The 109,412-nt window shown below is 34.1% G+C and overlaps 1 protein-coding gene and 2 long non-coding RNA genes across 3 annotated transcripts; 2 read left to right on the top strand and 1 right to left on the bottom strand.

The window, feature by feature from the left end:
* The first annotated feature begins 41,117 nt into the window (after positions 1–41,117).
* On the top strand, positions 41,118–98,705 carry LOC129233733 (ankyrin repeat domain-containing protein 65-like). Its single transcript, XM_054867711.1, has 3 exons — positions 41,118–41,170; positions 92,564–92,643; positions 97,429–98,705. The coding sequence occupies exons 1-3, from the start codon at positions 41,141–41,143 to the stop codon at positions 98,447–98,449; spliced, it is 1,131 nt and encodes a 376-aa protein (XP_054723686.1). The 5' UTR covers positions 41,118–41,140; the 3' UTR covers positions 98,450–98,705.
* LOC129233734 (uncharacterized) lies at positions 68,723–72,699 on the bottom strand. The gene is made up of 3 exons (XR_008581480.1): positions 72,590–72,699; positions 70,322–70,423; positions 68,723–68,863 (listed from the first exon to the last, which is right to left on the bottom strand). It is a non-coding gene; the product is annotated as an uncharacterized LOC129233734 (long non-coding RNA).
* Positions 72,867–86,697, top strand: LOC129233735 (uncharacterized). Its single transcript, XR_008581481.1, has 4 exons — positions 72,867–72,974; positions 80,787–80,870; positions 84,397–84,447; positions 86,553–86,697. It is a non-coding gene; the product is annotated as an uncharacterized LOC129233735 (long non-coding RNA).
* Positions 98,706–109,412: the final 10,707 nt, after the last annotated feature.

Here is a 109,412-nt window from a genome sequence, read left to right as displayed (position 1 = left end):
GCTATTAGTTTTTAAATAGAAAAATCGTGTAAAAAGTATATTTTTACATTTAAAATTAAAAAAAAAAAGTTTCTTCATTTAAATACATTTTTATGATAATGTTCATTGATTAATATACTGCAGGAAGAAGGTAAAATAACAACTATGGTGCTATATTTGCATGTTGGAAAAGGAACTCTAAGAGCGGACCAACCTCCATTAACGACCACTTTTTTCAGGAACAGAGAGTGGTCGTTTTCACTGTACTTAGAGGGTAATGGCACCAGTAACAGCAGGGTTCGTACTCAAACTCAGAAATGAAATGAAGGAGTTTTGAAGGAGTAGAATGAGATTTTGAAGGAGTACTAATGGGCTGTCCTTAAATGATGTTGCACTTTTTTTTTCTCAGCATGTTTGACTTTGACCTCCTTCCGGGCCAAAGTGCCACACTTCACCTTTCTCTTCCTCTTGTCACATGTAATATTTTTTTTATAAACATGTTGATATAATAACTGCGTGATGTCACTTTTTGTCATTCTCTCTCTCCCCCTTGTCCCATTTTCATGAACCCGTCTCCCTCTCGAGGCATGACATCACTTGTGAATGACCCTTTTTACAATATCATAACTGCGATTTGCTAAACAATTTTTTTTTTAAATAGAATCACTTAATGTAGTACATCTGCTTATGCATTTTTAAATATTTAAATAATAATTAGACAAACTGACTTTTGCAGCTGAGAGTGTGGTGGAGGGAAAAAGCAATAATCATAAAACTTGAAAAAATATCCAAGCACCATTTAAGCATGGTTTACTTCATTCAGTCTTAGTCATCTAATAATATTTTCACCTTCAACTTTTATGACTTCTATGATCAATTTGTAAATCACATCTTTACGAAAAAATAAACACTTGAAATTACTTCATTAAAATCGACATTATACCTTCGCCCTCGTGACGAAGTCAAGTTGTCGATCGAAGTATTTTCGAGTTACGGTCACAGAGGAAGACTACCGTAGTCCTGAACCCAAAAAAGTAGGAGTTTTGAAGGAGTAAAATGAGATTTTGAATGAGTACTAACGAGCTGTCCTTAAACGATGTCACACTTTTTTTCAACATATTTGACCCTTCACCCTTGTCACATGTCCATTTTTTATAAACATACTGTTATAATAACGGTATGATGTCAATTTTTGCCACCCTCTCTCTTCCCCTTGTCACAATTTCATGAACATGGCCTCCCCCTCAAGGCATGACATCCCTTGTGGGTGACCCTTTTTACAATATCATAACTACGATTTACTAAACAATTGTTTTTTTTAGAACAATCACTTAACGTAGTACACCTACTCAAGTATTTTTAAATAGTTTAAAATATAATTAGACAAACTGACTTTTACTGCTGAGAATGGTGGAGGAAAAAAACAATTATCATAAAACTTGAAAAAAAAGCCAAAGCACCATTTAAGCATGTTTTGCTTCACTTATGAAATGTATTAGCAGGGGTAGAAGTGATCGACTTGTCCGCATATAGGACTTTTCTACAAGAAATATAGGACAAATATAGGACACATTATATGAATAGTTTCGCTATGAAAAAAGAAATAATTACATAACATACATATATATATGTATATATATATATATATAATATATATATATATATAAATATATATATAATATATATATATATATATAATATATATATATATGTTATTTTAGTTATTCGTATTAATGATTTTGTTAAAAAAAAAAAAAACTCTCAAACAAAATTATAACTTACACCTGAAACGACTTTCCTGCAGTTGAAAGAATAATTTTTGAAAAAAACAGTTGTACTTTATAGACAAAAAAAAATGTGAAAAAAGTGAAATCGATTGATAATTAATGCAGCAACTCACAAGTTTTGCAGGGATAGAAGTGTCACAAATATAGTTTATATTAATAAATAAATAAAAACCGTCTTTGTGTTGAGAACTAACCGAAATAACCAATGCTTTGTAGCACAAATATACAGATATTTTCCGCTATAAAATTTCCACAAAAAGAAAAGATTACAAAAAGAACATTAGAACATTTCGATCAGAAAATTCACAGAACACAAAAATATACCAGCAAAAACAAAAAACCACGCCGGAAAACAAAACAAACGGCTTTTGCCAAACACAAAATTCTAAAACCGACTTCAGACTTCGTTCTCGAAACTCCACCCACTACAGTGACATCATATTTGTTTGTAGCCAATGAGAGAAGATGCTTTTTGCAGGATTTAGTCAGTTGCGTTTTTTAATTTGAAATTCGTTTGCACACGTATTTTCGACAAAAAATCCGAAGTCAGATCGTTTATTTACTGTTGCTTTAAAGAAATAAATTGGATAAAAAAACAGGAATATAGGAAATATAGGACATTTTCCAAAAATATAGGAAATATAGGACGATTTTGATGCTTTTTTTTGAAAATATAGGAAATATAGGATATATAGGACCACTTCGACCCCTGTATTAGTCTTCTAATACTGTTTCACCTTCAACTTTTATGACTTCTATGATCAATTTATAAATCACATCTTTATGAAAAAAATAAATATATACGAAATTACTGCATTGAAATTGCCTTTATGCCTTTGCTCTTGTGACGAAGTTAAGTTATCGAGCGAAGTATTTCAAGTTACTGTCATAAAGGAAGATTATGCAGCCTTGAACTAAAAAAGAAGGAGTTAAAACCAAAATGAAGGAGCTTGGAGGGCCCTTCGAAAAAATTTCCTAAATGAAGGAGTACTGGAGGAGTTTTGAAGGAGCGTACGAACCCTGAACAGAGAAGGGTCCAGTAACAGACAGTTATAAGTTTGGATTGAAATAATAAGAATTTTAAGGCGGGTAAAACAGATGTTGCTGTGTCCCATGACCACGGTGCAGCCATCTAGTGTTATCAGAGTGAATTTTATGAGCCAATTGGTTTACAAGGCTGTAGTAGAAGCTTATGAACATGTTCACTTAAGTTTAATAAGGTTTTAGTACTAAAAACAAAGAACTTTTGTACGTTTTGAAGAGAAAAGGCGAATTTTGTTCATTACTCATCCTTTCCTCAACCCATCGGTTGCTGGGTATCATCAGATTTTTCGATGTCCGTTACTGGGGATCGGTCCGATTTTTCAAAAAATTGAGCCAATAACAAGCTGATGTGTGCATCACATGACTTCCTTTTACTCCAATTTAATGTCGTTTCCCCATTATTGGCAATTTCAATGTGATTCAATAGTTTACCCTCTAAATATCACCAACAGTGACCAAATTGAAGCCAGATTTTTAAAAATAAATCGCCAAGTTGGCGACAAAACTTGGTGACCAAAACACAGGCGATATATCGCCAAGTGTCCGACAAATGATAACACCACTTGAGTTTACATCGAAATGATTTTCCCCCAAAAAAAGGCAAAAGACCTCTTTAGAAACATCCGAATGTATCCAAAAGGAAAGGTGCACAACTAGAACCCACTAGGAGTCAACGTACCAAATGTCAACTTTCTAGGACATACCGTTTTTGAGTTATGCGAGACACATACACACATACATACGTACGTCACGAGAAAATTCGTTGTAATTAACTCGTGGGTCGTCAAAATGGATATTTCTGGTGTCTGTAGGTTCTTAGGCATATATCCACGTGTGGTCGGGTCGAAAAAAAACTCAACATTCATTCGGGGGTGAGAAGAATGGAAATTAAGGCCGATTTTTTAGTGAATTTTTTTTCGCGAATACAATACTTCCTCTTTTGTAAAAGGAAGTAAAAAATACAATGAGCTAACTCAGAGGATTCAGGGGCAGCCGAACCTTAAATGAGATGTAGTTGCATGAGAGAAAAATAGTTCAAGAAATCTAAGCACATGGAAAGGCTCAGAAAGTGGAGTTAACTCGAGAGCGACGTCTTGGGAATGTCTGTGACTGGTGCCGTTACCTCACACCAAAACATGTACCGTAAAATCCCGAAAGTAACCCCTCTATCGATTATAGGCCCCCCTCTTTTTGTGGAAAGTGAAATTACTTTAAAATCCTGAATATAACCCCCCCCCCCCCCCCCCCCCCATCACCTGAAAATTTTCCGATCATCTTCATTTGCCACTCCCTCCCAAAAAAGAAGGATAATATTTTCTGCTTTACTTGGAAAGCATTTACAAAGGTTTAGTTTCACCCTCCATGTGCAGTTTTGCTTTTCTAAAAAAACAAAAAAGAAAGAAAGAAAGAAAACACAATGATTTAAACAAAAAAGAAAAAAAAAGGTCTCCACGGTTTATTCCTTCCAAAATGTCTCGACTCCTTTTGATGAAAGGGCACCTTTTTTTGCTGTTCATAAGTATTACAAAAGAAATTTATACGATTGTACTGCTTTTTATTCATTTTGGAAGGAGCATTTTTGTTCTGATTTGTGAAACTGAACGATCTTCAACGCGGCGCCATTTTGAAAACGCGACGCCATTTTGGAAACGTGTTGCTTAAAAAGTAGCGCAAAACTTAAAAATAACCTTTTTTAAAGGAGAAATAATGTAATTGAACGAGTTTAGGATCATCAGAACTGTAAATTTTACTAAATCGGTCTGTGTTTGCGTTCGCAAACTTTGTAAAGCTCAGTTTTCGAAATTACGATCTTCTTAACGAATTTGCGGCCGTGATTGTGATTTTTGCTTCTATTCTGAAACAAGACCATTAAGATTTTGACATTTAAAATTAACTCTTATTTACTTATTATTTCTTTTCTGTACTCTAAAATTAATACTACTAAAAACAATTATTTTGGCTAATTTTTTCAGAAAAATCTCGATTATGACCCCCCCCCCCCCCCCGTCTGAAATCAACAAGTTTTGTTCTGAAAATAGCGGGGGTTACTTTCGGGATTTTACGGTAATGAGAAAAAAAAAATCCTGGATTTGCCCCTGAAAAGAAAAACAGACAGAATCGTACCTTTTGAGAGCGTGATCCTGAAGACATCTTCATAGAAGTGACTGACGAGGTGGGAGTCCCCCTGGGCACCCCCTGCCCCCTTGGGGGGCTCCGAGGGGTCCTCCACGATCTCCTGGGGGGGGATGACCCCCGTCTTGAACGCTTCCCCTTCGTCGGAGCAGGGAAAGAGGGCTGCGAATGGATTCTGGAAGTCTTGCTCTGACATGTCTGGATGCAACTGCACAAAAGGGGAAGAGGGTGGCATCAAATAAGGGTAGAAGTGAACGACTTGTCACATATAGGACATTTTTTGCAAAAAATATAGGACAAATATTACATTATATGAATATTTTTGCTATGAAAAAAGAAATAATACATATCATACATTTATTTATTCTTATCAATGATTTTGTTGTTAAAAAACCTCAAATAAAATTATTCCTTACATCTGAAATGACTTTCCTGTAGTTGAAAGAATAATTTTTGAAAAAAAGTGTACTTTATAGACGAAATAATTAAACAAAATTTGAACAAAGAAAATTTTTATTTTTTCTTCCTCACTCATGATCCAAGTACTAATACCACTGTAATTTGATTTTATATCTAAACTGAACCCTTTAACACTTGTGTTAAGAACAAACAGAGCTTGAGAAGGATCCTCTTGACGTTTTTCAGAGTCATCTTTATGCTTGAATGTTTCAGCATGCTGCCGCCATTGCGAAAATCCACTATTGCTTATAGGCACTGAACAGTTGCAAAAATGGCAAAAAGCGGTAAAATCATCTTTTCCTTTAGTGCACCATGCACCAAAATTTGTAGAATTAATGTCCTCCTGGTTCAACAACAACAAAAAACGGAAATATAAGACATTTTTCAAAAATATAGGAAATATAGGACGATTTTTATGCTTTTTTTTTGAAAATATAGGATATATAGGAAATATAGGACCACTTCGGCCCCTGATCAAAGGAAAATCAACGAAAGAACGGGGTGTCATTGAATTCCAAAATCCGGTTGTGGACACCGCAAATATGCTCATTAGAATGGATGTTAGGATGGTTCAAAAATACATGTAAAAAAAAAAATCTAGATAACGGGACACCCCTCAATATTTTTAGACTTGTGGATAGCAATATGCTCAGGGCCGGATTTGGGGGAGGGCAGGCGGGGCTACTGCCCCGGGGCCTCCGCAACAAAGGGGCCCCCACAATAAAAAATTTTTACGAAATATACTAACTTTCACGGGTCGAAAATATTGGATATACAGTCAAACCTTGATATCTCGAACAGTGGCGTAGCTAGACCCGACTTTCGGGGGGGGGGGACTTCTTTTATATATATATATATATATATATATATAATGATCAAAATTGATGTAAAATATTCTACATTTAAACAGCGCAATGTTGCAGCTAAAGTAGTTAAATGTATTGAAAATATAGTAAAGTGTGTAGTTTCACATACACGGGTAGCACAGAAATAAGTGTATGTAACAACGAAGATAAACAACAATAACAACAACAAAAATGAACATGTAACGTTAAAAAATAAACTAGGAACATTGAAAACAAGAATTGATGAAATCATGGGTATTAAACTGCTGCTACGTTTACGAAGAGCTGGAGCAGCTGGCATATTAAATATTCTGCAAGGTTTCTGTGCGGGTCAGTATCATACATGCAGCAAAATTGATTAGAAGTAAAAGTATATGTATTTGAATTAACGAACTAATATGTGTAGCTACTTATAAGGCTTAATATAGAAGGCAGGAAAATTATCAAACGTTATATATGCTTATTTTTTGTATATATGCAAAATATACAAAAAATAAGCATATATAACGTTTGATAATTTTCCTGCCTTCTATATTAAGCCTTATAAGTAGCTACACATATTAGTTCGTTAATTCAAATACATATACTTTTACTTCTAATCAATTTTGCTGCATGTATGATACTGACCCGCACAGAAACCTTGCAGAATATTTAATATGCCAGCTGCTCCAGCTCTTCGTAAACGTAGCAGCAGTTTAATACCCATGATTTCATCAATTCTTGTTTTCAATGTTCCTAGTTTATTTTTTAACGTTACATGTTCATTTTTGTTGTTGTTATTGTTGTTTATCTTCGTTGTTACATACACTTATTTCTGTGCTACCCGTGTATGTGAAACTACACACTTTACTATATATATATATATATATATATATATATTAGGGCTCGACCGATGGCATTTTTTGGCCGATGGGCCGATGCCGATTGTTGGCCGATTGTTCAAGGATGGCCGATGGCCGATGGCCGATTGTTTTCCTCCAAATGGCCGATTGCCGATGGCCGATGGCCGATGCCGTTGGCCGATGGCAAAAAAAAAATAAAAAATCAAACAGAAATAAATTGATAAGAGTGTCAGGGATTTAAAGGATCATTGATTCATTTCACTTTACTTCCTTTCTGCAAATAAAGAATTATAATCACAAAAAAAAAAAAAAAATCAGATTTCGACCTAAATTTCTATTTTACGATTACCCAATCTATACTTCACAAGTTTTTTCGCCACATCTGTACATGCATATGTACCTAAGAACATATAGATGACTGAAATATCCATTTTGAAAGCTTCCTCAGCTAATTATCGCAAATTCTCTTGTGCTGTCGTCATGCGCGTAAAATTGCGTCACTCAAAAACGTTATGAAATAGTAAATTGAAAACTCATACGTAAGTAGTATGTTCTAAAAGTTCTAGGACAAGTTTTATAAATCCTTACCCTGAATAGTTCACATTACAGAAGCACATCTATCTACAAAATAGTCAGCTTGAACGACTATGCACTTCTGCCAACGTTCATGTAGCTTTTTTAAGTACTTCTGGAAGACATTTTTCGCAACCTCCTGTAAGGCCTCTTGCGCTGTTGCTTTAACTTCATCGTGGGAAAGAAGACGATTTTCATGTTGAGGATGCACGGTTTGATTGGTCAATACTCTGATATGACAAACCAATAAAATAACGTTTCGTCGGAGTTAGCTCCATGTGACTTTTACCTGTTCCCAGCAAAAAACATTTGCATGGACGCCGCTTTCATCCGCCAGGAGAAGATAAAGCTGCATCATAGAAGGTAGCAAAAAATGGCTTCTAGGCGTGTTCCCAAAAGTTATATGAACAATGGCAGAAGTACATAGTCTTTCAAGGTGACCTTTTGAAGGTGGATGTACTTCGGTAATGTAAACTATTCTGGGTAAGGTTTTATACAGCTTGTCCCCAAACTTTTGGATCGTACTACGTACAATCTGCATAGAGTGTAGTTATGCTTCTCCTTTTTTTAACTGCTGTATGATGAAAGAGAAAGAACAACAGCCAAAAAAGAAAAAAAAAGAAAGAAAGAAAGACAGAAAGAAAAAAGGAAGAAAAACAAAGAGACTGTTTAATAACCAATTAATCTGTTTTTGTTTTTTGTTTTTTTAATTGAACATTCAACTAATATTTCAGTAATATTGTAATAATGTATGGATTTAGGTACATTAAACATAGTTAAAAAACGTTAAATTATGTTGTTTAATTATTTAAAAAAAAAAGAATAAAACTATGAAACCGTCAACAAATTACGCAATTAAAGTGGAAAAATTGCACGTAGACATTTTTTAGTCATCAAATTAACCAAAAAAAAAAATGTTACAGATAAATTACAATATTAAATCAAAATAGGAATATTTTTATACTTATTTAAAATTTACGAATAGAAAAGTTTGCATTTTTCATGAAAGCTATAACAGTGACATAAATTTTGCTGAAAAAAGAAATAGCCATGAAAAGAGCGAGGTTCTTTAAACGCCGCTACAATAAACAAACTCAATAATTACACCAAGGTAATAACTGAATACATATACTACTTGATCTGATGTTTGCACACGTAATATTGAACAATTTGATTGTTTAATCTTTTATGAAGCTTTTCAAACAAGTTCAAATTAAATTTTTCAATTTAACAATTTTCTGAAATTTAAAAAATTGCATAATAGAAAATCCTTGAAACTTTTCTATAAAAAACGAAAATATCTTATTCATTGATTTTATATAAATACATAATAAAAATAACTACTTACAACAGAAAAAAAAAATCGATCGCTATTTTAATGATGCAAAAAAAGATGGCGCATTACGAAATATAGTTGAAACAAGTACGAGAAATACGCAAAATGACATTTCTTGACTAAAATAAATAATCGCTAAATATTTAAGAAATGCTTGAAACGACGAGGGAGGGTTAGGGGGGGGGTCACCCACTGATTTTGGAGTAACTCACACTTCGGCCTCATTTTTACTTCCTTTTACAAAAAAAAAGGAAGTATTGTATTCGCGAAAAAAATTTCACTAAAAAATCAGCCTTAATTTCCATTTTGCTCACCCCTAAACGAATGTTGAGTTTTTTTTTTTTTTTTTTTTTTTGAACCCGACCACACGCGGATAAGTGCCTAAGAACGTATAGAACCCGAAATATCCATTTTGACAATCCCCGAGTTAATTACAACGAATTTTCTCGTGACGTCCGTATGTATGTATGTATGCGCGTATGTATGTCGCATAACTCAAGAACGGTATGTCCTAGAAAGTTGAAATGTGGTACGTAGACTCCTGGTGCGGTCTAGTTGTGCACCTCCCCTTTTGGCTGCAATCGGGTGTTTTTAGAGGGGGCTTTTGCCCCTTTTTTTGGGGGGGGGATCATTGTTAATTTCGATGCAAACTCAAGTGGTGTTATAATTTGGCGGACACTTGACGATAATTTGCCAGTCTTTTGGTCGCCAAGTTTTGTTACCAACTTGGCGACAAATTTGGCGATTTAAAAAATATATTTATTTTTTTTTTTTAAACTGGTTTCAATTTGACCACTGTTAGTGATATTTAGAGAGTTAACTATTGAATCACATTAAAATTGCCAATAATGGGGAAATAACATTAAGTTCGGGTAAAAAGAAGTCATGTGATGCACACTTTAGCTCGTTTTAGTACAGAACCGCTACCACCAACGCCTCGGAAGAGTTTCTTAATCTACTTCAGCACTTCCGAAGAAAAAATTCAAATCCCTTTGATTTCCGAATTATGTCACTATTCGAAACGTCTTTAATCAATTTCTTACATTAATGCTCTAATGTCTTCCTAAACAATAGATAAAGTTTGAAAAAAAAATCTCTAATTTTATGAATGGTATTAGTTTCAAACAACTCAGAAATACAACTAGTTTAATTTCAGAAATTGAGGGAGTGGGAGGAGGGGCACGCAAGTGTTCTCGGAAATTAAAAAAATAGTCATAAAAAATAGAGTTCAAAATAATCATAAACATTGAGCAAAAAAACCCTTTCAAAACTTGCATCCGAATTTGTTTTGACGTGCAGTGGCGGATATAAAATATAGCAAATGTTGCAATTGCGCGAAAGGCCTCATTACCGCAGGGACACCGTAGGAGTTACAAAAATGCTTCTGATAAATGTTTTACAACTTCTATGATAGAGAAATAGGGCCCCAAAATGTATTTCGACGGGTCTCAAACTTGTAACTCCGCCGAAGCGATACAGAAAAGACTGCATTACTGTGATTCATATTACAAATATCGAAAAATTAAAAATTACCATCGGTTCAACGGGAATCTAATAAAATGACACAAAAACCGGTTTCGCCATCTCATATTTGTTTCCATGGTCTCTAAATCGGTAATATATCACCAAATGATCGTCAGTCTGAGACGCTATATTAGTTTTGCATTGAAATAAGTAATTAATAGCCACAAAAAATGAGTAAACAGGCTTTTCAGAACACGCGATCGAAAACAAAAAGGGAAGTGCACAACTGGAACGTACGCACACCCCACATGCGAAAATTTATCCTTCTACAGCTTACCATTTTTGAGTTATTACTTATGAGAGATACATACGTATATCCAGTTGCAAGAAACAAAGCAATAATTAATTTGTTTGGTACCTAAGAATGCAGTATTAAAAACTCTTTCAGGGGTGACTGATAGGGGTGTCACACAGAAATTTAAGTAAACAATTGTGTATGAAAACTATAACTTCCTTTACTTTGTATTAAAAAGTAAAACAGCAAAGGTCCTTTTTTTTTTTTTCAAAAACATCGGCCAATTCCATCGGCTTTTCGATGTTTTTTAAGGCCGATGGGCCGATGTTTGCTGCAAGTTAGCATCGGCCGCCGATGCCGATGCCGATGGCTAAATTGTTGAACCATCGGCGCCGATGGATCGGCGCCGATGGACCATGCCGATGCATCGGTCGAGTCCTAATATATATATATATATATATAATCGCTTGGAATTTTTTCCTTTTCTTCTTTTTTTTTCTTTCTCTTCTCTCTCCTTTTTCTCTTTTTTTTGAGACTAACTTTTGGGGGGGGGGGTTTGTCCCCAAAACCCCCCCCCCTTAGCTACGCCCCTGATCTCGAACCTCCTTATCTCGAAACCCTCGATGTCTCGAATAAATATTTTCCCCCTGCATTTTCTATAAAAACCCCTATGTATTTTCCATAGTTGTATCGAAATTTATTTTTCGAAACCCTTGATACATTGAAATTTTTGCACAGAAGCAAGTTTCAGTTGTCGTTTTTCTTTGGCGATTTTTGTAGTAAAATCAGTTCCAGGGACCAGTTTTCATCTCTCTTCTTGGAAACTTTGTGATTAGGGGACTGAAGCTAGATAATAGGGGAGTGTTGGTATGAAAGGGGTGCTGTGTTTTCCCCAGAGTTTAGAATCTTTGTGCATTTCTCTCGAACATGTTGTCCATTTCGAGGAAAGGGGGTCTATTTTTCGCCAGTCAGTTTTCAAGTGAAAACAGAAAATGCGTTGCTCATTTTCATCTTTCTGCTTTTTTAACTCCTACAAAATGGCTGCTGAAAAGTTTTTGAATGTGGGGAGCTACTAGTTGAAGATAAGAATTTTTAGGTAAAAAACCAAGTTGAAATTGTTGTTCATTTCAAAATCTCTTCCTTTGCACTTTCGACAATTATAAAATTTCAAATCTAGTAAAATATTAAAGACTACTTTATTAATCGTAATTCAAAGTGGTCTCATAGTACATACAGTAGAACCTCTTAATAAGGGACCCTAAGGGGACCAGAGATTTTGTCCCTCAAATAGAGGTGTCCCCTATTCGGAGGTGGATGAATTGATGCATGCCGTGTACTTAGTAGTATAATATCGTAATAAACATAAAAACTAAGACAATTACCCCTTATGATTAAATACTGAAAATATTTGTTATATTCTAAATAAAATTCATAATTATTCAAATTTCTAAGTTTATATTATTTTATTAATTAAAATTTAATCAAAAATTTTGTAATGGCAAAGTTTTGTAGCATACGGAAATAATTTTGAAGTAATTCATTATATATATTTGCTTTATGTTATGTAATTTACAATGTAATACTATGTGAACTACAATTAATGTTCAAATTTTTGAAGTTTTATACACAAACTAATTAGGTTCTGTGCGCTCTTCGTCCTGCTTGAATAAATTGTTGAGAGGGGAATTTATGCATGTTAATTACAGCAAGTTTTTTTTAATTTTTTTACAATACATTACTTGTTTCTTTCACACATGTTTATGTCAAACTTACCTCAATTAATTTTTAGAGGGAAAGTGAAACTTAAGTTTTAGTAAATTTACTATTTCCTATGTGCTTATACATTATTTCTTGCTTTTTTTTTTTTTTGTTTTGTGACTGGTCCCTTAAACAGAGTCCCTCCATTAGAGATGATACATGGAAGTCCCTATTCAAAGGGACTGGGACCAGAAAAAATGTCCCTTAAATAGAGGTGTCCCTTATTCGGAGTGTCCCTTAATTAGAGGTAAATGCATGGAAGTCCCTATTCAAAGGGACTGGTACCAGAGAAGATGTCCCTTAAATAGAGGTGTCCCTTATTCGGAGTGTCCCTTAATGGAGGTAAATGCATGGAAGTCCCTATTCAAAGGGACTGGGACCAGAAAAAATGTCCCTTAAATAGAGGTGTCCCTTATTCGGAGTGTCCCTCAATTAGAGGTAAATGCATGGAAGTCCCAATTCAAAGGGACTGGGACCAGAAAAGATGTCCCTTAAATAGAGGTGTCCCTTATTCGGAGTGTCCCTCAATTAGAGGTAAATGCATGGAAGTCCCTATTCAAAGGGACTGGGACCAGAAAAAATGTCCCTTAAATAGAGGTGTCCCTTATTCGGAGGCATCCCTTAATGGAGGTTCTACTGTATATAAATGCATATAGCATACATGTGTGTAATTGTGAGAGTTTCTAGTGTAATTTTTTAAAAACCTTGATAACTCAAAAACTCGATATCTCGAAATTTTTTCCCGTCCCGAGAGATTTGAGATATCGAGGTTGTGCTGTATTGTGATATTATACTACTTAGTCCCTTATTCACCCCCCTCCGAATAAGGGACACCTCTATTTAAGGGACAAAATATCTGGTCCCCTTAGTGTCCCTTATTGAGAGGTTCTTCTGTATATGAAAACATGTTCACTTCTTTTTTTACATTAATTTACATCCCTGAAATTCATGTTCACGGAGGCGAGAAGTCAGAGTAACCACACCAAGTTTTTAAAGGGGCATTCCACGGTATTTTTGACATTTACGTAGAGTCCGTAACGTGACCTTTTTCGCCATAACTTTTTAATTTACTGTTTGATTAGCATATTATTTTATTTTGATCTTCTCCTACCAACACACCAGCTCAAATTAAAATAATTTGCAAATCAAACGGTAAAATAAAAAGGTATGGCAAAAAAGATCACCTTACGGACTCTACATAAATGTCAAAAATACCGTGGAATGCCCCTAAAGCAAAATCTATCTTCTTGTTTTTCAACAAAAATCTTACAACTTCAACTACGGCTGAAAATAAACAAGGGGGGTCCCTTGTATCGCGGGAAATAAAAATCAATGTCATCACTGCCCCGTATTAACAAAGAACGGCATTTTGAGGTTAGGTAACGGAGGTGAGCATTTATTGTGTGACAGAAATCATTATCCTACTAAAAGGAATTAAATCACAATAGAAAAAGTTTAAATACACTTAAGCATTTAGAGTTTGAGACACCTTGTGAGGAAAAATTTATAAAAAATAAGTTCATTGTCTTGATTTCAAAACAAAATAGCGGCTTTCCAACATCAAATGCACCTTGGAGTGCAGCCAAGCATGCAAAAAATATATACTTAAAAAATGTTTTTAAAAATCCCTTTCAATCGATGAAAGTACAACAATCAAAATGCTAATAAGAAACTGGATTGCAGATATATTAGTTTTACGAATCCTTTTTCAAAAATTAAAACTTAATCATTTATGGAATTATTTTTCAATTCTCACTGGAATATTTTTTAAAAAGAAAAGTTTAAAAAGCAGGGTAATTTAAAATTCAAGATTCAATTGGGTGAGAGAAAAAATCCTACAATCGATCTAGTTCTTTTTCACACAAAAAAATTACTTCATACCTAATTTACGTAAAAAAATTATTCGCATTATTATTAATTTCAGCGTGCTTTGCATTTGGGTCTTAAAAGAAAAGGATTTACACATTATGACAAATTTTAAAAACATAGAAATAAAATTCGAATACGTTTATAATTTTCCAAAATAACAACGCTTTACATAATTTATTGTTAGAAACTAAACAAATAAGTAACTTAAAAAGCCAAAAAAAAAAAATTGCTTTGATTTACGATCTCTATTGAAAGCATTGCATTTTTTCCTCCTTATCAATCAGTCAATAATGGATACATAAAAAATGAAATTCTTTCGCAACATCCACAACATAAGCTTAACTTGAAATAACAAACTTACATTAAGAAAGCTAAAAAATGCAATTTGTTAAGAGCTCTCGCATTTATTCATAATTTAAGAAATTCTATTTGACGTAGTCCATTGTTCTTGGCTTATGAATGGAAAAATAAAATTCATTCCGAAGAAAAACTCTTCGGATTCACGTAAACAAAAATTTGCACTGAATAAGTTGAGCTGTACCTTTCCTGTTATCTACAATTTGCAATTCATGATCGATTACGATGACGGATTTGAATGAAAAATACATCGCTTGTTCGACGATCTCAACCGGTCTCATGATCACGTGACAGTTGCGACGTCAGCTAATGCTAGAGACATACCGAGTACTCGGTAACTACTCGGTATTCGGAAGTACTCGGTGCTCGGTCAAATTTTGATCAGATACTCGGCCAATACTAGAGTTCCTATATTCCTATTCCTATTCATAGTCACAACTGACTACAACTGTATTTATGTCGAGGACTGCATACTAAGTGCCTTGCCTCCAATATTTTATCTACCGATAGATGGCAGCCCCATCACCGGATCGAACAGTGAATGAGAATTTAGAACTAGTCCAGGAGCTAATAGCTACCTAGTGCTAGCACCCCCAGAGGTATCGTTTCACTTGGAGGACATTGAGACCACGAGCCTATTTCACGTCGCCCAGTCCCCTTTAATGACGACGGTGGGTCTTCGACCATCGAGGTTCGAACCCAGGACCCTCCGGCCCCGAATCCGACACTCTTCCGATCGGGCTACCACGGCCCTACCTGTTATCTATTCTATTCTATTCAAGAGTCACAACTGATTTCAACTGCATTTTATGTCGAGGACTGCATACTAAGTGCCTTGCCTCCATTGTTTTTATATACCGATAGATGGCAGCACCATCACCGGATCGAGCAGTTAATGAGAATTTAGAACTAGTCCAAGAGCTAATAGCTACCTGGTACTAGCACCCCCAGAGGTATCGTTTCACTTGGAGGACATTGAGACCACGAGCATATTTAACGTCGCCCAGTCCCCTTTAATGACGACGGTGGGTCTTCGACCAGCGGGGATCGAACCCGAGGCCCTCCGGCCCCGAGTCCAATGCCTTACCGATCAGGCTACCACGGCCACTTCCTGTTATCTACAATTTGCAATTCATGATCGATTACGATGACGGATTTGAATGTGACACACATCGCTTACGTTCGACGATCTCAACCGGTAGCGATCGGTCGGTTAATCACGTGGGTCTTTTATAGTTATTTTTTCTGTTATATCGATGATTCCAATCACAACGTTATTGAAAAACAACACTTTAAGATAAGGCAAAAGTTTAAATTGTGTAAATTAAATTTTTTTAATGATAGATCTCTGTATTCGGTTTGGCGCGATCAATTTCGTGCTTGGCGAGGAGTGGAAGTAAACAAAACATACACTTGTGATGTACGTGAGGATGTCTTAACTTGTGATTTGTATTATAAATGCTGTATGTTGCAGAAATTTTTTTTAAAAATAAATGTGACTTGATATTAAAACCCATTTTAACATATGTTTTAATGTTAGGGCTTTTATTTTTCCTGATCATTGACAAAAATTGACTTATGTATCGTTTTTAATATTCCTTCAAGCTATAAAACTCCAAGTTAAATCTTCTCTTTATGCAACGTAAGTATTTACAGTGTCAAATTTTTGTTTTTTGAAGGAGATGCAGAGGAAATAAAATGCTTATAAATTATAGAACTTTCAATGCTAGCTGGCAGTATCTTTTAATAACATTTAGATTTAAGAAAAAACCATTTGTTATGATTTTCTGCCAAATATTTATTACTTAAAAATTGTAAAAAAAAATGCCAATTCGGTTATGAAATTAATGTCACCATATGAATTTGCCAAAGCGTTTGAGGTGGATATGAAGTAGAACACTTGCTTGACACACGGCAGTTTTTATCGATTTTTAGGTTGAGCAAGCCAATTTAAAATGTACTATTTTATTAAAAATTTAATGAATTGTAGGCAGTTTTGGTTATTTTGGTAATTTACTCTTTGTTATTCAACAAGCATGTCAGTCGCTGTGTGTTCCATCATAAACAGAAAACTGAGATGTTCTAAGTTCGTTTCAAGTAGTGTGTTGGAACTTATTATTATGCTCTAATTAGGGTTTACTAATTTTTAGGTTGCCTAGTTGTTTCCTTTACATGCTACTCTTTCTTTATCACCTGAAGAATAAAGTACATGCTATCACCCCGCTTCAGGTTAGTAAAAATTTCTATTTTAATTGAGAAAATGATTTTTGAATAATTATCGCCATGATTGATACATAATTAAGTTTTAACAAATATTGAATTATCTTTGAGATCAGGACCGTTATCATGGGTTTTTGAGATTGTAAAAGTCCTCCCAGCAACAGCTCTTGTTTGTCAGAAATTGGGTACATTTAAAATTTTGCGGGTTGAAATATCAATACTTTTACGATAAAATGCTGAATCAAAGATTTTTTAAGTGAAACTTTTTGCGCGAGGGCTTTGAAGTTATGATCCTTCCTTTTTGTCTGACGAAATGTGGTGGGGATAAGCAATGTCGGTTAGAAGGAAAGAAGTGGCTTGTTTGCCTTCAGGTATTGGAGAAAAGTGAGACATTACACTCTTCTCGCTTCCTTTCTCATTTTGTATGGTTGCATGTACTGCGTTCAGGCAGCGCAGAGATCAATATGTACATTTGTTATTACTTACTTTAGTTATTGTAAACAGATCATTTCTCTTCTTAAGAAGGAAGAAGATGATCATTATCAGTGGACACATTTATATAATTTTATGTAAAAACATGAATAAGAAACACAACCTGTTCAAAAGTGTTTGATGAATAGTTAAAATGTTTCACGTCTATCGTGTGTCATTATGATACAACGTGTTTCTTGGTATCAAACTTTAGAAGAATTCTAGTCTTCTAGATCAGTAGAAAAATAAAGTACATGAAGCTCTCACCCCACATCAAGTTCGTAAAAATTTCGATATTTGGTGGGAAAATGATTTTTAAATAATCCTATCTCAATTAATGTGGAGTTAAATTTTAACTATTGTGGAATTGCATTTTAAAATAAAGGCTGTCATCGTGGGGTTTTGAGATTATCTGTAAAGATCAGGGTTCCAAAATATCCGATATTTTGATATACAGTTGAGTCTAGACTTATGCGAGGGATGCGTTCCAAGACCCCTCGCGTAAGTCGAAATTTCACATTGTGGAAAAAGGTATGTGTAAAAACTTTTATAAACATAACCAATCATTTTAGACACGTGTAAATACAACCTTAAACAGTTAAAAACCTTTTCTTAACCATACCTTACTGTTTCTTACATAAAGAACTGAATTTTTATTTGTATTTAAAAAAAAAGCCGTTTTATTCAACATAAAATGCTGCTATGATGCACAGAAACAATGATCAATGGGAAAGAAAGACGTAAAATAAACCAGTACTGTACGTATGGCATGTAGTAAGGAGAGCAAATGCCCTATAGTTGTACTGTGCAGTTGATTCAATAATGATATTTGTAACTTAAAAAAAGTGAAAATGATCATTTATGCTGTTGTTATTCTAATATATTTTTAAATACAGTTGCTTCATTGGTTCTTTTATAAGTTTCCATCTATGGCATTACCCCTCTTCCTGGTTTCTTTAATTTACAATAAAAAACAGCTTCCATTTTCATAATTTTTGCATTTTGCTTGGGTACTATTACTCGGTGAACTTTTATGGATTTCCTTTTCTTGACTTTTAATTGTACGTATGGAAGATTCACTCATACCATCATACCTAATTGTTGTGCTACCCTTCGAAGCATTTTTTAGTTCAGCTTCAGCTTTTCAAGAAGCTTTACCTTTTCTTTAATTGTCAGAAACGTTCTCTTTTTCTTTCTATCTTCACCAACTTTAGATAAAGCAGCGCTCCTAGGTGTCATTATATTTCGTTAACTTTCGCATTTAGAATGAAAAAAAAATAATGGAAAATGAGAAGTAATTATTTATATAAGCGACAAAAGACTAGTACAGTGTGGGTTCTTCTGCTCTCAGTGATTCTAAAGGGATGAAGGTCCATTCACGAAAAACAACTTACTCACTGCGGTTCCTTTCCGAAAATTTTCATTTTGCGGGCAAGGAATTCGCGCTAGCTCAAAAATTCTTTACTGTTGAAAAAATCGCGTTATTGCCATTTCGCTTAAGTCGGATCACTTTGTAGCGGGAGTCGACTGTATATTGGATATTTTGATATTTATCCGATGTTTTCAACCAATTACAAAATAAAGTGTTTAGTAACTGCTTCCTTAAATCAGAGTTATTTATTTTCTTATATTATTATTATAATGCATCAACTTTGAAAGTAGTTTTTCTTTCATTATTTATATTCATTTATTACATGTTCATGATTTTGCCTCACCCACTCAAAAAGTAATTCAATTGCATTCGAGTTCATTTCAACCACTCATAAAAATAAATATATCTATAAATGAATATTCAATTTATCAGAGCTTATCTTAATTTGTTGAGGTCTTAAGAAAATCAATACTTTTGTCAGGAAATAGAACATTGAAATTAAGGGGAATTCAAATGCTCTAAAACAGTGGTGCCCAACATACGGCTTTCAAAACTGATTCATGTGGCCAGCTAAAATATCAGGTACAGATAAATGAATTTGCTAAAAAATGTGGCTTTCTTTTAAAGAATTTAAATTCAAGCATCAGTATATTGCATTCCCTATATTTTTACTTCACTTAAATTTATATATTAAAAACAAACAAAAACAGTTTATGGTTAATTTCTTTAGTATGCACTCACATTTTTTCCAATCACAGTCACAAGTAAGCGCTTTGATGAGGTAGTGGCATTCATGTAAAAGTTGAATTCATTGAAGTTGAAAAATTGAAAAAATTGAACTCATGTAAAGACAGGAGTTCAATTTTTTTTTTTCGCAATCATGATTAAAACCATTAAAAAAATTCATTCATAGTTTTCTGAAAAGTACTGAGGACTGCTGAAATAACACTTTCTGGAATAAAATTTGTTCAATATAACTACCATGTGATTTCATTATAGGATTTGTAGGACCATAGGAGCTATTTGTTGGTCAAAAAATAAATGAAAAAATATTAATATTCAAATAATTGGAACCCGTACAACATGCCCCACTGTCCAATGTGCCCCACTTTCCCCTACAATTTTGTTGTGGATATTCCTAAGTAAGGTGCAGAAAAAACAAGCAAGTTTTCTCACGGTTCCTAAAAAATTTAGAATCACGAACGTTCATTACTTATTTTAGTCATCATGAACTGATGATTTCTCTTCTTAAGAGCAAAGATGATGCACAGTAACAAAAATGTACATAATTTTATGTACATAATTAAATGAAAAACAATCTATGCTAGTCAAAAGAGATTGATGAATTAGGTAAAATATTCCCCTGTAATATGTGTTTTACTTTTTCAAGTGTTTTTAAAACACACCCTGTTATTTGAAATTAAATTTTACAACACACTTAATGCAAAGTAGTTGAAATACAGTTCTATTTCAATTAAAGTGTGTTTATTTATTTTCCATTTATAATTTTATGAACTAGTTTAAAAAAACATTCCTACCAATTGTGTTCAGCCGTATTGATGATTTAGCACATTTGAAGAGTTTTACTTCTGCTTTTAAATTTATTTGCCCTTAATGTTTAAGTTTCTTCCAGATATTCTGCAACTTGAAGAAAGCTCAACTACTAGCTGAATGGCCCTGATGCAGATGTTCTAGAAAACTCATGATAGTATTGTACTGTTCACTTAAAGAATTGTATAATAGAATGATCTCCAATATTTAGTTTACAAGGATGTCCAGAAATCATTTTCCAAGTTTTCTTAGCTTGACAGCTTTATCAAAACTAATGAAGTTGTTTAAAAAAATAATAAACTTCCATACATAATATGCCATTCATGTTTGTTATGCTTCTTATTATGCTGATGACTTCAGAAAATTTGTTGCCGAAATGGTCTTTGGACTTTCAACAATGACACACAAACCAACAAAAATTCTGTGTTTAAATGCTAAATAGTGTAATTAAATAAAATTTTGATCTTCTTCATACCAACAGTGCTGTATTTCTGATTTGTCACGCTTATTATCATATTTATTATCATTCATTTGTATAATAATATTGAAATGTAAAGAGGTAAAACAAACAATTTTGCAACAGAAATTGAGAAATAGCTGGAATTCTGTTTTGATTCTCTAAATTTAGAGTTTTGAATTTGTTTTGTAAAACAAATGCTTTAAGGTTTATGCTTGTTTGTCATGTAAAAATATTGTTTTCAATTTAGATTTTTAATTAATTTTTTGGTATTCAATTGAAGTAATTTAAGGTATACATAAAATTATGAAAAATATATTTAGGTTTGTTTATTTCAGCATTAAATGAACAGTTCATTGATGCTTATTCTCTTTGTGTAGTTATCCAGAAATCCCCCCCCCACTCAAGAAGAGATTTTTCTCCCCACTTAAACTACAGGACAGGATTTGAATAACTGCAAATAACTCCAATTTTGAAAGGGATAGGTAGCAACTGTTATCTTAGTCTACTTCTGACTGTCAATGCACCTTCTCTGTTTCTGACTAAATTCTGGAAGCATTTTTCAAGATGTTGGAATATAGGTCATGTTCATCCATCCATGATACAGGGTAATGAATGGAATTGTAATCTATATGAAAAAATCTGAACAAAAAATTCAATTTATTTCAATCAAGGGTTTTTTTTTTTTCACAAACATTCAGTTCACAAATAGTATAAAAGAAAATAAATTACAAACATCAGTATATTTTGCCCTGTCTAATCGAAACTCCCTAATTGAGTAGATGGGAGTAAAGCCTATAACAAAATGTATTTTCTTTATGCTTATTAATGACTGAAATTTTTGATTAAACTTGTAATTTGTCCATAGTTATTAGTTTTAGGAAATGATACTTTGGAGTAAAGAATTGATAAAAATTTGATAATAATAACCACATTTTAAACATGTGAATATTTTAAAGTTACGTTGCATTCCAGAAAACACAAAGATTAATCTTTGCTTATTTTGTTACTTAAGCAGTTATTGACAATAATAGTTTGCCCAAAATCTATAAAAACTACAAATTCTGTTTTGGTACCCTGAATTTGATTTTAATTGCCTCATTGAGAAAAATGTCTTTGTTTTCCTTTTTTTTTTTTTTTTTTTGTGTGTAAAAATGTTAGAAATTCTATATTTGAAATAAAGTTTACAGATGTAACAACACCAAAAAAATTAATTGAACACTAGAGACTTTTGTAATCTTTATGTGGTAAAGACCTGAACTGTTAGTATGGAACGAATGAGTTTTCTTCATGCTAAGTTGTATTTAAAATTTCTGTCAAAATTAAATGTAAACATTGCTTTTCCACGAACATTGAAAATAAGTACAAGTCCTCTACTGGTGCTGGGAATGATTTTTTTCTTTGCTTCATTAAGAAAGTGTCTACTTTCTTTTCTTTATAATATTGTTTTGATTTGAAAATATTGTTCAAAATGTAAGTAATAGATGCATGATGTGATGCAGAGAAATAAATAACAATAGAAACATTTGTTTCTTATTCATATGAGTTGAAAATAAGTAATGTTTCAAGTTACACCCCTCAACTGCTTAATTTATTTCTGAATATTCCTATCTTCATCAAATTAAAGTAATAATTTTCAACTTTATTCAAATTAATATTTTAACCAAGAGTGCCTACTGAACCACTAAAATATTTAGAGGTTCTTGGTATTCTTTCTTTCTTTTGGGGGGGGGGGAGGGATTACCTCGTTTTGACCATCTACCTATTTCTAGTATTGAACTTTCAAATTTTCCTTTGCACATTTATCTTTCAAATTTTATATTTTAATGTTTAACTTAATCACATTTAAATCAGAAAATTGTACAGGGTAAACTAAAACATGCAATTTTAATTAGCCTTTTTTTATAGCAAACCATTTTAATTAGTGATATTGCGTTTCAGATGGTTACAGGAAATACTTTTAGATTTAAAACTCTTTACAACGTTTGCCTTTCCGAAACAAAAACAAGCAATTTCTAATGTGCATTATCTGTCGTTCATTTATTTATTTTCATTTTCTTACCTTTTTTTATCTCTTTATTTATTTTGAATCAATTAAATTCTAACACATGGAGGTGAGAATTCACATGCTGCAAACCAAAAAAAGAAAAATTATTACAAAAAAAAAAAAAAAAAACTGTCGGCAGATTTAAATGGATATATTTTTGCTGAAATTAAAAAATAATAAATTATTCCTTAGTTTTAACTGTAAAAGGCATGTGATAGCAAAGTTGCACTTTTTGAAGATTAGCCCATTAGTGACTGAAGTTTTTAATTAAACTAATGTTTTCTTTTTTCGGATGAAAATGCTGAAAATTTTGTGTTTTAAATAAAGTTTATAGATACAATAACGCCAAAAAGTAAATTGAACAACAGAGATCTATGTTGTTTACAACAACAACAAGATTAAAACAATAAGATCATGCTATTGATCTGAAAACTTAGCATGAAAGAAATGAGTTTTCCTCATGCTAAATTGTTTTCAATTTTTAGTTTTTGCTTTGTAATAAAAATTCAAAATAAGTACAAGTCCTTTTTTGGTGCTCTGAATTGTTTTAATTTTGTTTCATTAAAAAAATGTCTACTATCTTACTACCTTTCATTCTAGTTTTGTTTTGGTATAAAAATGTTGTTGAAAATTTTAAATAATAAATAGTGTACTTTCAAGAAATAAATATAAAATAATGGAGACACCTGTTTCTTATGCATATAAGAATGTTGAAAAAATATGTGTCGAAATACACCCCCCCCCCCTCCTTAACTTCCCAATTTATTTCTGAATATTTCTATCTGCATCTAGTTTCAAATAAAAATGACCTCTGATTAATATAATTTCAGTTTTCAACTTTATGCAAATTAATCTATTAACTAGGTATGCCCACTAAACCATTAAAATATTCAGAGGTTCTTAATCTCTTTTTTTTTTTTTTTTTGGAGTGGGTTGGGGCGAGATGGGATCCCCGCAGTGTGGGGTGCCCCACCTCTTAAGGGGTTCAACGGCCTCTGAAATTAAAGACAAAAATTGACAAAACCTAGCACTAAGACTTATTTAACGTTACAAATATACACTGATGGCCTCTGGGGAGGGGCTATACAGATTTTGTTGCAGGGAGGCCTAAAATGTATAGATCCTGGCCTGGATAGGATACCTTGTTTTAAGCTTCTACATATTTCTAGTATTCCTCTTTCAAACTTTCCTTTGCATATACATGGGTGCCACACCCCTAACAGCCCCCCCCCCCCGTAGGTGGGCATCCCAGGCATATATTTCCTTTCAGAATTTTTAAGCTAATGCTAAGCTTTGTTCCATTTAAATCAGAAAATTGTATATTTTTCTTTTTATAGAAAAAAAAAGTAATGCTTTTGATATCAATATAAGAAATATTTCTTTGTTCAAAAATCTTTATAAAGCTTAATTTAATGTAGCAAAAACAAGCAATTTTTTTATGTTCGTTATTTGTTGCTTATTTATTTATTTTCATTTTCTTAATCAGTCTTTATTCTTTCATTCATTTTGAATCAATTAAAATTATAATATAATTTTCGTTGTCTCGGAATCTTTTGATTAATTTAAAATTGATAGCATTAAAGAAAATAAGGTTTAAGAAAAAAATATCTGCTCTTAATTCTGCTAACACAGGGGCATTTTGTCTTTTTTTAATGTTTGAATAAAAATCGAGCGTTTCACTTATTGAACAGCATTCATTTTCGAATCCGCGTGCTTACATCTTTTCAGAACCAGAACCCGTTTCAGCCAGTCTTTCCGCTCCCGTTTGCGACTATTTTTTTTATGAAACTCGAAAGCGAGCAAGGAGCCAATCTTGCAACTCGGCGGCAACCCTATCTTCCCCCTGTAACCGGTTGCGCTTTCCGAGCATAGCTGTTGTCGCAACTCTGAAAACTACGTTTTCATATAGGGACTCTAGTTTTTCGGATCGATTGTGTGAAACCTGTCGGCAAGATGCTAGACGTGAGCCGCGCCTATATAGAGGAGAGACCAATTTCAAAAATCTCCTTCTCTCTTTTTCCCGCACCACCACCTAATATAATATAATATAATACCGTATCTTGCGATCTTGCGTTCTCTCCAGGAAGCAATTTAGTCCGAATTCAAGAGTTACAAAGGTACGATTTTAATCCGTTCTCTTTCAAAGGAGTATAAAATTTACTATCCTCTTTTTCAAAAGTGACTTGATTCATTGTTTCCGTCCCTTTCGTGTCTCGTTTACTTTGAAATGAAATATCGGAACAAGTGACGCCATTTTTATTACAGTCGGACCCCGATTCAACGAATTCATCGGGACCAAAACTTTTTTACGTAAAATCGGTGTTATTCGTAACATCGGAGTGCGAAATTTTATTTCGAAATTGCACATATTTTATTTAAAAGCCCCAATAATCAACCGCACAAAAAAATCCATAATTAGAAAGTGTACCCTTTTTACTCAGGATTTCCCGCTGTTAATTTGAAATTTTGTTCTACTGAGTAATAGAGTGACAATTTTCAATTTCCTCGGTACTTGACTCGAAATAGTTCTCCTTCCACTTTATGGAGAGAAGAAAATACTGTGTCATTTATAGCGTACTGCATGAGATATGTTTTTTTACGGTTTCCATTCCATGTAAAGCAAAAAGAAAGTTTTGAGGAGAGTTTCATTATCGCTCTCAGCAACAGAATAGCTATTCATTGAAGCATACTTGCCTGTCGTTTTAACATTTTTACTGCTTCGCACGCAAGATGGATATATCATTTGGGAAACATTCCAATATTTTCAACTCAAATCAACAAAACAAAATTTTTTTGGCTGTTAAAATAATTCGTTGATTCAGGGTTTGTTATTCGGTAAATAGGGGTTCTTGCCTTCGATTTAGTCGGGGAATGAGAAAAATTTGCTAAAACGGGGAATTCGTTAAAAAGAGGTTTGTTAAATCGGCGTCCGACCGTATTCGCTTACTCTGGTAAATGTGTGACTTTGAGGTTGTACGATTCGTTTTCTGTGCCACGGATCGGAAGGGGATGGAACTCGACTTTTAAGCCATCGAATCATTGAACCCATGAAGCGATTATTTATTCCCCCATTTTCGAGGTGCATTCATTTAAACCGGGGTCGGCAAAGTTTTGGACACGACGGTTTAACTTCGGTTTTTACTGTCCGAAACTACATTTTGGAAAAATTGCATTCTGTGAGAAAACATTTAATATCAGAATAAAATGTATGTTCACGTTATGGGCAGTTCTCAAAAGGTGGGAGCAAACACAGACTTCAACTTTGAAGCTTCAACACCAAATAACTTTCATTTTAATATTTATTTATAATTATATTATATTTATAATTATTTATTTATAATTTTTTTATAATCCACTGTCTTCTAACCTCAATAAAAAAGGTTATTATAATGTTATCCTCTTTAATCCGTTGGTATTTTGCATAATTAATGCGTTACACATTGAACAATACATAAATTACAGCAGAAACATGGCTAGTTATGATCGTTACGAAAGCCATGTTGCGCGAAAATTGCCAAGCAAACCTCCATTGGCGACAACACAGTACACGATAAGCCAAAGGTTACCAGAAGGGAATTCCAGTTTGACAAATGTAGTTAATCGTCAGCTGCACCAGTTTTGGCGACTTTATCACCTGCGCAACCATTTTTTTTCCCGCCGCTTTTATAATTTTAGAATATTTTTTTTTCTCTTCTTTCTTTTGGAAACATAATTTAACGATCTCCAAATAGAAATAAGAATTTCTTTTTTCAATAATTTTTTTAGACATCGTTTTAATTCTTATGACATTAGAAAAAATATTCATTATTAAAACTGATGTCACTTTTTACATTCTTTCTTAAAGCATATTTTGTTTATTTTTCCTTTAAAAAAATATGTGTCGTATTTATTTGTCTATATTTTTATTCCTCATTTGTCCCAATAAATCAAACTACAAGTTTGTATAATTATTTCCATGAAGCTTTTTTCTACCTTTCATCAATTTCTTCAAAATCATTCCAAAACTTTATTATATGTAAAGAGCAGTATGTATAGCCATTCAAGTACTTCATTAATATCCTCTTTATCATTAAATTGCAAAATTCAAAAAGTAGTAAATAAAATTTTCATTGGAAATGTTAAAAATCAGATCAACAGTTGTCAAAAATGGTGAAACTTACATTATGATGATGTCCAAAATCCGTTACCTACAGGACAACAATGTCCAAAATCTGTTACCTACAGACTGGTGATTTAATTTGCTAATTAACAATTTTTACAAATACCTGCTGTCTTTTCATGTTCATATATTGTGTTCTAGGTATGCATACTATGGAATAAATGCAAAATTGATGTCAAATTTGAAAATTTTTGAAATTGCTCAAAGTTAAACTTTTTTGTTCCCACCTTTTTGAGAATTGCCCCAATATTACCCGACTTTTCCATAAAATTGTTCATTTCCTATTTTTTAGCAAATAAGGTAACGGCACCGGTACAAGGGCACCCCTATGGGGGGCAAGGGGGGGCTCGATCCCCCCTCTTAGAAATTAGAACTTCCTTGTTTTTAGTATTTTTTCTTTTGCAAAAATGTAAAAATATTTCTTCTTCAACCATTAATGAATAAGTAATTACAAATGTCCATTTGAATGATTCTAATCTGTCCTGAAATTGGTTTTCATGGGGAAATTATCCTGCTAAACCATGGTTGAAATATCTGAGCCCCCCCTTACAATTTTGCATATGGGCGCCCATGCACCAGTAACAGACCAGGGTCCAGAAACAGACATTTCCAATATTACCCGACTTTTCCATAAAACTCCTCATTTCCCATTTTTTAGCAAATGGGGTAATGGCACCAGTAACAGAGAAGTGTCCAATAACTGACTGTTGCAAGTTTGGATTTAAATTAGAGACGTACCGAGTAGCACTTTGGCCGAGTACTGAATAGTTACCGAGTACTCGGTACGTCTCTAATTTAAATAATAAGAATTCTTGGCAAAAAAAAAACTGATTTTGTTGTGGCCCTTGAATAGGGTGTGACCTTGAATAGGTGTTTTATGAGCCAGATGGTATTTCCAAGGCAGTGGTGGAAGATATGAACATACACCACGAGGTCATTCGTAGTGTATGTTCACTTCAACTTAATAGGGTTTTTGATCTAAAAACAAAGAACTTTTTCAAGAGGAAAAGAAGAACTCTGTCCATGAGTCATCCTTTCCTCATCCTATCTGGTTTCATCAGAATTGTCAGTGTCTGTTACACAACTCTACCAACTGTTACACGAGGAAGTTTTTATGTAATAGTTATTGGCAATTTTTTTAAGCAAAATATTTTTTAAATGAACCTTTATTAAAAATATTATCAAATACTCATTACTTAAACCTCATTAATATCTATATTTATGCATTATGACTGTTGCAGTAAATACTCAAGAATTGATAGATTACACCCCTTTAGCTTTAGCATAGTTTTGGACAGTTTCAGACACTTTTGACATTAAAAACCACCTGTCCTGTCCTGAACCAATTTTGGACAGTCCGAAACCCAACCCTGTTTTGACCTTTTCAGAATCAGGTAGAAAAAGTAATGAAGGCAGGATTGAGGGGGGAGGGGGGAGTTGACGATTGCGTATTTAAATCCTTGACTCTTTTGCTGCTTTTGAAACATACTGAGGAATTAAAATGTTTGAATTGTGATAAATTGATTTTTTTAATGTCTGTAATGAGGACTCTGTTTGAATGTTGTTTTGTATCTTTTGGTTTTAATTGCAGGATTCACTTGAATAGAAGGAAATTAAGAACTTGGCAAGATGAACTCTGTAAGTTCGAGTATTTTTCTTTGACTATTTCTGTTTCAAAGAAAAGCTAAATTTAACACAACCTAATATTTTGAAATACTGTTTTGTAGGGCTTAATGAAGGCTATGCCAATGAACTTTTCAGGGGTGTATTTTCATCTTGGGGGAGGGGTCTCAATGCTCTCAGCAAGGCAGAATAATGTGATAAAGTTTGAAATGAACTCTTCTTAGAATTATTTTCGCTGTGCATCAGCAAGTGTTACTCAACTTCTGCTCATTGCGCCACACCATCGCGGAAGGAAAATAACATGAATCATAGACTTTCGCAATGGGGGATTTCGCGCAAGGTTGACCGGGTTGGACCCAATGGGGGTTTTTTTTAAACCCATTATTTAGCCCGCTTTTGGGTTTTTTTAAAAAATTTTCTGAGAAGATTTAAAAAAATTATTCGATTTAAATACTTTCACAATTTAAAGTTCTTTTTTATTTGTTCTTCACCACAGACAATGAACATAAAAAAGAAATTTCGAACTTCAGTAGTATTTCTAACCTCTTAATGGCATTAAAAAAATACTTCAATGATTTTAAATAAATACACTTAACCTTTTTCTTTCACTGGTCAATAAATAACTCAAATTATCTGGACCAAGTCCTGTGACGTCGGATTTTCTCAGTATTTGTGGATTGTACAGAGGAAACTACTCTAGCTAAAAGGCTTTCATGTGAATTATTTTCCGCAAACCAACCCGTCACAAATCTCGAATAAACAAGATATATTTTTTAGAAATTAACAGGTTTCACAAGCGGTCGGACAGAAAACAGAATAGGGTGAACAGAATTTTCATTATCTTACGAAAAAGTTTAATATTTCTTACTCTGTACAAAGAAATAGAAAAACAGGCAACATGAAATTCAAAGAAATGTCTTGATTAACCAGTCAAACGTGGTGGATCTCCGTCTAAAATGCATCGCATAGCGGGGAGAGAAAAGCTGAAGAAAAGTTGTTTTTCCTGTAGTGCTCTTTCTTTTCCCCCCGTCGGTACATAAAGGAATTCGCGGTTGTCCGGCAATATGCCCTTTTGAATACGCAGCAGCCAGGTGACTAACGAGAAGGCGTGGTAACGATCACCTTTGATGACCACTGAACGTTATTTCTTCTTCAAAGAGAAACACTTTTTTTGCTTCCAGAATGTGCTAGTTTTGGGATTCATTTACACTTTATATTTTCATTTTTCTTCTTCTTTTTTTTTTTTTTTTTTGAAGTGCTCTTATTTCCTTCAAATATGCTTTATTAATTCATTAAAATTATTTAAAATTACAAACTATAGTTTCATTAGATTAAACTTCTTGAAACAAATAAAATATTTTTGATTCTCACTATTCTTTTGATTAATTAAATATTTCGTAAAGTGCTTTATAAATCTTAGTATTTTATTCAATTATTTAGTCCATTTTCCCGAAAGGGTGTTTCGATTGCCTTCTTGCACATTACTGCGTTCTACTTCAAGAAAAAAAAGTAAAAATGCAGAAAAAAAGTTGTATTCTGAAATAAATTATTCTAGTGATGAACTAAGCACCTTACTGCGTTATACTTCCAGAAAAAAAAGTAAAAAGTCAAAAAAAAAAAAAGCAAAACCGTAGTCTGAAATATAATTGTTGTAATGGATAAACTAAGTTCATCATTAAAATGGATTGAGATAAAGAGCGGAAAAATTAATCCCTCTGTTCGAAAGTACAGCCAAATTCGGATACATGTTCTTTCAAGTTTTAAGTAACATTCTTAAGTCAAAAATACGCAAATACATGATTTTTTTCTAGTTCATGCAAACAACATTTAACTTCGTTGTTTATTTATTTATTTTTGAAGAGGGTTTAGAATATAAAACAGTTATACATTCTTTATTGCGTATATATAGTCAGGGGTACCGCGATGGTAGGTCACAACAACCGCCCAGAAAATCCTTATTCGGCCAATTTTGTTTGATTCAGTAAATTTGGAAACAAAATTGCAATGTCAGAATTTTTCAAATGCTCAAATATTTTTTCTCCTCAGATGTACTTGTGTTTATACTTGAATTTAATCTGCGGAAAAAATTGGAGTTCTATTTGATAAATTGAGAATTTCCAACTTCCTAAAAAATATCTTTGGAGTTCCCATGTGTATAGTTATTTTATGTATCATATTTCGGTGAATAACTGACGCACTCCCTTTCGACACGCAAATCAAACATATTCTAAGAGTAAAAAATATCTTACTTGAATTATGTTTAACAGTCAAAATGACGAGCTTCGTAACGCCCCCCCACCCCCTCCAATAGCAAATAGTTCAAGTTGTTTTTCATTTTAAAAATAAGATATGAAAGCAGACTGCTTCTGTAAAACCGAAATGTTTCTTTTTCTTTCTTATTTTTTTAAGTTAGGACAAAATTAAAACAGACAAAATCAAAAGCCTAATTTTGAAATAAATGACAAAACGAGCGTTATAAACACGCAAATAGTAAAATATGTGTTTTGTGAAACAAAAGAGCACTTTTCGCTGCAAAAAATTATGATCTTCGGCACGTAAAAAACTCGTAAACAAACCTGATAAATGCACAATTAGAATGAAATTGTAAGCATGTGATCACGTTGTGACGGATTTCTAATGTACCAAAGATTACAACTTTTTACATCGATAAAGTGAGTCCTAATTAACTTCCAAAGACGCATCTGAAAACCTTTTTTTTTTTTTCTTTTTGGTACGTGTGCCTTGTGCATAAATTACATCGAAGTTATCATTTTTTTCGTTGATCTTCATATTATTGAAGTTATTTTATTGAACGATTTCTCGATAGATTTTACTTATCTCACTAAGTAAATTTTAATTTACGTTATTAAAAGTGCTAACTCAGTTCCTTTCGAATACGAAAGAATTTTCTTTAAAATTTTGAAGGCACAGGAAGTCATTTAAATTTATTACATTTTCAGTGTTTTTTTTTAAAACTTCGCCTTGTTTTCCGTTTTTTACTATTATTTAGTTTATTATCTGGTATTTATCTATGTATTATTCTGCAGTTTCAATAACAGAAAACATGTCGTTGAGGTGTACTTTACTTTAAAATATTCCGCTAAGGAACCGTAGCATCCAATTGAAACGCATCACTTCGATAAATAACATGGTTTTCGGGGCAAAGCTTGATAAAAAATGTATTAAGGTTTTGAAATATATGCCTTTTTTTTTGCTGATGGATAGAAAATAAAAGATTTGCTAGTTAACCTGGTATCGTTTTCAATTAAAAAAGATTGTGTGAATATATTTTTTGCAACAATATAATTTTAGTAGATGTATGTGATAGGTGACACGCCGTAAATGTTTCAGCACATTTTTTTTTCAACATCATACAAGGCAAAAATGAACTATCATTATAATTACTGTCGTATTGCGTACTATAATTTTTGTACTATCTCTGAGTTATAAGTAGAATATTATTTCGTGCATACATTGTCAACTTTATTAATTAATTTATTTATTGAATTTTCTTTCTTTCTTTCTTTCTTTATTTATTTTTTGAACTCATTAATCTTGTTTAATTGTTCATTCTTTACTTGTGCAGAATTTTTATTCTAGACTGCACCTAATATGTGATAATTGAAAAAACATGGATGAATATATACATATGTAGTTGAATTTCATTGAATGCCTTTTCTTTGCTTGAAAAATTAGAGCGTAGCCACGGATATCTACGATTTTCAACAAAGCAAATAGAGGAACCAGTATTTGACCTCTAGAACTACTGTTGAAGGACGAATGTTTACTATGTTAGGATAGGGCACGAAATGTTGAAAATCAAGTCCAACCGCACGCGTTTATGGGTGGACAATGAATGATTTGACCCCACTTGTATTCAGTGGGGAATCAATTTCCACTCAAAGGCGTTTGCTTCCAATATAGAAAGGCTTCTTGCTAATGCCAGCTGCTTTACAATTTACATGCTTGATTGCTCCATAGTAGTGAATTTTGAAAATCAACTATTTTTTGAACTAGAGATTTTTTCGAAAGTTCACGCATAACGTTTAACTTTGGACACATGTGAATGAAAATTACATATTTTAAATGATGCTACACAAATATATATTACATGCATCAACTTTTACAAAGCCCATTAGTAAAACGCGAATAAGTTTTCGTGGAGAAGGAAAGGAAAAATTTATTATGAGGTTCCTCAATAAAATCTAAATCATGTATGCACTTCATGTAGTTACTTCGCAAATAAAGTAAGCTATAAAGTTGTGAACATAGTTCAGTCTTTACCAAATAAAATCATGCAGATAAATTCACCTGTGTTGTGGGAGGAAGGGGGGGACGTGTCCCTGGCCTTACTCCCCCCTGCCCCTCTTTGCCATCATTAAAAATACAAAGATATTATAAAGAGACGTAGGGACGTTTTCCTGACGATACGGATAACGATAACAAAACTTCAACCCCTCCCTCCCACCTTGTGAATTCCTGATATCCCCTGTATAAACAACAGTACCAGAATCTACCGTACTGTATGCTGCAAAGATGAAGGTCAGCGAGAGTCACCCGTAAATATTATTTCTTTTACAAAATGGTTTTCGTCTTTGGTTTTCATAAGGAAATTTTGCGAGAACTATTGATCGGTTGAGAGTGATCTGTAAAGTAATTTAAAGAAAAAAAAAAGCTTAGTGTGTGAATATGAAAATCAATAAAAAACTGAATTAAACATATATTGTGTTGGAAACGAAATGATTTCCCAGACAATCAATGTAAAAACCGTGTTCTGGCACCGATTCACACTTTGTACCTATGCGTATAATATACATGTGTGTGTGTTGCGAGGGCCCGATTAATATATTGAGAAGCCCTAGGCCAAGCCCCTTTTTCAGGGCCCCCAGTAGTCAATCGTTACAATTTTTGCCATTGGTGCCCTCAAGGGAGAGCCCTAGGACACATCCGAGTTTGCTTATTTAATGATCAGGCCCTGTGTGTTACAGTACCCTACAGTGACTTTTGCAGAAACTAGGCAGATTCATGATTCCCCTCCCCACACTCACACTGAATAGTGAAGTAACAAAATAGTTTGTTAGTTTCTTACTCATGCACAGGGTCTGACTAATCCGGGTGCCAGGTCGTTAGAGTGAAATAAAACAAATTTCTTGTCGACCATATGCATCTGAACAAGAAACTAGATTGCACTGAACTTTCCTATAAAATCTAAGAGAAAATGTCGGGCGCCAAAGTATTTTGCCTGGCTCTTAAGATTTTATGATTTTCGTCGGTCTCTGATTATATATGTATCTTGCTTTAGTGCGATAGAAAATTAATTGATTTTTTAGAACTTAAGCTACTCATTTGTTACCCTTCAAATTTTGGCACACTGGTGAAAGAAAACGGAGAGGCTGACGTCATCATTACCTGTGAAACCAGGGACACGTATTTTTCCACTAAAAATATCTGTATTTCGTTCGCAAATATTTAACTCAAGCCCTAAACACCTAGGCCCAAGCGTAGGTCCCCTCGAAGTTTATGGCCCTCATTTATTTTCAAAATAATATTTTATGTAACGGAAGATAAATGGAGAACAAAATGCAACAAGGATATTATTGGTTTCATGTTTAGAACTTATGTAAAATATGCCCTTTAAATGCAAAAACTAATAAGGTAAAGGCGCCAAGTAGGACCACTTTATGGTTCATTGCCTTTTATTATTTTTATTATACACATTAAGTTCATTAGTCCAATTCCTTGTTGCGTCGAAGTTTAATAAAATAACTAAGAAAAAAGCAGCCATTTTTTTTTCTTTTCACGTATTTTTCAGTCATTTGTGGTTTTAATTACACATTTGTATAATGAACTATATTGAAGCAAAAATTAAAATTACATTTCAGAGTTGTACGGAACACTTTTTGTTGCATTCATTCCGGATATCTTTACAACTTTTGCCATAGATTTTCTAATTGAATTTAGAAGTTAGGAACACAAATTAAGTGAAAATCAAAGAAACAAAAATGAGTATAAACGTAAATGTGTATTTATAGGTTCTTATAATACATACCAAAATACAAGAACTGCTTAAAATATTGGAATGATGATTGGAACGATTGTATGTTGTGTAGAGGAGGCAGGATCTGGCCCTCCGGGTCTAGGACTTTACTATGACTTAATCGAGCTCTGGTTTATCGCTTTCAACTATCCTTAATTGCCTTTGAAGCTCAGAAAACATGAGAATTTCGCTCAGAACTTGAGAAATTACAAAGAATAAGTACATTGGCCAAGAAATACCAGCGGATAACTTTATCATATAAACGTAATCAACAGAAACGTCAAAATGCAACTATTTTTCATAACGACCATATTAGTATTAACAGCAACTAGCATTAGTTGCTTGATAAGGCAACTTTTTGATGAACATCTTTTGTCGGATTTTGAAGCAGAAACACGGGCTCTTTTTACCGGCAAAGGCTATATTGTCATTGTATTATTCAGTTTACTCGATGATAATGGAAAGTTTTAGACTCGGAATTACAAGAATAATATGGTAAAAATTAACGTGATTACGATACTGTACTTTTGTAGAATCCAAACTTTGTTTATAGATGCATTTCTTATTTCGACGATTTTTTGCTTAAATATTCACATTCTACAGCATTTCTTTTTTTCCCCTGTAAGCGATCCTTTTCGCATCTAATTGATTTGGTTTTTTCTTTCATCTTATTTTTTATTTGTTTATCCCTTCTTCATGATATTTTATTTAAAAAACCGATCGTAAATTCTATTAGAATGATAAAACTTGTAGGTTCTACTTTTTTTCTTATATTTTGAAAATAAAACGTCTTTTTTTTGTAGTAGGCAAAATATTATTATGGAACAAATTAGTCAAAGCAATCTATTTAGTTATTGCTGTATGTTGAAACTATAAACTTAATTAATATTAAAATATTAAGACATATGATCTCAAAATAGATATAGATAATTGTAAATTTTTCAGAAGTACGAAAACAAGCGAAATATCATAAGATAAAAAGCCACTGTCGTTCCCAGAAAATGCATTTCTTTCCTTTTCAGATCATAGAATACCGCTGAAGGGGTGACACTCCCAAGTGATCCACCCTTTTGACACTAAACCCTTTTCATCCTGAACCGGCGAATTCCAAAGAGGGGAACGAACACTGCGAGCTCTGCAGTGAAGCCCTCTGCCCCTAGTCTAGGAGCTTGGGTTCCACGTTTTACTGGTTAAGCTGGAATTCAGTAAAAAGGGATTTAAACTACTTGAGGTTCTACAGTAGTTTTGCTTAACAAAATGAAATACAATAAAGTAAAATGCAAAAAAAAAAAAAAAAATGTGGCAATTAAAAACGAAAAATAGATTTTATCTCTCAAGAAGTAACTTTGCCTTAACTGTTGGTAATCATGGAAATTAAAGAATCTGAAACTTCATCATTCTTGGTTTTTGTCGTCTTTTATACTTTTCTTCAAAAAATGCTGAATTTTAACTAGTTTTCTGGCTTTTTTTACCAATTTTTGTGCTTTGTCCATATATTTAGGCTCAAACATGCTACAAGTACACCACACCCTGCTATAGTTTTTTTTGGGGGGTTTTTATTTTAAAAAAAAACCTGGGTCCATGGGCTTTAAAAAAAACGGGTTTTTGCCAATCTTGATTTTGCATGCAGGTTAGCTGACGGAATGACTTTTTATCAGAGTTTGAATTGAAAATGTAATATCCATTACTTTTAAAAGATTTTTAAAACTTTAGGAATTGTCTCCAAGAACAATAAAAACTATTTTTCTAACAGATCCAGACACAGATTGGGTTCGCCTTGCTGACCCTTCATAAAATTCTGTCTTGTACAAGCGCCCACTTTCGAATTCTTAAGACTAGACCTTTTACAAAATTTTGCTTGTAAAAACAGTTCTTTCGTCACTTTTGAGCTCAATCATTGCTGTTGAAAGAAAACCTCCCGCTTTCAGGTCATTCCGAGTGCAAGTCTTTCAGATCAAGGGATTTCAGATTAGAGTTGTGACAACTAAAATATGCCGTATACGATCCGACAGCATTTTTTTTTTTTTAAATGCCCAAAATTAGTTGTTTTTTTTTTCTCACCGAAAGAAAACCATGCACAAAATTTCCTTTTCTCACCAAATGCGAACCAAAAGATGAAGAATGGGGTCAACCGCTGAAAACTTCCTTACATCGAGAAGCGTCGGGGAAAATTTTGGTGTCGAAATCTAGGTTCCTTTTGCAGTGGGAAATAAGTTGAGGAGCAATATTGCTCCTCAAATTTGGAATTTAAATAGCATTTCTGTAAAATTGAAGAGCAGTTTTACGACATTTTGTAAATTACATTTTTAACAAGTAAACATTTTTTAACAATGACTTCAGTTGTTATCAGGGTTTGTGATTTTTTAGATTTTTATGAAATAATAGAAAAATTGGGATTTTTTATTTAAATCGGATTTTTTTTTTTTTAACTGTTCAAATATTTGTAGATATTAATTACTTTACATACATAAACATAATAGATTTCATACAACAGATGAATCCATTCAACTTACTTTTAAAATTAAAGTACGTTCTCTAACTATTCAATACATTTTAAAGATTTACAGATATGTTCTAATGCTTAGATAAGATGTGATTTTGTTCAATGCGTTGCTTAAAGATAAGGTTTCCATTATCATGTACGTTTTTAGTGTAAAATAATATGTTGAACAATTACTTTTCTGAACTATACTAGTCATGGTGTATGAAATTTTTATTTTGTTCTAAACTGTAATTTTGGAGTAAAAGTAATAGAGAGTGAAAATCTGTTACACACACAGAAAGAGGGATCTATGTAATTTAGCCTGTTGAAGTTAATAAATTATAATGCAGTGTCGTTAAATTTAGAGCAGTACATTCTAAAAATGCAAAATTAATCTATAAAAGTAAAATCAAACTGATTTTTCTTAATGATTTTGTTAAAAAATCACTTAATTCAAATCACTTGATTTAAATCAAGCTGATTTAAATCAACGACCCTGGTTATTATCACTTTTCTTTTACAAAATGAAAGAAGTGGTGCAGATGAGTGGTTCTACAAATGCAGGGATATTTAGGATAAATTAAATGTATAGCATTACGAGAATAAAACGATCTGCTCCCTGTTTAATAAAAATGATCATCTAAAATCAAGCTCACTGCATCTATCTCCATCTAGTTTTGTCTTTCTCCTTCCAAAAGTAGTCAGTTATTTATTCTTTGCATCGCAAAAGTTTCGATGCAATCTACGATATTGCGCCGTCTTTCATACGTTTGGACTCGCAAACTGCGATGCGGCCCATTCGATTCGTTTCTTATTCAAGCCGACCGATGTTAACGGGCTCCATCTTTCTTTTCAGGCTGAAGAAGCTGTCAGTGCTGTGTTAAGACTTGCCCAGGAAAATGTGAGTGAAACTTTTTATCTGCTCGTTTTCCCTTTAGCTGAACATGTGCTCACATATCTGTTCTGCCCGAGTGCTTTGAGAAGGCTTTTGTGCATCATTGCAGGGTCTTAATTTTTTTTTTTTTTGCTGAAAAATATAAAAGATCTTTTTGAAATAAGACATATTCCTCATTATTTACCTTATACTGTATGCATATTATTTTTTTACACATGCAATTATGAGAATAATACTAATTTGAATTGCAACCATTATACTTAGTCAGAAACAGTATTTACGAAAATGTCTGGGGCTGCGTGTCTACTTATACTTGAAATGCAGGAAGTGTACTGGGTTCATCTTCCATTTTTTTTTATTGCATTAAGAGACTAGAAAAATATTTAAAAAGGAAAGAAAATGTGGATTGGAATATTTCCCAATCCGGGATGAAAATGGACGCTGGTCGCCGATATGAGTCGTCAAAGACGTCATTGACATGCAGAATGTAAATTTTGGTGGTCAGGTGAAGTCTTGCTCCCATTTTCCTTCCAAAAGCCTCATGTGATTTGTAGGAAACTTGCCTTCATTTACAACGCTTAGGTTTTCTTTGTGAGAAAAGATGGGTGAAAAATTTCCTGCTGCCTTTGTCCTTGCGACCCTACCGAATTCCTCCCGAGCACGGATGAGATTTTGCTGACTCTGAGCAGAAAAAGACGCCCGTTGTATCCTTCTCTTCCCCGCTCGTGTCTGTTGAAAACCACCGATTGACTTCACTTTTCATCAATTTGCTTTCGTGTTTTTGTCATTTGCTCTTCACTTTTTCACTCTTTGAAACCAGGGCGCGAAGATGAAGGGACCCATCGGAGTTTTTGTCGAAATTTCGTAGTCGCCCTTCCGAAGGACCAGTTCCTCCTTTTTCTACTTTAGTGCCCCTGCCGATGGGGTGGACTGGGGCACGACCATGACCTGGACTCTTTTCTTTTGTTCAAATGAACATATTCAAAAACATATTCAAAATGTGTTTGAATGAGTCTTTAAAAATTTAAAAAGAAATCACTAATTTTACTTTTTTTTTTGCAAAATCATGTTTTTTCTTTTAAGGGGGTAACAGTACCTCAAAAATGATCAAGCGAGGGGGAAAATTTTATTGCTTATTTCAGAACTAAAAACCAGTCCAAACACGGGGGGAAAAGTTTCATTGCTTTAGTTCAAATATTTAAAAAGTTATGAGTGATTTTAGGTCATGCTCGCTATGTATTCTTACGTAAAAGAAAAACTTGAAATTGATTTTTCTCGATGATCCTTTTTTTGTGTTTTCATGTCATAAAAACCCCTAAGGCTTTTTTTCTATTCACGATGCAGCTTTAAAGTAATACTTTTTGCAATTAGGACAATATATTCAACAAAACTGTGCATGGGAATAGCATTTTATAAATTACTCAAATGTTTAGAGCATGTTAAACCTTTAAAAACCATTTAAAAAAAAAAATACAATTTTTTACATAATTGTTCACAGAAAATTTTCTAATGAACACAAAAGCAAATGAATGCACAATCTCTTAGGCATTTCGATCCGAATGTGTTTTCCCTGTCTTTTAGTTCCATCTTCTTTCTTTCAGGGTTGTTTGGTTTAAACCATGATTTAAACCAATTGTTTTTTTTTTTTTTAAACCATGCGGTTTTTTAAAAAATTAAAAAAAAAAAAAGCCAAAAAAAAAAAAAAAATCCATTTTACAGGTTTACATTGATTTCCCCACACATATTGAAAAATGTAAAATTCTATTTATGCTTAGTTCCTAGCTAAGTTGCAGAGATAAATACTAAAATTGCAAAGTTGCTTCTTCAAAATGTATTACAAGCTTTAATCGAAAAAAAATATTAATATATTTTTTATTTCATATATGTGCCATAAAGCAGATTTCAGTCAACTTCCATCATTACGCTTAATTTGCATGATTAGTTAAGATTTACTGAGGATTGAATCTTTTATTGTAGATTCAATCCATTATATTGCTCACTCCTGTTGCAGGGGTGTGACATTTTTGCCCATTTATTTGCACTTTCCTGGAATTTTAACTTCGACTTGCAAGGTAATCGACAGTCTAACTTAATTGTTTGCACCTAAAAATTAAGATTTGTTCTGCAGAACACAAATAATATTTTTTTAATCAAATTAAAAAAAAAAGTTTATACTTCACGTATATAACGTTTTTGGCAAAAAAATTTCTTGAAATAGAATTTGCTACACATTTATTTGTTCTAAAGAGTTTGCATTTAATATTTTTTAAACTTCAATGCTGGATGCAACATGTATGCCAGTAAATAAGCTGTCATTTAAGCCATGTTACACCAATTTTTGTATTTTTGATTCGGTTCTTTGTTTCAGCGATAGTCGATATCTTTTCCCGAGTCTTTCCAGAATAAGAACGGAGTCGAATATAGAGCAGCACTTTGTTTTAAAACTTTCTCAGTACAACAGCAATCGATTTTTTGACTGTTCAATCATGTACTGTTGTACATTTTGCTTCACTTTAATATTTGCGACATTGTGTATATAAAAATCAGCATTATGTAAGATATGCTTAAAAATATAACTTTTACCTTTATTCGATAATTATTCATATTATGTTGGTTTTATAAAGTTTTTTTCTTGGATCTTCATTATATTTTATCTTAACCTGCATCACAACCACTTCTTGAAGTATTTCGTATCATAAAGGGTCTATATATACATGCATACTAATATGTTAATCAAGTCAAACATTTCAATCAATATTTCCCCGCAGAAAGCTTTTTTAATTATTTAATTTAGTTACAAGATTTTGTTCTTATCTCTCTAATTAATCAAGAAATTAGGTATAACGTGACTATTGAATAACTGTTAATTAAATGAAACCTTAATTACCTTCGAAAATTAATTGTTTTTCTCGCAAATAGTATTTAAACCAAAAAAAAAACGGTTTAAATTAAAATAAAACTGTTTTAAACCAAAAAAAAAACGTTTTTTTTTTTGAAAAAAACCGGTTTTTTTACCAACCCTGCTTTCTTTTAGGCCGAGCTTCGAGAGCAGTTGAGGGAACTCTCCGAAAAGACTGCGCTCGAGATGGAGGAACTGAGAAGGGCTCTCGACAAGGTAAGGATTCTCCCGATTCCACTCTCTGGCATCGTGGGTATGTGGGGAGGGTCAGGTGTCCTGCACGTGAACAGACTCGACTTCACTGGCGACCACACAACACGTTTGAGGAGTGGCAAAAATGACATTCCTGATCCTTATTGGGGGGGGGGGGGGGCAAATTGTGCCCAACCCTGAAAAGTCCTCCCTGGTTGATCCCAGCTACTGAAACCTGCTGGGTTAATGCGTACAGGGTTCGTACGGGTCATGGGAATCCTGGAAAGTCATGGAAAAAAAAATATTTGAATTTCAGACCTGGAAAAGTCATGAAAAATTGAAATTTCCATTGAAAGTCATGGAATTTTTTTTAAGTCGTGGAAAAATGTCCTGGACAGAGATAAAGTAACGGTAATTAAGAGAGCATTAGAAATCTTGAGTGATTTAACAGTATACAGCACACAAAAGCTATTAAAAGTGGAAAATTGAACGATCCCAAAATCAAATCTGAGTTATTTTGAAAAATCATTGCATCCACTTCTGTCGCAGCCGCTTGCCTGTTTTGTGATGTGATTTTACTGGCTTGGACATCTCTTATTTTGAATTTACTGTTATTTTCAACGCTTCTTATGTTTTATATTCTCTAGTAGCGAACTTGCACGTTCTTGGTTTTGCCACGCCCACTCAAAAAAAGCAATTCCATTGCATCACAGTTCGATTCCATCACTCGTAAGAACTTTGTGTTTAAATTTATCAGAGTTTATCTTAATTTGTTGAAGTTTTTAAAAAGTAAAGACCTTTACTCAGGTGATAGAATACAGAAAGAGAGGAATTCTAATACTCTAAAACAGTAGTGCCCAGCATACAACCCGCAAAACGAATCCATGCGACCCTCTGCAACGTTCAATGTCGGAAATCAAACATGTTCTGGAATTTCTGAATCTGTTCTTTTATATGCATTTGAAAATGTTGCAAATAAGTAAACAAAACAAGTACTTTTGAATCAGAAGATTGATTCATTACTGAATGGATTTTTCAAAAAAGATCTGATTTAGAAACATAAAGAACTAAACTATATGGCTTTACTTTAGAGAACCAAAATACTGTCAATAGCCCAGTGGTTGGGTAGTTGAATACGGAAGTAATTGGTGGAAAGCTGGAAATTGTTTTAATTTATGCCGTATGGGTCTGTAATGACCATACTAAGTTTTCCCCCTTCTACTAAGTGAGCTTTCGCCACAGCGTCCAAATTAGTGCCAAAAAACACCTGTTTTTTCATTAGTGTTACAATATCTCAAAAATGGCTCTTAAAACGACCAAAAATACATGCAGGTTTCTTGTAGAGCACAAAATACTGAACAAAATGAGTACCTACAACTAGACCTCAAGATTTAGAAAATTTTCAAGTGGCCAATGGCCACCAGACTCAAAAAACTTGGTGGCCACCAGTTTTACCGGGTTTCGAAAACAGCGCTCTAGTACGAGAATGCGGGTGGGGGATTTCAATTTGTATTTTTTGAAACAAATATTATGAAAGTGATGCTAAAGGAATGCTAACAAGAAATATAAATTATATTAATCATGGAAATATAAGAGGCATTGGGTGAAGGTTGGGAGTTCCTGAAGCAAATGGTTTATTCCACCCATTTTAAAGTTTCATAAGAAAAAAAAAATCATTAAACCAAAAATAAAGTAGTGTGCACAATACCATGGTCCCAAAGTGAAAAAAAAAAAAAAAAAAAAAAAAAAAAAAAGAAGAATTTCCCATAAAAACAACAACAAACTCCCTTAAAATATTTTTGTAAATCATTGTAAACGCCATGGCAGTAAAAATCAACATGCACTTTTCAGGTAACTAGTTTAATGAAAAGAATTAATTGTAAGAAAATTAGCACGAAGGGAATAGAAAAAATATTAGATAAACATATGATTTGAATTTTTTCAATAATTAAGGTTATTAGTGTTTTTTTTTTTTTTTTGCATAAAATTTTTTAACTACAAACCTCCTCCAGTAATATACAATTTGGCATTTATCAAGAATTATATTTCCAAAAAAAAAAATTCTTTTTGCATTATTTGAACTAAGAGTATGACCAAACATGGCGACTACGTTCCATATGCATCGTCGCCATGTTATGATGACTATGAAGAGAAAACGATCAAAGGACTGGCTATTTGGCTTATATTCCAATCTGATGCGATTGAAGATTAAAAAATTACAACAGTTATTTGAATAATTAGAAACTAGCCCCTGTTGTTTAAACAATTTTCAATGGAACGTATTCCTAATCGATCACGAGTATTAGCGTCCACATGACAGCAGAAATATAAGATATAGTTTATAGAAATATAGTTTTTCTTTCTTTCTATTTTTAATGATGTATAGGATTTTTAATGAAATACAGGATTTAAAGGACAACATGGAACCTTGGCTATGGCAAAGGAATGATAAAACGGGGACCGTGGTGGTGGGGGGGGGGTGGCTTTGTGAGGTCAAAAACAAGTTGCCTTTTCAAGTTTTAAATTAATTAATTTGTTTTCTTATTTTGAAAATTTTCAGAATAAAAGCTGTTTGAGTTAATTGGGAATCAAATAGGATCGGAGCGACCTTCGAGGGTTTATGTAAAAAAACATACATTATGGTGGGTTTTTTTTTTTTTTCATACTTTCAGAACAAGATTTAAAGCAAAACATAAAACTGTTTTAGAAAGAGAATTTGAAAAAAGTACAGGGTTCATACACTTTTGGTTAAAAAAAAATCTCTGACTTATGCAGGTTATTTTTTAGAAAATTCCAGGTTATTCGCTTCATTCAAAATTAAGTAAGTAACAATATTTTCAAAATAGTCAAAATTGTTCAAAGTAGCAATGCGTAAGAATTAAAACTTTTCCACTTGAAAAAAAACTTGGATTTTTTTAAAAAAAATTCTGTCACAATTTAAGTTTTTTTATTTTATTTTTTTTAACATTTTTTTCAATATTGTTTTACTATTTGTTAAAAACAAAGTACTTTCAACTTATTTTAACGTTTCTTTGATGCCACATGCCATTCATATTAGCGTTTTGCTGTAATCAGCAGCAATCTTTCTCCGCTTTTGGTTTACGATTCTTCTTTTTATTTTCTTATTAGTATATAACACAAAACATATTGAGCAAAGTACAAAGCTTTTATAAGCTATTTTTCAGTATAAATATGATTAACTTGTTGCATCGATGGGCATACCATATAATGCATTCTAACAAAAGTCAACATCCGTCGATCATAGGCCAATGCCAATAATCAGTTTTTTTTTCCCTTTTGCACATAAAGGATGATTGCATTAAAATTAAAAATTTTCTTTTTTGCACATTTACTTTCAATAGACATTGCTTTTAACAGACTTTCAATAGACATTGAGATAAACATCTAATTATGTTTTGTAAATTTTTGTCTACTTCCATCTCGCAAACGACCAAATATGGCGACTAAGTAAAAAAAATTTAAGATTTTTGAATTTGTAGCATAAAAGTAGTTATAAAGAATAATTTATCCTCAAAAAACTACAATTATAAGTCAAAATAAAGTTTTTAGCACACAAGCGTCTAAATCAGTTAGAATAAAAAAAATGTTCTGGAGATAAAATTTCGCATTTTTCCAGAAAATAATTACGAATTACCTGGGAAAAAAGGGCACATTTTTGCGTTGTTATCAATAGTTTGCATTGCAATAGATATCCAATGCCATTTTCGGAAACTTAGGCACTTAAAAGGTCTTGTGTACTACCATCTTGGGAATGACCAAATATGGCGGCTACGACAAAAATTAAGAAATAATTTTTTGAATTTGTAGCATGAAAACAATTTAAAATAATAAATCTTCATGAAACTACAATTCAGTTGAAAAGTTTTTAGCACATTTGCGTCCAAGGCAATGAGGATAAGATTAAGTTTTAAGAACAAAATTTTTCATTTCTCAAGAAAATTACATATTTAAAAAAAAAAAGTTGCAGCACATTTTGCGTTGTTTTCATTAGTTTGCAGTTAAAGAAAACAATTCTGCTTTGTTTTCGGAAACTTAGGCATTTAAGCATCAAATCTACATACTTCCATCTTATGAATGACCAAAAATGGCGACTACGTTTCATTCGTAGCTGAGCAGACTTTTTGATTAAAAAACGATTTTCCCAATTGACCCTACCATCTGCAGGCTTGTGCTTTAGATGCAGGAAAATGTTCTTCTCCCGTTAAAAGTGTACATAATTCCTGTTCACCTTAGGAATTTTTTTCTTTGGAACTATTGAGGGGCAAAAATGGCGTCTTCGGAAGTTTTTTTGGGGTCGCCGTTTTTATTTTAGTGACAGCGTCAATTTGCCTGAAAACTTTTATATTTTTTTTTCAGGAAACATCGATAAAAACGAAGATTAGAACTCAAGGTACAAAATTCCCTGGGGAAAAATTGGAAAAAAAATTTTTGGGGCAAAATTTGAAATTTCACTGACATTTTTAACTATGTCATTTTCCCTGACAGTTCTAGGTTTTCACGGAGCGCACGAACCCTGTAAATTTAATAACGATATTTTCCTGCGTATTATCGGCGGGCGGTCTATAATCTGCAGGTTCTAAAATGGGCCTGAAGAAAAAAAAAAAAAAAAGCTTCGTATAATCCGAGGCAGTGTATAATACGATGTAAAAAAATAGTTTGAATTTAATATACCATTTGAGCAACTAAACTAAAAACGTGAAAAGGTAATTACTTTGAAGGTCTAATCAAAATTTATCTGAAATATAATCTAAAATATAGTGATTTCTTCTTGAAATCATGATTATAGTACGCTAATTACTTGAAAAACAGAGTCCAGATAGAGGAGCAAACGAGAGGAGGAACTCTGATCTTGTGCAAATGGCTTCCTAATTCACTGTATTCTTGCTTTTTTTACATGGCCTGAATCGCGTAAGAGGAACATTCAAGCAACGTAAAATAACCAACATACAGGCAGGCAGAGAGAAAGTACATGCAAGCTTTGTAAAATAAACAACATTCAGTCGGAGTACGGTCTCTATCGGTGAATCCTTATTGAACTGATGCATCTGTGGAGTGACTTCTTTTCTTGGGATCTAAAATAAAAATAACAACCAAAAAAAGTTGGCGACTGTAGAAATTTTTTGAAGTCGCCGATTTTGAAAACTGAGTCGCCACGTGGCGAGTGGCGACCGTAAATCTTGACCTTTACCTACAACCTGCATTTTTGTTAAATATTAAGCTCACAACTCTATTTCAAAAATTGGCTTAAATTACTAATTAAGCACTTAAAGCCAGAACGCACCTCGTTCCTACGCTCCCTAACGTAAAAAAATGGCAGGAAAACTTTATTATGTTCATTATTGTAATAGAAATATATCGTAGGTGGAATAAAGGTACGAATGAGAAGGAAGGAAGTTGAAAGTAAGGAGGGAGGGGGGGAAACGCGTATCCAGGTTAATTATGCTAACCCCTTCCCACTCCCACCGGCTCTCCCTTTCTCCACTGAAATACCTTCGTTCCCCCCCCCCTTCCGTCCACTCACCCCTTTCTTAGAGGCAGAATAAACCTTTTTATGCTGAAATTTCTCCCATTCGCTAAAAATTCCGGAGGGTGGTTTCTTACAATCGAAATTTTAATGCATTTCCAATGGGAAACTATTATACAATATATTTAACAACACAGCTTTTATATCTAAGTAATTCTTAAAAGTAATTCTTCTAAGAAATTAAAAATAGTATAAAAGAAAATAAGTTCAGAAATGCAAAATTCGCTTCTCAGAGTATGTATGATGAAATTATACTCGAAACAGTATTCACATATCACTCATAAAAAGTAATCTTCTTTTTATCTAACTATTGACGATAAATAAACAGTCAGACTTATTTCAATGAACACTCAATTTTTGCATTCTAGTAGTGCAAAATGAAATATTGATCAAATTAACAAACAGATAAGAGTAATTAAAAAGGTACTAGACACGTAATTGTAGAAAATATATTTAATTACGAAAACGTGAGGTACAAAGGGCAACATTCCAGATTTCAAAACAGCTCTTATTTTCTTATGTTAAATAAAGAAAGACATTAGATATTAAAAGTAAAATGCAATATATACATATGGGTCACCTAAAATGATACGTTGAGCATCGCTAAAACATTTGACAACATGTGAAAGTTTCACATTGTGTGGAATTGTGATAAAAACTACAATAATTTTCTAGCTTAATGAAATTTAACATAAACAATTTTGTTACACATAAAATAAACAGTTAAATGAACTTAATTTTTTTTCTTGACGCTGAAAGTGTGTTGCAAATGTCAGTGTCAGTTTGGTCATTGCCACTTTCATTATTTTGCAAATGATCATATCGCTCCTCCAATGAGTCAACTTCTTCTAAATTGTCCTCCAGTATATCAATTTCCGCTTCTAAGTTAGTTGAGTTTGAAGTGCCGTCATCATCCTCCGGAGAGTTGGTGCATGCGTGCCCTCTGCAGCTGTAGCATATTGCAGAGCAGTTGATGCCCGCTTTTCTACAGCTACACGCCAGAGTACAGCCTTTTTTGCACTTACACGAAATCGTGGAGAGCAATTCTAAAGGAGCTGGTTCTTTGCGGGTTGCGACTGGGAATAGTCCATGCTTATTTTTTTTCCAGCCCCAATCTAAGGGGCTTTTCGTGAATCCACTCCAATATTGAATTTGCAAAAATGTACGGAAAGAGTGCTCACGTGCTGCTGCTGCAGTGGGAGGAAGAGCGGCTAAATTAAAAGTACTTTTTATTAGTGATTTTTTAAAAAGCTTAAACCTCAAGGAATTTAATGTTTCTTCACTGTCCTTTCCCCCATATAATGCTATCAAAGTTTTTTGCCCTGCTTCATCAATGCTATCAGGGGATGCATTTTCATTACGGAAAACTTTTACAGTTTGTTGTAACACTGTACAGTTCAAGATCTTGACAAATTTCTTTTTCCCTTGTCTAAAAAGAGCAGATGTTGTATCGCAGCCACTGAAAGCGTGGAGAAATAAAATATTTTCTCTGATGTATGGAGCTATGTTCAGAGTTGCTGCACAGTATAAAGTGTCTTTTACGTTGCCTCTGCCAGGCTTCAAGAAAAAAATATTTCTCGAAGTAGTGGTTGCTGCCATTATTACTAAAAGGTCGATGTCTTCACCCACAACTATGACACATTCAGACTCATTTTCGATTTCTTTAGCAGTTTCAATTATAAGGTAGTCTGCATCCTCATCCGCTTGCTTCACAACAAAACCTTCTTTTTGAAATTTCACACACAACATATTAATAAGCTGTTGTTTGTTTTTATCATTTGATAGAAATTTTTCTTGAGGCATAGTTACTAACATCGATTCATCAAATATAACGTAACCAGCTTTGTGTTTCTTTGTTCGTCTGTTGCGTTCAGCCGACTTGGTACTTTTTGCTACACAATCATCAGGATAACCATCAAAAACTATAGTGGACCTTGCACTGAAATGCCTTTTGATGTAATCAACATATTTTTGCAGAATGGAGGAAAATAAATCCCCTTTTTGCCACACTAACTTATGTAAAAGAAACCCACCATCGACCACATGACGTGCTGAATTCAGTGGAACAACATCAGTAGTAGCAGAAAACAAATCATAAAATACTGATTTGCATGTCTTACGTAGTCCTTCTTCATCAAATAGTGACAATGGGAAAGGTGCCAATTCAAATGCAAAATAGTTTTGCAACTCTTCATCTGACTTTTTCAGGAGGGAGATTCTTCTAAAAATTGTGTCAGGATTTACAGGAATAAATTCATCGTGAACTTTTACCTTACAGCTGGAACCACGAATAGGCATTACTCGGTTTTTCCGTTTAAGTTTAACATCGGCAAAGCTATTACCAACAATTTTTGACAGTGAATCAGTTCCAATTTCGTAAGCATTGTGGCAATTAATGCTTTCATCTGCCACAATACCGTTTGATATTGACATGAGATGTTCACTGTTTGGAAATGGATCATGGGATGAGAACCAGTTAACCAGTTTCTGTACATCTGCCTCGTCTCTTGTGATTCTTGAATCCCTAGCATCCGCATGCTGTTCAGTCGAGACGAATGATAAGTTACAAAACTCCTCAACTTTCTGAGAAACTTCTACAAGAATTGGCATGGAGAGAATCCATTTGGCCATTGTACTGTCAGAAATGCCTCGTCCTCGAGTCAACCCTCCGGTAGACTTCATAGATCTCATTAGAGTTTGCTCTATCGTCATATCTGTCCAAAGACCGCACCAAAATTTATCCGAGGGTCTAATTGTGAAAAACCCTTCAGTAACAAACTTATTGTAGTCATTCTGATCAAGTGTGACTTTTAGATCAATCATATCTTGCAAATAAAGGTGGCAGGATTTTGCATATAACAAATGTCCACTTGAATGGAAATAGGGTAGCATCATCTGTATGGATTTTAGATGCATATCCCAGTTTCCACTTCTTTCTGCAAATATAAATTGTTTCATTATGGTAACCATGCGGAGGTACTGAACCCATAGTTTAGATGTAGGTCCATTTTTCTCAAGTTCACTCAGTTTTTGTGTGCACTTTCCAATCAAACTTGCGATAGTTGGGTCTGATGTGTGAATCGTATCAATATTGCAGAGAACTTTCTCAATTGATGCATGCTCGTCTGTAGTTATAATCATTTGAGAGAGAATTAATTTGGTCATTGCCAGATGAACCAATATATGAGCCCTAACAGCTCTTGAATAGGCGTGCCCTGACAGCATTTTGTCAGTAGACCCAGCTGCATATATGATGTTGAATACGTCTTGTAATCCACTACCATCCATTACATAGCCAATGGTGCCCAGGTAAGACATGATGAGATGGAAACCACCAAGCCTCAGCACAACTGAACTAAATTCAGGATTTGAAGCAACAATTTCTCGACCTTTCATGTATAACCGTTGATCAAAAGTTACAAAGCAACATTTTTGATTTGAAGACTTACATTTATCGATGGCAAAGAGAAGTGCTGTATGAATGGTGTCATAGCTGCTTGGTGGAGCATTGATGAAAGGCAGATACAAAATGCGTGATTTTGAGTAAGCGTTGACAGAGGTGTTTTTTTCCATGAAGCCATTCCAGCCTGCAACACTCAATCCTTTCCACTTGGCCAGAATCCATGCAAAATCACTTGGTAAAAGTGTGACAGCATGTGAAATAGGGTTTATTTCATCTAAATCATGAATTACTTCATTTTTAAGTCCATGTGTTTTTTGAAATGGTTGAATTCGGATAGCAGGAAATTCTTCGATGACATCAGCTGTCTTGATTTTCTTCAGCCTATCAATTTTTTTATCTGAATAGGCAGTAGTTGCAGGCGTCACACACTGAATTCCTCCCATCGCATGCAAAGTGCTAGATCCATCTAAAGTGTCAACATTCATATCTGCATTATCAAAGACGTACTGAGAAAATGATCCAGGCATCACTGCGCTTAGTGGATGACTTAGACAAGACAACTCAAACAATCTCACTTCTTCATAATTGCTGCAAAACCCTATGGCATAAAGCAAATTTATAAGGTCTTTTGATCCATGATTTTTGTAAAGTAAGGCACCAAGACCAACCTGTAAGGAGGATATGAAAGATCTAGGCCTTGCAGCTGCAGTAATAGCATGACCAATTGCAAGAATTTTTACGCGCCATTTATCTTCGTTTGCCCGTTTACCCTTCATTATAATTTTTTCTAGAAAGGTCATCAGTGATTCAGGTATTACCTCTCCTATATCACTAAGAAAACTATCTGGTTTTGGGTATTGATCCATTGAATGTATCATGGACCTCATGTCTTCCAGTATAATGCCAGCAGCTGCTTCCACGACACGAAGGCGTTCCACTCGTTCATCTTTATTCCGTGATTCATACCACTTATTTGAAAGAATCTTGTACCCCGTATTGCGGAAACAGATTATTGGTTCTCTATTTTTTCTTGCGGTTATAATGATGTCTTGGCCATATTTGTCTTGCAACCTTTTTTTCAATGCCTTTTCGCTTGGAATATGCCCTTTAAAATCTTTCAATATGTCTTTCAAGGAAAACTGGCATTCATCTTCATTTCCCTCCAAATGTCGGCAAACATGTTCAAAAGCAGCGGTGACCTCATCGACTGGAGGGCGGCCAGGAGCAGCACCAGTTGTAATTTTCAAAAAATTTTTGAAACACGAACTGTGATACCTGCCTTCTACTTTCACAAGTTCACTTACAGGTGTGATTCGAAAGGTGACCTCTTCACTCCACTTATCACCTCTCTTCTGAGCAGCTTTTAAAACTTGATTCCTAAATTCTGTTGTTTCTACACGATGAACTTTTTCACGTCTGTTAACTGGTTTTTTCATTTCAAGTTGGAGGAATTCTTGTGATGCGTCCTTACCACAAAGTACACAGTGTGTTTTAAAGTCAAAGTTCTGTAAATCTGATCGCGTTATGCAAACTTTTACCTTTTCTTTTTCGGCAGCAATAATACTTTGGCTCCTGGTGTAGGATTTTTGGCATTTTATATGCACTTGCACCATTGTAAGCTCTTTGAATTTGATATGCTTTCCGTCTCTTCTTCTATGGCTGCTTTCAACAAATTTTTGAATACCACGTTCTTTGACTTCAATCACATCACCTTCAGTGTATGATTTATCGCAAATCACGCACAAGTCAGCCATGTTCCTCTCAAAAAGTTCACTCACGCAAGCACAGAGTTAACTTGACTTCGAAATCAATACAGCAACTCAGTGGCATATCCACGGAGGAGGGGAGGGGGTCCTGGGTTAAATTCCTCCCCAGAACTTCGACACATTCATTTTTTTTAAATAAATTTTAAGTAACGGTATTTAATTTTGTTCGAATGGGATAGATTTCAACAGAACAGCTTCTGACACACACCATTACTGCCATAAGAGAGCAAGAATGGTCTGTACAAAACGCAAAGGACATTATGGTCACTAAGCACTTCCAACGCTGCAAAAATCATTTTTAGGGAAACCAGGTGTTATATCTGTTTTGTGATTCTTGACGAACTGCAGATGAACACTCTATGAGTTATTAAAAAGCAATTCCTACCTGTGTATAAGCCTGTGTTCTATATGAGATGTTTCGTCCTTGCCTCAAGCTAAAAAATAAATGTATAACCGGAAGTCGCTAATTCCCCTCAATGTTACCATTTCTAATTATTCAGGATAAGATTTTCGATTGCATATTGCAGCTGGAAAGTTTACTAGAGTTTTATTTCATAATTGCACATTGCAAACATCGTTTTAAGAATAAACTAGATCGTATCTTCAGTTTTTGATTTCAGATGCATGAAATTTGATTAAATTAATTTCAGTTATTGTATCACACAGCAAACTTATGGGGATTTTTCAAAATGATATAGCATGTAAGCAGGCAACAATGAACTTTCATTTTCAATATTAAGAATTTTGAATTCCTTCTTGCTAAATTATTTCGCAAGAACAGTTAAATATTCTGAGTTAAATATTCTGGCTATTATGTACATTAAAAAAAAAAAAGAACATTACTGTATCTGAATGATAGGTTTTAAATGATTTCGAGGAAAATCCACGAAGAATTTATAAAAGATTATAACAAACTTAACGGTAAATATGTCGTCCCCCGCTTTTTTAGTTTTTTTTAAATGGTTATTGTGTCAAAACGAATCGTTAATTATTGAGAGGGTGATATAATTAAACAACTTCTTAGCCATAAAAGCTGTTTTTTTAAATATATTGTATAATAGTTTCCCATTGTAAATGCATTAAAACTTCGATTTTAAGAAACCACCCTCCGGAATTTTTAGCAAATGGGAGAAATATCAGCATAAAAAGGTTTATTCTGCCTCTAAGAAAGGGGTGAGTGGACGGAAGGGAGGGAACGAAGGTATTTCAGTGGAGAAAGGGAGAGCCGGTGGGAGTGGGAAGGGGTTAGCATAATTAACCTGGATACGCGTTTCCCCCCCCTCCCTCCTTACTTTCAACTTCCTTCCTTCTCATTCGTACCTTTATTCCACCTACGATATATTTCTATTACAATAATGAACATAATAAAGTTTTCCTGCCATTTTTTTACGTTAGGGAGCGTAGGAACGAGGTGCGTTCTGGCTTTAAGCGCTTAATTAGTAATTTAAGCCAATTTTTGAAATAGAGTTGTGAGCTTAATATTTAACAAAAATGCAGGTTGTAGGTACTCATTTTGTTCAGTATTTTGTGCTCTACAAGAAACCTGCATGTATTTTTGGTCGTTTTAAGAGCCATTTTTGAGATATTTTAACACTAATGAAAAAACAGGTGTTTTTTGGCACTAATTTGGACGCTGTGGCGAAAGCTCACTTAGTAGAAGGAAGAAAACTTAGTATGGTCATTACAGACCCATACGGCATAAATTAAAACAATTTCCAGCTTTCCACCAATTACTTCCGTATTCGACCTTTTTTCACTCCCCAACCACTGGCCTACAAGTTATGTGGATGATTAAATGCACTGTTGACACTAAAAAGCAACTTTTGAAGCTAATTTATTGAAACTTAGTGATGAATTATTCAACCTTTGTCTCATTCATTATTATTCTGCCTGTTTATAAAAAAAAAAATTAGACATTTAAGCATCATACTTTTCGTTTCTCCGCATTTTTACTTTACTTAAATTTAAATGATGAAGACAAATAAGAATAGTTCAGTTTTTTAGTGTACATTCATATTTTTTTCCATTACAAGTAAGTGCTTCAATGAGGCTGTGGCATTCATGTATACTTTTTGCTAAAGCTCATTTCCAAAACTTAGCAAGTTTGAGATTTAATTGTGCTATTCTCTTTGTGAACAAGGTCATGAAAATTTTTATTGAAGTCATGAAAAAGTCTTGGACTTTTTCATCCAAACAGAGTATGAACCCTGTGTGTAGCATATATGTTTATTTGAATGGGACTTATATCCAGCAGTTTTCTTATTATCCCGATATTTTAAAGTACTCATAATCCGATTGCAGGAATGAATTTCCATTATGTAAAGAAATTTAAGCTTCGTGAGTAACATTTTTAGTTCAAAATATTGCAACTCATGAAAATGATCACAAACACAAAATATGGAAACATTTTTTTAATTTAATAAAAGTTTGATTTTTTCTTACAAGTAACTTTTCTTTAAATTGAAAGCCAAAAAATATTTTGTTGTTTGAGAAAAATGGTGACATGACTCAAAAAAGGCAGAAAATAAGATCTTTAATTGATAATACTTTTTAAATAAATGGATCTCTTATTTGGAATAGAGGCACACGTCATAGATAGCAAAGTTGCCGGCGGATGGCAACTTTGATTCGAGTCGCACTCCCTCTTATATTTTCCCTTTTACATCAAAACAAATATAAAAATACAATATAATTTGAACAACAGCGCCCGTTGCCGATTTGCGTCTGAAAGTGTGAACCAGCACCTGTACAATTGTGCGAATCAGAAAAAAACTTTCTTTAGAAACTCGACATATACTTGTACCCAAAAAACATTTAGGTATCTGACATTGAGTCTAAAACTTAAAATATTCTTCAACTAACTGATTTTTTTCTACATTTTTTTTAAATGTAAGGTAAATTTTAAGAAATTCTAGAGCTGAGAAATACAAACAGCCAAAGGTACGTAATTAGCATTAAATAAAAATTTTTGCTCTGCTGCCACATTTAAGCATCCCACATAGTACTCAAAGATATGGATTTATACTAGTTTAAGGTACACTTTTTAAATATACCATCTTTGCATTATTCATTTCCAAATGTTGATGTGAAAATGTGTTCACTAATAATTTTTGAACCTGATATTTTAATTAAACTTGTAAGCCATTTTTCAAAAGATAAATAGAAAAATACAATTTGTTTTTGAAGAAAATTGTAAATTTTAGACCCCCTGCTGGACATTGAAATAGTTTTTAATTTTTTATAAATACTGCAAACTCCCCGATTTCGAATCAAGGAAGTTTTTCTCCCTTTTCAGTGGGGGGGGGGGAGCAGATTTAAAATCCATGTCTTGGAGTGGCATAGAGCTAAATTTGGCTCTCGTTTTGAGGCATGAAATTTCCTGAAGATGCTGCTTTTACTGTATAAAATTTTGTGAAGGGGTCGCAAAACGAACCCAATTTGTCTTTGTATTGACCCATGGTGCTGATGTCGTTCATAAATCTTCAAAGGTTGGCCATTGTTTTAATTCAACCCTGTTCACGAGTTGGATTAAACGTAGCTATTTTATATACTTTCGTAGAATGCAGTGTAAATGTTTAAGTTTAAGCAGTGATGGGGGTGCAGCCTAGAATTCTGCTGTGTGTTCCATATTTCGTTCTGATTGTTTGCAAATCTCTTTCAGGCCCAGCGTGACCTTGAAAATTCCAGCACGAGATGCGGGGAATCGGAGGCAAAATTACGATCCCAGGCCACGAATGCAGGCCTCCAAAAAGGGGGAGACTGGCAAGGAACTGCAGGTACTGATTGTTATTTGTGAATATCTTTTTGTGGTTCAATGCATTTTGTGATTCATTACAGAAGTCCAGTTTACAAAGGCTTAGTTTGCGAAATGTGAACAGTGATCATGAGTTTCTGGAGGAAGTTTTTTGTCTTTGTGATACCTGCCCTTTATTGGTAAAGAGCTCTTATGCTAACTTGCGCAGTGTCTGCTCCTCTCATTAATATTTTTTTAAAAACTTCACCCCATTTCCTTTCTTCTTCTCTTTCTCCCTTCTCCTCCTCTGTTGGCAGGCCCCCTCGAATTCGTTCCGATTCTCAGATACTGTCGAGACTAATCGACGAGTTTGGGGTGGTTCAGTTTTAATACTCTGACTAAGAGCTAAGGGAACCGCTATTTACAATCCACACGCAGTACAGATTCCAAAGGGCTTCTGGTTCTCTTCCGACAACAAACCGTCCACTGTTCTCTCGAGGACATTGGCGTCGTCAGCTGAAATTTATTGGGGGGGACCATTCTGACTCTGTCATTTTCAAGTTGCATAATGCAACTTGCATTAAGAAAAATTTGTGTGTATATATCTATCTATATATATATATATATATATATATATATATATATATATATATATATATATATATATATATATATATATATATATATATATATGAGACAAAAACTTGACATCAAATAGAAATGAGATTATATTTAATACAATACTTTTAAACGGGTACATCTTAATTTACATAATTACACAACAAGAAAAAAAATAAATACCAACAAATACAGTTTTTCTAGACTGCACATGGGATACGAATATCCGTGCTATTTTTTGTGATCAATTTCCTCCAACAGCTTTTGTGTCATAGTAGACCTTACATACAATTTCAGCTTTCTCAGCGCACTGAAGCTTCTTTCAGCTTTACACGACGAAGGGCGGCACACCAATAGTAGCCGCACCAAATTTTAAACATTTTGAAACAATGGACAATTGAATTAACCGTTCTTAATGAATGAAATCATCAAAAACGAAATCCATCTTTATTGAATCAGCAGCTTTATGAAATCAAAGCTGTTTAGAACAAAATGTGACTCATATAAGCCGCGACAACTGTATAATTAATTTTTATATTACATAGTGATAAACCCTGCAGCTCAAAGTTCTTGGCACAAGTTGGATTCGAAGGAGTTTAATTTGATGTTTTTTAGTTAAAAAATTAAAGTATATAATTCACACCGTCATCACATTCACGAACCTACGAAAAAACACAACTACAAAAATAAAATTTGACACAAATAATTAAGCTCTCATAATATCATATTTTGAGAATGCAACCTTTTAAAGTACTTTCTTAATTTTTTTCAGGTTTTTTGTAACAAATGGACCAAAATTTTGCTTTTTTGTTGAATCCTCCATACACTCGATGCATATGTAAATACATTAATTTCTGATTTCTGAAAGTCAGCAGGGAAAATGCCCCTCCTGATCCTTTTTAAGTGACAGGCCTGCCTTGAGAGGCACACCCCACAGATTGAAAAGTACTGGCCTACACAGAGAACAAACAGCATTTGGTGTATAATTGAATTGTGATCAGCGGACGATGGGAAAGAGATAGAGAAATGAACTGCTTTTTTCTGACACGTGACAATAAGTTTTAAAATGGTTATTTCAATAAAAATTGTTCAGTAAAGCAGGATTATTAATTTATAATTTTCTGTTAAGCTTAAATAACTAAAAGGAATATTATTTATTCCATTAAAATTTATAAAAGATGAAACATTTCAAAAAAAAAGAGAAAGTTGAACGCATTACTGTCCAACCACGGATTGTATGGAATTTTCAAACGTCCAGATGAGACGAATCTATCTGAATGAGGGGGAAAAGTAAAAATTTGATGCGCATATTCCGCTCATTTGAATGAGACTCTGCTTATGCAAAAGCTGACATCGCTAAAAATAATAGATTTGTCCATTTCCGGCTGTAAAACGGATGTTTGTCTTTCCATACAATCCGTGGTCAGACAGTAGCTCCGATAGGACTCATAATTTCGCAATATTGACTGTAAAGCATACCTAATTAGCAGACATTCAGACGCTACTCGACAAGAGGTCACTGTGAACTTTCATAAACTTTCCTTTCCCAGAAATTTTTGTCTGACGAGTCTTCAAATTTCGAGTAGTTTTTTTGTGAAATATTGCATTAAAAAGATTTTCTGATTAGATGTAGTGATGTGGGTGTGGGTAATTAGGAATTTCATTCGGAAAATCGAGTAGTAATCCCGTCTGAATAGTATAAAATCCGGGAGCCCCTGCATGTATTACACTAAACGGAATGGTACTTACCTGTCACGGTCTTTTGACTTTTTGAAGATGGTTCCGTGGATGTTGATGATGATTCAGTAGTTAAAAATTGCTCAGGCTCATTTGATGTAGAAGGTTTGCTACATTTTCCCGTTTCAAACCACTTCTCCATAGCCGTAATCGAATATGTAAAAAAAAGTATTTTTACCAAAATAGGAGCGCTCTTCAGGTCACCTACTCTCAAGGAGATCAAAAGACCACATGAAATCTATTTTTGTCGGAACGTTTCCCAATAGGAAAGCTCCTTTTATTTCTGTCTTTTTTTTTTTTTTCTGGTCATCTTGCGCTTCTTTTTTCGTTGGTCTATCGGAAGTGACATCACAGTATCCATCGTTATGCTAGCTTACGATTTGCTTTTGAAATTGCACGTTCATTTTTAGACTCCTCCTCTTTTTTTCTGTAACGTAACGCTTTTTTGGTCATAATTGAGATGTCGCAAACACATTTGAGAAACCGCGCTTCGGTAAGGTACTTTGAAGCCACGAGTCGAATAATGTCAAACACATGACACGTCCTTTCCCTTTCTACCCCAAACTTAACCTTTGACCAGTTAAGTGTCTTCTAAATTTTTGTGCATCCTTTGGCCAGGGTGTTGTTGCCAGCTGCAAAAAACCGCCAAAGAGGTCTGGTGTCTCATTTTGTTTCTGTAACATCGGGGTCGCTGTAAATTGAATCGAATCGGAGAAACAAACACTGCAAAACTCGAAACAGAAACCTGGAAGCGACGAGAAACGAGATAAGAAAGAAAGGGGAGAAACTAAGATCCCCGTCTGACTTCTGTTGACTTATTAGCACGAGAGTCGTAAAAAAAGAAAAGGGGGGCGGGGGGAGTTGTCCATCTAGTTTCAGTATCTCAAACTTGTCCCGTTGTTTCCCCCTAAAAAGCAACAAATACGCTGGAATGACTTTCAAGCTGGGGAGGACGGCGACACGACTATGGATGGTTTGCATTGCACTCCGGAGAAGGTGTCCCCTTTCGAGCATCCTCCACTGAAGCTATAGTGTGCGCTGAGAGCAGAGCAATGCTTTGTCATTGGAGTTCACTTCCGACTTTCCGTTCACTATACACATCACCTATTTTTTTTTTTTTTTTTAGTTCATTTTTTTTCGATGTTCATTTTGTTTTATTTGATATAAATTAAACAAGGTAAATTATGTATTATGCAACTGTTTAAAGTCTTCAAAGCAAAAATAATTTCCCCAAAATAATGAATTTCATCTTGACAACTATCGAGGGGATCCGATTTTCAAATACTGAGGGGGTCCGGTCCTCAAATATTGGGGGGGTCCGGACCCCCCGGCCGCGACGCCCATGCTCGAGGACGCTAACAACTCGCCTTGCTTCGATTAGTGCTGGCTGGGTGGACAAAAGTCATGTTCGAAGTTCTCAACTTTGCTATTGGGATGATGCAAATAGTAAACCAAAACATGATGCTTAGTCATTTGTTTTTGTCTAGTAATAAGGTTCAAAGGTACGTATCCGTTTGTAATAGAATAAATGAGTTGAGTTCCAGACACGTTCGGTTAGGGACCGAAAGATTCTGAAAGCGTCAGGGTGAAATAGTGCAATATCTTCGCTTTTCTACTTGATTTTCGTTCATGCTGCCATCTAGCGAACACATGTATGAGTATCAATCAATATTAATTATAAAATAAGGTTGAAAGCCCTTAATGTTGTCTTCTTTTTTGTTCGGTATTCATTTATTTTTTATAATTAGCCAAAATATAAATATTTCAAGAATTAAAAAGGTTACATTTAGCGTTTATGATGGAAAAAAATGAAAAATAGACATTTACATGCATAATTATTTACTTTAGTGCAATCTTATAAAGAAAAGAGAGGAAGAATGTATTATTTTTGGTTACACTTGGTGTAAATGGGTGAATAAATAAATTTTCAAATTTAGTAACATATAAACATGATAAAATTCAAATTGCCTATAATTGTTAGTAAGGGTTAATTGTTAGTTAAAAGGGGAGACTGGCAAGGAACAGCAGGTACTGATTGTTATTTGTGAATATCTTTTTGTGGTTCAATGCATTTTGTGATTCATGACAGAATCCAGTTTACAAAGGCTTAGTTTGCGAAATGTGAACAGTGATCATGAGTTTCTGGAGGAAGTTTTTTGTCTTTGTGATACCTGCCCTTTATTGGTAAAGAGCTCTTATGCTAACTTGCGCAGTGTCTGCTCCTCTCATTAATATTTTTTTAAAAACTTCACCCCATTTCCTTTCTTCTTCTCTTTCTCCAGGGTTCGTACGCCCTTGAAAAACCTTGAAAAGTGCTTGAAAAAAAAAGTTCATTTTCAAGTGCTTGAAAACCTTGAAAAAGTTTTAAAACCTTGAAAAAGTTTCTTAGTGCTTAAATTCTCCCAAAAACCAACGAATTGTGCTTAGAAGTTTTAAAAAAGTATTTCACCAATGCAATTTTCTGAACATGTGTTCAGTATGCAACATCGCGAAAAATTGCTTCCGTGTTTGGAATTTCAATCCTTTTGCATCTTGTAAATATTTTGATGTTTTTTACAACCGAAAGATATTTTGACATATGGTACCTTGGATTAGTTTATTTTTTGTTTAATTTCATTAATTAACAAAGAAATTAATTTGGAAACCATGACAACATTGACCTTACTCGGGTTTCGCGGAAAATTGCTCTTGTGTTTGAAATTTCAATCTTTTTGCATCCTGAAAATATTTAAATATTTTGGCTAATCAAATGTTAGTTTCGCATATGCTGCCTTAGATTAGTATATTTTTTGTTTAATTTTAATAAAAAAAACAAATAAATTTATTTCATGGGAAACATGCCACGTCGAACGAACTCAGACTTTGCGAAAAATTGCTTCTCGTGTTTGAAATTTCAATCTTTTTGTATCTTGCAAATATTTAAATATATTCACTAATCGGATGTTATTTTCATATTTGCTACCGTAGATTAGCATATTTTATGTTTAATTTCAGTAAAATATAAGTTTATTTTATGGGAAACATGACAACATTAAACTTAATTCGCGAAAATTTGCTTCCCTTGTTTGAGATTTCAATCCTTTTGCATTTTGTAAATATTTTTATATTTTTGGCAATTAGTAGTTATTTTGACACTGCTACATCAGATTAGCTTATTTTATTTTTTATTTTAATAACTAAAGAGTTAAAGAATTTATTACCTTGGTCTTGTTTAATTATTTGCTAATTTATTTTTGCAATTTTGAATGATTATCTTTACCTAATTTTTGGACATAGCAGATTTTTTTTTTAAATTTAAATTTCAGCAGTTGAGCACCTAACAAATTAACTTAAAGTTTGTATTTTAAATATAAAGTTGATTTATATAATTTTATTTATAAGTACATCATTTTTTTATGTCTGCTAAAATAAATAAGGTGTATAACAGGGGTGGTTGTGTTATGATTATTCACTTGAAATCCAGTAGTGTTCGTTTTTATGCTTTTACCTCCCTATATCTCCAATTTTCCCCTTTTCCTCAAATGTTCAAAATTACTACTTTATTAAGGTTGTGGGTACTTGGAGCTTACCGAAAGAGGCTTTAATCAGCAAAGGGGTAGATAGCTTAAGGAGGGTCATTCATCTTCATTTGGATCTAATAAATTGACCAGTACAAGCCTAGCTAGGCCCAGTGCCTGTTGCTGGTTATCAACAGGCACTGGGCATGGTATTTCTATGCAAAATATTTTGACTTAATAAACTATTTTATGAATTGTATGCATAGCAAAAGTTGTTGTTGTACATATGTATATTCAAGTAATAGGGGTCTTAGTTTTAAAAATTATTCCCCCCCCTCGCCCCATTTTGCTCTTTGAAACTTTCAGGTAATTTTTTATGAACTCACAAATCACCTGAATATTATTGCCTTTCTAAATTTAAATTCTAATTTCAAGAATAACCCATTTTTTCCCAAAATAAAACTACTTTTGTCATAATATATGTCAACTTCTTGTGAATCTTTTCAATTTCGAAATATGGCTCTATAAATCTGAACTTGCACATTTATTGTCTATTGCAAGTTAATCAATGAAAGCTGAATAGGCTCAAGTTTGCATTCACAGTATTTATCACTGCTTAAGCTGCTTTTGTATATTTTGAGGTGTAGAGACTGGACTGTGGACTTTCGTAAACTTTTCTTACTTCCTAATTTTTAAATTTACTCGAGGACAGTTGAAATGCCTTATTGTCTAAACAGCTAATAAATACATACGAATAATTAATTTGCATACTTATAAATGATTTGCAAACCTAATATTTTTAGAACTTAATAGTGAAAACTGAAATAACTTTCTGGGTAGTGTTTTTGTCCTAACCGCCCTTATATTGTAATGGAGTCCATTAGTAAAAACGTCACTTCCGCTAGCGCTGGCTCAGTGACGTCATCCTCTTTGCTTTCATTCCCATGTTATTCCTACGGAGTAGCTGAGTGAGGTTTATTTTTTGCCAAATTAAAAGTTATCATTCAAATTTCTTGGCATTGAAAAGCCCTTATTTGGATTCCAGGTAAGTTGAAGTATTAAATGCAACAAGTTTTATGTCATTTTCGGTTCTGATTTTTTTTTGAGAATTAAATAAAGTTTTGTTTTCGTTTGCCGTCTGATTTACTGAGCTGAACCACCATGCTACGAGGAGCTAAGTGAGGTCTAATATATGTGGAATTAGGAAAAGTTTTATCAATTTCTTCGGTTTAAAAAGCACTTATTTCAATACCAGGTAAGTTGAAGTATCAAAGGCAATCAGTCTTATGTTCCTTTTAGGTACAGATTTTATTTGAGAATTAGATATAAAGTTTTGTTTACGTTCGCGTAGTAAACCATTGAGCCACCATTGTGCATGTGTTGTTAATGTTATTGTCGCACATTTTCCTTCCATCAAACACTACTTGAATTGATGAAACTATTTCCATGTTAGATGAATTAAAGTCACCAAAAAATCCGTATATCACGAAATTTATGGGGTTTTTTTTTCGGTTTTTCAGAGTAACGTAAGTGTTTGTTTACATTCGTTGAAGTGTAGTGTTGGTGTTAATTCTGCCTCTTTTTTAAAAAAAAATTCTGCATATTTCAACTTAGTTATGAAGCTTTTTATGACATTTCATTGTGTGTTGAAGCATCTTATGCAGTGTGTATATCATAAAATTTTGTTTATAATCCCTGAATGAACCACCATGATCATGTTCTATATTGTGTTGCTGCTATTATTTTTCTCGCTAAACACATTCGTTACACATTTTTCACAAATTAAAAGCTATTCACATAGATTAAGTAAACCGTGTTTCCCTAATTTTATGTATTTTAAAAAAAAATAAGATAAATGTTTGTTTACATTCGTGGTACCTAAATCCTTCTACGTTATATCTTATGCTGGTACCGTTTATTCTACTGATATTAAATTCTTCCTAGAATTTATTAGTCTTTAATTTTATTCTTATGGTTCACAATAAGTTTTAAAAAAATGCAAGCTATTGTCTATGTTCACTGAAACACCCATGTTCCATTTGTGACGCATCAATTTTCACTGTTCACTAACTACTGCAAGTTTTCCTTACATTAAAAACCATTTGCATTGGTAATAGATCAGTCACAGTCAACAAAATGAACTGTATTTCATGCATTTTATGTACTTCTTTTGTTTTTGAGAGCAAGACAAGTGTTTGCATTTGTACAGCCAATATCTGCCTGTCCTGTGTTGTTTCATTTGCTATCTGATTTTCTGCTGTGATTTATAGTATTTTTAGATATTAAATCTATTACCTCTTGAACGAAAAGTTGTTGGAGCTACACATAGTTAATGATATGCGAGAGCAGTACATGGATTCAGAGAGGTTGAAAACAGGGTTGGCAAAAACCCGGGTTTTTTTAAAAAAAGCCCATGGACCCAGGGTTTTTTGGGTTTTTTTAAATAAAACCCAAAAAACCCAACTAAAGCTGGGTTTTTTAAAAGAAATGTGGGTTTTTTTGTCTTTTTTTAGGGAAAATGTAGGGTACTTGTAGCATATTGTAGCGAAGTATATGAACAAAGCACAAGAGTTGTCTTGGGGTAAAAAAAGCTGGAAAACTAGTTAAAATTCAACATTTTCTGAAGAAGAGTATGAAAGACGACAAAACCCAAGAATGGTGAAGTTTCAGATTTTTTAGTTTCCATGATTACCAACAGTTAAGGCAAAATTACTTCTTGAGTGATAAAATCTATTGTTCGTTTTTAATTACTACTATTTTTTTTTTTTTTTTTTTTTTTTGCATTTTACTTTATTGCATTTCATTTTTTTATGCAAAACTACTGTAGAACCTCAAGTAGTTTAAATCCCTATTTACTGAATTCCAGCTTAATCAAGACATTTCTTTGAATTTTATGTTGCCTGTTTTTCTATTTCTGTGTACAGATTAAGAAATATTAAACTTTTTTGTAAGATAATGAAAATACTGTACATCCTATTCTGTTTTCTGTCCCACCATTTGTAAAACCTGTTAATTTCTAAAAAAAATATAACTTGTTAATTCGAAATTTGTGACGTGTCGGGTTGCAGAAAATAATTCACATGAAAGCCTTTTTAGCTAGAGTAGTTTCCTCTGTACAATCTACAAATATTGAGAAAACCAGACGTGACAGGACTTAGTCAAGATAATTTGAGTTATTTATTGACCAGTTAAAGATAAAAGTTAAATATATATTTTTTAAATCTTTGAAGTATTTTTAATGCCGTTAAGAGTTAAGAAATACTATTAAAGTTCAAAATTCATTTTTATGTCCATTATCTGTGGTGAAGAACAAACAAAATAGAAGTTTAAATTGTAAAAATATTTAAATTAATTATTTTTTTAAAAAACTTCTCAAAAAATTTTAAAAAACCCAAAAGTGGGCTAAATAATAAGTTTTTTTAAATGGGTTTTTCAAAAAAAAAAAAAAAAACCCATTGGGTCCAATCCGGCCAACCCTGGTTGAAAACCACTGTTCTAGATTACCTCCTCTTAATTTAATTTAAGAAAACTTTAAATTGGATGGAAGTCGTTCACATAAAGTTTTAGTGATACCAGTTTCCAAAAGTATGCTAATAATTTTTTCCCCCATGAGCAGCGATTGAAATCGCTGGCAGTCCGCTAGTCCAAGGCCAGTGAAAACTCAAACCCAAGCCCTGCTTACCGAATTGGCAAACTAGATTGTGGCCTGGGATCCCAAAAGGCCCGTAACTATTTTGGCTAATGGTTAAAATTGTAAGGATTGACTACAGATGAGCCCCGACAGCCTAGGGCCCCCTGATGTCTTAATCCCGGGTCCTGGTCCCACCACCATGAAATAGAGTTCAAGTCCCTGAGACTAAAGTCGGTGCAAACCTAATCTGGCAGCATTGTGAAGTCTACGCAGATCTTTTTCACAACATTGTGATACTGTCGGAGTATTGGGTTAGACTTGCTCCAACAATAGTAGTAATAGTAGTTAATGATCATCTCTAATTCAGAAATATCATATTATTTACAGCTTTAAAATTTTATTTTTAAATTTGCAGTAATTTTGTTTGATTAAATTGAGGTAAATTTTTCTTAGATGAATTTTTAATTAAAGCCAATTATAACTACATTTTGAAGATTTTACAAAAAATTAAAAATTAAGTAAAATGGTTACAATCTGATGTAGGAACACATTTCTAGTTTAACTGCATTTGTTGTTTAGTTGACCAGTTATTCTGTTAACGGACTAGTTACTTTTTCTAAGGATTTCTAACACTGCCATTAGCATATTAATATATTGAATACTTTTGGATTTTTATTTCATATCTGATTATATGTAAAATATTTATGATTTTGTATTCTGTATTTAATTTAACGAAGCAACTGTCAAAAATTAATTGGAGTTATTAAAACTTGAAACATTGTGTGCAATTAGTTTTGTGAGTGGTGACACTAGCCAGACATTTCAAAATGTAACTTGTTTTCGTACCGTTAACAAGTTTTTAATACATCACAAAATACCACAATATGGATTTACAAATTGTTATTCAATGTTTCGTGTACAAATTTTCTAAAGTTGAATTCGTGGAAAAGTTCTGAATTTTTTTGAATTTTTATTTCAGTACTTAGCTTTTTTCAAATCTCGAGAAAAGTGCTGGTGAGAGAAAGCTTCTTGCTAAAGAAGCAAACTCTCTAGAATTTCAAAATCACATGTTCATCCTTTATGATGGTGATGGTTTAGATATTATGGGGAATGTTCAGGCAAACATGAAAGAAAAGTTGTACAGTGTATAGATAATGAAACTTTGGAAAAGCTTTCAGAACAATAATTTTACAATTTGTTCTCTGTTGCAGCATTCTTAATTTATTTTCGATTATTACAGCTCATAATGATCATTTAATTTTACTTTGTCATTTTCTGAGCTATTTTTAAGGAAAAAAAATTAGCCCAGGTCTAACGAAATTAAACCTATAATGCTATGTGTATTTATTTTTTATTATTCAGTGTTCTAGAACTTGTACTTATTTTATTTCCTCACATATTGATTTTTTCCCCCTTTTTCAATCATTGACACTTAATTGAAAGTAACTGCTTTATGTATTAAATGAAATTGTAAGAGTTTAATACCTTACATTTTAAAAACCACCAGAAAGAAATCTTGAAGTAGTGAAATCTGACAGTCAGTAGTCAGTACAAATCCTATTATAAAATAATTATGATAGACTTATTATTCAAACAATGTGTTGGAATTTAACCTTAAAACACAAATTTATTCAACTTTTTAAACATTTAACTTTTCTTATCATTAATTTTAAATATTATTTTTATTTCAGATTCCAACTCTATATTTTATTGTGTAAATTTCATTGTTTTGATCTGAAATATTGTGCAAATTTTAGACAATTGAAACACTGAGAAGTAAATAGACATTTTCGAGTTTTGAGTAAAAAACCTTTGAAGTTGCAGTCTTAGGTAGGCCTTCATTAACCGGTTTGGGGCCCGTCACAAATGACTTTTACAAGCCCCCTCCAAATTCTTTACAACTACGTCTCTTTACATATTTTACCCCTCCTTTTAAAAATCTTAGGCCCTCTTCAGTCTCGAGCCAACAGGTGTCCTTTCTCCACCCCCCCTGCTATTAGTAATATCTCTTACCCCAAAACAGAGGAGAGGTTCACCTACCTTTTGTCCTCTAGTTGGCTCCAAATTTTTAATTTTTGCACTTACATCACTTTGCTTCTCACTACTTCAATTGCGGATTTCAGCTCAGTGGGTTTGAGAGTCGACTGTATGTACTTTACAAGACGTTTTTTATTTACATTTTTAAAATGCGCTATATGATATATTTATACCTTAGATAAGTTTTTTTTTTTTTTTTGTAGATTTTCTTGAATGTAAATAGCAAAATAGTTTAAATATCCCTTTTGTTAACTTTTTCTCTTTTTTGGAGGATTGGTATAATTTTTAAAATTAAGAAAAAAATGTTAGGTACAGATTCCAAATTCTCAAAATATCCTTGGAATGAGTGATCATTGAAATCAGTAGTATTCATTATCTTTTACATTTAGAAAAACAGCCGATTTTTATCGGTACCATTCACAACAACTGCATCGCCATGGTTTAAATTTCCAAAATCTCAGTTCCATACCATGATTTTTTCTTTAAATTACTTGATATGGTTGTAGTAGATTTATTAACTGAAAATTAATCTTTGTCTTCTTTGTTTCCCATATTTCTACAATTCTTATTATAATGTCTTTTGTGAATGAATTTTTGGTAGTAAGTATAAAATGTAAATATATTATATATACATTAGTTCCTTTTTCAGATGGCATTGTTAAATGGTTTGATTTGTCACACCTGACTACAGAAACAAGGCTCAGCTACATTTGATCACAGATACAGCATACATGCATTTCGTGGTTATGAGGAGCCCTTTTCTTCAATGCAAAAGAAGTGAGCTTATTGATGACGTCTGGCAGAAAACAGAATGTAGACAAAAAACTGTAATAAATGTAAATAAATGCAGCGGCTTACCACAATGCAAATTTATATGAACCTTTGATATCTTTTAAGGGATTTCTGAAAATCATAGGCAGCTGGTACACCACAAAAGTGGGGATTAAAAGAAGTGAGGAGGCTTCGGTGTATCCAAAGCTGAACTTGTACTGTAAAATTGGGCTATGTTATTAGTTTTTAACATTACTGGTTAAAAGAGCCTCTATAAATATCAAACATAGCATGAAAAATTTCATTGGATGACCATTGTAATCTACCCATTTCCAATTAATGGTTCTATTCTCATGAAATATGACATTTTGAAACGAGGGAGCAGTTTCCCCTCCCGTACGAGAAGTCTATATTGAAAACTTAACAATATTGGAAGCTGGGGGTAATATTCTCCTTCATCTTCCTACCAAAACAACATTGGATTACTTGTAATTGTGTAAACATTCATGATAGGAAAAAATTAAATCAACACATTAAAAATTAATTAAAAAACAATAGTGAATAGTTTTTTTTTTTTTTTAAGTCTATCCCACTTTTGTTCTTCAAAAGAGAGTTTCTGAAAAATTTATATTTAAATAATTCACTTTAAGGATAAATGCATTTCTAGGAAATGAATATTTGTTACTTCTCTGATATTTCTTAATTAAATACCCGTTGAAAAAGAAAGGCATAAAAAGTAAAACAAATATATACTACTAGACTTATATATTTTAAATAAGAATTATTCTTTTGAATGTTAAACATTTTGTGTAACAAATAATATTCAATTTTTTTACATAAAACTTTTATTTTTTTACATACATTTATAATATGTACATTTTCAATACAAACACTTTAAGCTGTAAGCGAATATCAGTCCATATGAAAAACTTATTGCTACGCCAATGAATCTGACTCCAGACACTCCAGTTATGATGACCTAAAAGGAAAAAATGCTGCACATAAATCCTTTTTGAGTAAGAAAGGTTTAAAAAAGAGGGTTGCTACTCCATTCTGTGGATTTTGGTCTTGAAAATAAGAATATATTAAGTAAGAACTTTTAAGGGATAGTTTTAACTTTTGAGGAAATTTTACATTAGATATGCATGCAATAAAGCTAAAAATAAGGATATTTGTCAATTTGGAAATGTTCTTCCAAAAATTGGGAAATGTTAGGAAATTGAGCTATTTTGAGTAAAAATATTCAAATATTTTTTTTTAAACCAACAGTGAAAAACAGAAAAAAATATGTGAACACTAATGGCTAAAATAGTATACTCTCTTGTTCAGAGGAATACTTATTTGAATTGGCACTTTCTATCCTTTGCCTCATTTTATATTAATGTCATACGACGTCATAAACTTAGAAGAAGAAAGAAAACTGAAAAGCAACGAAATTTAAATGTAATATCTAAGTTAACAATAAAATTACTTTGAATGTGACAATATTAGTAAGTAACAATCTGTATACTATAACATTAATTCATTGTATACATAAATATGGGTTTATTAACAAATTGTCCGAGTATTTACAGTTGCAAGGTTATTCGGCTGAACCTAATGTTTGGTTTGTTTTGTGAGTCGAATAGTTCAGTGAATCGAATACCAACAAATATTTGGTACATCCCTATTTGCTAACCAAATTCGTTTACCATGCATAAAGCTAGTTATATCCCCCATATAGGAGCTAGGGTATATTACCAGGCCGAGATTAAGAAACTGTCTGGGAGGAAAAATGTGATTAAAATATTTTTGCATACTTCTTGACAAATACAGAACGGGCTTGCGACACAAACTGGTAAAGGTAACGCTAGGGAGATGATTATAACAGTGGGATCAAATATATATTTTAACACACACTAATGACAATTGTGGTAACATTTAAAGCTCAAAACCAAATATCAAAAGAATTTGATAGATAACCAAATATGGTAACCTTTCTCTCAAAGGAGACCACAGAAAATGCGAATGACTTGTGTGGATTCAGAGGAGGAGGGGGGGAGGTCGTAACCTTCCTTCAAATATATCGACAAAAATCTTTGCGAAACTGATGAATATAATTTGATTGTCCAAGAAAATTATTATTCGACTAAATGGGGATTGTTAACATTGCGTTTAAGGGAAAATATTCGGTTCCGGGAGGTTAGCTACCTGAATAAAAGGGGCTGATAGTATTTCAATTTTCGAATGAAGTTATTTCTTCGATTTCCTCACATGACAATTCTCTTGCGAGATACATACTTATATAATTATTTAGCAGTAAAATGTAGGTAAAAAGTAATAAATATGTCAGGTTCTTGAATGACCCAACAGATTTTAACTTAATATACTTTTAATTCTTATTGTATAAAATTAAATGATTATGCATAGATATTAACATAATAAAACTAAATTTTACCTTATATTTCTGTTCTAATTTCTTTCTGCTTCTCATCTTTTGGGAATCTAAGCCATCACGCTCACTGAAGTGATTGCAAATGGGTGCAAAAAATTCATGGTTCTGAAGGAAAAAAGGAATATATCAAAAGATGTACATAAATACAACTAAGCAGATAAAATGTTCCAATCAAAATATTCAAAAATTATCAGATTTATAAGTAAACAACACATTTCAATTAAGCAATTTTCAGCACATATTCTTAGAAATCATGTTTGAATGACATTGAAAAATGAGTGTCGGCTAAAAGTCTTATACTGAATGTATTAGGTAACAAAATACTTGGAATTTCGATAGTAAAAGCCACAGTGTAGAACGGCTTAAAGACAGATACTTTTCCTAGAATCCCATTCTTTTTTGAAGCAAAATGCAGAGTTGATCTTTTTCCTCACTTTGTCTACTTTAGGTATTGTCTCAATCACATAATTTTTTTTAAATGTAAACCTATTACAGTCAACCCTCGTTTATTGCGGTTAATTTGTTCCAGACTTTATCGCGATAACTGAATTTCCGCGAAGTAGGATTCTGTATATATTTTTCTAATTAGAGCGCATAACATTTACTTACGGCAATTTAAATAAGTTATCATAGTTAGAGCCCCCTAGACATAAAACAGCATCCTTAGCCACCATTATATGTTGCACAAAATATGAGAAAATTAGATATGTTAGACGTAATAGATATCACATTGTTAATTGTTGGGAAATAAAATATACACACATGCAGTTCTTATACACTACTACTAGTCTATGAGAAACCTCAACTTGTTCGATGATGAATCAATTGCCCGTTAGTGACTGTAGCAGCCCCTGTTCTTCCTCTACATTTACATATACAACTTAAAAAGATAGTACATTGTTCAACACCATTTACAGATGTATTTATCCCCTAGTAAATAATACAGTGATTTATACTTTCCAGTTAGTGCTTAACGGTTAAAATGAGATAGCGATTCCTTACACTTTCTTCGGCAATTTTATACCTCCACTCCCTCAACTGCTACAACTTGCACCTCAGACCTAACTTAAAAGCTTACCTTACTTAAAAGACATATACTTTGTAATTCTTTTGTAGAAAAATGTTTACACGAGTGCATAAAAAAGGCTAATTACTATATTTGGAGAGAAAAAAAACTAGAAAAAACCGCGATGTAGTGAAGGCGCGAAAGTCGAAGCGCAAAGTAGCGAGAGGCGACTGTAATAAAATACTAAGAACAAATTAATAAAAGTAGAAAATAACACCAACACTACACAGCAAATGATATATAGGTTCAACAAATCTGGACAAATGTCTTGCTGTCAAGAACAAATAGCGGTATATGAAATACGTATGTATTTTGTAACTTTAGTTTAAAACTTTTACCCATGCAAATGCTTTGTAATCCAAGAAAAACCTGCAGTGATTAGTGAACAGTGAAAATTGAAGCATCACAACATGGAACATGGGTGGTTAAGTGAACATAGAATATACTTTAAAATTATTGCATTTCTTGCTCTAACTTACTTTCAACCAAAATAATAAAACTTACGGCTAATAAATTCTAGGAAGAAATTAATATCTGCAGAATAAACAGAACCGGTAAACGATATAACGTAGGATATCGGTACGACGAATGTAAACAAACGTTCAAAAACAGAAAAAAACCCCATGAAACTAGGGAAATGCCGTTTATTTTGTGACTTTGACTTATTTAATCTCAATGTAACTTGCTTTTAATCAGAGAAAAATGTGTGAGGAATTCGTTTAGAGTTAAAAATAGTAGCAACACAATGTGGAGCATGGTGGTTCATTCAGTGATGATAAACAAAATTTTTTGATATATGCATTGCATATGATGCTTTAACATACTATGAAATGTCATAAAAAGTTTCATAACTGAGTTGAAATATGCAGAATATTTTAAAAAACTGGCAAAATTACCACCAACACTACATCTCTACGAATGCAAACAAACATTTTTGTTATTCTGAAAAACCGAAAAAAAAAACCCAAAAATTTCGTGAATTACGGATTTTTTGGAGACTTTTACTCATTTAATATGGAAATAGTTTCATCAATTCAAGTAGTTTTTGATTGAAGGAAAATTTGCGACAATAATAGTAACACTACATGCAGAATGGTAGCTCAATGATTCATTACGCGAATGTAAACAAAACTTTATCTCATTCTCAAATAAAATCTGTGCCGAAAATGAACATAAGACTGATTGCATTTGATACTTCAACTTACTTGGTATTGAAATAAGTGCTTTTTAAAACGAAGAAATAGGTAAATCTTTTCATAATTCCACATATATTAGACCTCACTTAGCTCCTCGTAGAGATAACATGGGAACGGAATGATGGTTCATAAACTGCTGAACCAGGCAGCTCGGAAGTGACGTCACACTAATGCACTCCACTGGTTACTTACCGCCCGACCGGTGAGGTTCGTCGAACGCAACCCATGTTTATTGAAGAGGAAAAGCACTCTGTGCAAACATCCTCTTTCTTCTCTTTGACTGCCCGCCTAATGTACTATTCTGTAATTCTGTAGCATTCGGGGCATCCATTTTTTGTTAGATGGTGTCTTGTTGTCTCTCGAAAGCAATCAAGTACGAATTCAGAGCTCCAAAGTAAGTGTTTCTATCCATTCTTTTTTCAAAGAAGTGGAACATTTATTTTCTGATTCGTTCCTATCCCATGAAGTTAGAGTTGTTTCTACTGTTCACGAAAGTTGACTTTTATTATTTCCGCCCCGTTCACTTGGGAGGATCAAAACAAGCGGCGCTCTTCTCATTATTAACTTTCTCTTTTTTATTGCCGGTAAATGTGTGACTTTAAGGTTGTATCATTAGTCTTTTTTTTGCGCTGTGGATCGGAAAAGGATATAAATAGCTCGACTGTATAGACTGCGAATAACTCAAACAACATTAAAAGCATGAATAAGCGATTATTAATTTTCCTATTAAGTGAGTGCAAAAACGAAAAGCCAAAAGCATTTTTTCAACCTCTGCACAATCAGATTTAAGACCTTGTGATGCGAGGCCCTCTGAATGCCTCGATAACGACTCGGCCTCGTCCGAGTACAACAGTGCGAACAATACATTTGTTTTCAAGCATCGAAAGTTTTATGCGTTTTTATTTATGTTTATCATGCTTGATGGGTGTTTTAGAACGTTGACCTTTTTAAGGGTTTTCTCTAATGATTGGCTACAATAAATGTCTGTGCTGTAAAGATTGACCGTTCATTAACTCATGCGATAAATGTATACAAAATTTCTGGATGAAACCGCAAAAACAAAATACTTTGTACATGTTAAGAAGGTTGAGACTTACTTTATTTTTCGAAGCAAATTATAATTTTAAATAAAATGGAAAGGAATCTAAAGTAGATAAAATACAAGCATAAACCATACTTCAGGGCATTAAACTGGTCAGTAAAAGTCAGTATTCTCCAACTTGGTCAGTATTTGTCAGTTTTTTCAAAATTTAGTCAGTAAAGTCAGTATTTTTTTACAAATTTGCCCATGAATTCATTTTAAGAAAAATATCGGCACTGATATTTTATGTTTTTCTTATTAAAAAATGCCAAAAAAGTGAGACCTTGCCAATACTGCAACCTAATTTTGCCAACCTGGTAAAGCTTGCATTATTTTATAAGAATAATTTGCTGTTAGCTTCTTTTTAGTCTACTTTTCACAAATATTTTAAACAAAAAACAAATATATGCGTAAAAAAAAATCTTTAAAAGAAATAATTGTCAAGTAAATAACTAACGTAATGAATACTGCAAAATAAAAATTTTGGAAGTAAGGTATTGAGATGAAAAAATGTGTGTCAAATGGTCTGTCTGATTGCCCCCCCCCCCCCTCCCATTTAAAAAAACCTTGTTCAAAAAATGTTGTAGAGTGTGCATCATTCCCTTTTTTTCCCCAGTGGTTCAAAAAAAGGAAAAAATAAATAAAAACATAAGTAACTGTGCGAAAATTGAAAGAAAGATATAAATCATGAACTAACAGGAGGATTTGTTCTGAACAAACTTATTGATGTATGAAACATATTTCTCAAATTTGGCTGTTTTAAGGGTTTTTTTTTTTTTTTTTTGAGAAATTTAAAACGTTTTAACAGTAATATTAATGTTGATTTGAAACCTTTATATAAGAATTTAACCATGCTAAAAGTTATTTTTTGTGCAAATATTTAGAGAGTAGGCGTATGTTTAAAGTTTTTTCCTAAATTAAATTTTTTGAAAGTTTTGAGAAAAGCGTTATAAAAAGCTTTATATTCTTCAATTGAAATGGTTTCTTGTACATTTAACAGCATTGACAAAAGTTGATGATTGGTTGTTAGAATAAAAATGAAGGGAATTCAAAGCATGAGAAAGCTGTAAATGATTTCTTTTTTGGTTTTGTTTTAATGATTGATCATGTATCTTTATTTCCACACTAAATGTTGAAATTGCTACGATATTCATTTTCGTTTCTGCAATTGATTAAAAAGGATGATCAGGAATTCTGTTTTAAAATATTTAATAAATTTTTAAGAAGAAAAGAATTTTTTTTTTATTTACTTATTTATTATTTTTTTAAGACTCCCCCTTCTCCCACTATACTTTAAAGTTCATAGTAGGATATACACATCATGTAGTACTTTCCTCTATTAAAATAATAAATTATCTCTGCATAAGACCATGGTGTGTATATTTTACTTTTAAATGTGTACAAAACCATTAATCGTGCAGTACATGGTAAATAAGGGGTGATTTCTCAAAAAATCGATTCATCAGGTTGATTCCCCCCCCCACTATTTTTGCCCCAAATGTAACAAAGAAAGAAGTGAAGAACAGCATTTTTTGTGTACTATTCTCAAGAATGCTTCTTTTAAATATCTTGAGATTTCAATTGTGTTTTAATACATTTATCGTGACAAGGGAATTCAGTTCCTACCAAATACTTCTTCCTTACAATTCAAAGTCTTCTGAGCATGAGATGTTCTGGGTTTTACTTAAGAGGCTTTCTTTTTAGGCCCCTGTTTAGTTTCTTTCTCTCTCTTCATCATCATCATCTTTTTCAAACAGATGCTTAAAGCTTTTTGAAACATGTACAATTATTTTCACGCTAATATACTGCTTTTTTTAAATTAGAAAATGAATGTTCAATTTATGGATACTTTACCTTCTGTCTCTTATTCTTGATTTCGGATTTTTTAAAAGTAATTTTACTGTGGTTTTATAAGAAAAAGTATAAGATTAATGATGAGAAAAACTTTTCTCGATAATTTAATAAACTTTTGAACATTTGAACGATCTTTTAAATTGATGAATTTTCTGGTTGCAGTAAAAATTCATCATTCTTGTGGTCAGGATCTGACAAATTCCGGGTGCCCCGGGCTGCCCAGGCGACTATAAACATTCCCCAACAACCAGTTTTTTTCAGAAGCCATGTTGCACTTAATATTCTTTTGACTGAATAAGAATTTGGCATCTAAAAAATTTCCCCGACTCTTAAATTTTAAAAGTTTTTTGTTGGTCATCATCATATAGAAATTATGTAAACTAAACTTACAGCTGTTGGTCAAAATTTTGTTTTTGATTTACATTACAAATTAGGCATTGCCATACATTACAAGTAAAATAAGCATCCATTTTACAATGCATAGCATTGCTGATTATTATATTATTCTAAAGTTAGTCAGTCAGTATTTTTAAAATTTTGTTACTACAGTTAGACCCTTGTTTTACGTGGGCTTATTTTACGCGGTTTCAATTATACGCGGTTTAAGATTTGATATCTATATTTTATTTTACGCGGCTGAGTTTCGGTTTTACGCGGATGAGCAAGGCAAACAGATAAAATTTTCCCCTCTTTCAAAATCAAAACTCATAAAGATTTCAGATTGCGCATAATAAACTGCATTTTGGGGTGCTAATCATCGAGCTCGGGCCACTGGAGACATTTTATGCGACGGGTTCCAGAGCTCTTTCCAGAAGTAAAGTTATTAAACTCACACAGTTCAGAACTCACTGGAAGAAGAGCTTTTAGTAGAGACAAATGAAGCCAAAGCCAACGACTGACGTCGGTGACTTACAACCAAAAACGTTAAAAATTTTGAGCCATTCCTAGACAATAGAAATGATCTTCCCGATTTGTTCATGAAGAAGATTCTATCATAGAACAGGGGCGAAACCGGGGGGGGGGGGGACCTACAGAGCCCGTGCCCCCCCCCCCAGAATGCTAATTTGAACAATTTTCAAAAATACTCTTTTTTTTTATTCGAACGAAGATGAACGCGCTTTGAGAAAACAAAGTGGTGACAAAGTAAGCAGGGACGACGAGAGGTCATTTAAAACTTCCCCCTCTCAGCTTTTCGGCATTTATTTTTTCTGTAGTTGGGAACTCATTTTAAACGTCGGTGATTACAAGATCGTATCTTCTTCCTTGTGACAGTTGATGGATAAGCAGTAAATCTGAGGAGAAAAACTTCGGAAAACAAATTCACCGCCACTTTCGTTTTTCTCGGAAACACTCCCGATTGACGACGGGTGAAAATGTTGTCGGACAAACTTTGTTTTGCAGACAATAAGACAATTTTATAAGTGTACATATGCAATGTGGATATTTAGGACTCATCAAGTGTAAGTGATTTTATTGATTATTTTGTTGCATTTTTAAGTGATTTCATGCCATTTTAACGTGTTCCTTTTTTATTCTTTCCTTGAATGATCTTAAAAATATGAATAATTTAGAGCTTTTGGTGATAAAAATGTGTGTGCATTTTGACTTGTTTCATTAATATAGTAAACGAAGTAATAACAAGTATTGATTTCCATTTATTAATTTGAAAATCTTACCGCCATACTGTTGTTTCAAGTACTTTAAAGTTTGTTCTTAACGTGATTTCAATTCTGGCGTAAGAACAATTAATGTTTTTGCAACAGTTTTTGAATAAATTGCAAAACTTGTACAATTTTAAGGAATTTTACTGAATGATATTCATAATAATAATAAATATATATTGATGTAAAGAGGGAGAGAGAGAAAATGCTGATAGAGTGTTGTGAAAGAAAAATTGTGCCCCCCCCCCTAAAAATATTTTCTGGTTGCGGCCCTGTCATGGAAATGGCACAAGTGGTCACGGATGCGTTAATGCTCTGCAAAGAGTTACACAGAAAAATTCTTAATGACTGCCAAAAGACTGTCACAGCCAGCTCATGTGTATTAACAGAACACAAAATAAATTTGTTTTCTTTATGCATGTTATGCATAAAAATCTATATAAGTACACATTCAAGTTATTATACAATTATTCATCACTAGAATGAAGTATTTTTTTTTTAATCAGCGGAACCAAACCCCTATTTTAACATTACTATTAGGTCTTAATTTAACGTGGCATTTCCGTGGAACGTAGCCTCTGCGTAAAATGAGGGTCTACTGTATTTAATCGGCGTTTAATAAATTTTGGTCACTAAAGTCGGTATGTTTGACTTTCCGAGCAGTATTTACCCCCGATACTTTCTTTTTAATTAGGTACGTAAATGAAAGAGTAATCTTTGGAAACAATGAAATAAATCATCATAGAAAAATTACTGTATTTTTTATACACTACAGCCCCATTGCTCACATTACACTAACCTCTGTGTAGATAAACTATTTCAATTTATTTGCAGATTTACTAGACTATATATATGATCTGTTCTCACTGCATATGAGCATTGTCTGGATGTTTATCTTCAAATTTTTAAAACCATTAATCATGCTTAACATTATTATAATTCTCTGCATTTTATCATCATTGAAAAAATCTCTTGGAAATTTTTTTTCATTTTTATCCAAAGTGTAAGGTAAAATGAAGATACTATCAGAGCAATAAGGTGTACATGACAACTACATTGTGTAAAATTTTAAGATGAGAAAAAAAAATATGTTTAAAATATTGCTGCCTTTAACTTTCATCATAAGTTCTTGCAGTATAAGTGAACCTAGTTTCTGTACATGCAAAAATAGTTCCTGATTAGTAATCAAAACAATCTTCTAATTGTGCTCTGGGTTTTTCTAAAATATTTTTTCACCTCAAAATTGACAGGGTTAAGTGTGCAATTTATAGATTTTTTTTTTCACTTGGTATTTCCTGATATCAGCAATTTTCTTGCAATTGTTTTCCAGTGAGTTTTCAAAGGAAAAAAAATTGTGAATGAAGAACTGGTCTTAATCATTCAATGTTCTGACCAGTAGTAAGATTTTTTAATTTATTTTTCTAGTTTCAAAAAAGTTTTATCCATTATTCACCGAATATATAAATTAAATTCACATCTTTCAGTCAAAATTTATACCAAATAAGATTTACATTATGTGTTGCAGTTAAAGCTGGCATCTATTTCACTAAGTATGATATTTTTTTTTGTTACGCCAAAGCTTGTTAAGTTTTTTAATTTTAGTCAGTATTTGGTCAGTATTTTATAAATTTTGATCAGTAAAGTCAGTATTTTTGACCCTACAAACAGTTTTACCCCCTGTACTTGAGGCAAAGGATTGCGTTTTTTCCTCTCTTAACCAAATTTGTATAAAAATTGAACAGTATGACATAAATGAGGGGTGGGGTGCAGAAGTCCCAACCTTTACATTTGCTTATTAAATACTAGCATTACCCGCACAGCGATGCCTGTGCTAAAAATTTAAAGAAAATCCCTTGACAGACTTAGATAAAATAAAAAGCTTTCTGCGAACACAAATCCTAACTGGAAAATTTTCTGCAAATAATTATTTTGCCTACCTCACCCTTGAATAAAAAATTAAATTTATATTAAAATATGAAAGAGACAAAAAAAAGTGCTTTAAATCATTTTTTTTTTTTTTTTTTTTTTGCAATAACATATAGTTTGCTTATTTTTTCACCAACTGAAGAAAACTGCCAAAACCATTATTTTTTTTTTACACATGTGCTTTAAAAGCCTTTAACAGAAATAAACTCTGGGATTTTCTTAAATATTCCCTTTAAAAAAATAATATATATATATATTTTTTTAAGTCAACGTTAGCAGTTTGAAAAAAAAATTTCTGCAGGGCCAAAAATTTTCTGCGAACACCGTTCGTGCGTTCGTCTATATTATGCAAGACTGTCCCTTGAGTTAAAGAAAACCAAATTACATTTGCAGTAGCTTTCAAATGTAAAAAAAAAAACTCCATAATTCATCGCCAAATTCACCAGGCGTAATTAAAATGAAAATCAATTAACATACGCACAAAGAATTTAAAATAAAGTAATAATAGTAAAATATTCATAAGCAACAAAGGCAACTTCCTCCAAAATGTTTAAAAAGAAAGTAATTGAAAAATTGTCTGAAAAATGGACCTAGTGTTATAGTTGAAAATTGTCTGGAAAATGGACCTAGTGTTATAGCAATTTCTCAAAAGAGAAGCCTTGAAAATTGGCTCAATTAGAATCGCTTATGTCTCCTGTTCTAATTGAGAAAAATGGAACAAACATCATCTTGTTTGGGAAGGAAAACCCTTTCCAGTGATACATAATGCTTGGGGGTGGGGGGATTTTTTACCCCCTAATTAGCCAAAATTTAGCCTAATATGAGGAAAAAAACGGATTCGAAATTTAGAATTCGGGCTTCGAGGTGCGGACACCCGGGGTATTTTCGAATTTTGTGCCAAGTTTCAGAGCTATGGGGGCTTCTGGCCATCGGGTACAAACAAAGAAACACCGTCGCTCTTATATATATAGATATCAGTTTCAAATGGAAAAATAAGCATTTATTTATTATGATTTCCTACTCAACATTTTCAATTATTTGTAAAGTTTACAGTTGTAAAGAACGACTGCTTAAACTGCAACGTTTTGTTGCTGTGCAAACACCGATTACGATGCCGAAAAGAAAAAAATGTTCAGCATTTTAAGCAGATATGTCTTTTTTTGTCATATAAAGTTTCTAGATTTTTGAATATAAGTGATCACTACATTTGGTACACAATTGGAGAACTCCAGGTTCTGAAAGATACTACCTGGACAATCGGGATAGGATAGAGAATTTTATTCCCACTAATTTAAAGACCTTGGAGGCAGCGAGCAAAGGGATGTTTTCGGCAAAATAATTTTAATGTTGAGAATTATGTTATGATTAAAAAAAAATAACTCATGCGAAATAATTTTTAAACTGTTGATAACGAACATTTAACTATTAATGAAACAAAATGACACTTCAAATGTGACCTGTGCTTTGCTTTCATTCAGCCGTTGCATCACCAGTATGAATAATTATGGCAGAATTGGGGGGAGGGGGGGTCATGTAAATAAATGATTTAAATCAATTCCCATGTTTTGAAATCTTTTATCTTTTTTAATACTTTGTTGTATTAAAATGTTTGATTTGCGAAGAATTCATTTTCTTGAGTTGTTGAAAAATGTGTTTGAATTAATGAAGTTTCTTTTGTTTTCAGATTGAGGATACTCTCAAAAAGAGAAAAAAGGAAATAGAGTACTTCCACGAAAGTGAAGATCAAATTAAAGTCGAGATGAACTCGGTGAGTGAGACTATTTGTGTTTCGCTATTTCTGTCCGAAAATGAAACTAAGTTTAAGGTAACCCAATGTTTTGCAATAGAAGAATAATGGGATGAATTTTAAAATGAACCTTTGTTTCCTCTGCCTGTAAAAACTCGAACACAAACTCTTCGGTATTTCTTTCCCACTTCACGTTTCAAATTTGTATTTGATGCGTTCCCCGAAGCAGAATACTTTGAGGGTCGGTGAGGTAAAATCTTTCGACCGAAAAGTTTTTCCGAGATGAATTCATGCCTCATAAACAGGTGGTTCCCGACCCACCGATCTTCATGGCCCAGTGTTTCGTCCAATGTCACGAATTGGTTTCTGAAAAGCACGCATTTCATAAAACAAGCATTGAGCAACAATAACAACTATTGTTGGTCCGTTGATCCCCCTGTATTGTAAAAACGGAATGTAACTATGCATTTTTCATGTTTGTTACTTTCTTCTATATCTAATATATAGAAGAAAGTATTGGATTCGTGCAAATTTTCGAATTTCGAATTTTGACGGATTCGAACGTTTTGAGCTGTGCTGAGTCCATTTCGACTATTTTTGGAAAATTTCTGTCTGTCTGTCTGTGTGTGTATGTGCCTGTGTGTGTCATTTCTGTGTGTGACCAGTTTTTTGTGGCCGCTCTACAGCAAAAACTACCGCATGAAATCGAACGAAATTTGGTACACATATGTGAACTTGTGCCCATTGGTTTTTTGGCGCAAATTCCTCCTAGGGGGTGGAGCAATGGGACGTTTTTTGAGTTACGCGTGCTTGCTATTCCTCGGGAAGTAACTGGCGGAATCAAACAAAATTAGGTCCATATGTTGTCCCTAATAAGAGCAGGTGCTGATTCAATTTTGGTGTCAATAGCTGAAACGGGGGTAGAGTAATAGAACGTTTTTTGTCGTCCATTGTGGCTGCCGTATCTCAAGAAATAACGAACGGAATCAAACAAAATTTTTTCGACAAGTGGCCCTTAGTGGGTATAAGAGCCGATTTTATTTTGGTGTCAACAGCTGAAAAGGGGGTGGCGTAATCGAAATTTCTCTTTTTCCATTGTGAGTGCCCTATCTCAAGAAGTAATGCTACGTTTTGATGAAATTTGGAGTAAATGTGAATCCATATGTAAACAGGCTTTGGTTCAATTTTGATGCCAATCGCTCCAAGAGGTGTTGATTTTTTTTTTTTTTTTTTTTGCGAATAAAAATAGTTTTATTAATGCAACAATAAGAAAGATAAATCGTAATAGATTGTCGTCTGCGCATTTCTCGTGATTTTAATTGAATGGAAATGATCGGAAATATTATCTCAATGATTTAAAATTTTTAACTGTTGCCATCTTATGTTTGTTAACAAGTGAAATATTTGTAATTAATTCAAGCAAGGCTTTTAAAATAACTTTCAATTTTCGCTCCTTGCTTTGCTTTTGCAATAATTCAGACATTGGGATGGTCGTCAAGTTTTTGCAGGTGTAATTTTGTTTTTGTTTGGAATATTGCTTCCTCGTCAAGCATGGGGAGGGATCAGAAAAAAAAAAGAAAAATATAGAAGAAAGTTTCGTGATGGCCACAACATACTAGTTTTTTTTTTTTTTTTTTTTGTCCGAAGAGGATTGCCCAAAGTCATGAGGGTCGGGTGTAAATAAAGTCCATTCCTGGGTTTGAGAGCCATTTGTGGGAACGAGAAACCCGACGAGATTGGTAGATTTGGCGGGACGAAACAATTTTGGCCATGCCACTCGCCGAAACTGGATTTTGCCGGCGAAGAACTGACCGAAGCTGTACTGCACGAAAGCACACATAGGTATCGTACATAATTTGCATTTATAACATTGCACATTTAAATGCATAAGTAAAGGAAATAGAATGTTTATTTTGTAATGATTGAAATAATTTTTGGAACTGATTTAGTAATTTCGACCTCACTTTCCTTATACAGTTGGCTCTCTGTTGATGTGTCCCGAGGTACAATAGGATGTTGTACTTTGGGACAGCTTGGAACTCTTACTTTAAATAGCTGGCATTATTTTATTTTCAAACTGACTTAATTTTTAAAAAATATATTGTAAAGAAATATGTTGGGGTATTTTAATCTGACTTTTAGATTTTAAATTTGATCAAAAAAATTGGCATTAAAAATTAAAATATGATAAGTGTCCCAAGGTGCAACAGTCTCCCCTATATATGCATTAAATTATGAATATTTAAGAAATATTAGGGTTCTTAGTTTAAAATAGCCCGCCCCCTACTCCTGTTTTCTCTTTAAAACTTATTATAAACTAATTAGTTTTTAGGGGAACAAAATCATCTTCTGTTGGTGTCTAAAAATGCTAATTTTGTTTAACAAATCTGTTTTCTTTTACCCAAAATAATTTTTTTTTTTCCATTGCATACTTAAAGGTTGGAAAAAAATATACATGACAACTCCCAAGAGTGATGTCCCCCTCCCCAAAAATAGACACAAATAATCTTTAAAAAGCTTGCCTTAAAAATTTCACTATCGCAATTTGCACTATCTAACCCCCTCCTCAAGTACATAACTATGTGTATAAATTTTAAAATTTTAGATTATTTCATTTTTCACTGAATTATTCGATTTTCCAAAGCTATTTCATTTTTCACAGCAAAAAAAAAAGGATGGGGACAGGTTCCTGCTTCTGCCGAAATTTTAGATGATCTTTAAGGAGGTTTGGGGGATCAAGGACTCTGATCTGGTGTTTGTGAGGGGGGGGGGGTGCTGCATCCTACCTTCTGGGTTTGCTACAGCAGTTCTGATACAATGAAGTTATGTATTATATCATTTAAAGCTGGGGGAAAAACCTAGCAATTTATCACTGATCAGACTCACGCAACTGCATCTCATCTAACGTTTGGCTGCCCCTGGATCCTCCGAATGAGTCGGCTCTATCTTTACCTTCCCCATTTCGAGAAAAGGTCCGAACCCCAGTAACAGACATTGAAAGATCTGATGGAGATCCACACACCGATCTGATGATACGCAGCAAAAGGCAGGATGAGGAAAGGATGAGTCATAGACAAAATTCCCTTTCACTCTTCAAGACGGGCAAAAGTTCTTTATTTTTAGAATTGGAGTCTTAACAAATTCAAATGAACATGAAACACGGGCAGACCTCTTGGTGGCTCCTCACGTAACCTTCCTCCGCTGCCTTGTAAATTCCAACAGCCGCATAAAATTCAGTCTGATAGCACTAGATGGTTCACGGGCCACAGCAACATCCGTTTTACCCGCCCAAAATTCGCATCATTTAAATCCAAACTTGCGACTGTCTGTTGGATTGGCCAGTTAAAAAAACAAACCGACTGTGTCGAAGGCTCGCGGCAACTACCGGAGATAGAGCTCGAGCCAGAGAGAACAATCAATTTAAAGCTTCCTTGCATCGAGAAGTAGTGGAAACAATCTGCAGTTCTGATGTCTTAGTCTCTGGCATCCTTTGATTTGTTCCTTGTCCCAGCCATTTGAGATTAACGATCTCCATCTTTCTTTTCAGGTTGAAGAAGCCGTTGCAAGACATGCTGTTGTAAGACTTGTCCGGGAAAATGTGAGTGAAACTTTTTATCCGCTCGTTTCTCCTTTAGCTGAACATGTGCTCACGTATGTGCTCTGCCCGAGTGCTTTGAGAAGGCTTAGGTGCATCATTGCAGGGTTTTTAAGTTAATTTTTTTTTGCTGAAAAATATCAAAGATATTTTTTAAATAAAGCATATTCCTAATTATTTACCTTATACTGTATGAAAATTATTTTTTTACACAGGCAATTATGCAAATAATAGTAATTTGAATTGCAAACCATTATTCTTAGTCAGGAACAGTATTTACGGAAATGTCTGGGGCTGCGTGTCTACTTATATTTGAAATACGTCAAGTTTGACTGTGTTGGAGATCCGTACGCGTCAAAAAAGAGTTCCCGATCTCTTTGGATCTATTTAATTTATAAATCTGCCATCCATGAAAAAAACATTGCCACCGTTAACGATGGATCAAATTATGTTTATATTATGTGAAGAAAAACGAGACAATGCCCTCGTGTACTGGATTAATCTTCCAATTTTTATTGCATTAAGAGACTAGAAAAATATTTGGGAAGGAAAAACCGTCGATTGGAATATTTCCCAATCAGAGATGAAAATGAACGCTAGCCGCGGATATGAGTCGTCAAAGACGTCATTGACATGCAGAATGTAAATTTTGGTGGTCAGGTGAAGTCTTGCTCCCATTTTCCTTCCGAAAGCCTCATGATTTTCGGAATTTGCCTTCATTTACAACGCTTGGGTTTTCTTTGTGAGAAAAGATGGGTGAAAAATTTCCTGCTGCCTTTGTCCTTGCGACCCTACCGAATTCCTCCCGAGCACAGATGAGATTTCGTCGACTCTGAGCAGAAAGACGCCCGTTGTATCCTTCTCTTCCCCGGTCGTGTCTGTTGAAAACCACCGATCGACTTCACTTTTCGTCAATTTGCTTTCGTGTTTTCGTCATTTGCTCTTTACTTTTTCACTCTTTGAAGCCAAGGCGCGAAGATGAAGGGACCCATCGGGGTTTTTTGTCGAAATCTCGTAGTCGCCCGTCCAAAGGACCAGTTTCTCCTTTTTCTGCGTTTCTGCCCCTGCCGATGGGGTGGACTGGGGCACGACCATGACCTGGACTCTTTTCTTTTGTTCAAATGAACATATTCAAAAACATATTGAAAATGTGTTTGAATGATTCTTTAAAAATGTAATCACTAATTTTACTTTTTTTTTTTTGCAAAATCATGTTTTTTCTTTTAAGGGGGTTACAGTCCCTCAGAAATGATCAAACAATGAAAAAAAAAAAAAAAAAAATTGCCTATTTCAAAACTAAAAACCAGTCCAAACACGGGGGAAAAAGTTTCATTGCTTTAGTTCAAATATTTTAAAAGTTATGAATGTTTTTAGGTCATGCTCGCTATGTATTCTTATGCAAAAGAAAAACTTGAAATTGATTTTTCTCAATGATTTTTCTCTCTCATTTTTTTGTGTTTTCATGTCATAAAAATCCTTAAGGCTTTTTATTTTTTATTTTTGATGCAACTTGAAAGTAATACTTTTTGCAATTAGGACAATATATTTAACAAAACTGTGCATGGAATTAGCATTTTATAAATGACTCAAATGTTTAGAGCATGTTAAACCTTTAAAAACCATATTTTAAAAAAAAATTACGATTTTTTACATAATTAATCACAGAAAATTTTCTAATAAACACAAAAGCAAATGAATGCACAGATTTTTAGAGATGATGATTGTGATCGTCTAGCAAAAAGTTTTTTTAACATTAATTAAAAACAAAAAAGCCTTTGGAATTTTAAAAAATTGAAATTTTCCTCAATTTTTTGAATAAAAAAAAGGCAATATTTTAAAGTTTTGATAGTAAATTATTGATCCTGAAACTAGTATGCATGTTATGGTTTAAAGAAAAATAAAATCTATTTAAATTTTAAAAAAATGTTTGAAAGATACTGTGACCCCTTAAAGTGAGTTTTTTAGAGGTCGTTGGAAGGGAGAACCACATTCCTTACGGAATCCAAATTGCGTATACTGTGCCGGTGCATTCGAATGAAATCAATCTCTTCGGTGTTTCGTTCCGAGTGTGTTTACCCCGTCTTTTAATTCCATCTCCTTTCTCTTAGGCCGAGCTTCGAGCACTCTCCGAGAAGACGGCTCTCGAGAATGAGGAACTGAGAAGGGCCCTCGACAAGGTAAGGATTCTCCCGATTCCACTCTCTGGCATCGTGGGTGTGATGGGGAGGGTCAGGTGTCCTGCACCTGAACAGACTCGACTTCACTAACTTCAGAAATGAATTTCCATTATGTAAAGAAATATAAGCATAGTAACATTTTTAGTTCAAAATGTTGCAACTCATGAAAATGAACACAAACACAAAATATGGAAACATTTTTTAAATTTAATAAACGTTTGGTTTTTTCTCACAAGTAACTTTTCTTTAAATTGAAAGTCAAAAAAATATTTCGTCGCTTGAGAAAAATGGTGACATGACTCAAAATACACAGAAAATAAGATTTTCAACTGATAATCCTGTTTAAATAAATGGATCTGTTATTTGGAATAGAGGCACACGTCGTAGATAGCAAAGTTGCCGGTGCATGGCAACTTTGATTCGAGTCGCACTCCCTCTTATATTTTCCCTTTTACGTCAAAACAAATAGTATAAAAATATATATAATTTCATATCATTTGAACAACTGTGGCCATTGCATCTGAAAGTGTGAACCGGCACTTGTACAATTGTCCGAATCGGAACGAAACTATCTTCAGAAACTCGACATGTACTTGTACCCAAAAAACATTTATTTAAATTAAAAAACATTTAGGTATCTGACATTGAATCTAAAACTTATAATATTCTTCAACTAACTGATTTTTTTTCTGCATTTTTTTTTAATGTAAGGTAAATTTTAAGAAATTTTAGAGCTGAAAAATACAAACAGCCAAAAGTTTGTAATGAGCATTAAATAAATTTTTTCTCTCTTGGAATATTTAAGCATCCCACGTAGTACTCAAAGATATGGATTTATACTAGTTTAAGTTACTTTTCTTAAATGTACTTATTTTTAATATTCCATTTTTGTGTTATTCATTTCCAAATGTGTTGATGTAAAAATGTGTTTGCTAATAATTTTTGAACTTGATATTTTAATTAAACTTGTAAGCCATTTTTCAAAAAAATAAATAGAAAAATACAATTTTTTTTGAAGAAAATTGTAAATTTTAGACCCCCTGCTGGACATTGAAATAGTTTTTAATTTTTATAAACACTGCAAACTCCCTGATTTTGAATCAAGGTTTTTCTCTCTTTTCAGTGGGAGGGAGGGGCAGATTTAAAATCAGATTTAAAATCCATTTTGTTTTGAGGTTGGTCATTGTTTTAATTCAACCCTGTTCGCGAGTTATATTAAACTATTTTATATTGGGCTTAAATGTTTAACTGGTTTTGAGACAGTTCTGATTGTTTGCAAAACTAGGCCCAGCGTGACCTTGAAATCTCCAACGCAAGGTGCAGGGAATTGGAGGCAAAATTACGATCCCAGGCCACGAATGCAGGCCTCCAAAAAGGGGAGACTGGCAAGGAACTGCAGGTACTGATTGTTATTTGTGAATATCTTTTTGAACCCAATTTGTGTTGATGCCATTTATAAATCTTCAAAGGTTGGTCATTGTTTTAATTCAACCCTGTTCGCGAGTTATATTAAACGTTGCTATTTTATATACTTTCGTAGAATGCAGCTTAAATGTTTAACTTTCTTTGATTGATAGCAGTGATGGGGGTGCAGCCATGAATTCTGCTGTGTGTTCCATATCTAGTTCTGATTGTTTGCAAAACTCTTTCAGGCCCAGCGTGACCTTGAAATCTCCAACGCAAGGTGCAGGGAATTGGAGGCAAAATTACGATCCCAGGCCACGAATGCAGGCCTCCAAAAAGGGGAGACTGGCAAGGAACTGCAGGTACTGATTGTTATTTGTGAATATCTGGTCCAATGCAACTTGTGATTCATAACAGAAGTCCAGTTTAGAAAGGCTTAGATTGCGAAATGTGAACAGTGATCATCAGTTTCTGGCAGGTTTGGCCGGACTGGACCCAATGGATTTTTTCGAAAAAACCCATTAGTTAGCCCACTTTCGGGTTCTTTTATAATTTTCTGAGAATTTTTTGAAAACTTAATTAATTTAAATACTTTTAGAATTTAAACTTTTTTATTTGTTCTTCACCACAGACAATGGACATAAAAATGAATTTTGAACTTTAATAGTATTTGTTATCTCTTAACGGCATTAAAAAAATACTTCAAAGAGTTTAAATAAATATGTTTACCTTTTTTCTTTAACTGGTCAATAAATAACTCAAATTATCTTGATTAAGTCCTGTCACGTCAGATTTTCTCAATATTTGTACATTGTACAGAGGAAGCTACTCTAGCTAAAAGGCTTTCATGTGAATTATTTTCTGCAAACCAACACAAATCTTGCTACAAATCTCGAATAAACAAGGTATATTTTTTAGAAATTAACAGGTTTCACAAATGGTCAGACAGAAAACAGAATAAGATGTACAGTATTTTCATTATCTTACGAAAAAGTTTAATATTTCTTACTCTGTACACAGAAATAGAAAAACAGGCAACATAAAATTCAAAGAAATGTCTTGATTAAGCTGGAATTCAGTTAAAAGGGATTTAAACTACTTGATTTTTCTACAGTAGTTTTGCTTTACAAAATGAAATACAATAAAGTAAAATGCACAAAAAAAATGTAGTAATTAAAAACGAACGAACGAACAATAGATTTTATCACTCAAGAAGTAACTTTGCCTTAACTGTTGGTAATCATGGAAACTAAAAAATCTGAAACTTCACCATTCTTGGGTTTTTTTGTCTTTTATACTTTTCTTCAAAAAACGCTGAATTTTCCAGCTTTTTTTACCCCAAGACAATTTTTGTGCTTTGTCCATATACTTACGCTACAATATGCTACAAGTACCTCACATTTTCCCTAAAAAAAGACAAAAAAAACCCACATTTCTTTTAAAAAACCCTGGGTTCATGATCTTTTAAACCCCCCCCCCCCCCCCCCCCGGTTTTTGCCAACCCTGGTGTCTGAAAGAAGTTTTTTATCTTTGTGATACATGCCCTTTATTGGTAAACAGCTCTTATTGCTAACTTGTGCATTGTCTGCTTTTCTCATGTTTTTAAAAAACTTCACCCCATTTTCTTTCTTCTGTTTTTTCCTCTCCTCCTCTGTTGGCAGGCCCCCTCGAATTCGTTCCGATTCTCAGATTCTGTGGAGACTAATTAATGAGTTGGACGTGGTTCAGTTTTAATGCTTTGACTAAGAGCTAAGGGAACCGCTATTTACAATCTACATGCAGTACAGATTCGAAAGATTCGAAAGGGCTTCTGGTTCTCTTACGACAACAAACCGTCCACTGTTCTCTCCAGGACACTAACAATCACAGTGCTTCGATTAGTGCTGGCTAGGTGGACAAAAGTCATGTTCGAAATTCTAAACTTTGCTATTGGGATGATGCAAACAGTAAACCAAAACATGATGCTTAGTCATTTGTTTTTGTCTAGCAATAAGCTTAAAGGTACATATCCGTTTGTAGCAGAATAAATCAGTTGAGTTCCAGACATCATTTCATCACACAAAAGTAAAGTGTTCTTAATTTCATATGATTTTATTGTTTCAGATGGATATTATTTATACTAGTAAGTGCTTTTCTTTCCTGATTTAATTAATCTATCTGACAGTTAAACAATGTTAAATTTTTTTTTAAAGATGAACGAAGGATGTTTTGCCTGTTTCAAAACTTTCAAGTGATGGTAATGACTTGTACCCATTTGTACCCGGGCTAAATATTCCGTATATAGTAGCTGCAGCTTTCCCATTATTAATGAGACGTATTACAGTCAGCACACTCCAGTACAACATTTTTTTTTCACTCAAAGCTTTGGGTGCTTCAATCATTCTTCAAAGAAATCCCTACTCGAAAGAAAGTACTCTAGAGAAAAAAAAATATGTTGTACTCGAGTGTGCTGACTATAATACACCTTATTAATAATTGTAAAAATGCATCTATTATCTACAGAAAATTTAGGCCGGGTACATACGGGTAAAATCATTTTCATCACATTAAAGGATGTTATTGAGCAAGAACTCCTTGGTTTATCTTTTAAAAAACTTTAATATTGTTTGATTATCTGATGGAGTCATTGAGTTGGAGAAAAAAAAGCACTGACCAGTGTAAATAATATCCATCTTGAACAGTGAAATCATGCGAATTTAGGAACACTTTAATTTTGTGTGATGAAGTGATGAATTCTGAACTTGGCTTTTGTCCACCTAGCTCCCATTAATCGAAACACTGTGCAACGCTTCTAAAGCTCAAGTGTTGCCAAATTCCAAGCGATAAAAGTTCTCCGTTCCTCCAAGGAGTTGGAGTTTGGCATGGAGCGATTAATTCTCCACAGAAACTCTTTCCACGTCAAGAATTTCCTGCATCATTCGGTCTTGAGCGCAAAGAATGAGCAGAGGATAAGGAGCTCTGTGCGTTTCTTGCACCGAAAGTCGTTTCTCGGAGTTGTGGTGCCGACTTCAAACTCTTTCAGTCTGTTTCGTGTTTGGGGACTTTCCCAGCCTTCTGTGTAGACCTCAATTGTGTTGCATGTTTCTGCGTGGCTGCCAATAAACCCGATCGAGTCCTCCGAACTTCTACGACGGCAGAATGGAAGCTCTGTTGTCCGACACTCTCAAGATGCTTTTAAATCCTTTTTCAACTCGTAAATAGTAGTCCCATCAAAAACACAAAATGTACAAAAATGCTTCCACCGTAAAAAGTAGTGAAAGTTCAAGTCAGCTGTTTTAGTTAATATTTTGGGAAGTGCCTATTTAATAACCTATATGAAATACGCGAATTTTAACTCATTATATTATTTTTATAATTGTTATTCTATATGCTACATGGAAGTTCCGAACATGTTCTATCAGGCGCAAAAAAAAAACTTGATTTTGGTACTAAATTTTTTTAAATATATTTTCAATGCAAAAATGGGGAAAAACCCCTTTGCACGTTTTTAATCAACATCTTCGTTAATTAGTGTCATCCGAAGACGTGACCTAGCTAAGGACAGTCAATCGACTCTCCTTTCGGACAATTTTTTTTTTCAAACTCTGTCCATCTGTTAAGGCGCTACAGTGCCACAGACAGGTCAAACTAACAGGTCATAAAAATGAAAAAAGGAGCCAAGATCAATCAAAGTGAGGTTCTGGGTAGACGGGGTTGCCAATAAAAGAGTTAAAGGGTACCGAGTTCCACGGCATTTCTTCCAGAATGCCGGATTGTTCTATTTTCGTTTCGTCATTTTGAAAACAATTTTTAACTTTCTTTGATACCGGGTCGTAAACTTCCTGCGAGTTTTAGTCGTGAATAAACTATTTTCAAAATCTTTGAGTACTCCAACTATAAAGAAATTTGCCACGTCTTTAATCCATTATGAAGGAAAGTAAAAAATTGTTCACATGTCTGTTTTGTTGGGATCATTTGTTTTTTGAAAGCTAATCAAAAGCTATAGTCTTTATTTTGACTTAACGGTCTTTATTTTTTAAATTTATTTAGTTATTTATTTATTTATTTTTTTTTTTTTTTTTTGCAGTTTACAAATTTAGGGACAATTGAAAAAATAGTTAACTCAATGTTTTAACTATTAGTCTTATAATCATCTCAAGGTGCCGAATTCAAGCTTTAGATTTGCGAATTAAATTACTGGACAGATAATTTTTCACTTTAATTTAACTTTTAGTATTGCAACAAGTCCCGTTCTGTTTGAAAATTACACATTTGAGTTTAAACATTAGCAGCCTTGTTTTTGCAACGTTTGAAAAACTGTTTTGTTTCGATTTATTTGAGGAAACATTTCAAAATCGGGCCATGCGTCACAATCAGTCAGCGTAAAAAGGAAGCTTTTCAGATCTTAATAGCGTTATAACTATAAGGGGTGAATTCATACAATTTAGGATTATTGATCTCAAAGCTCGAAATGGTCCACGTAAGGTAAAATATACACTGGTAGATGCTTTGCCTGATTTGCTGTCCATCCTAAGAGCCCTGTGTTCTCTCTGTTCCAGGGGAGTGGCCGAGGAGCAGGTGGGGAGCTGCCATCGACGTCCAAGCGTCAATCCCCAGATGGCGAAGGACAACCTCCCAAGTAAGTTGTCCGTGGATGAGGTGACATTGTGCTGTCGTTCTTTCAGAACGGGAAGGGAAGTCTTCCCTATTGTGTCACATTTGGAGATGTAACAATTATGGAAATTTTAAAGTGGTGGGTAAGGAAAAAAAAAATTCTTTGGAATTTTGGGGGAAAATAGAAAAATTGAATTTTTGTCAATTAATGTGTCACATTCTAAGGGATTAATTAGTTTAATCATCAGATGGTTTAAAAATTTCGAAGGCTTTCCTCAATCCAAATTGTTATTTAGTGCTTCATCTCCACTCCCTGTCGAAGCCAGTCTTGCGTCAATTTCATTTTTGCTTTCCATTTGAATACTTAAGGGTTTTCTTATAAGTCAAATCAGAAACTGACATTTTTGCACCCCACGGTGAATATCCAGGCTTTTAATATGTTCCTTGTTCAAAACGAATAGTCGCTGAAGAGCTACATTTTTTTAAGTAAAACACGGAAACATCATTTATTAAAACAAAAAAAAATTGTTTATTAGCCACTGCATCATTGTCTATCCTCATTATCTGCTATTTGCCAGAGTTAAGGGTTAATCCACTGGAGTTTGGGTTAAAACTTAAAAGTACCAAAATATCCCCAAACAGGCAGTCGCTGCTTTCAAATGTACATGGAAGCAAATTACCACCCCCCATACCATGACGGGCGACTTTCTGGTGAGGTTAAATAATAGAGTTGGGGGATTATTTTATGCTTCGGAGCAACTATTGGCTTAGTTTAACGTTATGGAGCCTTAGTTTAAGCTTTAAATTCTTTGCACGGGTATCGCCGTGAAGGTACAGCTAATATGTATATAAAGTGAAAAATTAAATGCCCGCCCAATTTAAAAAAACCATCGGTTAGCCATGCCACTGGTCAGTTGTGTACTTTCAAATTTTCTGATCCCCAGCAAATCTGATTTTGGGCCCCATACTAAAAATCGTGTTACTGTATATTTAAGGCACAATTTTTCGATTTTGTTGGCCTTCTTTCTAAATTTTGCGAAATTGAAGTTTTAAAAATGCGATTGTAAGCCATTCTTAAATTGCCTTTTTGCAACTTTGATTTATAAGGAAAAGTTCCAAACCCCCTCATCCCTTCCCCTAACTTCATCCAAAGTGGTCCACAAATGCGTTTATAGGATTTTATGTAAGATGTAAGGGGAAGTTGTACAAAGATGAGACTTCAGGAAAACTGTTTCGATATAGAAGTTCCCAAAACGCAATTTTAGATGATCTTCGGTAATTCAAAAAAGATTGGATGGTTCGGAGGCTCTCCCCCGGAAATTTTCCGAATTTAAACTCCTGAACCGCAATTGTAGGTCACCTTTGATGACATGACGATAAGAGATAAGGCTCCGGGACTGCTCCAGTTTTTTTGAAAATCAAAGTTTAAAAATCACAAATTTTTGGGAAGGTTTCGGAATTTTTCAAAATCGAAGTTCCAAAAAAGTAATTTTAAGCAATTTTTGAATATTGGGAAGAAAGAGGTTTTCTGGACTCTCTTCAGGAATGTTTCCAAAATATAAGTTTAAAAACACAATAGGCTGTTTTTGGTGAATTAAAGGCAATTATTTAGAGGATCTCTTCCTTCTCACTTTCTTGGTAAAGTCCCTATCTTTTATTTGTTTTGAGGAAAAAAAAATGAGAAAACTTAGTAGGTAATATAATAACAATTGCCTGCAAAAAAAAGTAATCTTAAAACAAAGTAGCTATTCCATTTCTTTTCTTTAAGTTGGGAGGTCAAGAGTTGGTTCGGTTTCCCCTTCTAATGTCAGGGACCCTCTTGACTAAATGGGCCAGCTGGGCTATGACATAGAGCCCCGGGCCATTCGGGGAGCCCCCAAATGGCGAAAACTGTTTTAGCAAGTGGCAAAAATTGCAACGTATGGCTATAAGAGGGCCCGGAGAAAGTGTTTGGCCAACGACCTCTGATATCTTACTGGGGGGGGGGGAGACCAATAGGCTCAGGGGCCCAGAATCAATATAAGCATTTAAAACTGTTTGATTTTTAGAAAAATTTAATAAAATTGAATGAAAACGAAGCTAAAAAATTTTTCCGACCTCTTCCGATTCGCCCCCTTCCACCCCCCAAAGATAGATCCTACACAAAAACTTCTTTTAACTGGCTTTGGTACGGTCAGGACTGTTTCCTTCCTTTCCTCTTCATTCAGGAAATTTCCCTTCTTTCCGTGGCCAGTGATGGTCTAGGGAGGGCATGTGGTACTTTGTACCGAGCCAAGGTTTGGTTTTCGCGCTTGGAAGTTGGACCGTGGGCCCCCTTCTCTCTACTCGGGGCCTATTTACTGAATACGCCGACTAAACAGTGACCTTGAGCCCCTGCTATTTAGGGGCCCAAAATGGCAAAAAATTGTAATATTTGGCTACATGAGGGCCCCGAAAATGCGTTTGGCCAAGGCCCCCGATATCTTAATCGGAGGCCCTAAAACAATAGGTTCTGGGATTCTAGGTGCCTCACTGTGTCCCTAAGGTTCATAAATTTAATGAATTCCTTAACTTTTTTTAACGCTCTTATGTTTAAGCTTTTCAAACCAGGTTTGATTCACGGAAAAATTAAATGATAACAAACCTCAAACATTCTTGGGCCCCTTGCGAATCCGGGGCCCCCGGATTGCGGGGCCTTGCGGTATGTACTCAGGCCACTGCCACTCGTACATGTGACGTATTTTCCAACCCCAATAACGTTCCCGCACCTTTTAGTTCTTGTAAGCCGTGAAGGACGAATGCAAACTTAAAGCGGGTATCTTTGTATATTAATAGGCAAGCCGTTTTCTTTCGGTACCGATTCCTCCTCTGTTTGTGAACCGATTTCCTTCATTCTTTCTTTGTTCGGTAGCTATTGCCGAGTTTTAGTGTCATCAGTAAAAATTTTGGAAATCGAACGTTAATTAACTGATATTAATAAACAACGCTTTTTCGTCCTAACTGGCTCTTTCTACGCGAACGGATGGTCCAGTATTTTCGAATTTTAATGGTTGGAAAGGTCTTTAAAAAATACTCCTAACGAAAAAATTGTCAGGGCGACCAAGGTCCGACAACCTAAACCCATTAGAAAAAAAATTATAAGCGTTTTTTAGTTAGCGAAACTCAAAAATATTGATTTAATCTCTTTTCCATTGTTGAAATTCATTGTCGGAAGCGTGAAGCATTCAGTTTTCATTTTTTAAACCGCTTTTTCTACACGAAAAATGCATTTTAGTGCTTTGAGCTTGGTATGGTTGGAAACTACTCGTGAAAACTACTTCCTAAAACTTTTATCCCCTGTTAACGGCAAAAAAACGAAAACCTGCCAAGGTGACTAGAAAAGGATCTAGAAGCAGTTATAAGTTAGCAAAAATTCATTTTTATTTGATTTTTCACGCAACTTAGTTAGCGTGATGAAATTACTAGATAATATTATTCGTTGCCATTTCCCGCTTGACCGTAAAGAAATGCAATTCTTGCATTTTTTTTTTTTAAATTTTTGAGGCTTTTTGTGTATTTATGGGCATTAAAAATATTTTCATTTTTGTTATGTTTTCGGGATTTAAATATTTAAATAAATCATTTTACGGAGTGAGGGAGGGAGGACTTTCAGTTTCGACGAAATAATCTTCTCAAAATAATAACTGCATTTGCTATCGCCAGCAACAAATCTCAAGGTGAAACTTTTGATAAAATTGGCGTATTATTACGACGTCGAATGCTTTCGCATGGACAATTCTGTTGCCGCGAGTAGAATTCGTTCATTTGGCTGTTGAAAATTTTGTATTTCCGCCTACTTTTACAAAGAATATTGCTTATACAGAAGTTTTACGTATAAAAGGAGTTTTACGGCTTCATTTCATTCAGGAAGACTTCCATAATCGTGAAATGGGCGAACTTTATCCATTGGTGTAAAATTTTTGGCGCCAAAATGCCAGCGCGAAAAATATTTTTCTTTTTCATTCGTAAAAAAAAGAGTAGAGAAATGTCTATTTGCAAGAAACTGACTACAAACAAAGTCCCTGTTTAAGGTGGGCTTCATTAAATTTTAACCGTTCGTGACAAGGGGGAGGAAATAAATGACAAGAGGGACATACAATGGAGAAAATGTGACATGAAGCTTTTTTTTTGATAAGAAAGTTTATTAAAAACAGTATGACATGTGGCAAAGGAAATAGGGAGCATGGTGAAGTGTGAAACTTTGTGACAAAAGGGAGAGGGGTCAAAAATTTTTTAAAGTGCATTAGTCAGTTATTTCCTAAACTGTAAACATATCACAAAAGCGATTTTTTTTTATAAAATTGCACTATTATTATCATGTCCAGTGTTTTCGAATGGACAGTTGCCACGAGTAGAGTTCGTTCATTTGTTACTTGGAAATTTATATTTCTAACGACAAAGAAGCTACTTACTCAGTAATAGTAGACGTTTTATAAGTAATATTGTTCACACAGAAGGTTTTCGTATAAACTGAGTTTTGATGCTTCATTTCATGCGGGAATATTTCCAAAATTGTATTACTGACGATTTTTACCCATTGGCGTCCATTTTTTGTTTCCAATGCCAGCGCAATTTTTTTTTTCTTTGCATACGTAAAGAGTAAGGAAGAATCTATTTGCATAGGGTTAGCACAAAGCAACATGGTATCCAAAATAAAATGAATCAAGCCAGGAATTGGACGACCACACCCATTTCTCAATGGGGCTGTTTTCTTCAGTCAAAAGTACTACTTTTAGTCACTGAAATTGATAGAATAAGTAAAAGAAATAACACGAATCTCTCTCTCTTCCAGGAGACGCCGGCCGGAGGACGGAGGTGCGTCGGAGACGGACGAGGATGGGCGGACCGCGTTGCACCGGGCGGCAATGTGGGGAGACACGGAGAGGATCAGGGAGCTGCTGGACAGAGGACTGGACACGAGAGCAAGGGATACACGTGGACGGACGCCCCTCCACGTGGCTCTGGAGTTTGACAGGGAGGCCGCGGCGGAGCTGCTGGCGGAAGCGGACTGCATCACGGATGTGGTGGATGGGTACTGGTGCACCCCTCTGCATCGCGCTGCCGAGAGTGGGTGCGTGAATGTCATCCGTATCCTGCTTGCGGGGGGAGCAGACGCAAGTGCTGAACCGACGCCCCTCCATCTTGCCTTGATGAGTGGGAAGGAGGCCGCGGCGGAGGTGCTGCTGGGGGCCGCCCCCGAATGCGACGGGCCGGACTGTTGGGGCCGCACCCCCCTGCACCTAGCTGCGAGAAGAGGTTTTGTAAGGATAGCGAGAGCCTTGGTGTCGAGGGGTGCGCGCTTGAAGGCTAAAGATAGAGGTGGACACTGTCCCTTGGACCATGCCCTGCGGTGTAAACAAGACGGTGTGGCGATTGTGCTCCTGGCGACCTACGCGTGGAGGGGCATCGAGATACATTGTGAGGAGATGGGGCTCCCGCAGGGTGCGGAGGAGAGCGGCGTCCGACTGCTCTCCGAGTGCAAGGCCGAGATGAGGGTGGCCCGGGTGGAGGGGACCCGCCTCTCCCTCCGCGACATCGCCCGCCGACCCCCCTCCCGCCTGGCCCGTCGCCTCTCCGACGATGCGATCCGGCGGCTCTCGGACAGGGACCTCCTGGCGCGGGACTTCCCGCTCTTCGGCGACCTCCTCCTCGTCCGGCTCGGGGAGGTCCGGGAGAGGAGGGCCCTGGAGGACCGCTTCCTGCGCTGCTTCCCCCTCCTCTGCCCGCCCCTGCCCACCACCTGCACCGACGTCCTCCTCGCGTGCCTGGCGGACGACGACCTGAGGCACTTCGCCCGGGCCGCGGAGCTCTAGTCGCCGATATTCCGTTCGGGTGCCTCGCAATGGGAAAAGGAAAATAAAGATCACGGGACTTTGCTCGAACTGTATGAACCTCTTGTTTCTGAACGTAGAAAGTGCCCGAGATAGTTGATTGAACTTTATTTGCTTTTGTTTCCGTGAACGAACCCGTTTGTCTTGTCAAGGCAATTATTCTGAGACACCTTTCAAATGGCTTTGTCTATCGTGTGCGAAATGCTTTGTGTGTATCAATCACGTAATAAAAGGAATATTCAAGCCATTGATAAAATCTCTTTTATTGTACCCTATTGGCACGAAAGAAGTAGAGTGAGCCGAAAAATTGACCCTGCTAAAAAAACTGAGAATGACGTTCACATGGCTCGATGCGTCATCGGGGGATATTTCGATAATTGGGAATCTGTCTCGGCCGTCCCATTTTTGGGGTAAATATTTTTGTTTTGGTAAAATACCTCTGGCACTGGAGCCAAAAAATGGACGCCAATGCAGAAAGATCGCCAGATCCCCAAGTGTTGAAATCTTCCCCGGAATATGCTTCTGCGTACAATTCACCAAAAAAATTGAAATTTGCATTTTTTAGACTTACGTCGGTCTTGCTCTGAGGTACAGATTTAAAATTACTACTTTTATATTTTTGGTATTTGTACTTGCAGCTTTTGCAACCGAAGTCTGTTTATTATTGGGCAGTGCCTGAAATGACAAAAAAAAACCAGCTTATAATTTAATGCATTAGTTATCTTACTAATGTATGTAAACAATGATGTTGAAAAGCATGCATCCATTTAGCCGAAAAGGAAACTGTTTCGGAGCTGCTAAGAATCTGTTGAATGCAAAAATGTGGGTAAATGGCTTAGAGGACTTGACGGCACAGAAGAGCGTTTGTCGGGTGTCTCTTCGTCCATAGGCTCACATTTTTATGCATTGGGAAGCAGTTTCCTTTCGCCTCCACACAATGCAACGATGTACGTTCATTCACATGTATGCAGTCATTTACATTTTCCAACATTGTTTATGTTTATACTTAGCTCAAATGTTTTGATTCGTTTATCTATGTCAGTTTGAAGATTCACTGTGACACAGGGGTGCCCACAGGGGGGGATTATGGCGCAAGTTCCGCCATCAAAATTTTTGGGGATGATTTTTTTTCTTTAGAACATGAAATTTTTGAATTTTGGAAAGAAAAAATATTTAAGCTTATTCAACAAGAAATAGATGCATTAATAATACTTTTTTCACATACTCTTCAGGGCCATCGCCAAAAGGGGCGGGGGTGCTACACCCCCCAGTTTTTCAGAGGTGGGGCCGCCAATTTCATTTTAGCGATGAAAACGAACGAAAAGAAAGGAAAACTCTTCGCTGTTTTAAAAAATTAAAATAGTAATTATAAATGAACAATTGAAATAATAGTGCCAAAAAGTGTTTTTTCTGTAAAATTTGAATAGAAAATGTAATTTTAAAATACAATTTAGGAACATCCACGATTTTCTTTTATTAAGAGTCGCGGAAATGTACGCTTTAAACATTTTTATTAACGCAAAAAAAAAAGTATTCAGTAAAATACACTTTTCACTAGGTCGCAGAATGGGTATGCACGTCTTGTCACTCGGCGGCCTTGGTTATACAAAACTATGCTTCATGGTTCTTCAGTTTAAAAAAAACATAAATAAATAGGACAGCTTCATTGGAACAGTCCATAGAACAGGGCTCGCAGAAAAATTCCCCACATGTAATTATTATTATTATTATTATTTTTTAATGAAAAATATTGTCCTGAAAATCATTGCTAAGTGGAGAAAAATGTATGGGTTGCCGAAATAAATTTGAAATAGAGAGGAAAAAAAAATAATAATAACAGTTAAATGCAAAGAGAGATTCAAAGTATTGAAATGAATAACTCACACCAAAAGTTCTTAATTTTTGAATGTAAAAATCGTATGTAAATCACAGCTTGATCAAGAGATGCAGGTGGCATATTTAAAATAAAATAAAGTGGAATAGAGACCTAAGGTATCGCAAAAAAAACCACATCTGTTCAAAATATTAAAAGTTCTTTTTTTTTTTAAGGCTGCAAACGCTTGTATTGCAAGAAAGCAAAAAATATTAGGGGAGAAATTGAAAGTTTTGTTATGGAAAATCCAAGCAAATAATCGTGTTTGGCAAAGGAAAATTGGAAGAAAATATTACCACAATATGTTTATCAATAATTAAAATTGACAACGAATCTAAGAAGGACATAGCCAAACTGAAAGGAAGAGTGCGGAACTCCTAACCCTTCTTTTTACGTCCCCAAAGCTTGCCTAGAAATGAGTTTTTAAAATTTGAAAAAATCCCGGAAAAATGTTCTCAGACCCCATCTTTTAGCATAACGTCTAGTATTAATAAATCTTTTATGATAGCTTTAATTGAATTTCAATTTTGAAAATTTGCCAGGGGAGAACTGCGAATCTCTCCACTCATTAACATTACCAAAAATTGTCTAAAATTGCGGTTTCTACGGATCGAAATTTTTTTCGAGAGTGCTCGACAACATCATCGAAAAATGTCTTAAATCTCGCTTTTAGTGCTTCAATTACGAAACATTTCTGGTCGCGAGCCCCGTCAAACCCCCCCCCCCCCCCCCCTTTCGTCACAATCACAAATTATTCAAAATTGGGAATGCGTGCTTACAGTTTGCATTTTGAAAAATTATAGAACGATGACCCCGAGTCTCTTCCTCCCTTAACATCGCCATAGATCGTCTAAAACTGTGTTTTTCAGATAACAGTCTTGAAAATTCCCGAGGGAGAGCTCCCGGACCCCTCTTCCTGAACATAATTAGATATAACGTACGATTGTGTTGGGAACTTAAATTTGGAAAAATTATCGGGAGAGGCTATGCTGGAACTCTTCTCCCCCCCCCCCCCCAAATTTAAAATTATAGTTTAAAACTGCGTTTTTATGTCGTCAAATTGCGAAATAATGCAAGAAGGTAACCCTCCGACACCCTGATTCTGATTGAATATTATCCTTACGATCATTTATATTACTAGTACTGAAGTCTAGTAGTATGACTATCCCTGCTAAACGAGAAGCCAAATTTTCTCTCTCTCTGCATATTTAAACATGAGTTTGAAAAAATTAAAGGGCCGCCAAAAGCGCACCCAACCCCCCCCCCCCCCCCCGAGTTTTTGAACTAGCGACGGCCCTGGTACTCTTTCCAAAATTTAATGACCGTTTCTCTTTTTCAATGAAAGGAGCATCACAGACCGCATAAAGTTGGTGTCCGTTTCAAAGTTGGATCAGACGATTTGATTTCTTTTCAGTATCTGATAAATTTTCTGGAAGTAGCACTATTCTGCATGATGAATACGTGTGACATTGATGCGAGGGAGGGAGGTCAAAAATGTTTTATTGATTGTTATAAGTCTGACCAGTATGCTCTAGTCTTTCATTGATTCAATCGTTAAGAACTAGTTTTGAAGTTTGCGAATTACACATTTTTATCCCTCCAATTGACAATTTATATATTTTCTTCATTAACTAGCTTAAGCTTATAAAGAATTTTCTCATTTCACTTTACTCCCATCTTCTCTACCATTTTTAAACTGATCGTTTCAAATTATCATTAGATGATTTTTATTAAAACTTTCAGTGATGTTGGTTTTAAGGTGTTTAAATTATTTTTTCGTAAATCATATTTACTTTCTCCCATAGCTGATATGTATAGAAGGATATTTGATTCGCTAAAATTCTTGAGTTCTGATTTTCGATGTGTGCAGAATAGTTGAGCTGAATTCATTTTTGAGGATTTCCGAAAAATATCTGTCATGGTGTGTGTGATCCATCTTTTTTCGCTATGCGACTTCAATTTTGGAAAACTTCCAGGAGAGCGCCCCCCACTGTAACGCCAGAATGACACCCTCTTTATCATCAAGAGTCATCTAAGACAGCGTTTCTAGTAATGCAATTTTAAAAACTTTATAGGAGAGAACCCCTGATTCCCCCCTCTTTCCTTAACACGATCAAAGACAAGCCTAGAATTGCGTTTTTGGAGTATCAATTTCAAAAAATTGCCGGGGGAATGCCACCGAAAAAATTCACCTTCCGCTAACATTATCAAGATATATCAAAACTGCGTTTCTAAAGCTACAGTTCGGAAATTTAAGAGAAGCGTCCCTCTCCCTCCTCCCCACTCTCGTCAACATTATTAAAAAGTCGTCTTAAATTTGGTTTTTAGGGCTTCAATATCGAGAAATTTCCGGGAGAGCTTCCGAAAACTCTTTTTCTTAACGTCACAAAGGTCGGCTACAATTGCGACTTTAGAACTTCAGTTTCAGAAAACTGCTTGTCCCCCAACCATAGATAGCGTTTTTAAGACTTTAATTTTGAAAATTTTCCAGGGACGAGCCCTATGATCTCTTCTTTCCTTACCACAGATAGTTTAAAACTGCGGTTTTAGAACTACAATTTTGAAAACAAAGGAAAGTCCTCCTTAACACAACGGTAGACTATTTACAGTTGCACTTTTAAAGTTTCAATATCGAAAAATTACCGGGAAGGGACCACCAAACCTTTTATTCCCCTAACATCACCAGAGATCGTGTAAAACTGGTTTTAAAATTAAAATTTCAAAAATTTTTCGGGGGAGAAACTACTTGCACCCCCTATTTAAGGGACAATAAATTTCCGTTTCACGGTTCATATTGTATATGCATCTAGTAATGGTTCCATCCCAAGCCAGAAAAGTTGTGTCTGTAATTATTAATACGTTTGACAAAATAATAATAAGGTGTAACTAAATTCAGGGGTACCCGAAACTTGTTTAGTCAAGGTCCACGTTTTAAAATTAGGGAAGGCAAGGCAGGTCAGCAATCCAACAACCTTCCAATTCAAATGGTATTTGTTTGCGCTACCCCCCCCCCCCGTGAATTTGACTGGAAATTATACACTCTAAAAACTGTTATGTTTAACCCAATTCGAAAGCGAGAAAATTTTTGGGGGGGAATTTGCGCCATTGAGCTTGGGGGGGATGGGCACCCCTGCTGTGACAAAAAACATGACATTTCATGTAAAACCTGTGTCAGTTTTTTTAAGCCCGCATAGAAAAAAAATTTTTATTCTTTGAGTCATATACTTTTCCTTTTAGTTTTATACTAAAAAAATCGGACGGTGCATATAAAAAAGAGCTCTTTTAACATAACTGTGAAACACAAAAATGCTAAATAGAAGAGTTGATCTTTTTAAATGAAAATGAATCCACTTTTTTAACTTTGTAGCCTTTGATTTTATTTTACAATCAGATGTAAAAATAAAATAAGTAAGGTCTTAAATTAATTCTGAACAGTGCTATACCCTATGAATTAAGATGAATCTTTGAGGGCACCATTCACTCATCTATGAACTCATTTAGGGATCAGCAAGTCGTTTTATTTGGGGTCCTGGGAAAAAATGATACCTTACAATCTTTTCAAAAATTTGCTCACAAATTGATATTAAAAGCAGTGGTGTTCCCATCTCCATATACGCTGTATACTCTCAAACATTTTTTAGACACGGCATACACCCTGAAACTTCATAAACTTTCATATTATGACATACTATGTGTATGATCACATACACAAATTGTGCGCAATGGATTACTGGAAGTATACCCTCAGAAAAATAGATGGGAACATCACTGATTAAAAGTCCTTTCCATGGGACGAAATGGTACATTCAGAATAGTTTTGTCAGCGGATTTTATTCCATAAATACAAATAAGGAATGTTCGTTTCAGTATCAAAAGTAAAGATTTATCGTAGGTAAAACACAGAAAATTGAAAATTAATAATTTAAAAAAAAAAAAGCCCTTACATTTAGGTAAAGGACTTGCACAAAGTGAAAATTTTTTCCAAGTAATGAAATCTACAAAGTTCAACGAAACTACATAATTGTGTAGCTACATATCAAGTAATAAATGTGAAAAAAATTAAGAAGACCAGTTTTAGAAACAAAGTAAGTTTTGGTGTTACGGCAAGGGGGACAAGTGCCAAATGACACAGATAATGGGACTTGGAGTTTGAGAAAATACCAAATTTTAAGTACAAAGTTTACTGCATAAGGGCATAAAAGTCATTTTGCCGACATCAAACTATCAACAAACACAGCCCGATCATTCTGATATTGGACGTGGGGCAAATTTCTATTTCAGGACCCCCTCCCCTAGAGCCCAAGATTTTTGAAGAAACGGAGCACAAAAATCCTTTTGCACACCCACCCATTCCCGCTCATTCTATATAAGGAAGCAATAAAATATTTCGATACTTTCGTATTCACACAGCCGTGCTAAATTTGGTGGAGCCTCATATCACAATATACAGTCGAAGCTAGATAACTGAAAGTTTCCATCGGGTCCCAAGCTCTTGAGAATGTTGTGGGAACTTCTCATAACTCGAACGTTTTAGCAGGTCCCTTGGGACTTCGAGTTGTCGAGGGTTGACTGTAATATATACATTTAAAAAGAAGAGATATAGTATACTATAATTATATAAGCTGTGATTTTAAACCGTAAGTATTACAGTTTTCGATGATGTAACTTTTTACTGTAAATACAGACTAAACGAGTTGTTTTGGGATTTGCAAAAGAGATCAAATTTCTAAGGGGAAGTTTTATCATCAAATAAAGAGTTATTTTTTCTTGGTCTTTTCATTTGCAAAAATATCAATGACAACATTCTACTTATTAAAATCATTATTTAAGCATAATAATGATAAGGATGACACGCATGGCTGCCACACTTCCGTCCAAGGGACGGAATTCCGTCTTTTCAAAAATTTCGGACATCGAATTTTTTTTTCCCATGTTCAAAATCATTTTTATAGATGAAACAAATCTTTACTTTTGAATCTCTCACTCTCAAAAAAGGTCTTATTCTTCTGAGGACAAAAAACTGGCCCATGTGCTAAAGTTAAAAAGATAAGCTGTTTTTTTTTTTTCCAAAAAATAATTAAATAAGTCACTCAATCTGTTGATTCCAACCATTCTTATCTTAATCTGGAAAATTTTATTAAAGTTTTTATCACAATGCATCTTATAGCCAAGAATCTCATACCTGAATTTTTTTTAACTACTATTTTTTTTGTAGGAAATATGAACTATAAAATCTGAAACTTTTTTTCTGCTGTAGCAAATAGTAAGTTTTTTAGTGTATTTTATTATTAAGTTCTTTTTCTGCTTTTACCTCCAAAAAATCTTGGACAATGATATGTTATTTTTTTTATTTTAGGTTTTAATTTTTACTTAATCTTCCAATTTGGTTTTCCTATGTAGTTACAGCATCAAAAATTAGCATTATATATGTCTAAAACATCAAACAAACTAAGCGCTAACGTTTTGGTGTCGCGAAATGGAGCCACGCGCTTTTCAGTCCTGGCCAATTTTTAGAGTGGCACCCATGGATGACAGCTTTCCTTGCTGCAAAAAAGCTCTCAAAGGAGATTTCATTCTTTTTAACAATGAAAATCATCGTTCAGCAGTGCAATTGGATATTGGCAATACTAAAAACAGTGCGTATGATAGTCTCAACATTTGGAAACCCTAAAGAGAGGATTAACTAGTGATTGTTTCAAAATGTCCGTAGCTTCATCTTTCATTTCAATGAAGTTACTGAAATCCATTAGGGAAATCTGGCTCTACATCTTTGGCATTATCGCCCTGAAAAAATTTTGCAGCCTCATATAAACATTTGGGTTATTTTGTAAGTTGGATTTTGGGGCCCCCGTGAAATCTAAGAGGAGGGACCTGTGCCCGTGCGGTAATCAGGCTCTGATAATAAAGAGAGTATTTCGTATTAAAAAAAATGATTCGTTCATCATTCTTTACCAACGTTTCTTAGTTAAAAACTTCCAAAAGATCGCATTTTTATACATAGAAAGAAGAGTTTATAAGCCGCATAAAAGCAAGTTATTCAGCCATTTTGGATCTGAGCGCGTGTTTTAGTGGTTGTCTTTTCTGGCAAGTTATCGCGTTTGGTGATTGTTCATTGCGAGCAATTATGAGCGGCACGTGAATTGTTAATTAAATAAAATAGTATTGTTGGCCAATTTGGCGAAACCCGTAACTTTGCTGTAATGCTTGCTTTGCAACTGAAAAATCCGATCCGAAATGGCTAAACTTAAGCTGATGCGTCGGCCTAAAGCCGCTATATTCACGGTGTTCTGTTTTGACCAGCAAGACCTTTATTTTCGCAACCGTGTTAGTTCTAGATGTATACTTTCAATTGCAAAATGTTCAAGATTAGAGATAGGAGTTACGATATTGAAAATTTGAAGTGAAAATAAAAATAAGTCGAAAGATACAAAATTTAACTTTTTATACGGACCCCAGGTCCCCTAACTAATATTTAGGGAAATAATATCCATTGAAAAATAATTCCAACACCAAAAGTTTTAAAAGAGTACGACCAGTATTCACCGAGATATGAAGCGCAGCGTTTTGTGACTTACATTACTTTTGAGTTTTGGAAGGAAACAAGTGTTTACAACTATGGTTGCGTTCGACGAGAGCGACCGGTTAGTTAATCACGTGAGAGCTAATGATCACGTGCTCTAATGAAGCAATCAACATCTTAGAATGGTAACCGCTGTGGCAACCGGTTGATCATAGAACGATTCGGTTAGTAACCAGTTACTTACCGGTTACCGGTGAGTTTCGTCGAACGCAACCTATATGTGTGCACGAAGTGTGTTTTTTTTTTCAAATTGATCGAGGTTTCGTCGTGTGTTTTTGCGTATCACGGCATAACATTTGCTTTTATTTTTGAATAGCAAAGAAAATTAAATTATACCTTGTTTTTATTACTTCAACTTCCTTACATTCTTCTTAATGGGCGATAAGTTCCAATCTCATCTTCTGTTTGGTTCCTTAAATCTTTGAACTGGAATATCTCCTTGAGTTTCGGTCGCATCAATGTCAAGTTTTTTGTGTCAGTAATAGTTTCCAAAGGAGATTATTTCTCTAAATATTAGTTAGGGGACCTAGGGCCCGTGTAGAAAGTTAAATTTTGTATTTTTTGACTCATTTTTATTTTTGCTGAAAACTTTCAATATTTTAACTCTGCATCTGATTTTGAACATTTTTGCAATTGGACGTTGGGACTAACGGTTGCGAAAATAAAGTTCTTGCAGGTTAAAACGGAACACCCGGTAGAAAAGAACAGGGGCGACGACTTGCAAAAATTATTGGGTGGGTTAAACGTCACCGGTGATCCAGGGGGTATGTAATTCCACGGACCCCCTCCCCTTTTTCAAAAAATAAATAAATAAAAGTTCAGATTTTTGAACTTGCCCATTTACATATTTTCTGATTTATACAAACAAACAATATGTGGCATAGCGTTTTCAAAGTCAATCTAAGAATTGGTATGCAAATTTTCTGGTTCAATTAGATCATATCACTTGTCTTCAGTGAGGGACATTTTTACAATTCTATTTTGGGCGAAGTCGTCGTGCAGTGCCGTGGCTAGGCATTGATATAAAGTAGGGCACTTGACTTGTATGGAAGGGCACTCCCAGTGGCGCCTACCCACAAAAAATTGGTAGGGTGGGGGACATACCGCGAGTCTAACTCTGAGAAATTTTCTAATTGGAGATGGAAAAAGTAAATTTCACAGTTTAAGCATTTTAGAACAACATTAGAATCCCGAAAACTTTACTCTCGCTAACTCGACACACGTTTTGGCTTTGAAAAACGAAAAAAAAAAAAAAAAAAACACTTGTACGGTATTTTCGTAAAAAGTTAATCTAATTTATAGTATAATAATTTTGTTTTTAGACTATTACAGAACAGTATATATATATCTGTAAAAAGATTGAAATTACATTTAAATAAATCTTAAACTATCATTAAAAAATAAATCATAAAATGTTGCTATCGCACTTTGATTAATAAGTGAAATAGCTAATTTAAACTTGCTTTGAATAAGGCTCAGAGTTCATTAAACAAAAATAATATCCAAAGTTAATTTGTTTAATATTAGTTAATAAAGTTAATATAGTATTTAAAATAGCCGGTTTTTATTGTCTTATACCCTAAAAATATTTAAGTATTCGAAAAAAACTAATGCAGTACTATAGTAATACGGTAATAAAATAATAGTACTAATATTTCGAAATTTTAATCTAACATTGTGTATGTAGTTAATCCTCTATTTTACAGACATTTTTAAAATTGCTCTGAACACCAATATTAGGGCTCTCTTTAGAAAGGTGCAAATGTCGACCGCCTGACTAGATTACTGAATTTGAAGTCGTTGACGACTTGTCAAATATTTAATTCATCCAAAATATCTCGGTGGTTATAAAGAACAGCCAAGTTCTTTAATCGTTTCTGCTTTTCAGCTAACCTGCTTTTTACTGTAATAATTGTTTTAACTCATTACGGAATGTATTTTACAAGGTAACTCTCTCCAAACTAGGAAAATAAAAAATACTAAGACAAATTTGAGTTTAGAATGCATTAAATAGCTAATAATTTTCTTAAATTATTGGGGGGGGGGGGCTCCGCCGCCTCAAAATTTTTTTTGATGGGGCTCGGGCCCCCTCAGGCCCCATGGAGTCGGCGCCACTGGATCCGACGGTTGGATCCGACGAGTTTAAGGGATCACAGTGCCTCAAAAATGATGAAACGATCAGAAAATTTTTATTGCTTATTTCAAAACTAAAAACTATTCTCAAATCGGGGGGAAAAGTTTCATTGCTTTAGTTCAAATATTTAAAAAGTTATGAGTGGTTTTAGGCGATGCTCGCTTTGTGCTCTTATGCAAAGAAAAACTTCAAACTGCTTTTTCTCGATGATGGTATTTTTGTGTTTTCATGTCATTAAAATCCAAAGAGATGCTTTGACAGCCGAGTAAACCAGTATGTTTAGTTGTCAGCAGCGCTTAGAGTTTGTCCACCAGTATGACGTCACTTAACACCCTATCCTTGCCGACTACCATGTGTC

The sequence above is a fragment of the Uloborus diversus genome, unplaced genomic scaffold, assembly GCF_026930045.1.
Source record: "Uloborus diversus isolate 005 unplaced genomic scaffold, Udiv.v.3.1 scaffold_670, whole genome shotgun sequence".
Taxonomy (NCBI): Eukaryota; Metazoa; Arthropoda; class Arachnida; order Araneae; family Uloboridae; genus Uloborus; species Uloborus diversus.
The sequence above is the reverse complement of the archived record's forward strand: the minus strand, read 5'-3'. Positions and strand labels throughout refer to the sequence as shown.

Coding starts and splice junctions, on each gene's coding strand:
- LOC129233733 (XM_054867711.1), top strand. CDS start 41,141: ATGGAGGAACTGAGAAGGGCTCTCGACAAG. Junction 41,171..92,563: donor TGAGAAGGGCTCTCGACAAG/GTAAGGATTCTC, acceptor TCTCTGTTCCAG/GGGAGTGGCCGAGGAGCAGG. Junction 92,644..97,428: donor GGCGAAGGACAACCTCCCAA/GTAAGTTGTCCG, acceptor TCTCTCTTCCAG/GAGACGCCGGCCGGAGGACG.